We start from the raw sequence: 130,446 nt of genomic DNA, 5'->3' as shown, positions 1-130,446 counted from the left end.
TCTCCTAATTGGTCAATGGTCCCGGCAGGCATAGGGAAGATTTCAATTGCATACTCCTCAAGTCCTTTCTCCTTGCCTCCTTCTCAAAACCCATTGGAGGAGAAGGTCATAGGGGAGGGACCTCTGGCACTCTCAGCCAATGGGTTTTGAGAAGGAGACGAGGAGAGAGGACGCAAGGAGTATGCAATTGAGATATTCCCATAGTCTACTGCCAGAACAATAAACAGGTGCGCAGTTCTAAATCAACCACTAGATGGAGGCATTTACATACACTTTACCATGTTAAAACCACACATCTGTTAGAGAAGAAAGGGTTTACTCACTCAACCACAGAGTATCTTTGACTCAACTCAACATGTATAGCAGTTAGATAGTAATATTTCATTGAACTAGTAAATCTGGGACTTTTAAGATGAACTTAATGCTCCTTGTTGACATTACAGAGCAGTGCAGTCAGGAGCTGACAATGAACAATAGATGGAGATCATGGTGTTATCAGGTATTAATATGTTTCATTCAGTAAAGAGTTATTGATAACAGAGAAATAATTTTTCAAAAGATGAAGGATTGGGAATCTAGGAGAGGTCTAAATGTCACTGCATCATATTGGTTCTCATTGTTTTCTTAAATGAAATGGAACCTATACTTCAACATACAATACATAAGAGAAAGTCATGACAAAAGTAACAGCTCTACATCATAGCTGTGATTTGTCAGTTGATAACTGTCAACATGATGTCTGTTGCCCTAGAATGATACATGAAGAGTGTCTACTACCCAGATGCAATTTCTCTATCTATCTCTCACACACACACACCTCCAGATAAATGACGGGGACCAGGGTGCTTCATTAAAAGCCTGCTGTTAGACAGACCGTGATTGCCAGCTGTGATTTCTACCTTCAATTGAATTTAACCTTTTCAAATGTACAGAGCCCATTTAATTTTAATCACAATTCAAATCAATTACATCACATTGTTGTTGTCTTGTCTGGTGTTGTTTTTCTCCTACTCTCTCTCTCTCTCAATATTACCGTATCCATTCCAACCCTACCTGAGGGTAAACCTGTCTGGTTAGATTGCAGGCGATCAGTGTTGGTAATCAGGTTTGGTCTCCTCTCCTGCAGAGATGTGGCTGGTCATTTGGGCTGTTGCTGAACCGAGCGGTCAGACAGATGAGAGGCCTCAGTGCTGGCCAGAGCCATAAAGAAAAGGTCATCTCTGACAGCAACAACAGGCTAATTGACACGCTGCAATTGAATGGCTTTTATTTATCTCACCAGGAAGGTAGGAGGAGTCAGATGGGCGCGTGTTCTCCTTTGTGCTGACGGCTTAATAATACAGACAACAAACACTGAAAGATGAACTTATGTGTGTTTCACCCTTTTCATGCCTGGAGGTTCCCACTAAAAACATGTGTGCCGAGTGTCTCTCAATCAATCTAGATGGGTGCTATACACTGCAAGTAGTAGGACCCTCCCTTGATTGTGAAGGACAGTGACCTAGTGTCTATCTGAGTGTATACACGTTTTGATTCATGTGTTGATATTTAAGATGGAGTCTAGGAGGTGCTGTACATCTATGCCCCCCTAGAGTCCACCACCCCCCAGTCAGGCATTGCACATAGAGGTATGACATAGAGTCATCTCAAAAATGATTGACACTCTTGATAAAGATGAGCAAAAAAGACTGTATAAAATAAATGATACAAATACTGAGCTATATTGTATGCTCAACAAACATTTTAAAATTATATACTTTTTTACTAATACAACTGCTCAGGAAATGTATTTTGTTTAACAAAATAATTAATAAAAAACTTCTCTAAAATATTTTTGGGAACATGAAATATACACTGAGTGTACAAAACATTAAGACATTAAGAACAGCTGCTGTTTCCATGACAGACTGACCAGGTGAATCCAGGGTGAAAGCTATGATCCCTTATTGATGTAACTTGTTAAATCCACTTCAATCAGTGTAGATGAAGGGAAATAAACAGGTTAAAGAAGTTTTAAAAAATGTAAGCCTTGAGACAATTGAGACATGGATTTTGTATGTGTGCCATTCAGAGGGTGAATGGACAAGACAAAACCATTATGTACCTTTGAACAGGGTATGGTAGTAGGAGCCAGGGTCCCTGGTTTGTGTGAAGAACTGCAGCGCTGCTGGGTCTTTCATGCTCAACAGTTACGTTTTTTATTTTACCCCTTTTTATCCACAATTTCATGGTATCCAATTGATATACAGTCTTATCTCATCGCTGCAACTCCCATACGGACTCGGGAGAGGCGAGGGTCGAGAGTTGTGCATCCTTGAAACACAACCCAACCAAGCCGCACTGCTTCTTGACACAATGCCCACTTAACCCAGAAGCCAGCCGCACCAATGTGTCGGAGGAAACACCGTACACCTGGCGACTGTTTCAGCGTGCACTGCGCCCGGCCCGCCACAGGAGTCGCTAGTGCGCGATGGGACAAGGACATCCCTGCCGGTCAAACCCTCCCCTAACCTGGACGACGCTGGGCAATTGTGTGCCGCCCCATGGGTCTCCCGGTCGCGGCCGGGAGCTAGCACTGCGATGCAGTGCCTTAGACCACCGCGCCACTCGGGAGGCCCTCAACAGTTTTTGACAGTATTTTTTTTGCCAAATAATTTTGGAGTTGACTGTATCAGTAGGGTCTTCTTGCTCTTCCAGCTGACACCCAGTCACCCTTGGCTGTAGCATGGCTGACTCTGACACAGTTCCCCCAGTTTACCATTCAGCCCTCTGGGGGTTTCAGGGAGTGCCACAACACCACATTGTTTGGCACTTACTAGTTCCTCCAGTTAGCTTAAACTGGCAGATGACATCTTGTTGATTTTCTCTATTCTATTATTTTCTCAAAAAAGAAAAACAAAATCCTGTTTGACTTTTTTCCAGAATAATAACAAAGTTCTGGGCAAAGAAAAATATTTTTGGAGAAAGTTTTGAACATCAATGGCCAACCAACCGATATTTGGTTGTGCACGTTTGTTTTCCAACTCATTGTATAATTTCACAACCCTGGGATAGAGTGTGTGTGATTTGTTTCCAGACATCTGTTTGAAGCGGGATAGACTTTTCCTGAGCTCTAGTACAAGTGTGGGTCAGCTTGCTCTTTGGTTGGAAAAGAGGATCCTTAATGGGGTGAAAGTGGCCAGAGAAGGTGCTACGAAACCATTAACTAGCCTACAGATATTGTTGCACTCGCTTTGTGTAGGGGTCCTAGGCCTATTTACATGGTCTGTAACCTGAATGAATGTGTGTATTTATGTGAGAAATCAGCGTATGCGCCTAGGTGTTTAAGATACATGTGCCCAGGAAGACGGCAACCTAACCTTGGTCCAGGGCCAGCTCTGTCTATCTTGACCTCTTGATTGGCCAGTTAAAGCAGATTATTATTTGTTCAAATGGTGAGGAAACATAAATATGTACAAAAGGGAAACTACAGGCATGCCCAAACTAAAGACTATAAAACCAACAAAAGGCTTCCTGCCCACCAAACCAACCAGAAGCCTCACGACTCTCCTAGCAGGCACTCTGGCTGATTACTGATTACACGTCGGGCACCAGATTGCTACAACATATGATGTGGTTAGCTGATATGTTAGATAGCTATCCAGGCGTTCTAAGATCTGGCATGCGTCAGCATCGTCTGGACAGAGGAAGGCGCCCACACTGTAAACACAAACCCATGTCCCCTTGTCAAAAATTCTTATTGTTTGATTGATAGGAAATGTAAGTTGATTTACAGGATATTTTGCTTGATTAATAGGGATTTATTAATGTATAGATTTCTTCTCTTGACCTTTTGGGAAGTGGTAAATTAGGCTTTACACCGATTTATCAATCAATCAAACCAAATCAAATTGATTTATATAGCCCTTCTTACATCAGCTGATATCTCAAAGTGCTGGACAGAAACCCAGCCTAAAACCCCAAACAGCAAGCAATGCAGGTGTAGAAGCTTGGTGGCTAGGAAAAACTCCCTAGAAAGGCCAAAATCTAGGAAGAAACCTAGAGAGGAACCAGGCTATGTGGGGTGGCCAGTCCTCTTCTGGCTGTGCCGGGTGGAGATTATAACAGAACATGGCCAAGATGTTCAAATGTTCAAAAATGACCAGCATGGTCAAATAATAATCACAGTAGTTGTCGAGGGTGTAACAAGTCAGCACCTCAGGAGTAAATGTCAGTTGTCTTTTCATAGCCGATCATTAAGAGCATCTCTACCGCTCCTGCTGTCTCTAGAGAGTTGAAAACAGCAGTTCTGGGACAGGTAGCACGTCCAGTGAACCGGTCAGGGTTCCATAGCCGCAGGCAGAACAGTTGAAACTGGAGCAGCAGCACGGCCAGGTGGACTGGGGACAGCAAGGAGTCATCAGGCCAGGTAGTCCTGAGGCATGGTCCTAGGGCTCAGATCCTCCTCCGAGAGAGAAAGAGAGAATTAGAGAGAGCATACTTAAATTCACACAGGACACCGGATAAGACAGTGGAAGTACTCCAGATATAACAGACTGACCCTAGCCCCCCGACACATAAACTACTGCAGCATAAATACTGGAGGCTGAGACAGGAGGGGTCAGGAGACACTGTGACCCCATCCGATGATACTCCCAGACAGGGCCAAACAGGCAGGATATAACCCCACCCACTTTGCCAAAGCACAGCCCCCACACCACTAGAGGGATATCTTCAACCACCAACTTACCATCCTGAGACTAGACCGAGTAAAGCCCACAAAGATCTCCGCCACGGCAAAACCCAAGGGGGTGCGCCAACCCAGACAGGAAGATCACGTCAGTGACTCAACCCACTCAAGTGACGCACCCTCCTAGGGACGGCATGGTAGAGCACCAGTAAGCCAGTGACTCAGCCCCTGTAATAGAGGCAGAGAATCCCAGTGGAGAGAGGGGAACCGGCCAGGCAGAGACAGCAAGGGCGGTTCGTTGCTCCAGAGCCTTTCCGATCACCTTCACACTCCTGGGCCAGACTACACTCAATCATATGACCTACTGAAGAGATGAGTCTTCAGTAAAGACTTAAAGGTTGAGACTGAGTCTGAGTCTCTCATATATGTAGGCAGACCATTCCATAAAAATGGAGCTCTATAGGAGAAAGCCCTGCCTCCAGATGTTTGCTTAGAAATTCTAGGGACAATCAGGAGGCCTGCGTCTTGTGACCGTAGCGTACGTGTAGGTATGTACGGCAGGACCAAATTGGAAAGATAGGTAGGAGCAAGCCCATGTAATGCTTTGTAGGTTAGCAGTAAAACCTTGAAATCAGCCCTTGCCTTAACAGGAATCCAGTGTAGGGACGCTAACTTTTTGGTTCTAGTCAAGATTCTAGCAGCCGTATTTAGCATTAACTGAAGTTTATTTAGTGCTTTATCCGGGTAGCCGGAAAGTAGAGCATTGCAGTAGTCTAACCTTGAAGTAACAAAAGCCAGGATACATTTTTCTGCATAATTTTTGGACAGAAAGTTTCTGATTTTTGCAGTGTTACGTAGATGGAAAAATGCAGTCTTTGAAACAGTCTTGATATGTTTGTCAAAAGAGAGATCAGGGTCCAGAGTAATGCCGAGGTCCTTCACAGTTTTATTTGAGACGATTGTACAACCATCAAGATTAATTGTCAGATTCAACATAAGATCTATTTGTTTCTTGGGACCTAGAACAAGCATCTCTGTTTATATATATAGTGAATATATAAAGTGAATATATAGTGAAGACAATAGTGGTCCTAAAAAGGAACACCGACATTTACAGTTGATTTGTCAGAGGACAAAAGATTCACAGAGACAAACATATTATTTCCGACAGATAAGATCTAAACCAGGCCAGAACTTGTCCGTGTAAACCAATTTGGATTTCCAATCTCTCCAAAAGAATGTGGTGATCGATGGTATCAAAAGCAGCACTAAGGTCTCGGAGCACGAGGACAGATGCAGAGCCTTGGTCTGACGCCATCAAAAGGTAATTTACCACCTTCACAAGTGCAGTCTCAGTGTTATGATGGGGTCTAAAACCAGACTGAAGCATTTCGTATACATTGTTTGTCTTCAGGAAGGCAGTGAGTTGCTGCGCAACAGCTTTTTCAAACATTTTTGAGAGGAATGGAAGATTCGATATAGGCCGATAGTTTTTTATATTTTCTGGGTCAAGGTTTGGCTTTTTCAAGAGAGGCTTTATTACTGCCACTTTTAGTGAGTTTAGTACACATCCGGTGGATAGAGAGCCGTTTATTATGTTCAACATAGGAGGGCCAAGCACAGGAAGCAGCTCTTTCAGCAGTTTAGTTGGAATAGGGTCCAGTATGCAGCTTGAAGATTTAGAGGCCATGATTATTTTCATCATTGTGTCAAGAGATATAGTACTAAAACACTTGAGTGTCTCTCTTGATCCTAGGTTCTGGCAGAGTTGTGCAGACTCAGGACAACTGAGTTTTGGAGAAATACGCAGATTTAAAGAGGAGTCCGTAATTTGCTTTCTAATGATCATGATCTTTTCCTCAAAGAAGTTCATGAATTTATTACTGCTGAAGTGAAAGCCATCCTCTCTTGGGGAATGCTGCTTTTTAGTTAGCTTTGAGACAGTATCAAAAATACATTTTGAATTGTTCTTATTTTCCTCTATTAAGTTGGAAAAATAGGATGATCGAGCAGCAGTGAGGGCTCTTCGATACTACACGGTACTGTCTTTTCAAGCTAGTCTGAAGACTTCCCGTTTGGTGTGGCGCCATTTCCGTTCCAATTTTCTGGAAGCTTGCTTCAGAGCTCGGGTGTTTTCTGTATACCAGGGAGCTAGTTTCTTATGACAAATGTATTTTAGTTTTTAGGGGTGCAACTGCATCTAGGGTATTGCGCAAGGTTAAATTGAGTTCCTCAGTTAGGTGGTTAACTGATTTTTGTCTCTGACGTCCTTGGGTAGGCAGAGGGAGTCTGAGAATTTATAACACGACTTTTGATGCTTCTTGGTTGGGGTCTGAGCAGATTATTTGTTGCGATTGCAAATGTAATAAACTGGTGGTCCGATAGTCCAGGATTATGAGAAAAAACATTAAGATCCACAACATTTATTCCATGGGACAAAACTAGGTCCAGAGTATGACTGTGACAGTCAGTAGGTCCAGAGATATGTTGGACAAAACCCATGATGATGGCTCCGAAATCCTTTTGGAGTGGGTCTGTGGACTTTTCCATGTGAATATTAAAGTCACCAAAAATGTGAATATTATCTGCTAAGACTACAAGGTTCAATAGGACGCTGTATATGGCCCAGGAGGCCTGTAAACAGTAGCTATAAAAAGTGATTGGGTAGGCTGCATAGATTTCATGACTAGAAGCTCAAAAGACGAAAACGTCCGGGGTTTTTTTTGTAAATTGAAATTTGCTATCGTAAATGTCAGCAACACCTCCGCCTTTGCGGGATGCATGGGGGATATGGTCACTAGTGTAACCAGGAGGTGAGGCCTCAATTAACACAGTAAATTCATCCGGCTTAAGTCATGTTTCAGTCAGGCCAATCACATCAATATTATGATCAGTGATTAGTTTATTGACTATAACTGCCTTTGAAGTGAGGGATCTAACATTACGTAGCCATATTTTGAAATGTGAGGTATCACAATCTCTTTCAATAATGGCAGGAATGGAGGAGGTCTTTATTCTAGTGAGATTGCTAAGGCGAACACCGCCATGTTTAGTTTTGCCCAACCTAGATCGAGGCACAGACACGGTCTCAATGGGGATAGCTGAGCTGACTACACTGACTGTGCTAGTGGCAGACTCCACTAAGCTGGCAGGCTGGTTAACAGCTTGCTGCCTGGCCTGCACCCTATTTCATTGTGGAGCTAGAGGAGTTAGAGCCCTGACTATGTTGGTAGATAAGATGAGAGCACCCCTCCAGCTAGGATGGAGTCCGTCACTCCTCAACAGGCCAGGCTTGGTCCTGTTTGTGGGTGAGTCCCAGAAAGAGTGCCAATTATCTACAAATTCTATCTTTTGGGAGGGGCAGAAAACAGTTTTCAACCAGCGATTGAGTTGTGAGACTCTGCTGTAGAGCTCATCACTCCCCCTAACTGGGAGGGGGCCAGAGACAATTACTCGATGCCGACATCTTTCTAGCTGATTTACAGGCTGAAGCTATGTTGAGCTTGGTGACTTCTTACTGTTTCTATCTAACTTCGTTGGTGCCAATGTGGATAACAATATCTCTATACTCTCTACACTCGCCAGTTGTAGCTTTAGCCAGCACCATCTTCAGATTAGCCTTAACGTCGGTAGCCCTGCCCCCTGGTAAACAGTGTATGATTGCTGGATGATTCGTTTTAAGTCTAATACTGCGGGTAATGGAGTCGCCAATGACTAGGGTATTCAATTTGTCAGAGCTAATGGTGGGAAGCTTCGGCGTCCCAGACGCCGTAATGGGAGGAGTAGAGACCAGAGAAGACTCGGCCTCAGACTCCGACTCACTGCTTAATGGGGAAAACTGTCGGCGAATGAGCGACACTGGTTGAGCATTCCTACGGAATTTCCCTCCAGAAGTCACGAGAAAGTTGTCCGGCTGCGAGGACCGTGCGAGGGGATTTGTACTAACGTTACTATGTGTACTTACTGGTGGCACAGACGCTGTTTCATCCTTTCCTACACTGAAATTACCCTTGCCGGGGATCACGTGACCCTAAGAGCTCTAACTAAGAGCTCCGCACAAGTAGTTTCCAATTCCTAATCTTACCTCCACTTCAAGTTCAAACTCCTTTAGCTTTAGTCAAAAAGTCATGGCAGCTACAAAAGGCGACATTACAGGTAATATTATTACCCGGACTATGGTATTAGCGACGGAAAAAGCCTCCAAGAAGCAGCTAGCTTCAGAAAAAGCTAGCACCATTAGCCAGGAGAAAGAGGACCCGTTCCCCCCCGAGGCCCAACGAATGCCAACCCCACACTCTGCCGAAGACATCCTTTCTGAGTTGAGATCCCAACGTACAGAACTCAACATTAAATTAGATGCCATTAACTCTCAGCTCAGTGCGATAGGGCGCAAGGTGACAATCCTGGAAAATGCTTTGCCCAACATCAACAACAAGATAACCATAGAAGCGGGGCGCCTGGACGAGGCAGAGGGGTGAATCCTATCCATGGGAAAACTTATTGACAGAAGCCATGGAAACAATACCAAATGCTAAAAAGAAAGTAGAGCATCTGAAAGAGAAAACAGAGGACCTGAAAAACAGGGGGCGAAGGAATAATTGTGTTCTATAAAATCTGTGCGAAAAAGAAGAGGGAAACATGCCACTGATCCGCTACCTGCAAGACAAACTTCCTGAGTGGCTCCACCTGTCCACCGACAGGCCCATAGATCTCGAGAGAGCTCAACGAGCACTGAGGCCCCCACCAGCAACCAGACAACCACCGCACCCAATCACCATACATTTCCTGAGATTCACCGACAAGGAACGAGTCTTACAGGCTGCGAAAATCAACACCATTACAGTGGGAAACGGCAAACTCACTTTACACCAGGACCTGTCAGCCGGAATACGCCGATAGCACCGAGAGTTTCACGAGGTAAAGAAATACTCCATTGACCAAGGCATCTTTAGGGGATTCAAATACCCAAACGAGCTCAGGATTCTTCACCAAGGAGCCCTGCGACACTTCAAAACTCCCGAAGAGGCAAAATGTTTTTTGAAAGACAATCCTGGTCAATGAGAAATAGACCAATGACTAAATACGATTACTGTTATTACTAAAGGAGGTAAGACAACATATAGCAGATATCCAAAGACCCCCCCCCCCCGCTAAATGTCATTATAGCCGTCTAATTTATATTTATTTTCCTTTAGCTGAGAGGGATAGGCTCTATAGCCTAACCTCGGCCTAACGTTTACTTTTATTTTCCTTTTTTTTATTTCGTTGCTATTATTACTTGGGGTTCCCTATGTCCCTTGGGGGAGGTATATGTAGGCTGGGCTATTGATTTTATTTTCTCCATCCTTTAATGTGGTCCGGACGGGGGCTACGTTGTCACTTACTCAATACAGGGCGTAGAGGATGAGGCATTTCTTTGGTGGGGAGGGGGAGACGTTCTGCGTTGCTAACTGGGGGGGGGGGGGGGGGGGGGTAATAGATCCAACGGGATATGTCGAGTTGTTTGGGAACTCGGCTGGGGTGTTCAGAGATTATTATTTTATGTACACCATTTATTTTCCTTTTATGTGAACACAGCTGTAACTATTATCCACCTTTACCCAGAGATGACTTGCACTAAAGTTCGATTACTGTTCGATGACGATGACTAGCACCTTAAATCTATTGACATGGAACTGCCATGGTCTAGGTCATGCAATAAAACGGAAAAAGATACTATGTGCTCTAAAAAAGGAAAAAGCAGACATTGCGCTATTACAAGAGACACGCCTCTGTGATGCTGAACATGCCAAACTCCGCAGAGCTTGGGTGGGACAGGTGTATTTCTCATCTTTCAAATCAAACAGTAGAGGTACAGCCATACTTATCCATAAGAATGTTCCATTCATAATTGACAAAAACATATCTGATCTGGAGGGGAGATTTATTTTGATAACTGGGTCACTGTATGGACAACCAATTACTATCTTAAACATATACGCCCCTAACACAGATACTCCTGCTTTCATGTCAAAAATGATAACCCTGTTCAATGAGCATTGTGTTTCCTTTGGCATGGTGGCCGGAGATTTTAACTGTACCCTTAACCCAACTCTAGACAAATCATCTCAAGTCTCCACCACAAATCCTAGATCCGCAAAGATGTTGAACTCTCTTACTAAAGAGATGGGACTGATAGATATCTGGAGAGAGACAAATAGCTCATCTATGGACTATACATACTACTCTAATGTCCATAACACCTACTCCCGTATAGATTACATTTTTATCCCAAAGAGTTTGTCACGACTCCTACCGAAGGTGGCTCCCCTTCCTGTTCGGGTGGTGCTCGGCGGTCGTAGTCACCGGCCTACAAGCTGCCACTGATTCTTTCCTACCCTCCTTGTCTGTTTATTGATTACACCTGTTGTGTATTTGCTGATTAGTTGGGCTTTATTAGCCAGCCGGCCCGCCTGCTCTTTGTGCAGGATTGTTTTGTGTAACTTGTGTGCACGTCTGTGGGTTACGTGTTTCCCATTTCGTGGGTTTTGCTGGACAGTTTAAGTCCCCATGTTTGGGTCGTTTGTTTTGTTGTACACCCTGTGTTTTCGTGGGGTTGGCTTATGTTCGCCGTTTTGTGCATTAAATTAGCACTACCCTGAACTCTCTGCTTCCTGCGTCTGACTTCTCACCCACTACACCCAGAACGTTACAGAGTTTCATAAATTCAGCCACTTGTACAATTGGACCCATAGCACTTTCAGATCACACCTTTGTCCACCTCCGCTTTGACCTCTGCAAAAACATCCCGAGGTCAAAGAGCTGGAAATTCAACACCTCCATGTTATCAAACGAAGCGTTCCATACATTGGTAACTACATGGATAGACAATTAAACACAAGACAACAAAGATTCTCCTGTTTCTCCGGCCACAATGTGGAACGCTGCCAAAGCCACACTAAGAGGTCATCTAATTGCATACACTTCCTCTAAGAAAAAAGCAATGAAAGCACACAGGCTAGATCTTGAGAGGGAGCTAGAATGCTGTGAAAGAGTATATAAGCAATCCCCAGACAGCACCTCCTGGAGTCAACTTAAAGCAGCCAAAGCCAAACTGAATTTGGACTATACTCAGGAGATATTTTTTTTTATTTACTAAACAGAAATACCATGAGTATAGCAATAGGCCGAGTAGATTGCTTGCTTACCAATTTAAAAAAGAGCAGTCAGAGTGTACAATCATGGCGATCCGAATAGCAGAGGACGAGGTCACATATGACCCAAAGAATATCAATTTAACTTTTCATGATTTAACTGGAAACTATATACCTCTGAGAGAAAACACATGGAGGCAGAACTCCACTCCTTCCTAGAGGGAATCTTGCTACCTAAACTATCAGATACCGACCAAGAAGATCTCAACTCTCCCCTTCACTCCTGAGGAGATCCTGGAGGCAATTGCCTCCATGCCACCTAACAAGTCCCCAGGCCCAGATGGATTCCCCAGAGAGTTCTACAAAGCTTTTTGGCCCCAGCTTAGCCCTATTTTCATGCCAATGCTGGATGATTTTTGCAAAAACTGAGTTCTCCCAGATTCAATGCACACAGCTCGCATTACAGTGTTGCTCAAAAAAGACAAGGACCCTCTATCCTGCTCGTCCTTCCGGCCCATAAGCTTGTTGGATTTCGACTACAAAATAATTACCAAATTGCTCACCAAAAGACAAAACACTCTTCTTCCCAATATAATAAAAGCGGAAGAAACTGGATTGATTAGAGACAGATACTCTTCTGATAACATTCACCGTCTTTTTTATATTATTGATGAAGTAAACGCACAGACGACCTCTGTCCTGCTGGCTTCACTGGATGCTGAGAAGGCGTTTGACAGGAGGGAGTGGAGCTTTCTGTTCTCAGTCTTAGAAAAGTTCAATATGGGCCCAAACTTTATTAAATGGATCTAATCACTATACTCTCATCCAAATGCCATGGTGACTACTAACGGACTGAATTCTGACAGATTCCCTTTGGGACAGGGCACAAGACAAGAGTGCTAGCTGTCCCCCCTGCTCTACTTGTTGGGGGCGGAGCAGCTGGCAGAGTTGATAAGGAGCAATCCAAGTATTACTGGTGTTTCTGCAGGCGGCCTGCAGCACAAGATTTCGCTTTATGCAGATGATGTCTTGCTCTACATATCCAACCCTGAGAAATCCCTCCCTCCCATTTTAGACACAATTGCTCAGTATGGCAAGTTTTCAGGTTATAAGATATATTTGAACAAATCCATTGTCTGCACTCTCAATCTTACACTCACCAGCTCTATGAAGACACTATGTCCATTCCAATGGAAGACACAGGGGTTTCAATACCTTGGGATCTTCATAACACCAGATCTGAATAGCCTTTTCAAGGAAAACTATCTTCCACTCCTGGATCGAATCAAGAACGATCTCCAAACCTGGATCTCCCTCCCAATTAGCTTAGTAGGAAGAATTAATGTTATCCGTATGAACATCCTCCCTAAACTGAACTATTTATTTCAGATGCTCCCATGCTATCTCCCAGTTTCCTTTTTCAAAACAACTAACCAAAGCATCACCAAATTTATATGGGGCAATAAAAAACCTAGGATCAAGTTCTCCACTCTATCGAAACCTGAATCTAAGGGTGGTCTTGCCCTTCCCTCCTTTCAATTGTACTACTAGTCTGCTCAAATCCACAACATGCTAACATGGATCACAAACAGACAAGAGTCAACGTGGATTTAGATAGAAGCCCAATCCTGTGGTTCATTGCCCCTAAGCTCAATTATATTCATTAATAACGTTAGTGACGTGGGCAACATAGCCAAAGCCTTTGTGATTTACAGCACCCTACTAGTGTGGAGGGACTGTAAGAAATACCTGGGCATTTCCTCCCAAATATGTTCTCACTCGCCCAAAGTAGGCAACCCAGACTTGCCAAAAGTCCTGAAGGATGCCAACTTTAATCTTTGGCATACTCTAGGAATCAGGACCTTTTCAGACCTATTTCATCAGAAAACCACTGCACTGAAATCATTTCAAGAGCTCTGCAGTGAATTCAATGTGCCAGATTCCATTTTTTAAAATATATATCTTCAAATTAGACATGTCATTTCCTCATTTACTTCCAAGAGGAAGTTTAGAACTCAGTTGAATAAAGTTGAAACCCTTCTTGTCACGGCACAATCCATTAAAGGCAAAATACCTTATATCTATAGACTCCTTTCTGAGAAAGGAGGCTCCTCCTTTACTCCTCTGAAAATAATTTGGGAAAAGGACCTTGGTCTGACTATCAGTGATGAGTTATGGGCGGAGGTTTGCAACAGGGTATACTGCACCTCTACTAATGTAAAAATTAAAGAATCTAATTACAAATTTTATTACACTCCTTTGAGACTCCATAGAATGAAAACGGACATCTCTCCTAACTGTAAAAGACGTACTTCTGAAAGTGGAACCAAAATGCATGTATTTTGGAACTGTTGAGAGATTGCCAGATTTTGGCAATCTATACATACTGCTGCACAGAAAAAACTAGATGTACAGTTTGATATGACCCCGAGTATCTATCTTCTTAATGCCCAGCAGGACTTTGTTCTTGATCCTGTCAGAGAAAATTTGCTTATGACTATTGCATACTTTGCTAAGAAATGTATTCTTCTATTGTGGGCCTCTCCTACATTTAAAATGTGGATTGACCAGATTGTTGACTTTCTGCCTCTTGAAAAGCTCACTTACTCCGCAAGAGACAGCCCAAGTTTGATAGACTCTGGTCTCCACTACTCAACTATATTTCAAATTGGACAGAGTGAACGGGGTGATTACGGAAAAAAGCAGATACATGCTGTGTAAGGTGCTGTAAAATCTAAAAACAAATATTTGCTCGTCGTCTCAGCTTAGGCTGGAAATAGCTAATAAGAACCTTGATAGTGCTGATGCAAGTTTTATATATACTGTATATTTATTTTTTATTTTTTTAATAATTATATATTATTATTATTTTATTTTTAATTTGTAATTATTATTATTTTATTTTTTAATATATGATTATTATTTTTTATTTATATATTTTTTTAAAGTCTGTCACATCTGTGAATGTGGAATGTGTTTTGTTGGTTGATTGAAAAACAAGAAAACTTAATAAAACTTTAAATTGAAATTACCCTTGCCTAACGATTGCGTCTGAAGTTAGGCTTGCGTTCTCCTGTATATTATGAGTACAGCGAATGCAATTAGAAGGCATCATGTTAATGTTACTACTTAGCTTCGTTGGAACTACTTAGCTTCGTCGGCTGTTGGAAGTCCTGACGAACCATGTCCAGATAAAGCGTCCGGAGTGAAAAAGTTGAATGAAAAAAAGTTGAGTGAGAGAAAAACGAAAAATATAAACGGTAATTAAAAAGTAAAAACCTTAAAGTTGTCAGGTAGCAAAGTAAGGTTAGCAACAAAACGCACAGCAACACGTAAACAAGTCTGCTCCTCATGTGTCACTTCCACCTTGGAATATACACACTGCAACGCATGGGTCATTTCCTCAATCACTCTAACCATCCTTTCTCTGATGCCAAATAGCATTCCACACCAACCAATAAACCATGCTTCAAATTTGTTACACAGCTGATCCTATTGCCACTATAAAGAGCTTTTGTGCATCTATGATTGGTGATTAATTTGTATGTCTCTTATAAGAAGCTGAAACTGGATGAAAAGTGCTATTATTAATTGTCGATTCATCCAATGACAGTTGAAGGGAGGTTTTTTTCTCACTGGGTGGATGGGGTCTGACTCAGTAAGACTTAACATTGCTGGGGTACTTAAATCTCTTCACATCTGCAGGTCACACGGAGAGGCTTATAGGCACAAAGGAAATTAACCAAAATATGAACCAGAGGATTTCTAAAAGAAGTTGAAGTGTATAGTAGAGTATGATGTATGAGACAGGGTGTTTAGAGCCAACACACGCATCCTAAGGAGCCCCTCAGAAATCTCATTTGACCGGACTGCTAGTGCCATTCTCCTGGTATGATGATTACCCAGCCAGGCTACATAGATGCACATGGTAAAGTGCTGCCCTACATAAGGGATGTTCAGGGACACTAACAGGGCTCAAACCTGGTAATGACAGCTTGCACTAGGTCTCGTCCAGCACATTATGTACTTCCATAGATCAGGACCTAAATACCCAAAATGCTCAGCATGCAGTCAGTTCTTCAAAGTGAGGACATACAATTTAGAACATGTGCATACGCATCTATATAAAATAAATCACACATAGACTACAGGTCAAAAGTTGTAGAACACCTACTCATTCAAGGGCTTTTCATTCTTTTTGACTATTTTCTACATTGCAGAATAATAGTGAAGACATCAAAACTATGAAATAACACATATGGAATCATGTAGTAAAAAAATAAAAGCATTAAACAAATCAAAATATATTTTATATTTGAGATTCTTCAAATAGCCACCGTTTGCCTTGATGACAGCTTTGTACACTCTTGGCATTCTCTCAAGCAGCTTCACCTGGAATGCTTTTCCAACAGTCTTGAAGGAGTTCCCACATATGCTGAGCACTTGTTGGCTCCTTTTCCTTCACTCTGTGGTCTGACTCATCCCAAACCATCTCAATTTGGTTGAGGTCAGGGGATTGTATAGGCCAGGTCATCTGATGTAGTAGTCCATCACTCTCCTTGGTCAAATAGCTCTTACACAGCCTGGAGCTGTCTTGGGTCATTGTCCTGTTGAAAAACAAATTATAGTCCCACTAAGTGCAAACCAGATGGGATGGCAAATCGCTGCAGAATGCTGTGGTAGCCATGCTGGTTAAGTGTGCTTTGAATTCTAAATAAATCACAGACAGTGTCATCAGCAAAGCACCCCCACACCATAACACCTCCTCTATGCTTTACGGTGGGAAATACACATGCGGAGATCATCCGTTCACCCACACCGCATCTCACAAAGACACGGCGGTAGGAACTAAAAATCTCCAATTTGGACGCCAGACCAAAGGACAGATTTCCACCGGTCTAACGTCCATTGCTTGTTTTTCTTGGCCCAAGCAAGTCTCTCATTCTAATTGGTATCTTTTAGTAGTGGTTTCTTTGCAGCAATTCGACCATGAAGGCCTGATTCACACAGTCTCCTCTGAACAGTAGATGTTGAGCTACTTGAACTCTGTGAAGCATTTATTTGGGCTGCAATTTCTGAGGCTGGTAACTCTAATGAACTTATCCTCTGCAGCAGAGGTAATTCAGGGTCTTCTATTCCTGTGGCGGTCCTCATGAGAGCCAGTTTCATCATTGCGCTTGATAGTTTTTGTGACTGTACTTGAAGAAACATTCAAAGTTCTTGAAATGTTCCGTATTGACTGACCTTCAGGTCTTAAAGTAATGATGGACTGTCATTTCTTGCCATAATATGGACTTGGTCTTAAAAAAAAATACAAGTCCAACACTCTAACCACTAGGCTACCTGCCGCCCACGTACTGTATACACCCCTACCTTGTCACAACACAACTGATTGGCTCAAAGAAGGTTGGCATTAAGATTGGCATTAAGAAGGAAATAAATTCCACAAATTAACTTTTAAGAAGGTATACCTGTTAATTGAAATGCTTTCCAGGTGACTACCTCATGAGGCTGGTTGAGAGAATGCCAAGAGTGTGCAAAGCTGTCATCAAGGCAAAGAATGGCTACTTCGAAGAATCTAAAATATAAAATATATTTTGATTTGTTTAACACTTTTTTTGGTACTACATTATTCCATATGTGTTATTTCATAGTTTTGATGCCTTCACTATTATTCTACAATGTAGAAAATAGTAAAATAAAGAAAAACCCTTGAATGAGTAGGTGTTCTAAAACTTTTGACTGGTAATGTAAAAGAATACATTGTAACACATTTTATTTGTAAATCTAATTCAAAATCAAAAGAAAATGCACTTTTCCACGTCATGTTCTGTTAATAAATTACAATATTGGCGAAAATGTCACACAATGATCAAATCTATGCATGAGAACATTTTAGAAATTATAATTCTAATTCTACCCAACCCAACCACCCACTCCCACATGAAAAAATACTATAGTGTACTATATACTATGTTAGGAACACTATAAAAATCACTGTAGTGTTTTTTGCAGACTTTACTGTAGAATTCGCTGTGGTGTTTTTGCGGTATATACTATAGTAATTACTGTAGTGCTTTTGTGGACTGTAGCATACTGTAGTATTTACTGTAGTGCTTTTGGGGACAAGTGTGGGGGGGGGGGGGATCTTTCTCCTTGAGGAAACCTACTGGATACTAAAAGAGCACATTTTCTATAACATGTAGGTAGGCAGGACTGGGTTCTGAACGGAGAGTTCAGAGCTTCTGCTCTTTTATATAACCTGTAGGTAGGCAGGACTGGGTTCTGAACGGAGAGTTCAGAGCTTCTGCTCTTTTATATAACCTGTAGGTAGGCAGGACTGGGTTCTGAACGGAGAGTTCAGAGCTTCTGCTCTTTTATATAACCTGTAGGTAGGCAGGACTGGGTTCTGAACGGAGAGTTCAGAGCTTCTGCTCTTTTATATAACCTGTAGGTAGGCAGGACTGGGTTCTGAACGGAGAGTTCAGAGCTTCTGCTCTTTTATATAACCTGTAGGTAGGCAGGACTGGGTTCTGAACGGAGAGTTCAGAGCTTCTGCTCTTTTATATAACCTGTAGGTAGGCAGGACTGGGTTCTGAACGGAGAGTTCAGAGCTTCTGCTCTTTTATATAACCTGTAGGTAGGCAGGACTGGGTTCTGAACGGAGAGTTCAGAGCTTCTGCTCTTTTATATAACCTGTAGGTAGGCAGGACTGGGTTCTGAACGGAGAGTTCAGAGCTTCTGCTCTTTTATATAACCTGTAGGTAGGCAGGACTGGGTTCTGAACGGAGAGTTCAGAGCTTCTGCTCTTTTATATAACCTGTAGGTAGGCAGGACTGGGTTCTGAACGGAGAGTTCAGAGCTTCTGCTCTTTTATATAACCTGTAGGTAGGCAGGACTGGGTTCTGAACGGAGAGTTCAGAGCTTCTGCTCTTTTATATAACCTGTAGGTAGGCAGGACTGGGTTCTGAACGGAGAGTTCAGAGCTTCTGCTCTTTTATATAACCTGTATGGAATATGGAATATACAGTTGAAGTCGGAAGTTTACATACACCTTAGCGATATACATTTCATCTCAGTTTTTCACAATTCCTGACATTTAATCATAGTCAAAATGCCCTGTCTTAGGTCAGTTAGGAACATTACTTTATTTTAAGAATGTGAGATGTCAGAATAATAGTAGAGAATGATTTATTTCAGCTTTTATTTCTTTCATCACATTCCCAGTGGGTCAGAAGTTTACATACACTCAATTAGTATTTGGTGGTATTGCCTTTACATTGTTTAACCTTGCTCGCACACGCTTTTTCAGTTCTGCCCACACATTTTCTATAGGATTGAGGACAGGGCATTGTGATGGCCATTCCAATACCTTGACTTTGTTGTCCTTAAGCCATTTTGCCACAACATTGAAAGTATGCTTGGGGTCATTGTCCACTTGGAAGACCCATTTGCGACCAAGCTTTAACTTCCTGACTGATGTCTTGAGATGTTGCTTCAATATATCCACATAATTTTCCTCCCTCATGATGCCATCTATTTTGTGAAGTGTACCAGTCCCTCCTGCAGCAAAGCAACCCACAACATGATGCTGCCACCCCTGTGCTTCACGGTCAGGATGGTGTTCTTCGGCTTGCAAGCCTGCCCCTTTTCCCTCCAAACACAACAATGGTCATTATGGCCAAACAGTTCTATTTTTGTTTCATCAGACCAGAGGACATTTCTCCAAAAAGTACGATCTTTGTCCACATGTGCAGTTGCGTGGAGGTCTACAATATTTTTCGGAGTTCTTGGCTGATTTCTTTTGATTTTCCCATGATGTCAAGCAAAGAGGCACTGAGTTTTAAGGTAGGCCTCCAATTGACTCAAATTATGTCAATTAGCCTATCAGAAGAATAGCCATAACATAATTTTCTGAAATTTTCCAAGCTGTTTAAAGGCACAGTCAACTTAGTGTATGTAAACTTCTGACCCACTGGAATTGTGATACTGTGCTGCTCGGGACAGAGGTGCAGCTGCTCGGGACAGAGGTGCAGCTGCTCGGGACAGAGGGGCCGCTACTCGGGACAGAGGGGCCGCTGCTCGGGACAGAGGGGCCGCTGCTCGGGACAGAGGGACCGCTGCTCGGTACTGAGGGGCTCTGGCAGCTCTGGGCAGAGGGGCTCTGGCAGCTCTGGGCAGAGGGGCTCTTCAGACTCCGGCAGTGCTGGACAGGCGGGAGACTCCGGCAGCGCCGGACAGGCGGGAGACTCCGGCAGCGCCGGAGAGGAGGGAGGCTCTGGCAGCGCTGGAGAGGCGGGAGACTCCGACAGCGCTGGAGAGGAGGAAGGCTCCGGCAGCGCCGGACAGGCGGGAGCACCTGTAAGGATGAGCCGGAGAGACAGCCTGGTGCGGGGGGCTGCCACCGGAGGGCTGGTGCGTGGAGGTGGTGACGGATAGACCGGACCGTGCAGGCGCACTGGAGCTCTTGAGCACCGAGCCTGCCCAACCCTACCTGGTTGCATGCTCCCGGTCGCCCTGCCAGTGCGGCGAGGTGGAATAGCCCGCACTGGGCTATGCAGGCGAACCTTGGACACCATGCACAAGGCTGGTACCATGTAAGCCGGCCCAAGTAGACGCACTGGACTCCAGATGCGTAGAGCCGGCTTCATGGCACTTGGCTCGATGCCCACTCTAGCCCGGCCGATACGCGGAAACATAAAGTGCTGTAGCCTAAGTTCATATTACAAGTGCATGGAAATCAACTTGAATGCCATATAACTTTGGAAATGCATTCAGTACAATATGAGACATAAGAACATGGTACTTAAGAAACCGCTCATTTTATTTAATCTCAAAAACATACTGAAAAAAGTCTAGAGTAAAGTGACCTACTCATCCTAGCTCAAACAACATTTCTCCACTCTCTTGCCTGAGTCACTTGGACTGAGCCTGAATGGCCAGGCAGAGGTGGACCTGCCTCTGCTCTTTCCAGGGTTAAGAGATGGGGTGGTACTCTGATTGCAGGGCAGGCCTGGAAGATGGAGAGCGGTGTGGACAGAGAGCATAGGGGTCCACAGTACCAACATGAGAAGGTGATGCATTCTGGAGCAAGAGACACTCTAGTACAAATCAGAGAGCGATACTGGATCTTGAGTGCTAGGCAGCTAGTCAAGAGCACAGTGGCAAGATGTATAGTGTGCAAGAGATTCAAGGCAAGGGCCGGACAGCAGGTCACTGCGCCTTTACCAAAAGACAGAATAACTGAATCCCCACCATTCGAAGTCACAGGTGTGGATTTTGCAGGACCGCTCTATGTGAAAGAAAATGGTTCTGTGAAGAAGTCATACATTGCACTGTTCACTTGTGCTGTAACCAGAGCAGTGCATTTGGAACTGGTCTCAGATCAGTCAACAGAGACATTCTTGTTAGCTCTAAAAAGATTCATCTCAAGGAGAGGATTATGCAAGGTAATCTACTCAGACAATGCAAAAACGTTCAAGAGAGCTGATCAGGACTTGAAAGAGCTGTGGAAGGCAATTGAAGAGCCCCAACTATTGGCGTTCTTCTCAGAAAGGGGCATCACCTGGAGGTTCATTGCAGAGCGAGCAGCCTGGTGGGGCGGATTCTGGGAAAGACTCGTCAGGTCAGTAAAAACATGCCTGCGAAAGGTTCTTGGGAGAGCTTCACTTAATTTTGAAGAGATATGCACAGTCCTGACAGAGGTTGAAGCTATCCTAAATTCTAGGCCTCTGACCTTCGTGCACAATGAGGTGGATGAACCACAACCCCTGACCCCAGCACACTTCCTGGTGGGTAAAAGACTAACCTCTTTGCCTCCAAAGCCATTTCCAGCTGACACTCAGCATCCAACGTTAAACAAGGGGGAAATGACACGCAGATGGAAGTACAGGCAGAGACTTGTGACCAGTTTCTGGAACAGTTGGCGAAGGGACTACTTGCTGGATCTAAAGTCAGCACACCGCTGTGACACACCACAGCCCACCCCACTGAAAGCGGGTGACGTTGTACTCATTGGAGAAGATAACCTACCCAGACAAACCTGGAAACTAGGAAAGATTGAGGAACTGTTTCCAGGCCGAGATGGCTTAGTTAGATCATGTTCAGTTCGTACTGCTTCAGGGACTTTGTTGAGGAGACCTATTCAGTTGATATACTGCCTAGAGATCTAGATGAACACAATTGTTCATCGGGGGGGAGGATGTTGTAACTTTAATGTGTTACAGAGTTAATGTTTAAGTTTATTCTTTGAGCTGTATCTAAAGATATTTCTTTAGATTTATTTGCATATGTAATTGTATTGGGTTGTGTTGAATTACGCTTTTTGACTGCAAGTCCCAGAATGCCTTGCGAGAGGAATGAGTGATAACGCGCCAATTATGTGCAGGTGCGGGGATTGTGGCTGACTTTCCAACAGCATCTTACCTGCATTGCTCTGTACCAAAACAATTGTTGTTAAATGTAACGTAAACAAGTATTCTTACTAAAATAAGCTTTCGTATCAAACCCGACGTCCCGAGTCATTACTAAGAAGTTAGTTAATCTAAAACTGACTGGCTGTGGTCCTAGAGGAGGCTGCAGCCTTTCTGGACTGTTGTGAGAGACATTTCACTTCATATCAACCTCATCTGATCTGAGATCAGGATCTAGCTGGCCCATGGAGAGAAGAGGCCCCGGGGCAGAGAGAAGACAGAGGGAAGGAAGAGAGGGAGAGGAAGGGAAGGAGGCAGGCGGGTAGGCAGATGGATGGACGGATGCTGGTACACAGAGACAGAAAGGCAGACATACAGACAGACAGACACACATAGGTAGGTTGGTAGGTAGGTAGGTAGGTAGGTAGGTAGGTAGGTAGGTAGGTAGGTAGGTAGGTAGGTAGGTAGGTAGATAGGCAGACAGACATAAATGCAGAAAAACAGGCATGGAGACAGGCAGACAGGCATGGAGGAAGACAGACTGGCTGCAGGGGCCTGGAAGGGATGGTTGATAGAGGCCAGAAGGGAGGGAAGAGATTGCTTTGCCGTGAGCAGTTAGAATGATTCAGAAATAAGGGTAAGGCAGCAGTAAATGCCGGCCTGGGTGTTGGTAGACCTAGGTCACTAGGATCTGCATCTAAAAGGAAGGGACGCTTCCTTATGACAGAATGATGGTGCTCAATGTCATGTGGGTTGGTGTCAGATGTTATCAGAACTGCTGTGGTTTTGGAGGACAAATATGTCCCTGTCGAGACAACCAGAGCACCGTAGAGCTGATCTAGGCCATCATGGCAATCCATCTCCAGTCACAGGTCATCGTCTAGGATGACAGCCAGGCACAACGCTGGACAGCCTATCCATCGAAGTGTAAGGATGTAATATGTCACCAAAGGCCGAAAATCTATCCTGAGACGTCACTTCAACTGTTGCATAATACTAGCCTGGAAACCAAACTGATATGTTTCACAAGTTTGTATTCCCGGCTATCTTATTAATACATTGATATCAATGGAAGATGTGTATGGAAATTCACATTATGTATGTTAAGATTCAGTCCTTGGTTAGTGCATGTTTTTCTATTGCCATTTATTCTTTAACATGAATAGGCCTTCAAATGAATTAAAACATGAACTTTAGACAGATTTTGTAGGTATTGTTTGCCATCTGTTTGCCCTGGGTTCACCTATTCAAATGTAGCCTACCTTCACAACTCTGTTAAATGGGAGGAAATAAATTCAAGATGCCACAGAGGAAAACACCACTAATAACATATAACCCATCCATATAGGCCTCACCTCGCTCTTTCCTTCTCTATCACTTCAATTATTTCATCTTTACAAACAAAACGCCCCCAAACAGCCCCTTTAAGGTTTTATAAGAGAAGCCTGGAAAGCACTGGAGAGCTTTAAGGAGACATTCATTGACTTTAATGGGATGAACTGATCAACCATATCTAATAGAAATCATTGCCCATGGCAAAAGCTGGTGTGTTATTTAATTACGTATGGAACACAGTGCTTTTACCGCTTCTTAGAAAACTGTAATTCAATATATTTAGTTGAGAGAAGAAACAGATAAATAAAGTCCAAATTAAAACATTTCTGAAATAAGTTTTTATTTTCTTGCTTTCGGTAAAAGAAAAAACAATTTTAGAAAATATATAAATAGAACAAAAATAGAACTGTCATTTTTAACTGTTCATACTTTCAAAAAATGTAATGGCTTTAATATGCTACAAAATGCATAAAATTAAGTCTGTCAACACTTCTAAAAATCCTATTGAAAATTGCCTATAATAAGTAATCCAAATCTACTAGCGTGAGAAGAAGGCCTATTGCATTCTCTGTATCCTATGCTGCATTTACCACGGATTAAATTCAATGTGTATGTACACATGTGTATTCGGAAAGTATTCATACCCCTTTCCATTTTTCCACATTTTGTTACGTTACAGCCTTATACTAAAATGTATACAATTATGTTTTCCCTTCATCAATTTACACACAATACACCATAATGAAACAATGAAAACAGGTTTTTTGAAAATTTTGCAAAAAAACAATAAAAATAATTACTGAAATACTTTAATTACATAAGTATTCAGACCCTTTGCTATGATACTCGAAATTGAGCTCAGGTGCATTCTGTTTCCATTGATCATCCTTGAGATGTTTCTGCAACTTGATTGGAATCCACCTGTGGTAAATTAAATTGTTTGGACATGATTTGGAAAGGTACACAGTTGACAGTGCATGTTAGAGCAAAAACCAAGCCATGAGGTCGAAGGTATTGTCCGTAGAGCTCAGAGACAGGATTGTGTCGAGGCACAGATCTGGGGAAGGGTACCAAAACAATTCTGCAAACAATTGAAGGTCCCCAAGAACATAGTGGCCTCCATCAGTGTAAGAAGTTTTGAACCACCAAGTCTCTTCCTAGAGCTGGACGCCCAGCCAAACTGAGCAATCAGAGGAGAAGGGCCTTGGTCAGGGATATGACCAAGAACCCGATGGTCACTCTGACAGAGCTCCAGAGATTCTCTGTGGAGATGGGAGAACCTTCCAGAAGAACAACCATCTCTCCAGCACTCCACCAATCAGGTCTTTATGGTAGAGCGGCCAGACGGAAGCCACTCCTCAGTAAAAGGCACATGACAGCCCGCTTGGAGTTTGCCAAAAGACACCTAAATGACTATCAGACCATGAGAAACAAGATTCTCTGGTCTGATGAGACCAAGTTTGAACACTTTGGCCTGAATATCAAGCGTTACGTTTGGAGGAAACCTGGCACCATCCCAATGGTGAAGCGTGGGGGTGGGAGCATCATGATGTGTTGATGTTTTTCAGCGGCAGAGACTGAGAGACTAGTCAGGATCAAGGGAAAGATGAACGGAACAAAGTACTGAGAGATCCTTGATGAAAACCTTCTCCACAGCGCTCAGGACCTCAGACTGGGGCGATGGTTCACCTTCCAACAGGACAATGACCCTAAGCACACAGCCTAGACACCGCAGGAGTGGCTTCGGGACAAGCCTCTGAATGTCTTTGAGTGGCCCACCCAGAGCCCGGACTTGAACCCGATCAAAAATCTTGGGAGAGACCTGACAATAGCTGTGCAGCGACGCTCCCCATCCAACCTGACAGAGCTTGAGAGGATCTGCAGAGAAGAATGGGAGAAGCTCCCCAAATACAGGTGTGTCAAGCTTGTAGCGTCATACCAAAGAAGACTCAAGGCTGTAATCGCTGCCAAAGGTGCTTCAAAAAAAAGGGTAAAGGGTCTGAATACATATGCAAATGTGATATTTCCGTTTCTTTTTTTACATTTGCAAAAAAAACAATAATCCTGTTTATGTTTTGTCATTATGAGGTATTGCGTGTAGTTTGACGAGGAAAGAAAACAATTTAATAAATTTTAGAATAAGGCTATAATTTAATAAAAGGTGGAATAAGTCAATGGGTCTGAATACTTTCCAAATGCACTGTATATACAAAAGTATGTTTGACACCACTTCAAATTAGTGGATTCGGCTATTTTAGCCACACTCATTGCTGACAGGTGTATAAAATCAAGCCCACAGTCTTGCAATTTCCATAGACAAACATTGGCAGTAGAATGGCCTTAATGTTGAGCTCAGTGACTTTCAACGTGGCACCGTCATAGGATGCCACCTTTGCAACAAGTCAGTTCGTCAAATGTCTGCCCTGCTAGGGCTGCCTTAGTCAACTGTAAGTGCTGTTATTGTGAAGTCGAAATGTCTAGGAGCAACAACGGCTCATCCGTGAAGTGGTAGGCCACACAAGCTCAAAGAACAGGACTGCGGAGTGTTGAAGCGCGTAGCACATAAAAAGTGTTTGTCCTTGGTTGGGACACTCACTACCGAGTTCCAAACTGCCTCTGGAAGCAACGTTAGCACAAGAACTGTTCGTCAGGAGCTTCATGAAATGGACTACCTACCCCAATGCATAGTGCTAACTGTAAAGTTTGGTGGGGAAGGAATAATATTCTGGGGATGTTTTTCATGGTTTGTAGTAGAACCCTTAGTTGCATTAAAGGGAAGTCTTAACACTACAGCATACAATGAATTTCTAGATGGCTCTGTGCTTCCAACTTTGTGGCAACAGTTTGGGGAAGGCCCTTTCCTGTTTCAGCATGACAATGCCCCTGTGCACAAAGTGAGGTTCATACAGAAATGGTTTGTCGAGATCGGTGTGGAAGAACTTGACTGGCCTGCACAGAGGACCTAAACTCAATCTCATCGAACACCTTTGGGATGAATTGGAACGCAGACTGCAAGCTAGGCCTAATCGGCCAATATCAGTGCCTGGCCTTGCTAATGCTCTTGTGGCCGAATGGAATCAAGTCTCTGCAGCAATGTCCCAACATTTAGTGGAAAGCCTTCCCAGAAGAGTGGAGGCTGTCATAGCAGCAAAGGGGGGAACCAACTCCATATTAATGCCCATGATTTTGGAGTGAGATGTTTGATGAACAGGTGTCCACATACTTTTGGTCATGTAGTGTATATTCCTTTAGGTCTGGTGCTGCGGGTTTGTCGAGGTGAGACCACGGGCGCATGTTGGCGCGCACTTCACAACAGTGGCGACGGCGTGCCAAGAAAGATCCAACATAGTGAGAAAGGGAGGAGCAGAAAAAACTATTATAAAAAATCACGTGGAGAGAGACCGAGCAAGCTGATTTAAAAGCTCTGAATGTATATCGTCTATCTCTCATGAGAAGGCGAGTATTAAAGTTCCTTCAGAATGGGCAGTCTATCCTCAGACGCAGCAGGACTACAGCAGCAACGGGTCATGGAGAGGTGTCCGTAGCTTCACAAGTACGGACCAACCGTGGCTCCTCTTCTACTTATACGGGTTTTAATGTGCTTTAATAACGATACTATACATCACTGACTATACTATTGCACGCTTAACTTATATTTTATTGTGTATTGCTGCCAGTTTGTATCACTTTGATTAATTAACCAATGTTGCTTAGCTGCATTCAACAAATGCGCACGGGGATTATGAGAAATACGCAAGAGCAATGGAATAGCCTCAACCTATTCTACGACGTTCACCTGTTATTTACGTTTATTTGAACATTTTGAAAAATGTTTCCAATAGCATGACTAGTAGTTTATATGATTTAATATAATATAAGACAATGTATTTGTAAAATATGACTGAGGTTTTGGAAACATGGAAATCATTTTTGCCCATATTTTTCCTATTCCTCTCTGTGCGCCAGTGTAGCTATAAAACTTATCATAACTATTCCAGCTCTGCAAACTTCTGAGTGTATTTGTTTTTACCTCTCTAGCCGATGAATGCGGTGGAGTCCACTGTAGTTCGTGGAGAAAATAGTCACTTATGCAGAGTTAGCCTTTCCACGCTAGCGGGACTCCCATCGTCATCACGGTCCATCGCAGCGCGAGCATCACCTCCGCCACGGATACTTCCTCCGTGAGGTGAGAGCACAAGGCCGTCGGCGAGCTGCACACCGACACCGGAGGAAAAATGAACATCCAGGTCCTGCCAGACCACAAGCTGTCATCAGTGGCCCCGCTGAAATCCTGCAATGTGGAGAAGAAGGAGGTGGAACTGATACTGGTGAAGGACCAAAATGGGGTCCAGTATACAAGTTCGACCATCATGCCCACCCCCAGCACGCACGGCACCCCCTGCACCGCTGAGGAGCTGGAGGAGAGGGAAACATGGGGAAAGAAAATAGACTTTCTCCTATCCGTTATAGGCTTCGCAGTGGACTTGGCCAATGTCTGGAGATTCCCTTACCTCTGCTACAAGAATGGAGGTGGTGAGTGAACTGTTATAACTTCTGTAAAGACTTCTGTTAAGACTTTCCCAGGTTCCTTTGGAACTATCCTAGTCGAGATCCAGGCTGGGTATGGCAACGCGAGACTGCTTTGGGACTAATATCACGTTTGTTTTACTGTTGTGAAATAACATTCTTCATGAGTTTTTGTGCCAATCTGTTATTTTGTATGCTACCATACGTACCAGTCACTAGTCAGTGATTTATTTGAAATCCCCAAATAGCTTTGCGCAGGCTTTCTTGTGCCAAGAGGCTTTGCTGGTAAGAGGGAAACGGAAATACCTCACTGCATAAATTCATTCAGGTCAGTGTGGTTGACTCAACTGCAAATACATTCACTGTATCTGGGTGCTACTGTATCTTACTCTAAAGGGTTGACTCATTACCCATTCACACCAGCTGCTGGCTTATAAGTGCTTTATTGCGGATGGCACATGTTAGGAAATATTTAAATACTCACAGTTGAACAGATAGCTATGCAAATATGTTAATAATTAATAACTTAATTTAAATGTGTGCGGTGTCTAACCCATTTTTCCTGCGGGCTGCATTCGGTCTTCACCGGGGTCTGGGGGGCCACACTTAAAATGTATTATATTTCCTCGCAGTCAAAATCTGCTAAGCAATTGTCCTTTAACTATTGGATTTGGTATTTTGAATGGGCTCGAGGGCCTGATCCAGCCTGCAGGTCTCATTATGTGGTCTAGACCAATAAGAGTGACAGCCTGGTCTCATAATCTAGACTTAACAAAGTAAAAATGTATCACTGACTCTCAAAATAGTTACTTTTACTTTTTTTTTACATGTTACTTTTGGTATGGTTACATAAGACAGATGGTTGGGGTGGGTGGGCGTATAATGCTAACTTCTAGCAATCAGAAGGTTGCGAGTTCAAATCTCATGACAGACAACTTTAGCTCATATGCAACTTTTCAACTATTTGCTACTTTGCAAATACTTAGCATGTTAGCTAACCTTTCCCAAACCTTATTCCTTTTAGCTAACCTTTAACCTAACTCCTAACCTTAACCCTAACCCCTAGCCTAGATAACGTTTGCCACAAAGCCAGAAAGCAAAATGCTCTGAGACCAGGTTGAGAGCGAAAAATAATGGCTTAGGCATATTTCAGTGGCTCAGTAGTGGTGGTGGAACAAGTAAGCAAATCACTTGTAATATGTGTGCTGCGTTTGTTTGATAAGAAGAGTTTTAGATAACATCTGTTAGAAGTGCCAGTCAGGGTTATCACACATCTGAAGAATGAACAACAAAGCAAAGGCTAACTACAGAGATGATTGATTGCCAACAATATCCAAAACAAGTGTCCAAAACAAGATAAAACATAAAAACTGCACCTGAATATATCTATAATCGAGCCGAGTGAATGTTAACAAACCAAAGGTCGTTGTTAATTACAAAGTGACATTTTGGGTTTGCCACCACAGACCTTCAGTAGCTTGTTGTAATAACAGTGTTTACTAGTGTTTACTAGATTTCCTGTCCCCTTTGGCAGCATTACACTTCACATGGTGAAAATAGACATGTGTATCTTCATCTGGTGAACTGAGTGTTGCAGTGTTGTGTCCTGTGTTTTTTTTATTTTTTTATTTTTTATTTCACCTTTATTTAACCAGGTAGGCTAGCTGCGACCTGGCCAAGATAAAGCAAAGCAGTGCGACAAACAACAACACAGAGTTACACATGGAGTAAACAATTAACAAGTCAATAACACAGTAGAAAACAAAGGGGGAGTCTATATACAATGTGTGCAAAAGGCATGAGGTAGGCAAATAATTACAATTTTGCAGATTAACACTGGAGTGATAAATGATCAGATGGTCATGTACAGGTAGAGATATTGGTGTGCAAAAGAGCAGAAAAGTAAATAAATAAAAACAGTATGGGGATGAGGTAGGTGAAAATGGGTGGGCTATTTACCAATAGACTATGTACAGCTGCAGCGATCGGTTAGCTGCTCAGATAGCTGATGTTTGAAGTTGGTGAGGGAGATAAAAGTCTCCAACTTCAGCGATTTTTGCAATTTGTTCCAGTCACAGGCAGCAGAGTACTGGAACGAAAGGCGGCCAAATGAGGTGTTGGCTTTAGGGATGGTCAGTGAGATACACCTGCTGGAGCGCGTGCTACTGATGGGTGTTGCCATCGTGACCAGTGAGCTGAGATAAGGCGGAGCTTTACCTAGCATGGACTTGTAGATGACCTGGAGCCAGTGGGTCTGGCGACGAATATGTAGCGAGGGCCAGCCGACTAGAGCATACAAGTCGCAGTGGTGGGTGGTATAAGGTGCTTTAGTGACAAAACAGATGGCACTGTGATAGACTGCATCCAGTTTGCTGAGTAGAGTGTTGGAAGCCATTTTGTAGATGACATCGCCGAAGTCGAGGATCGGTAGGATAGTCAGTTTTACTAGGGTAAGCTTGGCGGCGTGAGTGAAGGAGGCTTTGTTGCGGAATAGAAAGCCGACTCTTGATTTGATTTTCGATTGGAGATGTTTGATATGAGTCTGGAAGGAGAGTTTTCAGTCTAGCCAGACACCTAGGTACTTATAGATGTCCACATATTCTAGGTCGGAACCATCCAGGGTGGTGATGCTAGGCGGGCATGCGGGTGCAGGCAGCGATCGGTTGAAAAGCATGTATTTGGTTTTACTAGCGTTTAAGAGCAGTCGGAGGCCACGGAAGGAGTGTTGTATGGCATTGAAGCTTGTTTGGAGGTTAGATAGCACAGTGTCCAATGACGGGCCGAAAGTATATAGAATGGTGTCGTCTGCGTAGAGGTGGATCAGGGAATCGCCCGCAGCAAGAGCAACATCATTGATGTATACAGAGAAAAGAGTCGGCCCGAGAATTGAACCCTGTGGCACCCCCATAGAGACTGCCAGAGGACCGGACAGCATGCCCTCCGATTTGACACACTGAACTCTGTCTGCAAAGTAATTGGTGAACCAGGCAAGGCAGTCATCCGGAAAACCGAGGCTACTGGTGCCAACTCTTCAGCTGTGGGTCATGTTCATTTGGCGCTCTCTGAAAGGCTGTAATGCAGCCCAATGCTCAGCTTTTTGTTAAAATGTTGCATACAATATATTTTTAATTATACTAGATGAAGGGAATTTTATTCTTCCTAGAATTCACTGGAACATAAAAAGCTACCAAGCATGGACAATTCACTGTCTGTGCCTGGAGAGTCCATGTTGATGTCTGTTTCAATTCACTGTCTGTGCCTGGAGAGTCCATGTTGATGTCTGTTTCAATTCACTGTCTGTGCCTGGAGAGTCCATGTTGATGTCTGTTTCAATTCACTGTCTGTGCCTGGAGAGTCCATGTTGATGTCTGTTTCATGTGATTTTCCTTTAGATATCATCATCAACACAAATTGCCTGGAGAGTCCATGTTGATGTCTGTTTCATGTGATTTTCCTTTAGATATCATCATCAACACAAATTGCCTGGAGAGTCCATGTTGATGTCTGTTTCATGTGATTTTCCTTTAGATATCATCATCAACACAAATTGCCAGGGCGAAAACACTCACAAAATGCTAAATATATTGTCTTGGCTGCAACACAAATGCCAAAAGGTTCACGTCAAAAACGTTGTTTTGTGGGGTTTTGTGGTGATTTCAGGTGCCTTTCTAATCCCCTACATTCTGTTCCTGGTGATTGCTGGGATGCCTCTGTTCTATATGGAACTAGCCCTGGGACAGTACAATAGGGAAGGAGCTGCTACAGTCTGGAAGATCTGCCCTGTCTTTAAAGGTGAGCTGTCTCTCTCTCTCCCATCTCTGTATTCCATCTCTTTCCTGACCTCTGCCTCATCTCCCACCTCTCACCTTCTCAAGGCTCCTGGCCTCTCTTTTCTTCTCTATCTTTGAACATCTCTCTCTTTTTTCACTCACCTCTTGTCCTTTCCCCGCTCTTTTAATGTTCCTTCCCAGTGCGCACACCACATCATTTCAATGTGGACAATGTTGACAAGATGTTGATGAATGAGATTGCAACCCAGTCAAAAAGACAGCCAAAAGTTTGTTGAATTACCAATGTGTTATCAGTGACCACATCAGTGACCACGTTTAATAAAGGTGCACAGTATTCCGGACGGTAGCTCATATCCCGCTTAAGGTCTTATTCGGTATAAGCTGTTTACATGCACCTTTCATATTTTGTCAGTATTATGGATCCCCATTAGCTGCTGCCAAGGCAGAAACTACTCTTCCTGGGGTCCAGCAAAAATTACTTCCGTAATATAGATGATATATCCCGCTCATGAGTATCCCTGTATCCATGAATAAAAGGAATACCTCTAATTGAAGTTCATTTGTGTTAAATGGAATAGTAACTGAACTATGGACACTGCCTGTAGGCCTATAACCTCTCACATGTAGTGTAATATCATATTAACTCTTGCAGAATTTTGCATTTCTTGCAGTGAAATTATACAACAAATGTTAATTTTGTCTTGGGAACAGTAGTTAAGAAATATTATTTATTTCTTTCAGCATCTCTTGAGAAAATGCAAATGCTTGTGTAATGTGTTATCTTTCACACTGTTATGCAAGCAGACAGTATTTAAACCACATAAAATATGCACCCAAGACGAACTAAAGTCTTCTCTGAAACGTGTTTCGTCGTTTTCTCAGCTTTTAATTTCCTTAAAACAGGTCAAACTGATGACATTTGGACAGACAACTTTACCAGTGTTACCTAGATTACTAATGCATTCATTTTATCCATGGAATACATTATTCTGGTGAGCACTACTTTATTTAGTCTTCTGTGGCAACAAGTTATTTTTAATTTTTTTAATTTAACATTTATTTAACTAGGCAGAAGATGTAACTAGGCAGAAGTTATGACAGAAGAGAAGCTGCATGTATCAATCTATAGTAGACAAACAAATGGCAAATGCTGGAAATTATAATTTGAACTCCCAAATTTTGGAAGTTATGAGCAGAAACATAATTTAAATTGTAGTAAATTATTTATAGTAGGCAAAATTATTATGGAATTATTTTTGTGGATCGAACTGAGCAGGTAACCTACTTTTTGAAGTGATTAGTTTGACAATCAGATGAAAACATCATCACACAACACTCCTGATATGTGAAACTGAGCCTGACAGCACAGACCACAGAAACAACAGTAAACGGGATAGGATGTTTACATGCCACAGTATCCAGTCTTAGATCAGACTGTCCCAGTTTTTTGTCTGTCATAGTTTAAGTGTGATGAAAATTACAGGCCTCTCTCATCTTTTTAAGTGGGAGAACTTGCACAATTGGTGTCTGACTATATACTTTTTTGCCCCACTGTACATGATGCAAGTGATCAATGCCGTTGGAGATTCCGGGCAGATTATTATAGAAATTGTGAAGATCTCCATAGACCTGCGATCTTCAACACGTCTGCTTTATATGATTACACATTTATAGTTACAGTGTCACCATTTGAAGGAGATGTATCTTCTGCTTGGAAAGTTTCCTCTGTGCCACTGAGTCTGGCTTTAATTCCAATTTGGCTTGATTTCAAATTAAATCTACAAGTTAATAATGAATATGTTGGGTTCAACGGTTCCATCTCAACCTAAAATCTAAGTTATAGAATAGGACAAAATCAAATCAAATGAAACTTTTAAATGCACTTAAAATAAAGTTGTATTTCATTTTGTCCTATTCTATAACTTAGATTTTTGGTTGAGATGGAGCCGTTGAATCCAACATATTCATTATTAACTTGTAGATTCAATTTGAAATCAAGCTAAACTTGAAACCCTAAGCCTATTTATTGTCTATTTTTAAGTTGAATTGAAACAATAGCTGTTGATGCAAAGGCTATATAGGCCTAAATAGTATAATTTATGCTATATGTTAAACCTCTGTTAAACTTAAACCTAACATTTGGAAATGACTTTAATAGCAACAGTGAATCTATTTAGTTTTTAAGTGGAGATCTCTCATTCTCACGATAGCACAATGGTGTCAGTGATAAAGCACGGCTTTACTTTTTTAAAAACCTGGTTGGGAGACCAAAGAGATAGCTGTAGATAGATACATTCTCCAGTAAGAGGTGCTGCCCAGTGTGGTGTGGCTAGCTTCCAGGTTAAGCGGGCATTGTGTCAAAAAGCAGTGCGGATTGGTTGTGTTGTGTTTCGGAGGATGTGTCCGTACAGGAGTTGCAGCGACAAGACTGTAACTACCAATTGGATACCACGAAATTGGGGAGAAAAAGGGGTAAAAGTCAAAAAGACCATGTTAAACTGACATTGTTAAGTTCATCTGCTGCTTGTTCTGATGGTAGAGTTATAGCACATCACATTCTGCTCAAATAATACAATGAATCAGGCGAAATAAGTGGTTGAATTCTCAAATTTCCTCAACTTCTTTATTATTATTATTTTTTACATAATACTAGCTGGTATTCCACTGCTGTGCTCGTTTTTTTCAGTAGTCTCTGCTGTCCAAGGTCTTGTGGATACATGCTGCAGAGTTTTGTTTGATATTTGTGTTCCCTCACACATACACATTTCTGATTGGCATTAGACTGGAGTAGCAGGATTCCACCCTCTGTAACCCTATGTAACCTACAGTATGTAACCATCTCTCTCTCTGCTCTCTGTTTCTCTCTCTGTTTCTCTCGTCCATATCCCTCCCTCCCTCCCTCAGGTGTGGGCTACACTGTGATCATCATAGCGTTGTATGTGGGTTTCTACTACAACGTCATCATAGCCTGGTCCCTGTACTACCTGTTCTCCTCTATGACCAGTGAGCTGCCCTGGCTCCATTGTGGCAACGCCTGGAACAGTCCGAACTGCACAGACCCCAAGCTACTAAACGGATCCTTCCTGGGCAATGGGACGTCGTATGCCAAGTACAAGATGACGCCGGCTGCAGAGTTCTATGAGTGAGTACAGTGGTTTATCTCCTGTTCTATGAGTGAGTACAGTGGGTTCTGCCCCTGTTCTATGAGTGAGTACAGTGGGTTCTGCCCCTGTTCTATGAGTGAGTACAGTGGATTATGTCCCTGTTCTATGAGTGAGTACAGTGGGTTCTGCCCCTGTTCTATGAGTGAGTACAGTGGGTTCTGTCCTGTTCTATGAGTGAGTACAGTGGATTATGTCCTGTTCTATGAGTGAATACAGTGGATTATGTTCTGTTCTATGAGTGAGTACAGTGGGTTCTGTCCTGTTCTATGAGTGAGTACAGTGGGTTCTGTCCTGTTCTATGAGTGAATACAGTGGATTATGTTGTGTTCTATGAGTGAGTACAGTGGATTATGTTCTGTTCTATGAGTGAGTACAGTGGGTTCTGCCCCTGTTCTATGAGTGAGTACAGTGGATTATGTCCTGTTCTATGAGTGAGTACAGTGGATTATGTCCTGTTCTATGAGTGAATACAGTGGGTTCTGTCCTGTTCTATGAGTGAGTACAGTGGGTTCTGCCCCTGTTCTATGAGTGAGTACAGTGGATTATGTCCTGTTCTATGAGTGAGTACAGTGGATTATGTCCTGTTCTATGAGTGAATACAGTGGATTATGTTCTGTTCTATGAGCTAGTACAGTGGGTTCTGCCCCTGTTCTATGAGTGAGTACAGTGGATTATGTCCTGTTCTATGAGTGAGTACAGTGGATTATGTCCTGTACTATGAGTGAATACAGTGGATTATGTTCTGTTCTATGAGTGAATACAGTCGATTATGTTCTGTTCTATGAGTGAGTACAGTGGATTATGTCCTGTTCTATGAGTGAGTACAGCGGATTATGTCCTGTTCTATGAGTGAGTACAGTGGATTATGTCCTGTTCTATGAGTGAGTACAGCGGATTATGTCCTGTTCTATGAGTGAGTACAGTGGATTATGTCCTGTTCTATGAGTGAGTACAGTGGGTTCTGTCCTGTTCTATGAGTGAGTACAGTGGATTATGTCCTGTTCTATGAGTGAGTACAGTGGGTTCTGTCCTGTTCTATGAGTGAGTACAGTGGGTTCTGTCCTGTTCTATGAGTGAGTACAGTGGATTATGTTCTGTTCTATGAGTGAATACAGTGGATTATGTTCTGTTCTATGAGTGAATACAGTGGGTTCTGCCCCTGTTCTATGAGTGAGTACAGTGGGTTCTGCCCCTGTTCTATGAGTGAGTACAGTGGGTTCTGCCCCTGTTCTATGAGTGAGTACAGTGGATTATGTCCTGTTCTATGAGTGAGTACAGTGGGTTCTGTCCCTGTTCTATGAGTGAGTACAGTGGGTTCTGTCCTGTTCTATGAGTGAGTACAGTGGATTATGTTCCTGTTCTATGAGTGAGTACAGTGGGTTCTGTCCTGTTCTATGAGTGAGTACAGTGGATTATGTTCTGTTAAATGAGTGAATACAGTGGGTTCTGCCCCTGTTCTATGAGTGAGTACAGTGGGTTCTGCCCCTGTTCTATGAGTGAGTACAGTGGGTTCTGCCCCTGTTCTATGAGTGAGTACAGTTGATTATGTCCTGTTCTATGAGTGAGTACCGTGGGTTCTGTCCCTGTTCTATGAGTGAGTACAGTGGGTTCTGTCCTGTTCTATGAGTGAGTACAGTGGATTATGTTCCTGTTCTATGAGTGAGTACAGTGGATTATGTCCTGTTCTATGAGTGAGTACAGTGGGTTCTGTCCTGTTCTATGAGTGAGTACAGTGGATTATGTTCTGTTCTATGAGTGAATACAGTGGATTATGTTCTGTTCTATGAGTGAATACAGTGGATTATGTTCTGTTCTATGAGTGAGTACAGTGGATTATGTCATGTTCTATGAGTGAATACAGCTGGTTCTGTCCTGTTCTATGAGTGAGTACAGTGGATTATGTCCCTGTTCAATTAATGAATACAGTGGGTTCTGTCCTGTTCATGTTCTGTTAGTGAGTACAGTGGGTTCTTTCCTGTTCCTGTTCTGTTAGTGAGTACAGTGGGTTCTGTCCCTGTTCTATGAGTGAGTACAGTGGATTATGTCCCTGTTCTATGAGTGAGTACAGTGGATTATGTCCCTGTTCAATTAATGAATACAGTGGGTTCTGTCCCTGTTCTATGAGTGAGTACAGGGGATTATGTTCCTGTTCTATGAGTGAGTACAGTGGGTTCTGTCCCTGTTCTATGAGTGAGTACAGTGGGTCCTGTCCTATTTTATGAGTGAGTACAGTGGGTTCTGTCCTGTTTTATGAGTGAGAAAAGTGGGTTCTGTCCTGTTCTATGGGTGTATACAGTGGATTATGTCCCTGTTCTATGATTGAGTACAGTGGATTATGTCCTGTCCCTGTTCTCTGAGTGAGTACAGTGGATTATGTCCTGTTCTATGAGTGAGTACAGTAAATGATGTCCTGTTCTATGAGTGAGTACAGTGGATTATGTCCTGTTCTATGAGTGAGTATAGTGGATTATGTCCTGTCCCTGTTCTATGAGTGAGTATAGTGGATTATGTCCTGTCCCTGTTGTATGAGTGAGTACAGTGGATTATGTCCTGTTGTATGAGTGAGTATAGTGGATTATGTCCTGTTGTATAATTGAGTACAGGGGATTATGTCCTGTTGTATGAGTGAGTACAGTGGATTATGTCCTGTTGTATGAGTGAGTAAAGTGGATTATGTTCGTGTTCTATGAGTGAGTACAGTGGGTTCTGTCCCTGTTCTTTGAGTGAGTACAGTGGGATCTTTCCTGTTCCTGTTCTGTTAGTGAGTACAGTGGGTTCTGTCCCTGTTCTATGAGTGAGTACAGTGGATTATGTCCCTGTTCTATGAGTGAGTACAGTGGATTATGTCCCTGTTCAATTAATGAATACAGTGGGTTCTGTCCCTGTTCTATGAGTGAGTACAGTGGATTATGTCCCTGTTTTATGAGTGAGTACAGTGGATTATGTCCCTGTTCAATTAATGAATACAGTGGGTTCTGTCCCTGTTGTATGAGTGAGTACAGTGGATTATGTCCCTGTTCTATGAGTGAGTACAGTGGGTTCTGTCCCTGTTCTTTGAGTGAGTACAGTGGGATCTTTCCTGTTCCTGTTCTGTTAGTGAGTACAGTGGGTTCTGTCCCTGTTCTATGAGTGAGTACAGTGGATTATGTCCCTGTTTTATGAGTGAGTACAGTGGATTATGTCCCTGTTCAATTAATGAATACAGTGGGTTCTGTCCCTGTTGTATGAGTGAGTACAGTGGATTATGTCCCTGTTCTATGAGTGAGTACAGTGGATTATGTTCCTGTTCTATGAGTGACTACAGTGGGTTCTGTCCCTGTTCTATGAGTGAGTACAGTGGGTCCTGTCCTGTTTTATGAGTGAGTACAGTGGGTTCTGTCCTGTTCTATGAGTGAGAAAAGTGGGGTCTGTCCTGTTCTATGGGTGCATACAGTAGTTATGTCCCTGTTCTATGATTGAGTACAGTGGATTATGTCCTGTCCCTGTTCTCTGAGTGAGTACAGTGGATTATGTCCTGTTCTATGAGTGAGTACAGTAAATTATGTCCTGTTCTATGAGTGAGTACAGTGGATTATGTCCCTGTTCTATGAGTGAGTACAGTGGATTATGTCCCTGTTCTATGAGTGAGTACAGTGGATTATGTCCCTTTTCAATTAATGAATACAGTGGGTTCTGTCCCTGTTGTATGAGTGAGTACAGTGGATTATGTCCCTGTTTTTTGAGTGAGTACAGTGGATTATGTTCCTGTTCTATGAGTGAGTACAATGGGATCTGTCCTGTTCCTGTTCTATGAGTGAGTACAGTGGGTTCTGTCCTGGTCTATGAGTGAGAAAAGTGGGTTCTCTCCTGTTCTATGGGTGTATACAGTGGATTATGTCCCTGTTCAATTAATGAATACAGTGGGTTCTGTCCTGTTCCTGTTCTGTAAGTGAGAACAGTGGGTTCTGTCCCTGTTCTATGAGTGAGTACAGTGGAGTATGTCCTGTTCCTGTTCCTGTTCTATGAGTGAGTACAGTGGGTTCTGTCCTGTTCTATGAGTGAGTACAGTGGATTATGTCCCTGTTCAATTAATTAATACAGTGGGTTCTGTCCTGTTCCTGTTCTGTAAGTGAGTTCAGTGGGTTCTGTCCTGTTCCGGTTCTGTTAGTGAGTACAGCGGGTTCTGTCCCTGTTCTATGAGTGAGTACAGTGGATTATGTCCCTGTTCTATGAGTGAGTACAGTGGATTATGTCCTGTTCTATGAGTGAGTACAGTGGATTATGTCCTGTTCTATGAGTGAGTACAGTGGGTTCTGTCCTGTTCTATGAGTGAGTACAGTGTTGTTCTGTTCTGTCCCTGTTCTATGAGTGAGTACAGTGGATTATGTTCTGTTCTATGAGTGAATACAGTCGATTATGTTCTGTTCTATGAGTGAATACAGTGGATTATGTCCTGTTCTATGAGTGAGTACAGCGGATTATGTCATGTTCTATGAGTGAATACAGTAGATTATGTCCTGTTCTATGAGTGAGTACAGTGGGTTCTGCCCCTGTTCTATGAGTGAGTACAGCGGATTATGTCATGTTCTATGAGTGAATACAGCTGGTTCTGTCCTGTTCTATGAGTGAATACAGTGGATTATGTCATGTTCTATGAGTGAGTACAGTGGGTTCTGTCCTGTTCTATGAGTGAATACAGTGGATTATGTCCCTGTTTTATGAGTGAGTACAGTGGATTATGTCCCTGTTCAATTAATGAATACAGTGGGTTCTGTCCTGTCCATGTTCTGTAAGTGAGTACAGTGGGTTCTTTCCTGTTCCTGTACTGTTAATGAGTACAGTGGGTTCTGTCCCTGTTCTATGAGTGAGTACAGTGGATTATGTCCCTGTTCTATGAGTGAGTACAGTGGATTATGTCCCTTTTCAAATAATGAATACAGTGGGTTCTGTCCCTGTTGTATGAGTGAGTACAGTGGATTATGTCCCTGTTCTATGAGTGAGTACAGTGGATTATGTTCCTGTTCTATGAGTGAGTACAGTGGGTTCTGTCCCTGTTCTATGAGTGAGTACAGTGGGTCCTGTCCTGTTTTATGAGTGCGTACAGTGGGTTCTGTCCTGTTCTATGAGTGAGAAAAGTGGGGTCTGTCCTGTTCTATGGGTGCATACAGTGGTTATGTCCCTGTTCTATGATTGAGTACAGTGGATTATGTCCTGTCCCTGTTCTCTGAGTGAGTACAGTGGATTATGTCCTGTTCTATGAGTGAGTACAGTAAATTATGTCCTGTTCTATGAGTGAGTACAGTGGATTATGTCCCTGTTCTATGAGTGAGTACAGTGGATTATGTCCCTGTTCTATGAGTGAGTACAGTGGATTATGTCCCTTTTCAATTAATGAATACAGTGGGTTCTGTCCCTGTTGTATGAGTGAGTACAGTGGATTATGTCCCTGTTTTTTGAGTGAGTACAGTGGATTATGTTCCTGTTCTATGAGTGAGTACAATGGGATCTGTCCTGTTCCTGTTCTATGAGTGAGTACAGTGGGTTCTGTCCTGTTCTATGAGTGAGAAAAGTGGGTTCTCTCCTGTTCTATGGGTGTATACAGTGGATTATGTCCCTGTTCAATTAATGAATACAGTGGGTTCTGTCCTGTTCCTGTTCTGTAAGTGAGAACAGTGGGTTCTGTCCCTGTTCTATGAGTGAGTACAGTGGAGTATGTCCTGTTCCTGTTCCTGTTCTATGAGTGAGTACAGTGGGTTCTGTCCTGTTCTATGAGTGAACACAGTGGGTTTTGTCCCTCCTCTATGAGTGAGTACAGTGGGTTCTGTCCTGTTCTATGAGTGAGTACAGTGCATTATGTGCCTGTTCAATGAGTGATTACAGCTGGTTCTGTCCTGTTCTATGAGTGAGTACAGTGGATTATGTCCCTGTTCTATGAGTGAGTACAGTGGATTATGTCCCTGTTCTATGAGTGAGTACAGTGGATTATGTCCCTGTTCAATTAATTAATACATTGGGTTCTGTCCTGTTCCTGTTCTGTAAGTGAGTTCAGTGGGTTCTGTCCTGTTCCTGTTCTGTTAGTGAGTACAGCGGGTTCTGTCCCTGTTCTATGAGTGAGTACAGTGGATTATGTCCCTGTTCTATGAGTGAGTACAGTGGATTATGTCCTGTTCTATGAGTGAGTACAGTGGATTATGTCCTGTTCTATGAGTGAGTACAGTGGGTTCTGTCCTGTTCTATGAGTGAGTACAGTGGGTTCTGTTCTGTCCCTGTTCTATGAGTGAGTACAGTGGATTATGTTCTGTTCTATGAGTGAATACAGTCGATTATGTTCTGTTCTATGAGTGAATACAGTGGATTATGTCCTGTTCTATGAGTGAGTACAGCGGATTATGTCATGTTCTATGAGTGAATACAGTGGATTATGTCCTGTTCTATGAGTGAGTACAGTGGGTTCTGTCCTGTTCTATGAGTGAGTACAGCGGATTATGTCATGTTCTATGAGTGAATACAGCTGGTTCTGTCCTGTTCTATGAGTGAATACAGTGGATTATGTCATGTTCTATGAGTGAGTACAGTGGGTTCTGTCCTGTTCTATGAGTGAATACAGTGGATTATGTCCTGTTCTATGAGTGAGTACAGTGGACTATGTCCTGTTCTATGAGTGAGTACAGTGGGTTCTGCCCCTGTTCTATGAGTGAGTACAGTGGGTTCTGCCCCTGTTCTATGAGTGAGTACAGTGGATGATGTTCTGTTCTATGAGTGAGTACAGTGGATTATGTTCTGTTCTATGAGTGATTACAGTGGGTTCTGTCCTGTTCTATGAGTGAGTACAGTGGATTATGTTCCTGTTCTATGAGTGAGTACAGTGGATTATGTCCTGTTCTATGAGTGAGTACAGTGGGTTCTGTCCTGTTCTATGAGTGAGTACAGTGGGTTCTGTCCTGTTCTATGAGTGAGTACAGTGGGTTCTGTCCTGTTCTATGAGTGAGTACAGTGGATTATGTTCTGTTCTATGAGTGAGTACAGTGGATTATGTCCTGTTCTATGAGTGAGTACAGCGGATTATGTCATGTTCTATGAGTGAATACAGCTGGTTCTGTCCTGTTCTATGAGTGAGTACAGTGGATTATGTCCCTGTTCAATTAATGAATACAGTGGGTTCTGTCCTGTTCATGTTCTGTAAGTGAGTACAGTGGGTTCTTTCCTGTTCCTGTTCTGTTAGTGAGTACAGTGGGTTCTGTCCCTGTTCTATGAGTGAGTACAGTGAGTACAGTGTATTATGTCCCTGTTCTATGAGTGAGTAGAGTGGGATCTGTCCTGTTCTATGAGTTTATACAGTGGGTTCTGTCCTGTTCAATGAGTGAGTACAGTGGGTTCTGTCACTGTTCTACAAGTGAGTACAGTTGCTTCTGTCCTGTTCTATGAGTGAGTACAGTGAATTATGTCCTGTTCTATGAGTGAGTACAGTGGGTTCTGTCCCTGTTCTACAAGTGAGTACAATGGATTATGTTCCTGTTGTATGAGTGAGTACAGTGGATTATGTGCCTGTTGTATGAGTGAGTACAGTGGATTATGTGCCTGTTCAATGAGTAAGTACTGTGGGTTCTGTCCCTGTTCAATGAGTGAGTACAGTGGGTTCTGTCCTGTTCTATGAGTGAGTACATTGGGTTATGTCCCTGTTCTATGAGTGAGTACAGTGGATTATGACCCTGTTCTATGAGTGAGTACAGTGGGTTATGTTCTGTTCCTGTTTTATGAGTGAGTACAGTGGGTTCTGTCCTGTTCTATGAGTGAGTACAGTGGATTGTGTGCCTGTTCTATGATTGAGTACAGTGGGTTCTGTCCCTGTTCTATGAGTGAGTACAGTGGATTATGTCCCTGTTCTATGAGTGAGTACAGTGGATTATGTCCCTGTTCTATGAGTGAGTACAGTGGATTATGTCCTGTTCTATGAGTGAGTACAGTGGGTTATGTCCTGTTCTATGAGTGAGTACAGTGGATTATGTCCTGTTCTATGATTGAGTACAGTGGGTTCTGTCCCTGTTCTATGAGTGAGTACAGTGGATTATGTCCCTGTTCTATGAGTGAGTACAGTGGATTATGTCCCTGTTCTATGAGTGAGTACAGTGGATTATGTCCTGTTCTATGATTGAGTACAGTGGGTTCTGTCCCTGTTCTATGAGTGAGTACAGTGGATTATGTCCCTGTTCTATGAGTGAGTACAGTGGGTTCTGTCCCTGTTCTATGAGTGATTACAATGCGTTCTGTCCCTGTTCAATGAGTGAGTACAGTGGGTTCTGTCCTGTTCTATGAGTGAATACAGTGGGTTCTGTCCTGTTCTATGAGTGAGTACAGTGGGTTATGTCCCTGTTCTATGAGTGAGTACAGTGGATTATTTCCCTGTTCTATGAGTGAGTACAGTGGGTCCTGTCCTGTTCTTGACCTGTGCCTCTGATGTATGTCTTGAGTCTGACCTTCCTCTGAGCTGACCTACAGTGCCAAATATGAACTGTGTAAATTCAAGTATTTTCATGAGAGTCTAAATGTGTTAGAAGTAGGCTTAACCTTTTAGATGCTTGGTTATTTAGTCTGGCCACTGTGGAAATGGTACACTTAAGCATTTCATAAACAAGAAATATGTATTATTAATGGCGTGTACAGTATGGCAGGTCTTCATAAATCAATATTTAGTTAGTAAACATCAGTGAGTGGACAGCAAACTGCACACACTCACTCTCATCACCTGCCATGAAACCCCACTCTACATCTTACCAAGACTGTCCAGTATGAAGTCTAAAGTCCTGGAGAGGCTTGAGGAATAGATAAGCCTTGGACTTCTGCAGAGTCACAGTCTTACAGTGTGTCTTTATGCTTCTGGGCCCTTGTCTCATTGAAGAGTGACTTTTACCATTCAGTAGATTCTGAGGACGTGGCACAATCTGCTTACATGCTGAGCATGTTCAGGCAACAAAGGCCTTTACTAAGCAGTGAATCTAAATTGAAAGTGTTTTTATTGACTATTATTGCATCTCTGCATGGTACCAGTGTATATGACACTTCATTTTAGGTTAGCAAAATTCTTGGAACTTTCAATAAATTCCCCGGTTTTCCAGAAATCCTGGTTGAACGATTACAGATTTCCTGTTTATTCCCTCCTGATTCCAGGAACCCGCCTTTCCAGAATTTCGGGATAACCAGAGAATTTATTGAACGTTTCAGGAATTTTGCAACCCTACTCATACTCAAACAATTCCACTGTGAAGTGGGCCACTGTCATTAAAGCTTTTGTGCAGTATCCCCAAAATGTCTGAAGCCATCCGCCCATATACCGATTGCTCTACAGAAAGGCATATAAAAAAAGCTTAGATGCTGTGTTTGAAGTTGACACGAAAAGCCCCATCCGTTTGCACTTCAAAGAATTCCTTTCCAGAGCTCTGTGTGAAGATTACTTCTGCAGCCCAAAGGAAGTCGTCTGAAATGACTGGGACATACAGCAGCATCCTTATCCTGCAGCTGATGTGCAGTACAGAGTAGAGCGCCAGGGAGGCACAAACAAAACATTCTAAGCTTGCATTCCAAACTTTAATAGTGCGCTATATAAGGAATAGTGAGCCATTTGGGACGCAGCCTAAGAGTGCGTGACAGTCGGCCAATAAGAGCAGATGAAAGACCCTCTACCAGAATGCTGATCTGCATTGATGTCTCGTGTGTTTATGTAATCAACATCTCTGAATTTTCTCCAATCTCTCATCAATCCCTCTAAACTTGAATACAGTCAGTTTCCGTTGCATCATATTTTCTTTCTTCTAGCATAAACTCATTATTTTGACCCAGTGATGTAGTGGTAAAAAAATAGTTGGGAAAACTCTGATCGCCGTCTGTGGTGAATAAAGTTACTCTCCGTATACTTTCAATGCCTTTTTGTGCAAAAGGTGGGTAAACCGTTGGGGGGGATAAAGTTAGGTGAACAATGTTTACGTGCGTTTACCCTCCACTTAACCACTGCTTCTACCGTACTGTAAAAATTATTCATAGACCTTCAATTCTTGGTAATTATAGGAAGTCAATGGAGTCAAGTTGGTTCCTTTTACAGCATATCTTCCTGCATTTATTTACCAGAAAATGTTGTTCTTTGTGTATTTTACCATCTTCACAGACCTTGAATACTCATTGGTGTATTGACAACGGCTTTATCAAAGAGCTTTAGGTCCATACTCCCCTGAGAGCCACTATATCCCAGTATAAATGTAGTTGATTCTAGACAGGCTGAATGAAAAACACAGAGACCCAGGCAGTGGGAGCTCTAGAATAGACAGTGATTTTTCTCTGACAACACTTCTAATCTCATTGTATATTTCAGTCAGGTCTTGTGTGGGGGACATAAACCCCCTGCTCCCACAGAGCTCCAAGAACAGGAACAAGACCATCAGACCACTGCACACTGCCACTGCACACTCTGGGAGAGATCACAGTGACTGAGTCAACATATTTCTCTCTCTCCTTCTTTCCCTCATTTTCTCCCTCTCCTTTTCTCCCTCTTTCTCTTTTTTTCTTCTCTCTTTCTCTCTTACATTCTCTCTTTCTCTACCTCTTTCTCTCCTTTTCTCTCTTTCTTTTTCTCTCTCTCTCTTACTTTCTCTTTTTCTCTCTCTTAATGTCTCTCTCTCTATCTCTTCCCCTCATGTTTTCCCTCTCTATTATGTCTCTTTCTTTCCAAGTCAGTTTGCCTCCTTATGTAATGAGCAGTGTTCTCTGAGAGTCTCAAGGAGCTGCAGGTGTTCTTAGTTCTTAGATATGGAGATTTGACCCTCCTGTTTCCTCTAGAGATGGACTGGGACAGAGGAGACATTTTCTCAAGAGATTTTAGAGATTTGATCCTCCTGTTTCCCCTAGAGATGGACTGGGACAGAAGAGACATTTTCTCAAGAGATTTTAGAGATTTGAGGGCATGTGGTTAACCTGTAACATTCAACACACACACACACTCACACTCACACTCACACACACACACACACACACACACACACACACACACACACACACACACACACACACACACACACAGCTTACTTTTCCTTTGCTGCTGCATTACTCTGGTTCTCACACCAGGCCACGTTGATGTGTTGCTGTGTGATGTATTGCTGTCCTCTCCTCAGCTGACTGAGGATGTGCTAGGCCCCCATTTCCTCTCCTATTAGGCCTTTATTATTGGTTTCATTGATCACGGCTGCCCTGCAATCTGTGGTGCTGCAGTGCAAAGGTCCCCGGAGTATAGTCATTAGTGTCATGGCAACGTCCAGGGGCGGACACACAGCAGGTGTCAGTTACAATGCTATCACAGGGGCTCAACATAGCTATCAACACCTAATGACAGACTAGGATTCTCAGAAACCAAGCTGAGCTACCAAGAGGCTGGGTAAATATATACCTTCTGTGTTGATGGTGCTGATGGGTTGTCTCAGCTTATATCAATAAAGGTCAATCAATCATGTAAATGTATACAGTTTGAGTACAGATCAGTTTGTTATATTAATTAGAGAATGCCATCAATAATATTATGCACAGTCAATGTAATGAAATATCCTAATATTTTGAGGACACTGCAAAATGTTCAGATATTTCAATACATTGACTTTGCGTAATATTATTGATGACATTCTCTAATTAATATAACAATCTAATCTGTTACTCAACAAATGATCTGTATTTTTCTACCTTGAAATAGTAAAATAGTGTTTGTGAATTTGGATGTTTGAAGCAGGTGTTTATAATTGCAAGCATTGCTTAATTAAATGGCGAGTGCAAATCCAGTCCAAATGAAATCAACACAAATTAAGAGCCATTTTATTCTATTAGCAGCTCAGATTATCCATTAAATAGCTATTAGATTATCAGAAGGTTAGAACTCAGAACACCTCCGTTGGAAGTCTCACACAACCTTTATCGGTCTTAATTGAACAAGTCCACTGCTGGGAGATCAATAGCTCATGTGTTCCAAGTCTAGACATTGTGAACACTCACAGGGGATCTGAAACATATATCATGACCCTCTCAGACTTCTCTTTCCAATACCTTGAATAAAATGCCTTTTTAATGATACACAAGACAATAAGAAAACCTATTTATTTTGAATCAAACATCAAATCTTTAACTTCTTTATTGTTGTCCTCTTTATCAAAGTACCAGAATTGCCATTCACTCAAATCACTTTAAATCAAATATCCAACCAAATACTCCCCTCAACCAAATTCTCCCCCCATCCAAATTCTCCCCCCAACCAAATTCTCCCTCATCCAAATACTCCCCGAACCAAATTCTCCCTCATCCAAATACTCCCCCAACCAAATTCTCCCTCATCCAAATACTCCCCCAACCAAATTCTCCCTCATCCAAATACTCCCCCAACCAAATTCTCCCTCATCCAAATACTCCCCCAACCAAATACTCCCCCCAACCAAATACTCCCCCAACCAAATAATCCTCCCACACCAAATACTGCATCAACCAAATACTCCTCCCCAACCAAATACTCCTCCCCAACCAAATTCTCCTCCCCAACCAAATACTCTCTCCAAACGTACTGCAGACACTTTCTACCCCTCTGCCCCTAACATATTGCTTTTGTCAGTTCCAGGAAGCACTGACGCCATATTAGCCCTAACCTGATTGGGCCCTTTCCCTATACCTCCAAATTATTTCTCATTCACTGAGTAATGAGAATGTGTGTAAACTAGAAATGCTTTTAGCCCATCGTAAGCACACCCCGTTGTTCACTGAGAGTGTTAGTGGCTTTGTGTCGGGCCACTCATTGGGATGGTTGCAAATTCCCAATCACGATGAGGGATCACCATCTGTGAACTCTAGCAAGCTTCAGACAACCGCTTTGAATGTGACTGTAGCCTATCAAATGTTGCAATGGTTAAACGTTTGATATAATTTTTGCATGTGTGTGTGAATCCTCTCATAAATCTATTCCTACATCTGTGGTAGGTTATCAATCACACAGTTACATGGAGTTAAGTTGGGCATGATTTCTAGAATGTAATATAATGTGGACGAGGGGAGACTGTAGACCACTGGATGGGAAAGAGAGTGATTGAGTGATTGAGCAGAGGCTGAAGGACCTGGGCTGACCTCGGTCAGTAATTATGAACACATGGGGCTCTAAAAAGTGGTGAGTTTAAGAGGATGGCCAAAAGCCTAGCTTCCTCAGGAGACTGCTGCTTTAGACATGTCTCCCCTCTGACTCTATCTGTCTCCCTGCTTTAGACATGTTTCTGTCCCTCTGACTCTACCTGTCTCCCTGCTTTAGACATGCCTCCCTTCTGACTCTAGCTGTCTCCCTGCTTTAGACATGTTTCTATCCCTCTGACTCTAGCTGTCTCCCTGCTTTAGACATGTCTCCCCTCTGACTCTAGCTGTCTCCCTGCTTTAGACATGTTTCTATCCCTCTGACTCTAGTTGGCTCCCTGCTTTAGACATGTTTCTATCCCTCTGACTCTAGTTGGCTCCCTGCTTTAGACATGTTTCTATCCCTCTGACTCTAGTTGGCTCCCTGCTTTAGACATGTTTCTATACCTCTGACTCTAGCTGTCTCCCTGCTTTAGACATGTTTCTATCCCTCTGACTCTAGCTGTCTCCCTGCTTTAGACATGTCTCCCCCTCTGACTCTAGCTGTCTCCCTGCTTTAGACATGTCTCCCCCTCTGACTCTAGCTGTCTCCCTGCTTTAGACATGTTTCTATCCCTCTGACTCTAGCTGTCTCCCTGCTTTAGACGACATGTTTCTATCCCTCTGAGTCTAGCTGCCTCCCTGCTTTAGACATGTTTCTATCCCTCTGACTCTAGCTGTCTCCCTGCTTTAGTCATGTTTATATCCCTCTGACTCTAGCTGTCTCCCTGCTTTAGACATGTTTCTATCCCTCTGACTCTAGTTGGCAACCTGCTTTAGACATGTTTCTATCCCTCTGACTCTAGTTGGCTCCCTGTTTTAGACATGTCTCCCTCTCTGACTCTAGCTGTCTCCCTGCTTTAGACATGTTTCTCCCCTCTGACTATAGGTGTCTCCCTGCTTTAGACATGCCTCCCTTCTGACTCTAGCTGTCTCCCTGCTTTAGACATGCCTCACTTCTGACTCTAGCTGTCTCCCTGCTTTAGACATGTTTCTATCCCTCTGACACTAGCTGTCTCCCTGCTTTAGACATGTCTCCCCTCTGACTCTAGCTGACTCCCTGCTTTAGACATGTTTCTATCCCTCTGACTCTAGTTGGTTCCCTGCTTTAGACATGTTTCTGTCCCTCTGACTCTAGTTGGCTCCCTGCTTTAGACATGTTTCTATACCTCTGGCTCTAGCTGTCTCCCTGCTTTAGACATGTTTCTATCCCTCTGACGCTAGCTGTCTCCCTGCTTTAGACATGTTTCTATACCTCTGGCTCTAGCTGTCTCCCTGCTTTAGACATGTTTCTATCCCTCTGACTCTAGCTATCTCCCTGCTTTAAACATGTTTCTCTCCCTCTGACTCTAGTTTGCTCCCTGCTTTAGACATGTTTCTATCCCTCTGACTCTAGTTTGCTCCCTGCTTTAGACATGTTTCTATCCCTCTGACTCTAGCTGTCTCCCTGCTTTAGACATGTTTCTATCCCCCTGACTCTAGTTGGCTCCCTGCTTTAGTCATGTTTCTCCCCCTCTGACTCTAGTTGGCTCCCTGCTTTAGACATGTTTCTATCCCTCTGACTCTACCTGTCTCCCTGTTTAGACATGTTTCTATCCCTCTGACTCTACCTGTCTCCCTGCTTTAGACATGCTTCTATCCCTCTGACTCTAGCTGTCTCCCTGCTTTAGACATGTTTCTATCCCTCTGACTCTAGCTGGCTCCCTGCTTTAGACATGTTTCTATCCCTCTGACTCTAGTTGTCTCCCTGCTTTAGAAATGTTTCTATCCCTCTGACTCTAGTTGGCTCCCTGCTTTAGACATGTTTCTATCCCTCTGACTCTAGTTGGCTCCCTGCTTTAGACATGTTTCTATCCCTCTGACTCTAGCTGTCTCCCTGCTTTAGACATGTCTCCCCCTCTGACTCTAGCTGTCTCCCTGCTTTAGACATGTTTCTATCCCTCTGACTCTAGCTATCTCCCTGCTTTAGACGACATGTTTCTATCCCTCTGACTCTAGCTGTCTCCCTGCTTTAGACGACATGTTTCTATCCCTCTGACTCTAGCTGTCTCCCTGCTTTAGACATGTTTCTATCCCTCTGACTCTAGCTGGCTCCCTGCTTAAAACATGTTTCTATCCCTATGACTCTAGCTGTCTCCCTGCTTTAAACATGTTTCTATCCCTCTGACTCTAGCTGTCTCCCTGTTTTAGACATGTCTCCCTCTCTGACTCTAGCTGTCTCCCTGCTTTAGACATGTTTCTCCCCTCTGACTCTAGCTGTCTCCCTGCTTTAGACATGCCTCCCTTCTGACTCTAGCTGTCTCCCTGCTTTAGACATGTCTCCCTTCTGACTCTAGCTGTCTCCCTGCTTTAGACATGTTTCTATCCCTCTGACACTAGCTATCTCCCTGCTTTAGACATGTCTCCCCTCTGACTCTAGCTGACTCCCTGCTTTAGACATGTTTCTATCCCTCTGACTCTAGTTGGTTCCCTGCTTTAGACATGTTTCTATCCCTCTGACTCTAGTTGGCTCCCTGCTTTAGACATGTTTCTATACCTCTGGCTCTAGCTGTCTCCCTGCTTTAGACATGTTTCTATCCCTCTGACTCTAGCTGTCTCCCTGCTTTAGACATGTTTTCATACCTCTGGCTCTAGCTGTCTCCCTGCTTTAGACATGTTTCTATCCCTCTGACTCTAGCTATCTCCCTGCTTTAAACATGTTTCTCTCCCTCTGACTCTAGTTTGCTCCCTGCTTTAGACATGTTTCTATCCCTCTGACTCTAGTTGGCTCCCTGCTTTAGACATGTTTCTATACCTCTGGCTCTAGCTGTCTCCCTGCTTTAGACATGTTTCTATCCCTCTGACTCTAGCTGTCTCCCTGCTTTAGACATGTCTCCCCCTCTGACTCTAGCTGTCTCCCTGCTTTAGACATGTCTCCCCCTCTGACTCTAGCTGTCTCCCTGCTTTAGACATGTCTCCCCTCTGACTATAGCTGTCTCCCTGCTTTAGACATGTCTCCCCCTCTGACTCTAGCTGTCTCCCTGCTTTAGACATGTTTCTATCCCTCTGACTCTAGTTTGCTCCCTGCTTTAGACATGTTTCTATCCCTCTGACTCTAGCTGTCTCCCTGCTTTAGACATGTTTCTATCCCTCTGACTCTAGTTGGTTCCCTGCTTTAGACATGTTTCTATCCCTCTGACTCTAGTTGGCTCCCTGCTTTAGACATGTTTCTATACCTCTGGCTCTAGCTGTCTCCCTGCTTTAGACATGTTTCTATCCCTCTGACTCTAGTTGTCCCCCTGCTTTAGAAATGTTTCTATCCCTCTGACTCTAGTTGGCTCCCTGCTTTAGACATGTTTCTATACCTCTGACTCTAGCTGTCTCCCTGCTTTAGACATGTTTCTATCCCTCTGACTCTAGCTGTCTCCCTGCTTTAGACATGTCTCCCCCTCTGACTCTAGCTGTCTCCCTGCTTTAGACATGTCTCCCCCTCTGACTCTAGCTGTATCCCTGCTTTAGACATGTCTCCCCCTCTGACTCTAGCTGTCTCCCTGCTTTAGACATGTTTCTATCCCTCTGACTCTAGCTGTCTCCCTGCTTTAGACGACATGTTTCTATCCCTCTGACTCTAGCTGTCTCCCTGCTTTAGACGACATGTTTCTATCCCTCTGACTCTAGCTGTCTCCCTGCTTTAGACATGTTTCTATCCCTCTGACTCTAGCTGGCTCCCTGCTTAAAACATGTTTCTATCCCTCTGACTCTAGCTGTCTCCCTGCTTTAGACGACATGTTTCTATCCCTCTGACTCTAGCTGTCTCCCTGCTTTAGTCATGTTTATATCCCTCTGACTCTAGCTGTCTTCCTGCTTTAGACATGTTTCTATCCCTCTGACTCTAGTTGGCAACCTGCTTTAGACATGTTTCTATCCCTCTGACTCTAGTTGGCTCCCTGTTTTAGACATGTCTCCCTCTCTGACTCTAGCTGTCTCCCTGCTTTAGACATGTTTCTCCCCTCTGACTCTAGCTGTCTCCCTGCTTTAGACATGCCTCCCTTCTGACTCTAGCTGTCTCCCTGCTTTAGACATGTCTCCCTTCTGACTCTAGCTGTCTCCCTGCTTTAGACATGTTTCTATCCCTCTGACACTAGCTATCTCCCTGCTTTAGACATGTCTCCCCTCTGACTCTAGCTGACTCCCTGCTTTAGACATGTTTCTCTCCCTCTGACTCTAGTTGGTTCCCTGCTTTAGACATGTTTCTATCCCTCTGACTCTAGTTGGCTCCCTGCTTTAGACATGTTTCTATACCTCTGGCTCTAGCTGTCTCCCTGCTTTAGACATGTTTCTATCCCTCTGACTCTAGCAGTCTCCCAGCTTTAGACATGTTTTCATACCTCTGGCTCTAGCTGTCTCCCTGCTTTAGACATGTTTCTATCCCTCTGACTCTAGCTATCTCCCTGCTTTAAACATGTTTCTCTCCCTCTGACTCTAGTTTGCTCCCTGCTTTAGACATGTTTCTATCCCTCTGACTCTAGTTGGCTCCCTGCTTTAGACATGTTTCTATACCTCTGGCTCTAGCTGTCTCCCTGCTTTAGACATGTTTCTATCCCTCTGACTCGAGCTGTCTCCCTGCTTTAGACATGTCTCCCCCTCTGACTCTAGCTGTCTCCCTGCTTTAGACATGTCTCCCTCTCTGACTCTAGCTGTCTCCCTGCTTTAGACATGTCTCCCCTCTGACTATAGCTGTCTCCCTGCTTTAGACATGTCTCCCCCTCTGACTCAAGCTGTCTCCCTGCTTTAGACATGTTTCTATCCCTCTGACTCTAGTTTGCTCCCTGCTTTAGACATGTTTCTATCCCTCTGACTCTAGCTGTCTCCCTGCTTTAGACATGTTTCTATCCCTCTGACTCTAGTTGGTTCCCTGCTTTAGACATGTTTCTATCCCTCTGACTCTAGTTGGCTCCCTGCTTTAGACATGTTTCTATACCTCTGGCTCTAGCTGTCTCCCTGCTTTAGACATGTTTCTATCCCTCTGACTCTAGCTGTCTCCCTGCTTTAGACATGTTTCTATACCTCTGGCTCTAGCTGTCTCCCTGCTTTAGACATGTTTCTATCCCTCTGACTCTAGTTGGCTCCCTGCTTTAGACATGTTTCTATCCCTCTGACTCTAGTTGGCTCCCTGCTTTAGACATGTTTCTATACCTCTGGCTCTAGCTGTCTCCCTGCTTTAGACATGTTTCTATCCCTCTGACTCTACCTGTCTCCCTGCTTTAGACATGCTTCTATCCCTCTGACTCTAGCTGGCTCCCTGCTTTAGACATGTTTCTATCCCTCTGACTCTAGCTGTCTCCCTGCTTTAGACATGTCTCCCCTCTGACTCTAGCTGCCTCCCTGCTTTAGACATGTTTCTATCCCTCTGACTCTAGCTATCTCCCTGCTTTAAACATGTTTCTCTCCCTCTGACTGTACCTGTCTCCCTGCTTTAGACATGTTTCTATCCCTCTGACTCTAGCTGTCTCCCTGCTTTAAACATGTTTCTATCCCTCTGACTCTCGTTGTCTCCCTGCTTTAGACATGTTTCTATCCCTCTGACTCTAGCTGGCTCCCTGCTTTAGACATGTTTCTATCCCTCTGACTGTACCTGTCTCCCTGCTTTAGACATGTTTCTATCCCTCTGACTCTAGCTGTCTCCCTGCTTTAGACGTGTTTCTATCCCTCTGACTCTAGCTATCTCCCTGCTTTAGACATGTTTCTATCCCTCTGACTCTACCTGTCTCCCTGCTTTAGACATGTTTCTATCCCTCTGACTCTAGCTGTCTCCCTGCTTTAGACGTGTTTCTATCCCTCTGACTCTAGCTATCTCCCTGCTTTAGACATGTTTCTATCCCTCTGACTCTAGCTGTCTCCCTGCTTTAGACATGTCTCCCCCTCTGACTCTAGCTGTCTCCCTGCTTTAGACATGTCTCCCCCTCTGACTCTAGCTGTCTCCCTGCTTTAGACATGTCTCCCCTCTGACTATAGCTGTCTCCCTGCTTTAGACATGTCTCCCCCTCTGACTCTAGCTGTCTCCCTGCTTTAGACATGTTTCTATCCCTCTGACTCTAGTTTGCTCCCTGCTTTAGACATGTTTCTATCCCTCTGACTCTAGCTGTCTCCCTGCTTTAGACATGTTTCTATCCCTCTGACTCTAGTTGGTTCCCTGCTTTAGACATGTTTCTATCCCTCTGACTCTAGTTGGCTCCCTGCTTTAGACATGTTTCTATACCTCTGGCTCTAGCTGTCTCCCTGCTTTAGACATGTTTCTATCCCTCTGACTCTAGCTGTCTCCCTGCTTTAGACATGTTTCTATACCTCTGGCTCTAGCTGTCTCCCTGCTTTAGACATGTTTCTATCCCTCTGACTCTAACTATCTCCCTGCTTTAAACATGTTTCTCTCCCTCTGACTCTAGTTGGCTCCCTGCTTTAGACATGTTTCTATCCCTCTGACTCTAGTTGGCTCCCTGCTTTAGACATGTTTCTATACCTCTGGCTCTAGCTGTCTCCCTGCTTTAGACATGTTTCTATCCCTCTGACTCTACCTGTCTCCCTGCTTTAGACATGCTTCTATCCCTCTGACTCTAGCTGGCTCCCTGCTTTAGACATGTTTCTATCCCTCTGACTCTAGCTGTCTCCCTGCTTTAGACATGTCTCCCCTCTGACTCTAGCTGCCTCCCTGCTTTAGACATGTTTCTATCCCTCTGACTCTAGCTATCTCCCTGCTTTAAACATGTTTCTATCCCTCTGACTCTAGTTGTCTCCCTGCTTTAGACATGTTTCTATCCCTCTGACTCTAGCTGGCTCCCTGCTTTAGACATGTTTGTATCCCTCTGACTCTAGCAGTCTCCCTGCTTTAGTCATGTTTGTATCCCTCTGACTCTAGCTGTCTCCCTGCTTTAGACATGTTACTCTCCCTCTGACTCTAGCTGTCTCCCTGCTTTAGACATGTCTCCCCTCTGACTCTAGCTGTCTCCCTGCTTTAGACATGTTTCTCTCCCTCTGACTCTTGTTAGCTCCCTGCTTTAGACATGTTTCTATCCCTCTGACTCTACCTGTCTCCCTGCTTTAGACATGTTTCTATCCCTCTGACTCTAGTTGGCTCCCTGCTTTAGTCATGTTTCTCCCCCTCTGACTCTAGTTGGCTCCCTGCTTTAGACATGTTTCTATCCCTCTGACTCTAGTTGGCTCCCTGGTTTAGACATGTTTCTCTCCCTCTGACTCTAGCTGTCTCCCTGCTTTAGACATGTCTCCCCTTATGACTCTAGCTGTCTCCCTGCTTTAGACACGTCTCCCCTCTGACTCTAGCTGTCTCCCTGCTTTAGACGTGTTTCTATCCCTCTGACTCTAGCTATCTCCCTGCTTTAGACATGCTTCTATCCCTCTGACTCTAGCTGGCTCCCTGCTTTAGACATGTTTCTATCCCTCTGACTCTAGCTGTCTCCCTGCTTTAGACATGTTTCTATCCCTCTGACTCTAGTTGTCTCCCTGCTTTAGACATGTTTCTATCCCTCTGACTCTAGCTGGCTCCCTGCTTTAGACATGTTTCTATCCCTCTGACTGTACCTGTCTCCCTGCTTTAGACATGTTTCTATCCCTCTGACTCTAGCTGTCTCCCTGCTTTAGACGTGTTTCTATCCCTCTGACTCTAGCTATCTCCCTGCTTTAGACATGTTTCTATCCCTCTGACTCTACCTGTCTCCCTGCTTTAGACATGTTTCTATCCCTCTGACTCTAGCTGTCTCCCTGCTTTAGACGTGTTTCTATCCCTCTGACTCTAGCTATCTCCCTGCTTTAGACATGTTTCTATCCCTCTGACTCTAGCTGTCTCCCTGCTTTAGACATGTCTCCCCTTATGACTCTAGCTGGCTCCCTGCTTTAGACATGTTACTCTCCCTCTGACTCTAGCTGTCTCCCTGCTTTAGACATGTCTCCCCTCTGACTCTAGCTGTCTCCCTGCTTTAGACATGTTTCTCTCCCTCTGACTCTTGTTAGCTCCCTGCTTTAGACATGTTTCTATCCCTCTGACTCTACCTGTCTCCCTGCTTTAGACATGTTTCTATCCCTCTGACTCTAGTTGGCTCCCTGCTTTAGTCATGTTTCTCCCCCTCTGACTCTAGTTGGCTCCCTGCTTTAGACATGTTTCTATCCCTCTGACTCTAGTTGGCTCCCTGGTTTAGACATGTTTCTATCCCTCTGACTCTAGCTGTCTCCCTGCTTTAGACATATCTCCCCTCTGACTCTAGCTGCCTCCCTGCTTTAGACATGTTTCTATCCCTCTGACTCTAGCTATCTCCCTGCTTTAAACATGTTTCTCTCCCTCTGACTGTACCTGTCTCCCTGCTTTAGACATGTTTCTATCCCTCTGACTCTAGCTGTCTCTCTGTTTTAGTCATGTTTCTATCCCTCTGACTCTAGCTGGCTCCCTGCTTTAAACATGTTTCTATCCCTCTGACTCTAGTTGTCTCCCTGCTTTAGACATGTTTCTATCCCTCTGACTCTAGCTGGCTCCCTGCTTTAGACATGTTTCTATCCCTCTGACTGTACCTGTCTCCCTGCTTTAGACATGTTTCTATCCCTCTGACTCTAGCTGTCTCCCTGCTTTAGTCATGTTTGTATCCCTCTGACTCTAGCTGTCTCCCTGCTTTAGACATGTTTCTATCCCTCTGACTCTAGCTGTCTCCCTGCTTTAGACATGTCTCCCCTTATGACTCTAGCTGTCTCCCTGCTTTGGACACGTCTCCCCTCTGACTCTAGCTGTCTCCCTGCTTTAGACATGTTTCTATCCCTCTGACTCTAGCTATCTCCCTGCTTTAGACATGTTTCTATCCCTCTGACTCTAGTTGGCTCCCTGCTTTAGACATGTTTCAATCCCTCTGACTCTAGCTGTCTCCCTGCTTTAGTCATGTTTCTATCCCTCTGACTCTAGTTGGCTCCCTGCTTTAGACATGTTTCTATCCCTCTGACTCTAGCTGTCTCCCTGCTTTAGACATGTTTCTATCCCTCTGACTCTAGCTGTCTCCCTGCTTTAGACATGTTTCTCCCTTCTGACTCTACCTGTCTCCCTGCTTTAGACATGCTTCTATCCCTCTGACTCTAGTTGTCTCCCTGCTTTAGACATGTTTCTATCCCTCTGACTCTAGCTGGCTCCCTGCTTTAGACATGTTTCTATCCCTCTGACTCTAGTTGGCTCCCTGCTTTAGACATGTTTCAATCCCTCTGACTCTAGCTGTCTCCCTGCTTTAGTCATGTTTCTATCCCTCTGACTCTAGTTGGCTCCCTGCTTTAGACATGTTTCTATCCCTCTGACTCTAGTTGGCTCCCTGCTTTAGACATGTTTCTATCCCTCTGACTGTACCTGTCTCCCTGCTTTAGACATGTTTCTATCCCTCTGACTCTAGCTGTCTCCCTGCTTTAGTCATGTTTCTATCACTCTGACTCTAGTTGGCTCCCTGCTTTAGTCATGTTTCTATCCCTCTGACTCTAGTTGGCTCCCTGCTTTAGACATGTTTCTATCCCTCTGACTGTACCTGTCTCCCTGCTTTAGACATGTTTCTATCCCTCTGACTCTAGCTGTCTCCCTGCTTTAGTCATGTTTCTATCACTCTGACTCTAGTTGGCTCCCTGCTTTAGTCATGTTTCTATCCCTCTGACTCTAGTTGGCTCCCTGCTTTAGACATGTTTCTATCCCTCTGACTGTACCTGTCTCCCTGCTTTAGACATGTTTCTATCCCTCTGACTCTAGCTGTCTCCCTGCTTTAGTCATGTTTCTATCCCTCTGACTCTAGCTGTCTCCCTGCTTTAGACATGTTTCTCCCTTCTGACTCTACCTGTCTCCCTGCTTTAGACATGCTTCTATCCCTCTGACTCTAGTTGTCTCCCTGCTTTAGACATGTTTCTATCCCTCTGACTCTAGCTGTCTCCCTGCTTTAGACGTGTTTCTATCCCTCTGACTCTAGCTATCTCCCTGCTTTAGACATGTTTCTATCCCTCTGACTCTAGCTGTCTCCCTGCTTTAGACATGTCTCCCCTTATGACTCTAGCTGGCTCCCTGCTTTAGACATGTTACTCTCCCTCTGACTCTAGCTGTCTCCCTGCTTTAGACATGTCTCCCCTCTGACTCTAGCTGTCTCCCTGCTTTAGACATGTTTCTCTCCCTCTGACTCTTGTTAGCTCCCTGCTTTAGACATGTTTCTATCCCTCTGACTCTACCTGTCTCCCTGCTTTAGACATGTTTCTATCCCTCTGACTCTAGTTGGCTCCCTGCTTTAGTCATGTTTCTCCCCCTCTGACTCTAGTTGGCTCCCTGCTTTAGACATGTTTCTATCCCTCTGACTCTAGTTGGCTCCCTGGTTTAGACATGTTTCTATCCCTCTGACTCTAGCTGTCTCCCTGCTTTAGACATATCTCCCCTCTGACTCTAGCTGCCTCCCTGCTTTAGACATGTTTCTATCCCTCTGACTCTAGCTATCTCCCTGCTTTAAACATGTTTCTCTCCCTCTGACTGTACCTGTCTCCCTGCTTTAGACATGTTTCTATCCCTCTGACTCTAGCTGTCTCTCTGTTTTAGTCATGTTTCTATCCCTCTGACTCTAGCTGGCTCCCTGCTTTAAACATGTTTCTATCCCTCTGACTCTAGTTGTCTCCCTGCTTTAGACATGTTTCTATCCCTCTGACTCTAGCTGGCTCCCTGCTTTAGACATGTTTCTATCCCTCTGACTGTACCTGTCTCCCTGCTTTAGACATGTTTCTATCCCTCTGACTCTAGCTGTCTCCCTGCTTTAGTCATGTTTGTATCCCTCTGACTCTAGCTGTCTCCCTGCTTTAGACATGTTTCTATCCCTCTGACTCTAGCTGTCTCCCTGCTTTAGACATGTCTCCCCTTATGACTCTAGCTGTCTCCCTGCTTTGGACACGTCTCCCCTCTGACTCTAGCTGTCTCCCTGCTTTAGACATGTTTCTATCCCTCTGACTCTAGCTATCTCCCTGCTTTAGACATGTTTCTATCCCTCTGACTCTAGTTGGCTCCCTGCTTTAGACATGTTTCAATCCCTCTGACTCTAGCTGTCTCCCTGCTTTAGTCATGTTTCTATCCCTCTGACTCTAGTTGGCTCCCTGCTTTAGACATGTTTCTATCCCTCTGACTCTAGCTGTCTCCCTGCTTTAGACATGTTTCTATCCCTCTGACTCTAGCTGTCTCCCTGCTTTAGACATGTTTCTCCCTTCTGACTCTACCTGTCTCCCTGCTTTAGACATGCTTCTATCCCTCTGACTCTAGTTGTCTCCCTGCTTTAGACATGTTTCTATCCCTCTGACTCTAGCTGGCTCCCTGCTTTAGACATGTTTCTATCCCTCTGACTCTAGTTGGCTCCCTGCTTTAGACATGTTTCAATCCCTCTGACTCTAGCTGTCTCCCTGCTTTAGTCATGTTTCTATCCCTCTGACTCTAGTTGGCTCCCTGCTTTAGACATGTTTCTATCCCTCTGACTCTAGTTGGCTCCCTGCTTTAGACATGTTTCTATCCCTCTGACTGTACCTGTCTCCCTGCTTTAGACATGTTTCTATCCCTCTGACTCTAGCTGTCTCCCTGCTTTAGTCATGTTTCTATCACTCTGACTCTAGTTGGCTCCCTGCTTTAGTCATGTTTCTATCCCTCTGACTCTAGTTGGCTCCCTGCTTTAGACATGTTTCTATCCCTCTGACTGTACCTGTCTCCCTGCTTTAGACATGTTTCTATCCCTCTGACTCTAGCTGTCTCCCTGCTTTAGTCATGTTTCTATCACTCTGACTCTAGTTGGCTCCCTGCTTTAGTCATGTTTCTATCCCTCTGACTCTAGTTGGCTCCCTGCTTTAGACATGTTTCTATCCCTCTGACTGTACCTGTCTCCCTGCTTTAGACATGTTTCTATCCCTCTGACTCTAGCTGTCTCCCTGCTTTAGTCATGTTTCTATCCCTCTGACTCTAGCTGTCTCCCTGCTTTAGACATGTTTCTCCCTTCTGACTCTACCTGTCTCCCTGCTTTAGACATGCTTCTATCCCTCTGACTCTAGTTGTCTCCCTGCTTTAGACATGTTTCTATCCCTCTGACTCTAGCTGGCTCCCTGCTTTAGACATGTTTCTATCCCTCTGACTCTAGTTGGCTCCCTGCTTTAGACATGTTTCAATCCCTCTGACTCTAGCTGTCTCCCTGCTTTAGTCATGTTTCTATCCCTCTGACTCTAGTTGGCTCCCTGCTTTAGACATGTTTCTATCCCTCTGACTCTAGTTGGCTCCCTGCTTTAGACATGTTTCTATCCCTCTGACTGTACCTGTCTCCCTGCTTTAGACATGTTTCTATCCCTCTGACTCTAGCTGTCTCCCTGCTTTAGTCATGTTTCTATCACTCTGACTCTAGTTGGCTCCCTGCTTTAGTCATGTTTCTATCCCTCTGACTCTAGTTGGCTCCCTGCTTTAGACATGTTTCTATCCCTCTGACTGTACCTGTCTCCCTGCTTTAGACATGTTTCTATCCCTCTGACTCTAGCTGTCTCCCTGCTTTAGTCATGTTTCTATCACTCTGACTCTAGTTGGCTCCCTGCTTTAGTCATGTTTCTATCCCTCTGACTCTAGTTGGCTCCCTGCTTTAGACATGTTTCTATCCCTCTGACTGTACCTGTCTCCCTGCTTTAGACATGTTTCTATCCCTCTGACTCTAGCTGTCTCCCTGCTTTAGTCATGTTTCTATCCCTCTGACTCTAGCTGTCTCCCTGCTTTGGACACGTCTCCCCTCTGACTCTAGCTGTCTCCCTGCTTTAGACGTGTTTCTATCCCTCTGACTCTAGCTATCTCCCTGCTTTAGACATGTTTCTATCCCTCTGACTCTAGTTGGCTCCCTGCTTTAGACATGTTTCAATCCCTCTGACTCTAGCTGTCTCCCTGCTTTAGTCATGTTTCTATCCCTCTGACTCTAGTTGGCTCCCTGCTTTAGACATGTTTCTATCCCTCTGACTCTAGCTGTCTCCCTGCTTTAGACATGTTTCTACCCTCTGACTCTAGCTGGCTCCCTGCTTTAGACATGTCTCCCTTCTGACTCTACCTGTCTCCCTGCTTTAGACATGCTTCTATCCCTCTGACTCTAGTTGTCTCCCTGCTTTAGACATGTTTCTATCCCTCTGACTCTAGCTGGCTCCCTGCTTTAGACATGTTTCTATCCCTCTGACTCTAGTTGGCTCCCTGCTTTAGACATGTTTCAATCCCTCTGACTCTAGCTGTCTCCCTGCTTTAGTCATGTTTCTATCCCTCTGACTCTAGTTGGCTCCCTGCTTTAGACATGTTTCTATCCCTCTGACTCTAGTTGGCTCCCTGCTTTAGACATGTTTCTATCCCTCTGACTGTACCTGTCTCCCTGCTTTAGACATGTTTCTATCCCTCTGACTCTCGCTGTCTCCCTGCTTTAGTCATGTTTCTATCACTCTGACTCTAGTTGGCTCCCTGCTTTAGTCATGTTTCTATCCCTCTGACTCTAGTTGGTTCCCTGCTTTAGACATGTTTCTATCCCTCTGACTGTACCTGTCTCCCTGCTTTAGACATGTTTCTATCCCTCTGACTGTACCTGTCTCCCTGCTTTAGTCATGTTTCTATCCCTCTGACTCTAGCTGTCTCCCTGCTTTAGACATGTTTCTATCCCTCTGACTCTAGCTGTCTCACTGCTTTAGACATGTCTCCCCTTATGACTCTAGCTGTCTCCCTGCTTTGTACACGTCTCCCCTCTGACTCTAGCTGTCTCCCTGCTTTAGACGTGTTTTTATCCCTCTGACTCTAGCTATCTCCCTGCTTTAGACATGTTTCTATCCCTCTGACTCTAGTTGGCTCCCTGCTTTAGACATGTTTCTCCCCTCTGACTCTAGCTGTCTCCCTGCTTTAGACATGTTTCTATCCCTCTGACTCTAGCTGTCTCCCTGCTTTAGACATGTCTCCCCTCTGACTCTAGCTGTCTCCCTGCTTTAGACATGTTTCTGTCCCTCTGACTCTACCTGTCTCCCTGCTTTAGACATGTTTCTCCCCCTCTGACTCTATTTGGCTCCCTGCTTTAGACATGTTTCTATCCCTCTGACTCTAGCTGTCTCCCTGCTTTAGACATGTTTCTAACCCTCTGACTCTAGCTGTCTCCCTGCTTTAGACATGTTTCTATCCCTCTGACTGTAGCTGCCTCCCTGCTTTAGACATGTTTCTATCCCTCTGACTCTAGTTGGCTCCCTGCTTTAGACATGTTTCTATCCCTCTGACTGTACCTGTCTCCCTGCTTTAGACATGTTTCTATCCCTCTGACTCTAGTTGGCTCCCTGCTTTAGACATGTTTCTATCCCTCTGACTGTACCTGTCTCCCTGCTTTAGACATGTTTCTATCCCTCTGACTCTAGCTGTCTCCCTGCTTTAGTCATGTTTCTATCACTCTGACTCTAGTTGGCTCCCTGCTTTAGTCATGTTTCTATCCCTCTGACTCTAGTTGGCTCCCTGCTTTAGACATGTTTCTATCCCTCTGACTGTACCTGTCTCCCTGCTTTAGACATGTTTCTATCCCTCTGACTCTAGCTGTCTCCCTGCTTTAGTCATGTTTCTATCACTCTGACTCTAGTTGGCTCCCTGCTTTAGTCATGTTTCTATCCCTCGGACTCTAGTTGGCTCCCTGCTTTAGACATGTTTCTATCCCTCTGACTGTACCTGTCTCCCTGCTTTAGTCATGTTTCTATCCCTCTGACTCTAGCTGTCTCCCTGCTTTGGACACGTCTCCCCTCTGACTCTAGCTGTCTCCCTGCTTTAGACGTGTTTCTATCCCTCTGACTCTAGCTATCTCCCTGCTTTAGACATGTTTCTATCCCTCTGACTCTAGTTGGCTCCCTGCTTTAGACATGTTTCAATCCCTCTGACTCTAGCTGTCTCCCTGCTTTAGTCATGTTTCTATCCCTCTGACTCTAGTTGGCTCCCTGCTTTAGACATGTTTCTATCCCTCTGACTCTAGCTGTCTCCCTGCTTTAGACATGTTTCTACCCTCTGACTCTAGCTGGCTCCCTGCTTTAGACATGTCTCCCTTCTGACTCTACCTGTCTCCCTGCTTTAGACATGCTTCTATCCCTCTGACTCTAGTTGTCTCCCTGCTTTAGACATGTTTCTATCCCTCTGACTCTAGCTGGCTCCCTGCTTTAGACATGTTTCTATCCCTCTGACTCTAGTTGGCTCCCTGCTTTAGACATGTTTCAATCCCTCTGACTCTAGCTGTCTCCCTGCTTTAGTCATGTTTTTATCCCTCTGACTCTAGCTATCTCCCTGCTTTAGACATGTTTCTATCCCTCTGACTCTAGTTGGCTCCCTGCTTTAGACATGTTTCTCCCCTCTGACTCTAGCTGTCTCCCTGCTTTAGACATGTTTCTATCCCTCTGACTCTAGCTGTCTCCCTGCTTTAGACATGTCTCCCCTCTGACTCTAGCTGTCTCCCTGCTTTAGACATGTTTCTGTCCCTCTGACTCTACCTGTCTCCCTGCTTTAGACATGTTTCTCCCCCTCTGACTCTATTTGGCTCCCTGCTTTAGACATGTTTCTATCCCTCTGACTCTAGCTGTCTCCCTGCTTTAGACATGTTTCTAACCCTCTGACTCTAGCTGTCTCCCTGCTTTAGACATGTTTCTATCCCTCTGACTGTAGCTGCCTCCCTGCTTTAGACATGTTTCTATCCCTCTGACTGTACCTGTCTCCCTGCTTTAGACATGTTTCTATCCCTCTGACTCTAGTTGGCTCCCTGCTTTAGACATGTTTCTATCCCTCTGACTCTAGTTGGCTCCCTGCTTTAGACATGTTTCTATACCTCTGACTCTAGCTGTCTCCCTGCTTTAGACATGTTTCTCCCCTCTGACTCTAGCTGTCTCCCTGCTTTAGACATGTTTCTATCCCTCTGACTCTAGCTGGCTCCCTGCTTTAGACATGTTTCTATCCCTCTGACTCTAGTTGGCTCCCTGCTTTAGTCATGTTTCTATCCCTCTGACTCTAGTTGGCTCCCTGCTTTAGACATGTTTCTATCCCTCTGACTGTACCTGTCTCCCTGCTTTAGACATGTTTCTATCCCTCTGACTCTAGCTGTCTCCCTGCTTTAGTCATGTTTCTATCACTCTGACTCTAGTTGGCTCCCTGCTTTAGTCATGTTTCTATCCCTCTGACTCTAGTTGGCTCCCTGCTTTAGACATGTTTCTATCCCTCTGACTGTACCTGTCTCCCTGCTTTAGACATGTTTCTATCCCTCTGACTCTAGCTGTCTCCCTGCTTTAGTCATGTTTCTATCACTCTGACTCTAGTTGGCTCCCTGCTTTAGTCATGTTTCTATCCCTCTGACTCTAGTTGGCTCCCTGCTTTAGACATGTTTCTATCCCTCTGACTGTACCTGTCTCCCTGCTTTAGACATGTTTCTATCCCTCTGACTCTAGCTGTCTCCCTGCTTTAGTCATGTTTCTATCCCTCTGACTCTAGCTGTCTCCCTGCTTTGGACACGTCTCCCCTCTGACTCTAGCTGTCTCCCTGCTTTAGACGTGTTTCTATCCCTCTGACTCTAGCTATCTCCCTGCTTTAGACATGTTTCTATCCCTCTGACTCTAGTTGGCTCCCTGCTTTAGACATGTTTCAATCCCTCTGACTCTAGCTGTCTCCCTGCTTTAGTCATGTTTCTATCCCTCTGACTCTAGTTGGCTCCCTGCTTTAGACATGTTTCTATCCCTCTGACTCTAGCTGTCTCCCTGCTTTAGACATGTTTCTACCCTCTGACTCTAGCTGGCTCCCTGCTTTAGACATGTCTCCCTTCTGACTCTACCTGTCTCCCTGCTTTAGACATGCTTCTATCCCTCTGACTCTAGTTGTCTCCCTGCTTTAGACATGTTTCTATCCCTCTGACTCTAGCTGGCTCCCTGCTTTAGACATGTTTCTATCCCTCTGACTCTAGTTGGCTCCCTGCTTTAGACATGTTTCAATCCCTCTGACTCTAGCTGTCTCCCTGCTTTAGTCATGTTTCTATCCCTCTGACTCTAGTTGGCTCCCTGCTTTAGACATGTTTCTATCCCTCTGACTCTAGTTGGCTCCCTGCTTTAGACATGTTTCTATCCCTCTGACTGTACCTGTCTCCCTGCTTTAGACATGTTTCTATCCCTCTGACTCTAGCTGTCTCCCTGCTTTAGTCATGTTTCTATCACTCTGACTCTAGTTGGCTCCCTGCTTTAGTCATGTTTCTATCCCTCTGACTCTAGCTGTCTCCCTGCTTTAGACATGTTTCTATCCCTCTGACTCTAGCTGTCTCACTGCTTTAGACATGTCTCCCCTTATGACTCTAGCTGTCTCCCTGCTTTGTACACGTCTCCCCTCTGACTCTAGCTGTCTCCCTGCTTTAGACGTGTTTTTATCCCTCTGACTCTAGCTATCTCCCTGCTTTAGACATGTTTCTATCCCTCTGACTCTAGTTGGCTCCCTGCTTTAGACATGTTTCTCCCCTCTGACTCTAGCTGTCTCCCTGCTTTAGACATGTTTCTATCCCTCTGACTCTAGCTGTCTCCCTGCTTTAGACATGTCTCCCCTCTGACTCTAGCTGTCTCCCTGCTTTAGACATGTTTCTGTCCCTCTGACTCTACCTGTCTCCCTGCTTTAGACATGTTTCTCCCCCTCTGACTCTATTTGGCTCCCTGCTTTAGACATGTTTCTATCCCTCTGACTCTAGCTGTCTCCCTGCTTTAGACATGTTTCTAACCCTCTGACTCTAGCTGTCTCCCTGCTTTAGACATGTTTCTATCCCTCTGACTGTAGCTGCCTCCCTGCTTTAGACATGTTTCTATCCCTCTGACTGTACCTGTCTCCCTGCTTTAGACATGTTTCTATCCCTCTGACTCTAGTTGGCTCCCTGCTTTAGACATGTTTCTATCCCTCTGACTCTAGTTGGCTCCCTGCTTTAGACATGTTTCTATACCTCTGACTCTAGCTGTCTCCCTGCTTTAGACATGTTTCTCCCCTCTGACTCTAGCTGTCTCCCTGCTTTAGACATGTTTCTATCCCTCTGACTCTAGCTGGCTCCCTGCTTTAGACATGTTTCTATCCCTCTGACTGTACCTGTCTCCCTGCTTTAGACATGTTTCTATCCCTCTGACTCTAGCTGTCTCCCTGCTTTAGTCATGTTTCTATCCCTCTGACTCTAGCTGTCTCCCTGCTTTAGACATGTTTCTATCCCTCTGACTCTAGCTGTCTCCCTGCTTTAGACATGTCTCCCCTTCTGACTCTAGCTGTCTCCCTGCTTTGGACACGTCTCCCCTCTGACTCGAGCTGTCTCCCTGCTTTAGACGTGTTTCTATCCCTCTGACTCTAGCTATCTCCCTGCTTTAGACATGTTTCTATCCCTCTGACTCTAGTTGGCTCCCTGCTTTAGACATGTTTCAATCCCTCTGACTCTAGCTGTCTCCCTGCTTTAGTCATGTTTCTATCCCTCTGACTCTAGTTGGCTCCCTGCTTTAGACATGTTTCTATCCCTCTGACTCTAGCTGTCTCCCTGCTTTAGACATGTTTCTATCCCTCTGACTCTAGCTGTCTCCCTGCTTTAGACATGTTTCTATCCCTCTGACTCTAGCTGGCTCCCTGCTTTAGACATGTCTCCCTTCTGACTCTACCTGTCTCCCTGCTTTAGACATGCTTCTATCCCTCTGACTCTAGTTGTCTCCCTGCTTTAGACATGTTTCTATCCCTCTGACTCTAGCTGGCTCCCTGCTTTAGACATGTTTCTATCCCTCTGACTCTAGTTGGCTCCCTGCTTTAGACATGTTTCAATCCCTCTGACTCTAGCTGTCTCCCTGCTTTAGTCATGTTTCTATCCCTCTGACTCTAGTTGGCTCCCTGCTTTAGACATGTTTCTATCCCTCTGACTCTAGTTGGCTCCCTGCTTTAGTCATGTTTCTATCCCTCTGACTGTACCTGTCTCCCTGCTTTAGACATGTTTCTATCCCTCTGACTCTAGCTGTCTCCCTGCTTTAGTCATGTTTCTATCACTCTGACTCTAGTTGGCTCCCTGCTTTAGTCATGTTTCTATCCCTCTGACTCTAGTTGGCTCCCTGCTTTAGACATGTTTCTATCCCTCTGACTGTACCTGTCTCCCTGCTTTAGACATGTTTCTATCCCTCTGACTGTACCTGTCTCCCTGCTTTAGTCATGTTTCTATCCCTCTGACTCTAGCTGTCTCCCTGCTTTAGACATGTTTCTATCCCTCTGACTCTAGCTGTCTCACTGCTTTAGACATGTCTCCCCTTATGACTCTAGCTGTCTCCCTGCTTTGGACACGTCTCCCCTCTGACTCTAGCTGTCTCCCTGCTTTAGACGTGTTTTTATCCCTCTGACTCTAGCTATCTCCCTGCTTTAGACATGTTTCTATCCCTCTGACTCTAGTTGGCTCCCTGCTTTAGACATGTTTCTCCCCTCTGACTCTAGCTGTCTCCCTGCTTTAGACATGTTTCTATCCCTCTGACTCTAGCTGTCTCCCTGCTTTAGACATGTCTCCCCTCTGACTCTAGCTGTCTCCCCGCTTTAGACATGTTTCTGTCCCTCTGACTCTACCTGTCTCCCTGCTTTAGACATGTTTCTCCCCCTCTGACTCTATTTGGCTCCCTGCTTTAGACATGTTTCTATCCCTCTGACTCTAGCTGTCTCCCTGCTTTAGACATGTTTCTAACCCTCTGACTCTAGCTGTCTCCCTGCTTTAGACATGTTTCTATCCCTCTGACTGTAGCTGCCTCCCTGCTTTAGACATGTTTCTATCCCTCTGACTGTACCTGTCTCCCTGCTTTAGACATGTTTCTATCCCTCTGACTCTAGTTGGCTCCCTGCTTTAGACATGTTTCTATCCCTCTGACTCTAGTTGGCTCCCTGCTTTAGACATGTTTCTATACCTCTGACTCTAGCTGTCTCCCTGCTTTAGACATGTTTCTCCCCTCTGACTCTAGCTGTCTCCCTGCTTTAGACATGTTTCTATCCCTCTGACTCTAGCTGGCTCCCTGCTTTAGACATGTTTCTATCCCTCTGACTGTACCTGTCTCCCTGCTTTAGACATGTTTCTATCCCTCTGACTCTAGCTGGCTCCCTGCTTTAGACATGTTTCTATCCCTCTGACTCTAGTTGGCTCCCTGCTTTAGACATGTTTCTATCCCTCTGACTCTAGTTGGCTCCCTGCTTTAGTCATGTTTCTATCCCTCTGACTGTACCTGTCTCCCTGCTTTAGACATGTTTCTATCCCTCTGACTCTAGCTGTCTCCCTGCTTTAGTCATGTTTCTATCACTCTGACTCTAGTTGGCTCCCTGCTTTAGTCATGTTTCTATCCCTCTGACTCTAGTTGGCTCTCTGCTTTAGACATGTTTCTATCCCTCTGACTGTACCTGTCTCCCTGCTTTAGACATGTTTCTATCCCTCTGACTGTACCTGTCTCCCTGCTTTAGTCATGTTTCTATCCCTCTGACTCTAGCTGTCTCCCTGCTTTAGACATGTTTCTATCCCTCTGACTCTAGCTGTCTCACTGCTTTAGACATGTCTCCCCTTATGACTCTAGCTGTCTCCCTGCTTTGGACACGTCTCCCCTCTGACTCTAGCTGTCTCCCTGCTTTAGACGTGTTTTTATCCCTCTGACTCTAGCTATCTCCCTGCTTTAGACATGTTTCTATCCCTCTGACTCTAGTTGGCTCCCTGCTTTAGACATGTTTCTCCCCTCTGACTCTAGCTGTCTCCCTGCTTTAGACATGTTTCTATCCCTCTGACTCTAGCTGTCTCCCTGCTTTAGACATGTCTCCCCTCTGACTCTAGCTGTCTCCCCGCTTTAGACATGTTTCTGTCCCTCTGACTCTACCTGTCTCCCTGCTTTAGACATGTTTCTCCCCCTCTGACTCTATTTGGCTCCCTGCTTTAGACATGTTTCTATCCCTCTGACTCTAGCTGTCTCCCTGCTTTAGACATGTTTCTAACCCTCTGACTCTAGCTGTCTCCCTGCTTTAGACATGTTTCTATCCCTCTGACTGTTGCTGCCTCCCTGCTTTAGACATGTTTCTATCCCTCTGACTGTACCTGTCTCCCTGCTTTAGACATGTTTCTATCCCTCTGACTCTAGTTGGCTCCCTGCTTTAGACATGTTTCTATCCCTCTGACTCTAGTTGGCTCCCTGCTTTAGACATGTTTCTATACCTCTGACTCTAGCTGTCTCCCTGCTTTAGACATGTTTCTATCCCTCTGACTCTAGCTGTCTCCCTGCTTTAGACATGTTTCTATCCCTCTGACTCTAGCTGTCTCCCTGCTTTAGACATGTTTCTCCCCTCTGACTCTAGCTGTCTCCCTGCTTTAGACATGTTTCTCCCCTCTGACTCTAGCTGTCTCCCTGCTTTAGACATGTCTCCCCTCTGACTCTAGCTGGCTCCCTGCTTTAGACATGTTTCTATCCCTCTGACTCTAGTTGGCTCCCTGCTTTAGACATGTTTCTATCCCTCTGACTCTAGTTGGCTCCCTGCTTTAGACATGTTTCTATTCCCTCTGACTCTAGTTGGCTCCCTGCTTTAGACATGTTTCTATACCTCTGACTCTAGCTGTCTCCCTGCTTTAGACATGTTTCTATCCCTCTGACTCTAGCTGTCTCCCTGCTTTAGACATGTCTCCCCCTCTGACTCTAGCTGTCTCCCTGCTTTAGACATGTCTCCCCCTCTGACTCTAGCTGTCTCCCTGCTTTAGACATGTCTCCCCCTCTGACTCTAGCTGTCTCCCTGCTTTAGACATGTCTCCCCTCTGACTCTAGCTGGCTCCCTGCTTTAGACATGTTTCTATCCCTCTGACTCTAGTTGGCTCCCTGCTTTAGACATGTTTCTATCCCTCTGACTCTAGTTGGCTCCCTGCTTTAGACATGTTTCTATCCCTCTGACTCTAGCTGTCTCCCTGCTTTAGACGACATGTTTCTATCCCTCTGACTCTAGTTGGCTCCCTGCTTTAGACATGTTTCTATCCCTCTGACTCTAGTTGGCTGCCTGCTTTAGACATGTTTCTATCCCCCTGACTCTAGTTGGCTCCCTGCTTTAGTCATGTTTCTCCCCCTCTGACTCTAGTTGGCTCCCTGCTTTAGACATGTTTATATCCCTCTGACTCTAGCTGTCTCCCTGCTTTAGACATGTTTCTTCCCCTCTGACTCTAGTTGGCTCCCTGCTTTAGACATGTTTCTATCCCTCTGACTCTACCTGTCTCCATGTTTAGACATGTTTCTATCCCTGTGACTCTAGTTGGCTCCCTGCTTTAGACATGTTTCTATCCCTCTGACTCTTGTTGGCTCCCTGCTTTAGACATGTTTCTATCCCTCTGACTCTAGTTGGCTCCCTGCTTTAGACATGTTTCTATCCCTCTGACTCTAGTTGGCTCCCTGCTTTAGACATGTTTCTATCCCTCTGACTCTTGTTGGCTCCCTGCTTTAGACATGTTTCTATCCCTCTGACTCTAGTTGGCTCCCTGCTTTAGACATGTTTCTATCCCTGTGACTCTAGTTGGCTCCCTGCTTTAGACATGTTTCTATCCCTCTGACTCTAGTTGTCTCCCTGCTTTAGACATGTTTCTATCCCTCTGACTCTAGTTGTCTCCCTGCTTTAGACATTTCTCCCCCTCTGACTCTAGTTGTCTCCCTGCTTTAGACATTTCTCCCCCTCTGACTCTAGTTGTCTACCTGCTTTAGACATGTTTCTCCCCCTCTGATTCTAGCTGGCTCTCTAGCCCACCCTCTATCAGTGGATTATATCCAAGAGCCTTTGCAAGTCTACCAGAGGTTGGCTGAACCTTAATGGAATATTTTATTATCATGTTCTCTGGGAAGGTCAGAGGAGACTGTTTATAGACCATTGATTTAAACTCCTTTTGACACAGCATGTATTTGATACACAGTGCTATGTGTGTATTATTCTTGTTATATAACCTAGTTAGTTTTATTATGTTAACATGTGTTTGTAAACCATGGCAGTTCAATTAGTGTTAAAGATGAGTCACGTGGCAGGGTGGCTCACCCGGTGCTCTGCATGGTAGAGGCTAATCCCTAAAAGTCAGGGGTCAGGGCACAGGTCAACATGAACACTTGTAAGGTTATGACCTGTCTACCCCAGAGATGCCCATAGTTCTCAAGGTCAAATGCTTCAATCTTAAATCCAGCACAAATATGTCTCCATATAGCACATTAACCTAGCTATTGGCCAATCACCTAGACACTGAGAGAAGTAATCAGTCATGTTTGTTGATGTATGACCAGGGTAAAGGTATGTGATAGAAGCTTGGCACATCTAGTCCAACAGTCCGATACGTCCTCAGGCTGGACTTTGGTCTTAGTAGGAATATCCCAGTGGTCCTTGCTTAGTCAGTTCAACAATCATCTGTATTTAAATCAGCAGACATGCTATACACATCCTGTGTGAACGTTGAAACATTAGATTATCACACTGTTTCATCAATAACAGATGCTTTATATAGATTCTTTACCTCCGTTACATGCTAAAATAGCTGTGTTTGATTTAGTGTCAGGGATAGCTTGACTTGATGGAAAGGGAAAGGAAAGGAAAAGGTGGATACCTAGTCAGTTGTACAACTGAATGCCTTCAACTGAAATGTGTCTTCCGCATTTAACCCAACCTCTCTGAATCAGAGAGGTGCGGAGGGCTGCCTTTATCGACATACACTTCTTCAGCGCCCGGGGAACAGTGGGTTAACTGCCTTGCTCAGGGGCAGAATGACAGCTTTTTACCTTGTCGTCTCGGGGATTTGATCCAGCAACCTGATACACTCTTAGAAATAAAAGTGCTATCTAGAACCTGAAAGGTTTCTTTGGCTGTCCCCATAGGATAACCCTTTGAAGAACCCTTTTTAATTGCAGGTAGAACCCTTTTCGGTTCCATATAGAACCCTTTCTATAGAGGGTTCTACATGGAACCAAAAAGAGTTCTGCTATAGGGTCAAATAGCCCAAATAGGCCTTAAAAAAGGGCTATTTGCATTTTTAGATGATTGACTTCACTGTCACTCGATTGATGAAGTGCTCAATTAAACAGTTTTTTGAGGAAATTGCTTGAACAATTACATAAGAGATAATTAGCTTTTATTTAATCAATCTCACTTTCCATCAGTTCCACTTGCATGGTTCTGGGTATTTGTAGTAAGTAGTGATCCTGCTTGGTTTGTCTACTTAAAGTGAAGACAGACGTTTACCTCATTCTGGAGAACATGCTATACATGTCTGGGAAAATGGCCCAAAGAGATTAATACTTGTCAATCATATTTGATAAAGCATACAGTATTGCTTCAAATTTTCCTGGAAGACATTGTTTTCCTTCTTTTTTTTATGGCATATTGTTCATATCACTACCATATTAAATGTGTGTCTCTGTTGTGTATATGTGCTTCTTAAAGAACATTTTAGCCCAGAATTTGTAAAAGAGGCCTTAGGGATTGATATACTTTGGCCAACTAGCTTCAGATCACTGATGTGTTGACCATTTCAGGGAAAGCAGATAAGAGTTTGGCTCTAGTATAACTGGTCCAAAGAACATGCGTTGATGTTTGATAACATTTATGGTTAGTGTGATATCAGATGGACTGTACAGATCAGATGGATGCACCACAACAACCCTAGACCCCCTGCCTTATACATGACTAGTCAGAAATATCAACGTGTCTGTCTCTTATTCCGTTCTGTCTTTCTTATACAGCTCCTCTCCTCTCCTCTCCTCTCCTCTCCTCTCCTCTCCTCTCCTCTCCTCTCCTCTCCTCTCCTCTCCTCTCCTCTCCTCTCCTCTCCTCTCCTCACCTGCCCTCTCCTCTCCTGTCCTGTCCTCTCCTCTCCTCTCCTCTCCTCTCCTCTCCTATCCTCTCCTCTCCTCTCCTGCCCTCTCCTCTCCTCTCCTCTCCTGCCCTCTCCTCTCCTCTCCTCACCTGCCCTCTCCTCTCCTCTCCTCACCTGCCCTCTCCTCTCCTCACCTGCCCTCTCCTTTCCTCACCTGCCCTCTCCTCTCCTCACCTGCCCTCTCCTCTCCTCTCCTCACCTGCCCTCTCCTCTTCCCTCACCTGCACTCTCCTCTCATCTCCTCTCCTCTCCTCTCCTCTCCTGCCCTCTCCTCTCCTATCCTCTCCTCTACTTTCCTCTCCTGCCATCTCCTCTCCTCTCCTGCCCTCTCCTCTCCTATCCTGCCCTCTCCTCTCCTCTCCTGCCCTCTCCTCTCCTGCCCTCTCCTCTCCTCACCTGCCCTCTCCTCTCCTCTCCTGCCCTCTCCTCTCCTCACCTGCCCTCTCCTCTCCCCACCTGCCCTCTCCTCTCCTCACCTGTCCTCTCCTCTCCTCTCCTCACCTGCCCTCTCCTCTCCTCTCCTCACCTGCCCTCTCCTCTCCTCTCCTCACCTGCCCTCTCCTCTCCTCACCTGCCCTCTCCTCTCCTCTCCTGCCCTCTCCTCTCCTCACCTGCCCTCTCCTCTCCTCACCTGCCCTCTCCTCTCCTCACCTGTCCTCTCCTCTCCTCACCTGTCCTCTCCTCTCCTCACCTGCCCTCTCCTCTCCTCTCCTCACCTGCCCTCTCCTCTCCTCTCCTCACCTGCCTTCTCCTCTATCTCTCTCTTCACCTGGTGAAGTGGAAAATGATTTTGAACATGTGTTCTAACAGCTTTAAATGTATTATCATCAGGATATAAATCACGTTAGGACTGGGCTGTCTGATCTGACAGTCCCCTTGTCCTTGATGTCTAGTCTGGACAGACAGTTGGCTTGTTCCTGTGTCTTCTCTTCTGGCTTGCCAGGCAGTGGGTTGTGTAACCATCCGGGGGCATCAGATCCACATGTAATTTCGTAGCTACACTTATCAGCATAATCACAGAGAGGCTGCCCGCCGGATGAAATCGCCTCGCTAGCCCACCGGTCAAACAGACAGAGAGGAGGAATCAGAAACAGATAATGAAGATGAAGAATGGATTGTTTTGATGTGCAGCCCTTAGACAGCTGTTTCTCTGATGAATAGGATGGGTGTTATTTTGATTTATTTTATTAAACCTTTATTTAACTAGGCAAGTGAACATAGTATTAGGGAAAGGGGGATACCTAGTCAGTTAAAAACAAATTCTTATTTACAATGGCGGCCTACCAAAAGGCAGAAGGCCTCCTGCGGGGACATGGCTGGGATTACAAATACACATATAGGACAAAACACACTTCACGACAAGAGAGACACCACAACACTACATGAAGAGACCTCAGACCTAAGACAACAACACAGCATGGCAGCAACACATGACAACAACTTTGAGCGCTCCAGAAAGAGACAGCAGACAAAACATCAGGTCTTGGAGAGACAGAGGAGACCCTAAAGATAATGTTGTCTTGGATATGAGCTTCGTGGTGAGCATAATTCTGGCCTGGCTCTTTGTTGTCGGCTCCATGGAGTCCCACATCTCTCTCCCCAATGGTGGTGAGCCCTCGGCTGGGCTGTAACACTGAGCCTCAGGCCTGTTTCTAAGACTGGAAGATGAAGAAACAAGCAGCCATCATCCCCGCTCCTCAGGGAGCTATGGTTACCTGGTTTTTAAATGCTGTGTTTTCAAAGCAGAAACAAACCATCTGTCATCTCGATGTAAACTTAAATTGTTTTAGGGCACCCTCTGCGATTAGAATGAGATCAGATGTCCCATAATACTGTCCACTTGTGATGACTCACGTTTACTCCTTCCTCCTTACTCAGTTTAGAAGAAGAGGGAAAAAAACACATGGCCGTTCTCATTAGAGGTCAATATTGGTCAATACCGTTGATCATTTAAACACTAAGACCTCTGACCCCTGCTTCCCTTTGAGCAAGGCAGTGTCTTTAAATGACAATCTATTCCTTTATATAGTGCACAGCTTTTGACCAAATCCCTATGGTCCCTGGACAAAAGTAGTGCACTATAAAGGGAATAGGGTGCCACTTGAGATGCAGAGCAGGAACGGGATGCTCCCTAATATCGCTGAGCTGGAAGTTGATCCAGATCCGCTGTCAGTCTGGTCAGTCCGGTGAGACTCAGAGCAGGTGTGGCTCAGTATGCCTGTCCTGGGAAGATCCGAGGATGATCTGGGAATGAGGAGATGGATAGCAGGAAACAATATTTATATAGGGAAGGATGAGACATCAATTGTCTTCCTGCCATCTCCCCTCTGTTATATATGTTCTGGTAAGCACTTGAACCTTTGAGCGAGTGTTATGAGGGGAATGGCTCCCAAGAGGGTTGACAAAGTCTGCTATTAAAACCTCTAGCTGCCAAGGTCTTTGAAGGAGTGTGAGAGAGTGTGTGTGTGTGCATGCATGCGTGCTTTTGTGCATGTTAAGACTAGAACATATTTTCTCAGGTACTCCAAAACCTGAGTCCTTCATTCTTCCCTCGTGATTCTGTTAGCGAGATGATTGAATGGATACAGAACAAATGGGGATCATAATATGTTGAGATAAAAGCTTTGAACTTTGCTTCTCATTCTTAACTTGTTTGATTTAGTGAGCAGTAACAGTAAGCTTGTGGAATGGTTAGTTCAATGATGAATGTATATAGATGCTGTGACTGGGTTTTAACACCTCTAAATCAGTGGTTCTCAACTGGTTTTGCCTCAGGAACCAAATTGAACCAGGTTGTCTCTGTCGCGACCCAATATTCACATGGTGAAAAAGAATCGCCAAAATACAATCTGGAAAACTATTTTTAATGCTATATTGATATTAAATGTGACAATTATATGACAAATGAACAACATTCCCACCTCATTCATTGTCAATAATTCAATTTTGCCCAAATTCATGTTAATAATATCACTGGCTCGAGACCACAAAATCAACCAAAATACTGCTGCTGATAGCTCTATATTGAAAATACTGCTGCTGATAGCTCCATATTGAAAATACTGTGATTGAAGAAAAATGGTTGAGATTATTTTAAAAAGTTGAGTTCATTATCATTTCTACACACTTTCTACCTGATTGAAGTGGTTTAAGTTCAGACTGGAGTAAATGGTGTGTAGATGACTGACTGTTGGGTGTTGTCATAATCCTGTCTGAGAAGAGTGACTCCCCTCACTCTTCTCAGGGTCAGACAGGGACTGTTCATGTGTTGAGTCTGTCCTAGCTGAGTCATAGCCTGGGTGGATCCACCATACAATCACAGCACTCTGTGGGCAGGCCAGGAAAAAGAGAATACTGTGGGCAGCCTGCAATATAGCCTCATACTGTATGTTTCCTAATAAGCATGTCTATCTTCCTGTCTTTTTCTTTGTGTTTTATGAGGTATCTATGCTGTGGACAGTTTGGTCATAAATCTGGTTCTAAAAGAAGTTGGGTGTGTTGTTGGAGTGTGTGGTCTGTGTGTGTTACACATGTCATCCTCCACACCACTGTCTTGTTAAGTATGTGGATGCTTCCAGATTCTACACCCTTTTCCAGAAGTACACACTTTCAGACTCCCCGTCATTGCATAGGGTTGGTTGGTGTAAGCATTGGCCATGTGAAAGTGTGCAAAGGACACTACGGTAGAAGCTTGTAGAATCAGGACTCAGCCTTAGTGTGTGTGTGTTCTCCAGGCGTGGCGTACTCCACCTCCATGAGAGCAGGGGGATCCAGGACCTGGGCATGCCTCGCTGGGAGCTGGTCCTCTGTCTGGTGGCTGTGGTCTTTCTTCTCTACTTCAGTCTCTGGAAGGGCGTCAAGTCCTCCGGCAAGGTACTGTTGACACACTGTGCTGTACCCTACCGCTTAGGACAGCACACACTCCTACTGTAATACAACACACACTCCTACTGTAATACAACACACACTCCTACTGTAATATAACACACACTCCTACTGTAGTACAACACACACTCCTACTGTAATATAGCACACATTGCTACTGTAATACAACACACACTCCTACTGTAATACAACACACGCTCCTACTGTAATATAACACACACTCCTACTGTAGTACAACACACACTCCTACTGTAATACAACACACACACCTACTGTAATATAACACACACTCCTGCTGTAATATAACACACACTCCTACTGTAGTACAACACACACTCCTACTGTAATATAGCACACATTCCTACTGTAATACAACACACACTCCTACTGTAATACAACACATACTCCTACTGTAATACAACACACACTCCTACTGTAATATAACACACACTCCTACTGTAGTACAACACACACTCCTACTGTAATATAGCACACATTGCTACTGTAATACAACACACACTCCTACTGTAATACAACACACGCTCCTACTGTAATATAACACACACTCCTACTGTAGTACAACACACACTCCTACTGTAATACAACACACACACCTACTGTAATACAACACACACTCCTACTGTAATATAACACACACTCCTACTGTAATATAACACACACTCCTACTGTAATACCACACTGCTACTGTAATATAATACACACTTCTACTGTAATACAATACACACTTCTACTGTAGTATAACACACACTCATACTGTAATACAACACACACTCCTATTTCAATACAACACACACTCCTACTGTAGTACAACACACACTCCTAATGTAATATAACACACACTCCTACTGTAGTACAACACACACTCCTACTGTAATACAACACACACACCTACTGTAATATAACACACACTCCTACTGTAATACAACATACACTCCTACTGTAGTAGGCAGGTAGGTGAGCGGTTAAAAGCATTGGGCCAGTAACTGAAAGGTCACTGGTTTGAATCCCGAGCCGACAAGGTGGAAAAATCTGTCATTCTGCCCTTGAGCAAGGCAGTTAACCCCTAACAACAACTGCTCCCTGGGCGCCGACAACGTTGATTAAAGCAGCCCCCTGCACCTCTCTGATTCAGAGGGGTTGGGTTAAATGCGGAAGACACATTTCGGTATCCCCTTTCCCTAGTATAGGACTTACTCCTACTGTACACAAAATGACCTGTGGTTGTGCTACACTACAGTACCTTGAGAAATAAACATCTATAAACAGTAACCTGAGTGTGACAATAACCCGTCTCTGAGTTGACAGATCTAAGCCCTGTTTAGTACGGCTTGGTGCGTGAGTCTACACACATCAGAAAAAGAACATCTATACGTTGACCAAAGCTGACAGACCAGGGAGAATACAACAATTCACATGATGTCTGTATGTCATAGGACATGATCTCACAGCAATAATGAGTCATCTATAATGTTATGTTGTCCAGGTGGTGTTTTGAACTCTACTGTACACTCTTAGTAATACAGGTGCTATCTAGAACAATAAGGGGTTATTCTGCTGTCCCCATAGTATAAGCCTGAAGAAATGTTTTTGGTTGCAGGTAGACGCTCTTATCCAGAGCGGCTTACAATTAGTGCCTTCATCTTAAGATAGCTAGGTGAGACAACCACATATCACAGTCGTAGCGTGTACATTTTCCCTCAGTAAAGTAGCTATCAGCAAAATCAGTGATGGTAGGAAAAGACAGGTGCAAGCAGTCATGTATCTAATGTTCTGTGTTGTGTTGTGTCCAGGTGGTGTATTGAACCCTACTGTTGTCATGTATCTCCTGTATCATCCTATTTTCCGGCGCCGACAGAGATGGCCGCCTCGCTTCGCGTTCCTAGGAAACTATGCAGTGTTTTGTTTTTTTACGTGTTATTTCTTACATTAGTACCCCAGGTCATCTTAGGTTTCATTACATACAGTCAGTCGAGAAGAACTACTGAATATAAGATCAGCGTCAACTCACCATCAGTACGACCAAGAATATGCTTTTCGCGACGCGGATCCTGTGTTCTGCCTTTCACCCAAGACAACGGAATGGATCCCATGCAGCGACCCAAAAAAACGACTACGAAAAAGAGGGAAACGAGGTGGTCTTCTGGTCAGACTCCGGAGACGGGCACATCGTGCACCACTCCCTAGCATTCTTCTCGCCAATGTCCAGTCTCTTGACAACAAGGTTGATGAAATCCGAGCAAGGGTAGCATTCCAGAGGGACATCAGAGACTGTAACGTTCTTTGCTTCACGGAAACATGGCTCACTGGAGAGACGCTATCCGAGGCGGTGCAGCCAGCGGGTTTCTCCACGCATCGCGCGGACAGAAACAAACATCTTTCTGGTAAGAAGAGGGGCGGGGGCGTATGCCTTATGGCTAACGAGACATGGTGTGATGAAAGAAACATACAGGAACTCAAATCCTTCTGTTCACCTGATTTAGAATTCCTCACAATCAAATGTAGACCGCATTATCTACCAAGAGAATTCTCTTCGATTATAATCACAGCCGTATATATCCCCCCCCCAAGCAGACACATCGATGGCTCTGAACAAACTTTATTTGACTCTTTGCAAACTGGAATCCATTTATCCGGAGGCTGCATTCATTGTAGCTGGGGATTTTAACAAAGCTAATCTGAAAACAAGACTCCCTAAATTTTATCAGCATATCGATTGCGCAACCAGGGGTGGAAAAACCTTGGATCATTGTTACTCTAACTTCCGCGACGCATATAAGGCCCGGCCCCGCCCTCCTTTCAGAAAAGCTGACCACGACTCCATTTTGTTGATCCCTGCCTACAGACAGAAACTAAAACAAGAGGCTCCCACGCTGAGGTCTGTCCAACGCTGGTCCGACCAAGCTGACTCCACACTCCAAGACTGCTTCCATCACGTGGACTGGGACATGTTTCGTATTGCGTCAGATAACAATATTGACCAATACGCTGATTCGGTGTGCGAGTTCATTAGAACGTGCGTTGAAGATGTCGTTCCCATAGCAACGATTAAAACATTCCCTAACCAGAAACCGTGGATTGATGGCAGCATTCGCGTGAAACTGAAAGCGCGAACCACTGCTTTTAATCAGGGCAAGGTGACCGGAAACATGACCGAATACAAACAGTGCAGCTATTCCCTCCGCAAGGCTATCAAACAAGCTAAGCGTCAGTATAGAGACAAAGTAGAATCTCAATTCAACGGCTCAGACACAAGAGGCATGCGGCAGGGTCTACAGTCAATCACGGACTACAAGAAGAAATCCAGCCCAGTCACGGACCAGGATGTCCTGCTCCCAGGCAGACTAAATAACTTTTTTGCCCGCTTTGAGGACAATACAGTGCCACTGAAATGGCCTGCAACAAAAACATGCAGACTCTCCTTCACTGCAGCCGAGGTGAGTAAGACATTTAAACGTGTTAACCCTCGCAAGGCTGCAGGCCCAGACGGCATCCCCAGCCGCGCCCTCAGAGCATGCGCAGACCAGCTGGCCGGTGTGTTTACGGACATATTCAATCAATCCCTATACCAGTCTGCTGTTCCCACATGCTTCAAGAGGGCCACCATTGTTCCTGTACCCAAGAAAGCTAAGGTAACTGAGCTAAACGACTACCGCCCCGTAGCACTCACTTCCATCATCATGAAGTGCTTTGAGAGACTAGTCAAGGACCATATCACCTCCACCCTACCCGACACCCTAGACCCACTCCAATTTGCTTACCGCCCAAATAGGTCCACAGACGATGCAATCTCAACCACACTGCACACTGCCCTAACCCATCTGGACAAGAGGAATACCTAACTATGTGAGAATGCTGTTCATCGACTACAGCTCGGCATTTAACACCATAGTACCCTCCAAGCTCGTCATAAAGCTCGAGACCCTGGGTCTCGACCCCGCCCTGTGCAACTGGGTACTGGACTTCCTGACGGGCCGCCCCCAGGTGGTGAGGGTAGGCAACAACATCTCCACCCCGCTGATCCTCAACGCTGGGGCCCCACAAGGGTGTGTTCTGAGCCCTCTCCTGTACTCCTTGTTCACCCACGACTGCGTGGCCACGCACGCCTCCAACTCAATCATCAAGTTTGCGGACGACACAACAGTGGTAGGCTTGATTACCAACAACGACGAGACGGCCTACAGGGAGGAGGTGAGGGCCCTCTGAGTGTGGTGTCAGGAAAATAACCTCACACTCAACGTCAACAAAACTAAGGAGATGATTGTGGACTTCAGGAAACAGCAGAGGGAACACCCCCCTATCCACATTGATGGAACAGTAGTGGAGAGGGTAGCAAGTTTTAAGTTCCTCGGCATACACATCACAGACAAACTGAATTGGTCCACTCACACAGACAGCATCGTGAAGAAGGCGCAGCAGCGCCTCTTCAACCTCAGGAGGCTGAAGAAATTCGGTTTGTCACCAAAAGCACTCACAAACTTCTACAGATGCTCAATCGAGAGCATCCTGGCGGGCTGTATCACCGCCTGGTATGGCAACTGCACCGCCCTCAACCGTAAGGCTCTCCAGAGGGTAGTGAGGTCTGCACAACGCATCACCGGGGTATCACTAGCCACTTTAAACAATGCTACCTTATACAGTGCCTTGCGAAAGTATTCGGCCCCCTTGAACTTAGCGACCTTTTGCCACATTTCAGGCTTCAAACATAAAGTTATAAAACTGTATTTTTTTGTGAAGAATCAACAACAAGTGGGACACAATCATGAAGTGGAACGACATTTATTGGATATTTCAAACTTTTTTAACAAATCAAAAACTGAAAAATTGGGCGTGCAAAATTATTCAGCCCCCTTAAGTTAATACTTTGTAGCGCCACCTTTTGCTGCGATTACAGCTGTAAGTCGCTTGGGGTATGTCTATCAGTTTTGTACATCGAGAGACTGAAATTTTTTCCCATTCCTCCTTGCAAAACAGCTCGAGCTCAGTGAGGTTGGATGGAGAGCATTTGTGAACAGCAGTTTTCAGTTCTTTCCACAGATTCTCGATTGGATTCAGGTCTGGACTTTGACTTGGCCATTCTAACACCTGGATATGTTTATTTTTGAACCATTCCATTGTAGATTTTGCTTTATGTTTTGGATCATTGTCTTGTTGGAAGACAAATCTCCGTCCCAGTCGCATGTCTTTTGCAGACTCCATCAGGTTTTCTTCCAGAATGGTCCTGTAGTTGGCTCCATCCATCTTCCCATCAATTTTAACCATCTTCCCTGTCCCTGCTGAAGAAAAGCAGGCCCAAACCATGATGCTGCCACCACCATTTTTGACAGTGGGGATGGTGTGTTCAGCTGTGTTGCTTTTACGCCAAACATAACGTTTTGCATTGTTGCCAAAAAGTTCAATTTTGCTTTCATCTGACCAGAGCACCTTCTTCCACATGTTTGGTGTGTCTCCCAGGTGGCTTGTGGCAAACTTTAAACAACACTTTTTATGGATATCTTTAAGAAATGGCTTTCTTCTTGCCACTCTTCCATAAAGGCCAGATTTGTGCAATATACGACTGATTGTTGTCCTATGGACAGAGTCTCCCACCTCAGCTGTAGATCTCTGCAGTTCATCCAGAGTGATCATGGGCCTCTTGGCTGCATCTCTGATCAGTCTTCTCCATGTATGAGCTGAAAGTTTAGAGGGACGGCCAGGTCTTGGTAGATTTGCAGTGGTCTGATACTCCTTCCATTTCAATATTATCGCTTGCACAGTGCTCCTTGGGATGTTTAAAGCTTGGGAAATCTTTTTGTATCCAAATCCGGCTTTAAACTTCTTCACAACAGTATCTCGGACCTGTTCCTTGTTCTTCATGATGCTCTCTGCGCTTTTAACGGACCTCTGAGACTATCACAGTGCAGGTGCATTTATACAGAGACTTGATTACACACAGGTGGATTGTATTTATCATCATTAGTCATTTAGGTCAACATTGGATCATTCAGAGATCCTCACTGAACTTCTGGAGAGAGTTTGCTGCACTGAAAGTAAAGGGGCTGAAGAATTTTGCACGCCCAATTTTTCAGTTTTTGATTTGTTAAAAAAGTTTGAAATATCCAATAAATGTCGTTCCACTTCATGATTGTGTCCCACTTGTTGTTGATTCTTCACAAAAAAATACAGTTTTATAACTTTATGTTTGAAGCCTGAAATGTGGCAAAAGGTCGCAAAGTTCAAGGGGGCCGAATACTATCGCAAGGCACTGTATAATGTTACTTACCCTACATTATTCATCTCATATGCATACGTATATACTGTACTCTATATCATCGACTGCATCCTTATGTAATACATGTATCACTAGCCACTTTAACTATGCCACATTGTTTACATACTCACCTCATGTATATACTGTACTCGATACCATCTACTGTATCCTGTCTATGCTGCTCTGTACCATCACTCATTCATATATCCTTATGTACATATTCTTTATCCCCTTACACTGTGTATAAGACAGTAGTTTTGGTATTGTTAGTTAGATTACTTGTTGGTTATTACTGCATTGTCGGAACTAGAAGCACAAGCATTTCGCTACACTCGCATTAACATCTGCTAACCATGTGTATGTGACAAATAAAATTTGATTTGATTTGATTTGATTTTATCTAATGTTCTGTGTTGTGTTGTGTCCAGGTGATGTATTGAACACTACTGTTGTCATGTATCTAATGTTCTGTGTTGTGTTGTTGTGTCCAGGTGGTGTATTGAACACTACTGTTGTCATGTATCTAATGTTCTGTGTTGTTGTGTTGTGTCCAGGTGGTGTATTGAACACTACTGTTGTCATGTAGCTAATGTTCTGTGTTGTTGTGTTGTGTCCAGGTGGTGTATTGAACACTACTGTTGTCATGTATCTAATGTTCTGTGTTGTGTTGTTGTGTCCAGGTGGTGTATTGAACACTACTGTTGTCATGTATCTAATGTTCTGTGTTGTTGTGTTGTGTCCAGGTGGTGTATTGAACACTACTGTTGTCATGTAGCTAATGTTCTGTGTTGTTGTGTTGTGTCCAGGTGGTGTATTGAACACTACTGTTGTCATGTATCTAATGTTCTGTGTTGTGTTGTTGTGTCCAGGTGGTGTATTGAACACTACTGTTGTCATGTAGCTAATGTTCTGTGTTGTTGTGTTGTGTCCAGGTGGTGTATTGAACACTACTGTTGTCATGTATCTAATGTTCTGTGTTGTTGTGGTGTGTCCAGGTGGTGTATTGAACACTACTGTTGTCATGTAGCTAATGTTCTGTGTTGTTGTGTTGTGTCCAGGTGGTATATTGAACACTACTGTTGTCATGTATCTAATGTTCTGTGTTGTGTTGTTGTGTCCAGGTGGTGTATTGAACACTACTGTTGTCATGTATCTAATGTTCTGTGTTGTGTTGTTGTGTTGTGTCCAGGTGGTGTATTGAACACTACTGTTGTCATGTGTCTAATGTTCTGTGTTGTGTTGTTGTGTTGTGTCCAGGTGGTGTATTGAACACTACTGTTGTCATGTATCTAATGTTCTGTGTTTTGTTTTGTTGTGTCCAGGTGGTGTATTGAACACTACTGTTGTCATATATCTAAAGTTCTGTGTTGTTGTGTTGTGTCCAGGTGGTGTATTGAACACTACTGTTGTCATGTATCTAATGTTCTGTGTTGTGTTGTGTCCAGGTGGTGTATTGAACACTACTGTTGTCATGTATCTAATGTTCTGTGTTGTTGTGTTGTGTCCAGGTGGTGTATTGAACACTACTGTTGTCATGTATCTAATGTTCTGTGTTGTTGTGTTGTGTCCAGGTGGTGTATTGAACACTACTGTTGTCATGTATCTAATGTTCTGTGTTGTGTTGTTGTGTTGTGTCCAGGTGGTGTATTGAACACTACTGTTGTCATGTAGCTAATGTTCTGTGTTGTTGTGTTGTGTCCAGGTGGTGTATTGAACACTACTGTTGTCATGTATCTAATGTTCTGTGTTGTGTTGTTGTGTTGTGTCCAGGTGGTGTATTGAACACTACTGTTGTCATGTAGCTAATGTTCTGTGTTGTTGTGTTGTGTCCAGGTGGTGTATTGAACACTACTGTTGTCATGTAGCTAATGTTCTGTGTTGTGTTGTTGTGTTGTGTCCAGGTGGTGTATTGAACACTACTGTTGTCATGTAGCTAATGTTCTGTGTTGTTGTGTTGTGTCCAGGTGGTGTATTGAACACTACTGTTGTCATGTATCTAATGTTCTGTGTTGTGTTGTTGTGTTGTGTCCAGGTGGTGTATTGAACACTACTGTTGTCATGTAGCTAATGTTCTGTGTTGTTGTGTTGTGTCCAGGTGGTGTATTGAACACTACTGTTGTCATGTAGCTAATGTTCTGTGTTGTTGTGTTGTGTCCAGGTGGTGTATTGAACACTACTGTTGTCATGTATCTAATGTTCTGTGTTGTTGTGTTGTGTCCAGGTGGTGTATTGAACTCTACTGTTGTCATGTATCTAATGTTCTGTGTTGTTGTGTTGTGTCCAGGTGGTGTATTGAACACTACTGTTGTCATGTATCTAATGTTCTGTGTTGTGTTGTTGTGTTGTGTCCAGGTGGTGTATTGAACACTACTGTTGTCATGTAGCTAATGTTCTGTGTTGTTGTGTTGTGTCCAGGTGGTGTATTGAACACTACTGTTGTCATGTATCTAATGTTCTGTGTTGTTGTGTTGTGTCCAGGTGGTGTATTGAACACTACTGTTGTCATGTATCTAATGTTCTGTGTTGTGTTGTTGTGTTGTGTCCAGGTGGTGTATTGAACACTACTGTTGTCATGTATCTAATGTTCTGTGTTGTTGTGTTGTGTCCAGGTGCTGTATTGAACACTACTGTTGTCATATATCTAATGTTCTGTGTTGTGTTGTTGTGTCCAGGTGGTGTATTGAACACTACTGTTGTCATGTATCTAATGTTCTGTGTTGTGTTGTTGTGTCCAGGTGGTGTATTGAACACTACTGTTGTCATGTATCTAATGTTCTGTGTTGTTGTGTTGTGTCCAGGTGGTGTATTGAACACTACTGTTGTCATGTATCTAATGTTCTGTGTTGTGTTGTGTCCAGGTGGTGTATTGAACACTACTGTTGTCATGTATCTAATGTTCTGTGTTGTGTTGTTGTGTTATGTCCAGGTGGTGTATTGAACACTACTGTTGTCATGTATCTAATGTTCTGTGTTGTGTTGTTGTGTTATGTCCAGGTGGTGTATTGAACACTACTGTTGTCATGTATCTAATGTTCTGTGTTGTGTTGTTGTGTTGTGTCCAGGTGGTGTATTGAACACTACTGTTGTCATGTAGCTAATGTTCTGTGTTGTGTTGTGTCCAGGTGGTGTATTGAACACTACTGTTGTCATGTAGCTAATGTTCTGTGTTGTGTTGTTGTGTTGTGTCCAGGTGGTGTATTGAACACTACTGTTGTCATGTAGCTAATGTTCTGTGTTGTGTTGTGTCCAGGTGGTGTATTGAACACTACTGTTGTCATGTAGCTAATGTTCTGTGTTGTTGTGTTGTGTCCAGGTGGTGTATTGCACACTACTGTTGTCATGTATCTAATGTTCTGTGTTGTGTTGTTGTGTCCAGGTGGTGTATTGAACACTACTGTTGTCATGTAGCTAATGTTCTGTGTTGTTGTGTTGTGTCCAGGTGGTGTATTGAACACTACTGTTGTCATGTATCTAATGTTCTGTGTTGTGTTGTGTCCAGGTGGTGTATTGAACACTACTGTTGTCATGTATCTAATGTTCTGTGTTGTTGTGTTGTGTTGTGTCCAGGTGGTGTATTGAACACTACTGTTGTCATGTAGCTAATGTTCTGTGTTGTTGTGTTGTGTCCAGGTGGTGTATTGAACACTACTGTTGTCATGCATCTAATGTTCTGTGTTGTGTTGTTGTGTCCAGGTGGTGTATTGAACACTACTGTTGTCATGTAGCTAGTGTTCTGTGTTGTTGTGTTGTGTCCAGGTGGTGTATTGAACACTACTGTTGTCATGTATCTAATGTTCTGTGCTGTTGTGTTGTGTCCAGGTGGTGTATTGAACACTACTGTTGTCATGTAGCTAATGTTCTGTGTTGTTGTGTTGTGTCCAGGTGGTGTATTGAACACTACTGTTGTCATGTATCTAATGTTCTGTGTTGTTGTGTTGTGTCCAGGTGGTGTATTGAACACTACTGTTGTCATGTATCTAATGTTCTGTGTTGTGTTGTGTCCAGGTGGTGTATTGAACACTACTGTTGTCATGTATCTAATGTTCTGTGTTGTTGTGTTGTGTCCAGGTGGTGTATTGAACACTACGGTGTCATGTATCTAATGTTCTGTGTTGTGTTGTGTCCAGTTGGTGTATTGAACACTACAGTGTCATGTATCTAATGTTCTGTGTTTTGTTGTGTTGTGTTGTGTCCAGGTGGTGTACATCACTGCCACCATGCCCTATGTGGTGCTGTTCGTCCTGCTGATCAGAGGCATCACTCTGCCAGGGGCTATGGACGGCATACGGGCCTACCTCCACATCGACTTTAAACAACTCAACGACCCCAAGGTCAGACAGGTCTTTAGAGTACAATACAGTGTGTTACTGAAGTTAGGGATGCAATATTTCCAATTACTTAAAAAATCACAAGTTCCTGGAATCAAGAGAGAATTAACTAGAAATTCGGGATCAAACGAACAAGATTTCTTAAAACCTGGAAATTTTGGAAAATATACACGAATTTGTAAACCCTTTTACTGAGAGACACAGCCTCAGAGTGCAGGACAGTGTTACTGCTAGAGCTCCCATAGTCACGTCCAATATGGAAATACATGTAATTAACTCATTTAGAAACCAAAACATGTGTTAGCTGTTTTTGTAAACAAAGTGGAGGGATAAAAAGATTGGATTAAAAAAACTGGGAGGTCGTGATTTTGCATAATATGCCATATTCAATATAGAACGCAGTAAATTAATGGTAAGGAGCTCTTTTTGAAAACATGGCCAAGGAATCATATCAGAGACAAGATTATTTAGAGCCAATAGTCAGTAGATAGTAAGTACTCAGGAGAGATTCTGTCAAATGTAGTGCTCTTCTCTGTATCGTATTGTAATGCCATAGGCTCTTTGAGGACAAATATTTCTTCGCTTGATTGAAGAGATAGTAAAGTGTTGGAAAGGTGGGGGGATAGGGGAAGGGGGAGTCAAAGGGCAGTGGGCCGGGGTCAGAGGCTGTCCCCGCTAGATCACACAGGCCACGAGGACAAATCTTTGAGAGCAACACATAAAGTATCTTTCTATGTTCCTGCTGTAGGTGTGGATTGATGCTGCTACCCAGATCTTCTACTCATTGGGAGCTGGCTTTGGAGTGCTCATTGCATTTGCCAGCTACAATAAATTTGACAACAACTGTTACAGGTAAGACGTATCACTGTGTTGATATCACCGTGCTGTCCTCAGTGTTTCTCTATCATGACCTTACAAGGCTTACATGACCTTCTATAACCCGTAACCAGGCAATGAGATAGAACAGATCCTGTGCTTAGTTTAGTTCTCTTTAGGTTTGTCTTTCCTGTTTTAACTGGACAGAAAGGTGATGTGTATCAGGCCAGTGGACCTTCTGGCTTGGAGCTAACAGGATAAGTGCAGGCCATGCTAGGCCAGATGATGGCTATAGCCATAGGCAGTGTTACCTTCCCTGCCATTCTGTCGTCCTCTAAACCCCTCACAGAGAAGCAGACATTAGACTGTGGGGTCTGCTGATCCTTGTCATCACGAATAGGTTCCTGTGAAAGTAGAGAGGTGGGAGCTGCTATCAGACCCATTCTGCTTTAAAAAAAATTGTGTAGATATATGGTCTCTTTTGTATTCCAGCTGTGTTTGCGTATGCATAGGTCAGTAGGTGTCTCGCTGGCTGCAGTGGTAACAGTACAGTAATGTTTGTCCATGGACCATTGTCCACCCATTCTATAGACCAATTTCCCGGCAGCATCATGAAAAGTTGCATGCGCAGGTTCGCAAAATGGGCTTGTTTACATTGAAGTGAATATGACCACATCCAACTTCAGACGCAGCTCATGTATTCAGATGGTTATCATTTACAACATCCCAGATGTCATCAGAGGATTGATTACGTAGCAAACTAGCAAGCCAGCAAGGCAAGGTAAAATATCACAAATAGAGGTAGATAAAGAGAAGAATAATATACTTGTTGAACACAGCTAATTAGCTATAGCCATCAGTGTGTTTTTATGGTCATCACTCACTCACTGCTAAGTTTGTCAGCAATCTGCTCCAAATCGTTGTGAATTTCCCACCTAAAAAACATATGGTTCTCAGAACAGTATGTGCTAACTGGGTATCCTGCATCATTCACAGAACATTGTGCAAGGTTGTATGCAAAATTACAATAGGACTGCGACGCTCTCACCAAGCTCTCGGAAACATATGGTTCTCAGAACTTTATGTGTTAGCTGGGTAGTGTTATTGTAGTGTGACGCTGTACAGCCAATTTAATTTTCCACTCTTATAGATTACTTGTCCTGATCTAAACACCCCCCCCCCCCCCCCCCCCCAACACAGCTGAAGGCCTCATGTGTGCTCAGCTGGGCCATATTTGGGAGCTGAGAGGCTGAATGAGGACTTGTGAAAGTTGGCTGTTACATCCGTAGATATTCTCAAAGGACATCTCAGTGGCTAGCAGCTGGTTGTATTATTCTCCATATTGTACACAGATGGGACGGTTGAGGTCAGACTGTGGTCCATGTTCTCTCTGTCTGTCTGCTGACTGAACGTGGGTTGATGTCTGCTGACTGATCGTGGGTTGATGTCTGCTGACTGAACCTGGGTTGATGTCTGCTGACTGAACCTGGGTTGATGTCTGCTGACTGTATGTGGGTTGATGTCTGCTGACTGATCGTGGGTTGATGTTTGCTAACTGATCGTGGGTTGATGTCTGCTGACTGATCGTGGGTTACTGTCCACAAACAGTCTTCAGGCTTTCACCTAGTTTGATTTCCATGTGGGCCTCAAAGGCTCTCAAACAACATCCAGTCCCTCTGGCATCAAAAAGGTTCATTAAAACCAATACAAATTGTAACTCTTTAAAGGGGCAATCAGCAGTTGATGCATCCATTTTTGGACATATTAATTAATGATATGCACTCATTGATTCTTGAAGAATATAACTTATAAATGCCTCATGAGCTTAGTTCAACTGTCGTACCCCATCAGAAGCCAGAAGGAGGCTAGTATCAGCTACATGTATGCCTTTACTAGACTATGGGGATATTGTACTGTATATATGAATGCTTCCGCTCAGTGTTTGAGATCAATTGACACCCTTTACCATGGCACTTTGAGATTTATTTTAAACTGCAAAACCCTTACGCACCACTGCACTTTGTATATCAGGGTTGGCTCTAGTCACTGGTAGACTCAATCACTGGTATACTTTTATTTACATAGCCTTTTTGGGTTTACTACCTTTTTATTTGTGCATTTTTATTGTTCAGAAATGTGGTGGGTACTCTCTTCGTTCGCTGGACTTTATCCTGCTAACTGTTCCAAATGTCCGAACTGAATTTGGTAAAAGGGCTTTTATGTACTCTGCGCCATCGTCTTGGAACGCCTTACAAAATACTTTTAAACTGGAAGAACTTTGGTATTGGTATTTTTAAATAAATGATGAATGACCTTGAGACTGATTCCCTGACCTGTCAATGTTTTTAATTTGCTGTTTTTGATTTTGTTATACTCTTGTGAATTCTATGGTTTTTACTAGATTACTTGTAGTTTTTCATGTTATTTGTCTGTCATTTTTGTAATGACTTGGTGCTGCCTATCTTGGTGAGGATGCTCTTGAAAAATAGATTTTAAATCTCAATGAGCCCTTCCTGGTTAAATAAAGGTTGAATAATTTATTTATTTTAAATTATCACGTTCCCGCACTGACTGACTGTGTGGAGGCTCATTAATTTAACATTACTTTAGCCTACATGCTACACTAGTAAACTTTTAAATTATATAGCTGTCGGCTATATTAGCCATGACTTACCGTTCTTTCTGTAGCTTCAAATGTCGAACAAAGTTGGAAATTGTTGTGCCTCCGTCTGTAATTTTCTTCCCGCATGTTTTGCAAGTTGCAATCCGTTTTCTGTTGACACAGCGTCGTCTTTATATCCGAAAATAATAATTTTGAGTATCATCTTTCCAAGGGCTCCATCTGAATTCACCCGCCGACGTTCCTCTGCACTGCCACGCACAACCTTTTCTCAGTTGGCACAAAGTGCTGCACACTTTTAATAGCATAATATTTTATATTTGGGCTTGGGGAGGATATCAAATCAGGTTGAGTCAAAAGGCTCAAGTCCCCAGGCTCCCGGGTGGCGCAGTGGCCTAAGGCACTGCATCGCAGTGCTAGCTGTGCCACCAGACACTCTGGGTTTGAGCCCAGGCTCTGTCGCAGCCGGCCACGACCGGGAGGTCCATGGGGCGACGCACAATTGGCATAGCGTCGTCCGGGTTAGGGAGGGTTTGGCCGGTAGGGATATCCTTGTCTCATCGCGCACTAGCGACTCCTGTGGTGGGCCGGGCACAGTGCACACTGACCAGGTCGCTAGATGCACTGTGTTTCCGCCGACACATTGGTGCGGCTGGCTTCCGGGTTGGATGCGCGCTGTGTTAAGAAGCAGTGCGGCTTGGTTGGGTTGTGTTTCGGAGGACGCATGGCTCTCGACCTTTGTCTCTCCCGAGCCCGTACGGGAGTTGTAGCGATGAGACAAGACAGTAACTACTAAACAATTGGATACTATGAAATTGGGGAGAAAAAGGTGGTAAAAATAATATAATAAAACAAATACATTTTTATTTTTAAAGGCTCAAGTCCAAGTCAAGTCACATTGGTGTTAATGTCAAAGTTGAGTTGCAAGTCATCATATTTGTGGCTCGAGTCTGACTCGAGTCCACAACTCTGCTGCAGGGTTCCTCGGACTCAACGAGCCTCCAACAGAAGCCGGACCATGTAAGGCGGGTGGCCATCCACAAGTCGAGGGTGCAGAGGAGCAGGTGTCGGGGGAGACAATGGACTGGTCATAACCAGCTTGAGACAGGAGACATGAAAGGACGGACAGACTCTCATGGACCTGGGAAGTTGGAGGTGATAGGTGACCGGGTTGATGTGACCTCAGGATATTGAATGGTCCTATGTAGCATGGAGCGAGCTTCCACGAGTCCAACTTTAAGGGAAGATCACAGGTGGACAGCCACACCCGTTATACCGGTCGGAGGAGTCAAAGAGGTCTTCAGTGCCGGTTTTCCTGATGTTGGTGTCAGGCATAGGAGTGGAGCAAGGAGGATCGCGCTCTGATCCAGATGTGATGACATCGTCGCTGATGGCACCTCCGCTTCGGCCTCTTGTTCAGGAAATAGGGGACGGCGAACCCGAACTGACACTCAAATGGCGAGTTCAGCAGTGTGTTATGAGCATACTCTGCCCAGACGAGGAACTTGCTCCAGTTGCTGGTTGGCCCGCTCAGTTTGCCCATAAGACTGAGGGTGAACCCCGATGAGAGACTCGGGGAACAGAAGGCCTTACAACGGGGAACAGAAGGCCTTACAATAACATACAACAAACTGAGTCCCACGATCTGAGACAGTGTTCGGGGGAACTCTGTGTAGTCGAAAGACATGGATAATCAAGAGATCAGCGGTCTCCTTCACTGAAGGCATCTGGGTAAGGCGATGAAATGGACTGCCTTGGAGAACCGATAGACCCCCACCAGGATAGTGGTAAGCCCTTGAAATGGAGTTAACCCTGTGATAAAATCTACAGACAGATGAGTCTTGGGCTGGCTGGGGATGGAGCAACCCGGCTGGTCGCTGACGTGAAGACTTGCTTTGGGCACAGATGGAACAGGCCCCAACAAAGGATCTCACATCCTCCATTATGTTGGGCCACCAGAATTTCTGCCTCAGAAACGCCAGTGTCCGATTAACCCTTTGATGCCCAGTTCATTTAGAGGAGAGTCCCCATTGCAGTACTTGGGACCCGGGCTGATTGCCGGGGTCAGGTTCTTGGATCTGGGCTTGTCGGACTGTGGTCTCAATACTCCATATCACAGGGGCCACAATGCGTGAGCTGGGGATGATGGGCTCGGGATCCCTCAACTCATTGGAGACATCATGTTGGAGCGACAGAATGCCTTCTGATTCTAGGATCCCGGGCTATGGGCTAGTGTAAAATCAAACCTGTTAAAAAACTGGCGAGTGTTCAACCTCTTGGCTTCTTGAATGGAGACCAAGTTCTTATGGTCCGTCCAGATCATGAAAGGATGAGGTGCCCTCTCCAACCAGTGTCTCCACCCCTCCACCCCACCAGCTGGGGATGTAGAGGGACGATTGAAACCTGCCTCCAGCAACTCCCTGATGTAATTGTCCATGACTGCTGCTTCAAGGGTTGAGAAGGAATACAGACAACGCCAGGGAGCCTTCATGCATGCGCCTGTCACGGTCCTGTGGGCTCAGACGTGTGCGACCCAGCTGCATGGGATCCTCCATGCTAGGCCCGGTGGCCTTGGGTTGCTCAGGAAACCAGAATGCTGGAGTGGTGTCAAAGGGGTGCTGTCTCCCCCGTTACCGGTTGTCAAGCCTGATTTCCAGCGTTTTCAGGGACTCAAGGTCCACTCCCAGTTCCTGAGCAGGCAGTTCATCTTTGATGGAGTTAGACAGACCCTGATGGAAAGCGGTAACCAGTGCCTCCGTATTCCACCAACTCTCGGCGGCGAGGATGCGGATCTCAATGGCCCCTTGGCTGAGGTTGAACAGTCAGCTGGCCACTTCTCATCCAGCACACTGGGTGGTTGAAGATTCATCACAGGTTGGCAGTGAAGGCTACTACGGATCTGCAAGAGGGTGGCTGCTGTTCCCACGCCACCATTGCCCACGCCAGGGCCTTTCCCGAGAGTAGAGTGATGATGTAGGTGATCATGGCCCGATCGGTGTGGAACAAGGAGGACTGTAGTCCGAACACCAGAGTACACTGAGTGAGAAACCCCTTGCATCCTCCCGGGTGACCATCATACCGCTCAGGGGCTGGGATCTTGGGTTCCCGGTGCAGGTTCCCTGGAGGAACCACGACGACTGGGTCCATGTTGGCAGAAGCTTGCTGTGATGTGGTGAGGTTGGACCCAGGGCTTGGTGGTGGGGTGGGGGGTTACGGCCCCTTCGTTCTTCTGTCTTCTAATACCTTGACAAGACCCTCAAGACAAGAACCAAGATATGGTTCCAATAAAAATGTTGGTTTAGATTGACTATGGTTCAAGGAAACAACAGGAAGTCCAATAGTCAAAGTGTTAATATTGTTCTAAAACCTGTCCTGGTACTATCATGATAGCTTTATTTTTCTAAACATGTTTTATGTGTGTGTGTTCTCTTCCCAACAGGGATGCTATCCTGACCAGTACAGTGAACTGTGTCACCAGCTTCTTTTCAGGTTTCGCCATCTTCTCTGTGCTCGGCTATATGGCCTACAAACACGGAGTCAGGATAGAGGACGTGGCCACCGAAGGTGAAAGGAACCCTACTAGATATACACACAGACACACACAAACACACACACACACACACACACACACACACACACACACACACACACACACACACACACACACACACACACACACACACACACACACACACACACACACACAGGCAAGAACACGAACACACACACAGTAAGTGGTGCGGAGGATGACATACATAACACACCCAGACCACACACTCCAACAACACACCCAACTTCATTTAGAACCAGATTTATGACCAAACTGTCCACAGCATAGATACCTCATAAAACACAAAGAAAAAGACAGGAAGATAGACATGCTTATTAGGAAACATACAGTATGAGGCTATATTGCAGGCTGCCCACAGTATTCTCTTTTTCCTGGCCTGCCCACAGAGTGCTGTGTTTGTATGGTGGATCCACCCAGGCTATGACTCAGCTAGGACAGACTCAACACATGAACAGTCCCTGTCTGACCCTGAGTAGAGCGAGGGGAGTCACCCCTCGCGAAGGGGAGTGCTCTAGGGGAGGACAGGATTTTGACAACACCCAGCAGTCAGTCATCTACACACCATTTAGAGAGTTTCAAACCCAGTCAAAACATCTATAAATTCATCATGGAACTAAACATTCCTCAAGCTTACTGTTACTGCTCACTAAATCAAACAACTTAAAGGATTCACCCATTTTGAATGTTATACCGTTTTTGTTAATCTATAACCAATTTCATGTTTTCCTGTGAATCTGAGCTACTGCCATTCAAGCAGGCAGATATACAGCCGGTATGACAAGTGATGCAAAAGTCGTCATACCGGCTGTATTTCTTCCTGCCTGTACCGCAATAGCTCAGATACACATGAAAACATGAAATGATCTCAGGAATCGATCGAACATCGCTCAGTGATGCACAAAAATTATATAACATTCAAAATGGGTGAATCATCCCTTTTAAGAATGAGCAGCAACGTGAAACGCTTTTAATATAATTGATTGCAACAGTAGCTGAGAGGCTCTGGGGTTCAGATGGAATTCAAATACCAGAGAACATTTCAAACTGTTTTTTTTTTAAGGCAAACAGTTTCCAATAAGTCACATAAATACTGGCCTGCTGTGGAGAGGGGTTGGCAGACATACAAAAAGAATGGGATCTGTTAAAAATCTGCTTTGCTTTCCAGTTCTTCTGTTTTCTACTTTCCACTGTCTCTAGCTGTCTGTCATTTCTTTGTCATCTTGTGTCCTCACTTCTGTCTTTCTCCATCCGCTCCTCCTTCTTTCACTTTCCTTACCATTGTTAAATCATCTCTTATTTCCTCTAAAACGACCTTGTGGACAGAGTCAAGCTCAGGACAAGGAAGTTATATATCAACATCCCACCCAACAATATACTGTTTTATTTCAGCATCCCACCAAACAAGGCACCGTTTTATAGACTGATGGTAGTCAGTTGGCTCTGGTATGTCCTATCACAAGTGTCTCTATCTGTGTGAGTGCAGGTGCAGGACTGGTGTTCATCATCTATCCTGAGGCCATCTCCACCCTGCCTGGATCTACCTTCTGGGCCATAGTATTCTTCATCATGCTGCTGACTCTGGGCATCGACAGCTCTGTGAGTTACTGGCCCTCCTCAGGGTTGAATGACTGCATGCTATGTCCCACCACAAGGTACATATGGCTACTGACCTTTTGGTTCTATCTTATGGTGGGTTTATCTGATCTATCTAGTGGATTTATAGTATGTGAAGATTAGAATACTATATAATCTCCTCCACTCTATCTATATCTGTCTCTCTGTCTCTTCTCTCTCTCTCTCTGTCGCTCTCTCTCTCTCTCTGTCGCTCTCTCTCTCTCTCTCCCTGTCTCGCTCTCTCTCTATCTGCCCCTCTCTCTGTCTCTGTCTCTCTCTCTGTCTTGCTCTATCTCTCTCTCTCTGTCTGTTTCTCTCTCTCTCTGTCTCTGTCTCTCTCTCTGTCTCTGACTCGCTCTCTGTCTCTGACTCGCTCTCTGTCTCTCTCTCTCTTCTCTCTCCCTGTCTTGCTCTCTCTCTATCTGCCCCTCTCTCTGTCTGTCTCTCTCTCTCTGTCTTGCTCTATCTCTCTCTGTCTCTGTCTGTCTCTCTCTGTCTCTGTCTGTCTCTCTCTCGCTCTCTCTCTCTCTCTCTCTGTCTCTGACTCTCTCTGTCTCTGACTCGCTCTCTGTCTCTCTGTCTCTCTCTTTCTCTCTTCTCTTTCTCTGTCTCTGACTCTCTCTCTGTCTCTGACTCGCTCTCTGTCTCTCTGTCTCTCTCTCTCTCTTCTCTCTCCCTGTCTTGCTCTCTCTCTATCTGCCCCTCTCTCTGTCTCTTTCTCTTTCTGTCCCTCTCTGTCTCTCTCTTTCTCTGTCTCTCTCTGTCCCCCTCGCTGTCCCTCGCTCTGTCTCTCTCTGCATTATTCTACTTTCCCATGGTTGCAGTGGGTGCTCTAGGTATTGTCTAGACTAGCAGCAGTGTGGGAAAGCAGTTGTTTTGACTGTTACCCACTAACCATGAAGCATGAGGTGGAAAATCACATGCACCGCAACCTGAAACACAGGAAAACTTTGTTCACAGAGATTTACATTTTTCCTCAATTTCTCAGTTACACAAGGTGATAATTTACTGTAAATGAAGAGATAAAGGAAATTCCACAGCAGGGGAACATTTTATTTTACATTAGTAGTCATGCCCAATGTAGCACTGCACTAAGAAAGCTAGGTCTGATCGTTTATATTCTAGGCCAAAGGTATTCTGTTTGGGTGCGAAGACTGTGTTATTCTGTTACATTGCTGCTGTAGGCACTACGGTTTATGTGTTTGTGCCACTGAATCATCCTCTGTCTGTCTGTCTGTCTGTCTGTCTGTCTGTCTGTCTGTCTGTCTGTCTGTCTGTCTGTCTGTCTGTCTGTCTGTCTCTCTGTCTCTCTGTCTCTCTGTCTCTCTGTCTGTTTGTCTTCTAGATGGGCGGTATGGAGGCAGTCATCACAGGACTGTCAGACGACTTCAAGATCCTGAAGAAGAACAGAAAGCTGTTCACCTTCGCCACGGCATTCGGAACCTTCCTTGTTGCGCTCTTCTGCATCACTAATGTGAGGTCACTTCCTGTTCCTCTGAGTCACATATGATTTCCATAGTTGTCATATGATTGCATAAATCAAACCAAAGAGACACAAGATAGAGTGTGCCTCTGTGATTTAGGTGGATCAGTCACAGGAAAGACAGAAAAGGGAAACCCCTGTCCAACCATGTGAAGTTTTGTTATTGACTGACTGGATAAGCTCTGTGCTTCATGCTTATCATTGTCAGCTCACAGTAGTTAACTGCAGCCAGGTTGCCCTCAGTAACATCTGCAACAACCTTTTGTCATTGTGTCTCTGTATCTGTCTCTCTCTCTGTCTGTCTGTCAGGGAGGTATATATGTGCTGACTTTGTTGGATAACTACGCGGCGGGGACCTCCATCTTGTTTGGGGTGCTGATTGAGGCCATTGGGGTGTCCTGGTTCTACGGTATGTATAATCGGTCCCCCTTAGCCTAGTACAAAGGCACATACTAATTCTGACTTCTTACTGTGGTGAACCTGCTTATCTACTGTACCTTTCCTCATCCTCTTCTGTTGTTCATTAGAGCCCAGCCCTTTGTTCTGTCCATCCCTCCATCACCCCACCCTCCATCACCCCCTGCCCACAGTTGCCTCTCCTGGCCTGCCATCTCCTCTGCTGGGCTTTCTCAACCTCCCTAACTCCCTGGCATCTTCACTACCAAGGCCCTGCAGCTACACCTGACATTTACTGGCAGTGTAGAGACACTGTGGTTCCCTTCCTTAGACCTCCACTGTTAACCCCCTTTCTCCATCTCTCCCAGTACTCCTCTTTCCATTTCTCCATACACTCCCTCCCTCCTCTTATTTTCTAGACTGCCTCTCTTCACTAATAGATCTCCATCTCTCCCAGTACTCCTCTTTCCATTTCTCCATATACTCCCTCCCTCCTCTAATCTTCTAGACTGCCTCTCTTCACTAATAGATCTCCATCTCTCCCAATACTCCTCTTTCCATTTCTCCATACACTCCCTCCTCTAATCTTCTAGACTGCCTCTCTTCACTAATAGATCTCCATCTCTCTGCGTGAGGGAGTGTAGTGAATGATTATATGGTGTGTGAACAGTCGTATGCAGTCTGTTTAGTGTTTTATGTATTGCACAGAGATAATACTGTACGTCGACAAGATGACTTGTGCTTTATCTATAAACTACAGCCCATCAATGTACACCATGATTTATAGTCAGCATTAACTGTTGAAACTGAACCTCATGAGGAGGTGAGACAGACAGAGCACGCCAGATGCTGAGCTGTTCTAGGGAGGAGATAAAAGGAGTGGGTCTTCTTGTAGATGTTAACAGGCCTGGGCTGCCCTGATAAAGAAACATTATGCCCAAGCTATAGAAACATCATGGTTGTGTACCACATTCCCTATATAGTGTACTACTTTTGCTCAAAAGTGCCGTTTGGGACACAGTCCATCTCCTATAGGCAGACTTAACCCTGTGTGAAATTATAATATAACATAATTGGAAGGCTCAGTGACTTTTATGAAACAGATATCATTGAGCTGCATTTTTACTGCTGTGTGAACTCATAATTATACAAGAAATTGGAGTTGTGTGCCATGAAGCTCTTTCTCGGCCAATGCTCCACCTGTTATGTATGGAAATTGATGAGAGGAGCGTTAGTTCTCCTGTGAACTTGAGACATCAGAAGCAAAGCTGAGTGTGGGTGCAAATAGTATTTGTTTTCTTTCAAGTACGTTGAGTGTTTGATTCAACCTTCCCATAGTGCCAGATGGGCAGGGTTTATACTTTCGGGACTATTGGTTGTATTGCACCGGGCAAGCTCAATCAAGCTCAGCTTCAGTGTTTGTAAGGAAACAAGTACTATTTGAACCCAACCCCTGCCGGTGGTTTATGGGTCTGGTTCTGTGTGCGTGAGTTCAAGCCCTGGTCTTCTGTCCTGTGTTTCCTCTCCAGGCGTGGACCGCTTCAGTGAGGATATCGAGCGCATGATGGGCTTCAAGCCAGGTCTCTACTGGAGGCTGTGCTGGAAGTTTGTCAGCCCCACCTTCCTACTGGTGAGACCCCCGGGGGGGCAAGAAAGGGCTGGTTGGTGGACTGGAGTGGGGTGGAAGCCTTTGGCATGGTGCTGGGAGTAGGGATGGGAGGGTAAAGTACCTGACACAAGCCTAAGTTATTAAACATACTGTAGGAATCATGATCTATGGTATGTCATTGTGTTTGAAGGAGGAAATGAGGAAATTCACAAGAGAGGTTTCTTAATTGTTACTGGCTGCTATATACTGTACTATAGTCTTTTAAACTCCTATTATGTGCCAGCAATTTGTAATTTGCCACAAGAAATATGTTTTCCTGTTTTTATAAAGGTTGTTCGCCTCCATGTTAGAAGTACTGTATCTCCAAGAATAGATTAGCATCACATGAACTCTGCATGAAAATGGATTAAACTACAATATAACTATGTTTGAACATCTTGGTCATACCCAGCCAACCCTGCACGGCCAGAAGAGGACTGCCCCCCCCCCCCCCCCCCCCCCTCTCAGAACCTGGTTCCTCTCTAGGTTTCTTCCTAGGTTCCTGCCTTTCTAGGGAGTTTTTCCTAGCCACAGTGCTTCTGCGTCTGCATTGCTTGCTGTTTGGGGTTTTAGTCTGAGTTTCTGTATAGCACTTTGTGACATTGGCTGATGTAAAAAGGGCTTTATAAATACATTTGATTGATTGATTGAACTACAACTTACTGAACATATTGATTTACAGAGTGTTTAGTGCACTAGGAGTTAGTTAAGGATGTTGTCGTGTCTTTGGCATCATTAAAGTGAAGACTTATTTTATCAAATCAATTCTCTGTAATAATAATTACATGATGAAACTAATCATGTAAATGTAATTAACTAGGAAGTCAGGGCACCAAGGAAAATATTCAGATTACAAAGTTATAATTTTCCTAATATAACTTTTCAGATATTTTAATATCTGATCAATTAGTCTTTTAATGAATTAATTATTCTTTACCTCACGTTAGTCTCATTCCAAACAAACCCAGTCTTTGCTATGAATCCTCCATACATCAATTGTCTTAATCATTTATTTACTAACTAACTAAATAATCACAGAAATGCATAACAAACAAACAAAGTAGATATGGTTACAAGGAAATGATAGGATAGGATGTGCCCTAGTGGGCTAAACCGGTATGGTGGCTTGATAGACAAAGGGACTGAGAAATAAAAAAGACACTACACAGTTGATAATGATAATACTTGAAATGTTAATCCTTTGCACATGAACACTCACTCATTCGGGAATAATTGCAATCAATATATATATTTACGCTCAGTGTGTCATCGTGATCTCTGTTGGAATCGTCCTTTTCTGTTGGAAAGTTTATCCGAGATTCTCTCTGCGTCCCTGGAGTCTGGTTAGAATGGTTACTTCAGAGTAACATTCAGAAATGTTCTTATCGGATAGATGTTTTGGCGGTTGTCAGACTTCGCATTCAATGGTACATAATTCCTAGCTGCAGACTAGTAATTAGTATTGAAGATTTGCTCTTATTCTTTCGGTATCGATAGTCTCAGAGTAACCACGTGGTATGGTTAAGAATTCAGCAACCGAGGAATGCATGGTCTCCACTCAAACCTTAGCCCTCTCGATAATCGAGGTACGCTTGGTCGAAAGTGGGTTTCTCTAGGTGGAGGTTTTATTCGGAACAGCAGAAAAGAGAGAGAGAGAGAGAGAGAGTTGGTGCTTGCTATATCCAAAGAGGGCCACGTCATGACAATGTGTAGGTCTCTATATTTTATAATATTAGAAATATGCTATGTCAATGAAGCACAGATACTGTATGGGTTTGTATAGATAGGGATTACCGAAAGCACATTATCTGTCTTGTTGGGAAATTATGTTATTCCCTTAATGCTTTTATATTGATTATGATCAGTCATAAGTCAATATTCTTCCTTCCATGTGGGAAGTGCATATGTTTTATATGGCAAATAGGAAATAAAAAGAGCAGAGGAAGATTGAAAGCCAGGAAAGGAGGTAGATTAGATTGTAAACCAATAGGGTAGCCTAGTGGTTAGAGCGTTGGACTAGTAACCGGAATGTTGCGAGTTCAAACCCCCGAGCTGACAAGGTACAAATCTGTCGTTCTGCCCCTGAACAGGCAGTTAACCCACTGTTCCCAGGCCGTCATTGAAAATAAGAATTTGTTCTTAACTGACTTGCCTGGTTAAATAAAGGTTAAAAAAAAAAATATATATATATATATATATATATATATATATATATATATCACCATGATCTTCAAACCTTATGTCTGAGGAGAGCTATCATTGTTTAGTTTTAATGTGTAGTGTATGCTACCATGGTTCTGCTAGCCTTACCTCCAGAAGCAAGGCAGAAACAGCAAACATCAGGAAGATAGCACGCAACTTTGGCTGTTGCATAGATGGCATTTGTAGAAGAAGGACATAGAAGAATGTTGTTGGCCTTTGATTTTCAGTTGTAGACGAGGAAGAGACACTTCCCTGACCTTCCAGTGTTGTATTATAACTACTAGTGATGTTTGCTGCTCTCTGGGGCAACAGTTACAAAGCTACAGAGCTACAGTTCAGTGGTGATGGGCCTCCAGTCTCTAGTCTACAGCAGCCTGGTGAACCAGAGTACTTACAGTGAAAGTCTATTACAGTATGTTCAAACCCCAGAGGGAGCGACCATGCCCTAGTCTGTTCTATTCAACTCAATTTCATCTCTGCAATGCTTACATTTTTTTGTCAAAATGAAAAATGGCGGAGTGGAGGAGGAGTATTCATTATTTCTACAGAAGCTCTGTTTGATGTCTCGTTGGGAATATTATAACCACTGTTGTTTTTTCTCCTCTCCTTACTTTGTGGGGATTTGTTGTTCCTCCTGTCCTCTGTTGATATGGTGACCTAACTAACCATTCTGTTGTTCCTCCTGTCCTCTGTTTATATGGTGACCTAGCTAACCATTCTGTTGTTCCTCCTGTCCTCAGTTTATATGGTGACCTAGCTAACCATTCTGTTGTTTCTTCTGTCCTCAGTTTATATGGTGACCTAGCTAACCATTCTGTTGTTCCTCCTGTCCTCAGTTTATATGGTGACCTAGCTAACGGTTCTGTTGTTTCTCCTGTCCTCAGTTTATATGGTGACCTAGCTAACCATTCTGTTGTTCCTCCTGTCCTCAGTTTATATGGTGACCTAGCTAACCGTTCTGTTGTTCCTCCTGTCCTCTGTTTATATGGTGACCTAGCTAACCATTCTGTTGTTCCTCCTGTCCTCAGTTTATATGGTGACCTAGCTAACCGTTCTGTTGTTCCTCCTGTCCCCAGTTTATATGGTGACCTAGCTAACCGTTCTGTTGTTCCTCCTGTCCTCAGTTTATATGGTGACCTAGCTAACCATTCTGTTGTTCCTCCTGTCCTCAGTTTATATGGTGAACTAGCTAACGGTTCTGTTGTTCCTCCTGTCCTCTGTTGATATGGTGACCTAGCTAACGGTTCTGTTGATTCTCCTGTCCTCAGTTTATATGGTGACCTAGCTAACCATTCTGTTGTTCCTCCTGTCCTCAGTTTATATGGTGACCTAGCTAACGGTTCTGTTGATTCTCCTGTCCTCAGTTTATATGGTGACCTAGCTAACCATTCTGTTGTTCCTCCTGTCCTCAGTTTATATGGTGACCTAGCTAACGGTTCTGTTGTTCCTCCTGTCCTCAGTTTATATGGTGACCTAGCTAACCATTCTGTTGTTCCTCCTGTCCCCAGTTTATATGGTGACCTAGCTAACCGTTCTGTTGTTCCTCCTGTCCTCAGTTTATATGGTGACCTAGCTAACGGTTCTGTTGATTCTCCTGTCCTCAGTTTATATGGTGACCTAGCTAACCATTCTGTTGTTCCTCCTGTCCTCAGTTTATATGGTGACCTAGCTAACGGTTCTGTTGTTCCTCCTGTCCTCAGTTTATATGGTGACCTAGCTAACCATTCTGTTGTTCCTCCTGTCCCCAGTTTATATGGTGACCTAGCTAACCGTTCTGTTGTTCCTCCTGTCCTCAGTTTATATGGTGACCTAGCTAACGGTTCGGTTGTTCCTCCTGTCCCCAGTTTATATGGTGACCTAGCTAACCGTTCTGTTGTTCCTCCTGTCCTCAGTTTATATGGTGACCTAGCTAAACTTTCTGTTGTTCCTCCTGTCCTCAGTTTATATGGTGACCTAGCTAACAGTTCTGTTGATTCTCCTGTCCTCAGTTTATATGGTGACCTAGCTAACCATTCTGTTGTTCCTCCTGTCCCCAGTTTATATGGTGACCTAGCTAACCATTCTGTTGTTCCTCCTGTCCTCAGTTTATATGGTGACCTAGCTAACCGTTCTGTTGTTCCTCCTGTCCTCAGTTTATATGGTGACCTAGCTAACCGTTCTGTTGTTCCTCCTGTCCTCAGTTTATATGGTGACCTAGCTAACGGTTCTGTTGTTTCTCCTGTCCTCAGTTTATATGGTGACCTAGCTAACCATTCTGTTGTTCCTCCTGTCCTCAGTTTATATGGTGACCTAGCTAACGGTTCTGTTGTTCCTCCTGTCCTCAGTTTATATGGTGACCTAGCTAACGGTTCTGTTGTTTCTTCTGTCCTCAGTTTATATGATGACCTAGCTAACGGTTCTGTTTTTTCTCCTGTCCTCAGTTTATATGGTGACCTAGCTAACGGTTCTGTTGTTTCTTCTGTCCTCTGTTGATATGGTGACCTAGCTAACCGTTCTGTTGTTTCTCCTGTCCCCAGTTTATATGGTGACCTAGCTAACCGTTCTGTTGTTTCTCCTGTCCTCAGTTTATATGGTGACCTAGCTAACCATTCTGTTGTTCCTCCTGTCCCCAGTTTATATGGTGACCTAGCTAACGGTTCTGTTGTTTCTCCTGTCCTCAGTTTATATGGTGAACTAGCTAACGGTTCTGTTGTTCCTCCTGTCCTCAGTTTATATGGTGACCTAGCTAACCGTTCTGTTGATTCTCCTGTCCTCAGTTTATATGGTGACCTAGCTAACGGTTCTGTTGTTCCTCCTGTCCTCAGTTTATATGGTGACCTAGCTAACCGTTCTGTTGTTCCTCCTGTCCTCAGTTTATATGATGACCTAGCTATCCGTTCTGTTGTTTCTCTCCTCTCCCCAGGTCGTGGTGATAGCCAGCATTGTGACGTCCACGGGCCTGAGTTATGATGACTATGTCTTTCCTTCATGGTCCAATGTGATTGGCTGGGGCGTAGCTCTGTCCTCCATGATGTTTGTGCCCATCTACGCCATCTACAAGTTCCTCAGTATGCCAGGGACATTCAAACAGGTCAGTGGAAAAACAAATCCCTCTCATCTGCATAGTTGTTGTTTATATAATGTAAAGATAACCTTAGATCGATTTGATTTATTAGGATGCCCATTAGCCATTGCCAATGGCGACAGCTAGTCTTACTGGGGTCAGACATATAACGTAAAAGGCATGACAGACAAACGACTGTACAATTTACATACATTAAAAACATTGTTGCTCGCATGCGATAATGTGACTAGAAAACGTTGTATACACCAGCAACTTTCCGGTCCATAGACACATCTTATATGGGCAGAAAGCTTCAATTCTTGTTAATCTAACTGCAGTGTCCAATTTACAGTAGCTATTACAGAAGAAAATGCCATTCTATTGTTTGAGGATAGTGCACAACAACAACAACACTGGTTTGAGACATTCACCTCTGAAGGTAAATCATGTACTTACATTCAGTAATCTTGCTCTGATTTGTCAGATAAAATGTGACTCACCATCTGGATTCTGTCTTATGTAGCAACATTTAAATTTCTGTTTTTTTACATGGGATAAAAGTAGAGACTTAGAGCTACACAATTGCATATCATACACTGCATTTGAGGAAACAATGAGAAAGTAATTCTGCTTTGAAAGTTTATCAACTTGTAAACTCACTAAATTACACATATGCTACTATCTTAATGTATGGCCTTTCTCTTGCATTTTAAAGATTATGGAACAAAAAATAAATAGAATGTTTTCTTGTTTGAATTATCTTTTACCAGATCTAATGTGTTATATTCTCCTACATTCATTTCACATTTCCACAAAGTTCAAAGTGTTTCCTTTCAAATGGCTCCCAGGTGCCGCAGCGGTCTAAAGCACTGCATCTCAGTGCTAGAGGCGTCACTTCAGGCTTGATTTGATTCCAGGTTTGATTCCAGGCTATAACACAACCAGCCGTGATTGGGAGTCCCAAAGGGCGGTGCACAATTGGCCCAGCATTGTCTGGGTTTGGCCGGGGTAGGCCATTATTGTAAATTTGTTCTTAATTAACTGACTTGCCCAGTTAAATAAAGGTAAAATAAATACATAAAAATAAAAAATGGTATTAAGAATATGCATATCCTTGCTTCAGGTTCTGAGCTACAGGCAGTTAGATTTGGGTATGTCATTTTAGGTGAAAAAGAGTACAATCCTTAAGAGGTTTTAACATGTAGTGTTAATGTTGGCAGGTACAGTATGTACTGTAGCTTGAAGTCATGTAGCTTGAAAGCTGTGGTAAATAGCAACCTCTTATCTGTATCCCAGCGGTCAAAACTGGTTGAAATGCCATCCTTATAACCAGATTATCATGTCATTTCAACCAGGGTTGCCCCCCTGGGATAGTATGTGTTTATTTTATGCAAAGATAATCTTAGATCAATGGTAAGCATTTAGCTTGGAGTCTTCACGGCTTGACATTGAACTGATACATAAACTGACTTTTTCCTTTTCAATGGTTGATGGTTGATGATGTCAGTACTTTTGGGATGCTGGTTAGAGATCTTGAGGGTTCAAAGACTGAACAGTGTTAAATCATAAAAACAACATTCCACAGCTTTGATTATCTTCCTGAGCAGTAAACAGTGTTACCTTGTGTTTTCTTACTCACTCCTCGTGGCATTTCCTTCTGATATCCTGGCAGTGTTTAGACTCCTTCCATGACTATCTCCCATGCTTTTCCTCCAGCTGAGATCACAGTTTATCATACTGTTATCACACCAAGTGCACTCAGTCAGATATGAAGATGGGGGCAATCTGGAAGAGACATCAGAGGTCATGCAGTACACACTACAGTACAGTGTACATCCAGTCCAGCCTGATCACATCAGAATCAGAACGCTGTTCGACGTATTTGAGCTGTCTGGAAGTTCCTAATCTATAGAGGAAATGGTGGATCTATAGAATAAACTGTGACCATAGATTAAAACGCTAGTTTATTACAAGCTTCAGGATCATGTCTCTTGTGCTTGGGACAATGTGCATCTAAACTCTCTGGATTCTGTTTTATGCAGTGTAAGACTGTGTTTATTGTAAGGTATGACTTATGTAATATAATGTACTGTAATGGTTAATTTTCCAGAGGATCGCCTACTGCATCACACCAGAACACGAACATCATCTGGTGGCGGAGGGAGCTACCATCAGACAGTTCACGGTGAGTACAGATGTTGGATCTTCATTTGAGCCAGTGTGCTAGAGCACACAGGACATTTGAATTATTATGTGTATTATAATGAATTGACATTTTCGTAGGGGTTGATATATTTTTCATTATGGCATATTAAATCTGACATTTTAAAGGTTTTGCCCGACGACTCAGGAATCCTCCTGCAGATCAGAGCTCGTGGATGATAGATACACTTTATGGTTACCAACATACGTTATTAATTCAGTTTGAATGACAATGTCATTTAGATATTCATCTTACAGCAGTAGAGGTTTTTCCCAGTTGCCTTCTCCAACTTTTGAAACCTTACCGAAACAGATGTGAAAGTCAACCTTTTCTATTTCAGCTCAAGCACTGGTTGGCTATCTGACAACCTGATGTCACCCAACCTTCCCCACTACTCACAATTCCGGGGTGTTGGAGTCATTGTGTTTCGACGGCAGATGTTCCTGCTGCTGAGCCTCCTGCCACTGGAGGATGGACAGGGATAACGCCATGCTCCTTTCTGCCTCTCTGTGTTCTGTTGGTTCTGACCCAACCTGTGACCTGCCATCCCCTCTTTTCCACTCGGCCCCTCATCTCCCTCTCTCTCTCTGTCGAGTGACTACAGATTCTCTCATCAACCTCTGCCTACAGAGTCAACTCAGTATCCTCCATGTTTTTGCTTTTGAAGTATCATTTTATTGAAAACTTTTTACCATGTGACATCGTCATCGTCGTCATTTTTTAAACGTATATACAACTCATAAGATGGAGACATTCCATGCAGAGCATGTACAGGTGTTTTCTGTGTTCATGGACGACTGTTCTGTGTTCATTAGTTATACATGGGTTAGACACTTACACCAAGTCAAAAAGTACCAAATGACCACTTCTGTCATCATGTATGCTCTAGGCAGGGGGAGACAAACATGACTCACATTGCTTTTTATCTTCTTGATTCTTTTCAAAGAGGACCCTCAAGCTTTTAGGTGAATGAGAAAGGGAAGACATCTAGTTTCATTGCCCTCTTTGTATGTCTGACTGAGTAGGTCCCCAGTCACTACTCTAGATAACAGCAGCTCAACTGTGTCAGTGCCTTATCAAGCTAGACACTTCAGAACCTGTCAATGTTTTCATTGGTCCATACAGAAAGGTAAATGTTTTCATTGGTCCATACAGAAAGGTTTTGCCCGACGACTCAGGAATCCTCCTGCAGATCAGAGCTCGTGGATGATAGATACACTTTATGGTTACCAACATACGTTATTAATTCAGTTTGAATGACAATGTCCTTTAGATATTCATCTTACAGCAGTAGAGGTTTTTCCCAGTTGCCTTCTCCATCTTTTGAAACCTACCTGAAACAGATCTGAAGCTTTTGTCACCTGTCTCACAGAAAAGGGAACGATTTATGTTGAGACTCAGAAGTGTTTTGTCTTGCTAGTGGTCGTCCTTATGCTTTACACATGGCCTTTACACAGAGTAGAGGTCTACATTGTCCTGCTATGGTTACTAATGGTACTGTGTGTACCAACTTTAATGTGTTGCATAGTACTAGCATCCTCTTCAGAGAGGCTTGTGCCCTTGATCCAATGATTTGCCTTTGCCGTGCTTGTGGATAAACAGTAGTATTAAACAGTGGTGAAGACACAAAGGGAGGCTTTGATTAAATGAAGTTGAATCCAGCACTTTAACAGAAGTACTTGTTTCAGTTTTCTATGGATAGTAAGCACTCTTAGTGTTTTAGGGAACGTTTTCAGGCATGCAAGAAATGCCCTGTTTTATCAAAAGCTTAACTGACTGACAGCACTAACACAGGTAGACTCAACAAAACAAGTGATTTCTTTACTTTTTCTATAATGTTCTCTTTGTTATGTTGCATCTTTCCAATGCATTCTTTTGTGGTCCATATGGGTGAGGGAAATCAGGAGCTTCTTCTTCAAAGAGTGTGTGTGTGTGTGTGTGTGTGTGTGTGTGTGTGTGTGTGTGTGTGTGTGTGTGTGTGTGTGTGTGTGTGTGTGTGTGCCCGCGCGTGTGGAAGGATAGCTAGTGTATTTTAAGTTTGAAATGCCTCATTCATTGTTACGTTAAATAGTTTATGGTGTCTTTATATGTTACTTTGTCATCTGTTGAAGCCTATTTTTTGTCAAACTCGACTTAAAGAAAATTCACCACCAAGGAAGTGCCAAACTGTTCACCCTTTTTTTTTAGAGATGTCTACTGTTTTTGTCTTTCGTTTTCGTTTTGTTTCTCTTTTCTGTTTCTTTATTTATTCAAATGGAGTTGAAATGTAACTGAATTTTTCTTATTGTGAAATAACATTAATGGCAGGAAGCAAGCCACACACAAAAATTATATTGTATGTGGAGTATAAGACATGGAAAACTATATAAATATATTCTTTTGTTATATATCTAATCTTGTATTTATCAAATTGTTTATAAACGAAACGTGAATGTAAAGTATTTTAAACGTAACTGTCCACTGTTCCTGTTATATCATTGTGTTTGATGTAGGTAAGATGAATCTATTTACAGATGTGTTCTCCAGTGTAACTGGGGTGACTTTGCAACGTGAATGTAGAACCCTGGCATTACCTGAGCTACGTTTACAGAACACTGTGTACAATACAAAAGTCCTGTTGAACGTGAGTGACAACTATCTATGAAGAAGTCAAAATATGCACACTATTATAATAAAGACGTATTCTACACACACAGATGGGGGTATAAGCATTGATTTATTGTTGGAATGGGATTATAAGCTTCTGTGAATGGAATTGAATTCCTGGTCCATTGTGTTGTGTTAGAGAGGGTAGACTGTACAGTAGCCAAAGGATGAATGCATGGGGCTTAGATAATAGAGGAACCAGAAAGGGGGATGTTTGGAGCTCACTGATGTAAAGGGGATTCTTCTTCGCTCTCTCTCTCGGTCTGTATCTCTCTCTCTCTCGCTCTCTCTCTCTCTCTCTCTCTGTATCTCTCTCTCTCTCTCTCTCTCCCTCTGTCTCTCTCTCCCTCTGTCTCTCCCTCTGTCTCTCTCTCTATCTCTCTTTCCCTCTGTCTCTCTCTATCTCTCTTTCCCTCTGTCTCTCTCTCCCTCTGTCTCTCTCTCTCCCTCTGTCTCGCTCTCTCTCTCTCTCTCTCTCTCTCTCTCTCTCTCTCTGTATCTCTCTCTCTCTCTCTCTGTATCTCTCTCTCTCTCTGTATCTCTCTCTCTCTCTCTCTCTCTCTCTGTATCTCTCTATCTCTCTTTCCCTCTGTCTCTCTCTCCCTCTGTCTCTCTCTCTCCCTCTGTATCTCTCTCTCTCTCGCTCTCTCTCTCGCTCTCTCTCTCTCTCTGTATCTCTCTCTCTCTCTCTCTCTCCCTCTGTCTCGCTCTCTCTCTCGCTCTCTCTCTCTCTCTCTCTCTCTCTCTCTCTCTCCCTCTGTCTCACTCTCTCTCGCTCTCTCTCTCTCTCTGTATCTCTCTCTCTCTCTCTCTCTCCCTCTGTCTCGCTCTCTCTCTCTCTCGCTCTCTCTCTCTCTCTCTCTCTCTCTCCCTCTGTCTCACTCTCTCTCGCTCTCGCTCTCTCTCTCTCTCTCTCTCTCTCTCTCTCCCTCTGTCTCACTCTCTCTCGCTCTCGCTCTCTCTCTCTCTCTCTCTCTCTCTCTCTCTCTCTCTCCCTCTGTCTCACTCTCTCTCGCTCTCGCTCTCTCTCTCTCTCTCTCCCTCTGTCTCACTCTCTCTCGCTCTCGCTCTCTCTCTCTCTCTCTCTCTCTACTGATTCAGCAAGTGTTGCATTATTGTACTTCAACAGAAGAAACAAAATAAACTTCCATTTTCACTGCTGGAGGCTCCAGCTCCCTGCATCATGCATTTATTCTCAGAGTTCTTCTTTGAAGTAAAGCTATGTGGGAATTGTATTGTTTATGTTTCATCGGGATATATATTCTGCAGCGTTGACTGACACCGATACAGCGCAGTGTCTCTGCCGGTGCATAGCATATTCTCAAGAGTAGAGAGGAATGCAGGTTCCTTAAATGTATTTTTCCATTTTAGTCTCGGCATCAAGTGAAGGATATACAGTACAAAGAGAAGCTAATGGCACTAGCTTTATACAGAGGTGAATAATTTATAACAACAACAACGCCTATTCATTTCTCTCACCTTACACAGACTGATGCAAATCAAATCAAATGTTATTTGTCACATGCGTTGAATGTGTTGTATACCGTGAAACGCTTACCTTAACCAACAATGCAGAGTTTTTTTAAAAAGTATAACAACATTTGCTAATTAAACTATAGGAAAAATAGTAATACAATAACAATAACGAGTTAGTCAAACAAATCTCACATCTATCAGATCTAGTATCCATGATTCAAAGGCATCGGAATAACTGGACACGATACAGAGTTTTAGTACTCTCCACATATAATATGAAGTTAACACGATACAGAGTTTTAGTACTCTCCACATATAATATGAAGTTAACACGATACAGAGTTTTAGTACTCTCCACGTATAAAATGAAGTCAACACGATAGAGAGTTTTAGTACTCTCTACATATAATATGAAGTCAACACGATAGAGAGTTTTAGTACTCTCCACATATAAAATGAAGTCAACACGATACAGAGTTTTAGTACTCTCCACATATAAAATGAAGTCAACACGATAGAGAGTTTTAGTACTCTCTACATATAAAATGAAGTCAACACGATACAGAGTTTTAGTACTCTCCACATATAATATGAAGTCAACACGATACAGAGTTTTAGTACTCTCCACATATAATATGAAGTCAACACGATACAGAGTTTTAGTACTCTCCACATATAAAATGAAGTCAACACGATAGAGAGTTTTAGTACTCTCTACATATAAAATGAAGTCAACACGATACAGAGTTTTAGTACTCTCCACATATAATATGAAGTTAACACGATAGAGAGTTTTAGTACTCTCCACATATAATATGAAGTTAACACGATACAGAGTTTTAGTACTCTCCACATATAATATGGAGTTAACACGATACAGAGTTTTAGTACTCTCCACATATAATATGAAGTTAACACGATACAGAGTTTTAGTACTCTCCACATATAATATGAAGTCAACACGATACAGAGTTTTAGTACTCTCCACATATAAAATGAAGTCAACACGATACAGAGTTTTAGTACTCTCCACATATAATATGAAGTTAACACGATACAGAGTTTTAGTACTCTCCACATATAATATGAAGTCAACACGATACAGAGTTTTAGTACTCTCCACATATAATATGGAGTTAACACGATACAGAGTTTTAGCACTCTCCACATATGATATGAAGTCAACACGATACAGAGTTTTAGTACTCTCCACATATAATATGAAGTCAACACGATACAGAGTTTTAGTACTCTCCACATATAAAATGAAGTCAACACGATACAGAGTTTTAGTACTCTCCACATATAATATGAAGTCAACACGATACAGAGTTTTAGTACTCTCCACATATAATATGAAGTCAACACGATACAGAGTTTTAGTACTCTCCACATATAATATGAAGTCAACACGATACAGAGTTTTAGTACTCTCCACATATAAAATGAAGTCAACACGATAGAGAGTTTTAGTACTCTACATATAAAATGAAGTCAACACGATACAGAGTTTTAGTACTCTCCACATATAAAATGAAGTCAACACGATACAGAGTTTTAGTACTCTCCACATATAATATGAAGTCAACACGATACAGAGTTTTAGTACTCTCCACATATAATATGAAGTTAACACGATACAGAGTTTTAGTACTCTCCACATATAATATGAAGTTAACACGATACAGAGTTTTAGTACTCTCCACGTATAAAATGAAGTCAACACGATAGAGAGTTTTAGTACTCTCTACATATAATATGAAGTCAACACGATAGAGAGTTTTAGTACTCTCCACATATAAAATGAAGTCAACACGATACAGAGTTTTAGTACTCTCCACATATAATATGAAGTCAACACGATAGAGAGTTTTAGTACTCTCCACATATAAAATGAAGTCAACACGATACAGAGTTTTAGTACTCTCCACATATAAAATGAAGTCAACACGATAGAGAGTTTTAGTACTCTCTACATATAAAATGAAGTCAACACGATACAGAGTTTTAGTACTCTCCACATATAATATGAAGTCAACACGATACAGAGTTTTAGTACTCTCCACATATAATATGAAGTCAACACGATACAGAGTTTTAGTACTCTCCACATATAAAATGAAGTCAACACGATAGAGAGTTTTAGTACTCTCTACATATAAAATGAAGTCAACACGATACAGAGTTTTAGTACTCTCCACATATAATATGAAGTTAACACGATAGAGAGTTTTAGTACTCTCCACATATAATATGAAGTTAACACGATACAGAGTTTTAGTACTCTCCACATATAATATGGAGTTAACACGATACAGAGTTTTAGTACTCTCCACATATAATATGAAGTTAACACGATACAGAGTTTTAGTACTCTCCACATATAATATGAAGTCAACACGATACAGAGTTTTAGTACTCTCCACATATAATATGAAGTCAACACGATACAGAGTTTTAGTACTCTCCACATATAAAATGAAGTCAACACGATACAGAGTTTTAGTACTCTCCACATATAATATGAAGTTAACACGATACAGAGTTTTAGTACTCTCCACATATAATATGAAGTCAACACGATACAGAGTTTTAGTACTCTCCACATATAATATGGAGTTAACACGATACAGAGTTTTAGCACTCTCCACATATGATATGAAGTCAACACGATACAGAGTTTTAGTACTCTCCACATATAATATGAAGTCAACACGATACAGAGTTTTAGTACTCTCCACATATAAAATGAAGTCAACACGATACAGAGTTTTAGTACTCTCCACATATAATATGAAGTCAACACGATACAGAGTTTTAGTACTCTCCACATATAATATGAAGTCAACACGATACAGAGTTTTAGTACTCTCCACATATAATATGAAGTCAACACGATACAGAGTTTTAGTACTCTCCACATATAAAATGAAGTCAACACGATAGAGAGTTTTAGTACTCTACATATAAAATGAAGTCAACACGATACAGAGTTTTAGTACTCTCCACATATAAAATGAAGTCAACACGATACAGAGTTTTAGTACTCTCCACATATAAAATGAAGTCAACACGATACAGAGTTTTAGTACTCTCCACATATAATATGAAGTCAACACGATACAGAGTTTTAGTACTCTCCACATATAATATGAAGTCAACACGATACAGAGTTTTAGTACTCTCCACATATAATATGAAGTCAACACGATACAGAGTTTTAGTACTCTCCACATATAAAATGAAGTCAACACGATAGAGAGTTTTAGTACTCTACATATAAAATGAAGTCAACACGATACAGAGTTTTAGTACTCTCCACATATAAAATGAAGTCAACACGATACAGAGTTTTAGTACTCTCCACATATAATATGAAGTCAACACGATACAGAGTTTTAGTACTCTCCACATATAATATGAAGTTAACACGATACAGAGTTTTAGTACTCTCCACATATAATATGAAGTTAACACGATACAGAGTTTTAGTACTCTCCACGTATAAAATGAAGTCAACACGATATAGAGTTTTAGTACTCTCTACATATAATATGAAGTCAACACGATAGAGAGTTTTAGTACTCTCCACATATAAAATGAAGTCAACACGATACAGAGTTTTAGTACTCTCCACATATAAAATGAAGTCAACACGATAGAGAGTTTTAGTACTCTCTACATATAAAATGAAGTCAACACGATACAGAGTTTTAGTACTCTCCACATATAATATGAAGTCAACACGATACAGAGTTTTAGTACTCTCCACATATAATATGAAGTCAACACGATACAGAGTTTTAGTACTCTCCACATATAAAATGAAGTCAACACGATAGAGAGTTTTAGTACTCTCTACATATAAAATGAAGTCAACACGATACAGAGTTTTAGTACTCTCCACATATAATATGAAGTTAACACGATAGAGAGTTTTAGTACTCTCCACATATAATATGAAGTTAACACGATACAGAGTTTTAGTACTCTCCACATATAATATGGAGTTAACACGATACAGAGTTTTAGTACTCTCCACATATAATATGAAGTTAACACGATACAGAGTTTTAGTACTCTCCACATATAATATGAAGTCAACACGATACAGAGTTTTAGTACTCTCCACATATAATATGAAGTCAACACGATACAGAGTTTTAGTACTCTCCACATATAAAATGAAGTCAACACGATACAGAGTTTTAGTACTCTCCACATATAATATGAAGTTAACACGATACAGAGTTTTAGTACTCTCCACATATAATATGAAGTCAACACGATACAGAGTTTTAGTACTCTCCACATATAATATGGAGTTAACACGATACAGAGTTTTAGCACTCTCCACATATGATATGAAGTCAACACGATACAGAGTTTTAGTACTCTCCACATATAATATGAAGTCAACACGATACAGAGTTTTAGTACTCTCCACATATAAAATGAAGTCAACACGATACAGAGTTTTAGTACTCTCCACATATAATATGAAGTCAACACGATACAGAGTTTTAGTACTCTCCACATATAATATGAAGTCAACACGATACAGAGTTTTAGTACTCTCCACATATAATATGAAGTCAACACGATACAGAGTTTTAGTACTCTCCACATATAAAATGAAGTCAACACGATAGAGAGTTTTAGTACTCTACATATAAAATGAAGTCAACACGATACAGAGTTTTAGTACTCTCCACATATAAAATGAAGTCAACACGATACAGAGTTTTAGTACTCTCCACATATAATATGAAGTCAACACGATACAGAGTTTTAGTACTCTCCACATATAATATGAAGTTAACACGATACAGAGTTTTAGCACTCTCCACATATGATATGAAGTCAACACGATACAGAGTTTTAGTACTCTCCACATATAAAATGAAGTCAACACGATACAGAGTTTTAGTACTCTCCACATATAATATGAAGTCAACACGATACAGAGTTTTAGTACTCTCCACATATAATATGAAGTCAACACGATACAGAGTTTTAGTACTCTCCACATATAAAATGAAGTCAACACGATAGAGAGTTTTAGTACTCTCCACATATAATATGAAGTTAACACGATACAGAGTTTTAGTACTCTCCACATATAATATGAAGTTAACACGATACAGAGTTTTAGTACTCTCCACATATAATATGAAGTTAACACGATACAGAGTTTTAGCACTCTCCACATATAATATGAAGTTAACACGATACAGAGTTTTAGTACTCTCCACATATAATATGAAGTCAACACGATATAGAGTTTTTGTACTCTCCACATATAATATGAAGTCAACACGATACAGAGTTTTAGTACTCTCCACATATAATATGAAGTTAACACGATACAGAGTTTTAGTACTCTCCACATATAATATGAAGTTAACACGATACAGAGTTTTAGCACTCTCCACATATAATATGAAGTTAACACAATACAGAGTTTTAGTACTCTCCACATATAATATGAAGTCAACACGATACAGAGTTTTAGTACTCTCCACATATAATATGAAGTCAACATGATACAGAGTTTTAGTACTCTCCACATATAATATGAAGTCAACACGATACAGAGTTTTAGTACTCTCCACATATAAAATGAAGTCAACACGATAGAGAGTTTTAGTACTCTCCACATATAATATGAAGTTAACACGATACAGAGTTTTAGTACTCTCCACATATAATATGAAGTTAACACGATACAGAGTTTTAGTACTCTCCACATATAATATGAAGTTAACACGATACAGAGTTTTAGCACTCTCCACATATAATATGAAGTTAACACGATACAGAGTTTTAGTACTCTCCACATATAATATGAAGTCAACACGATACAGAGTTTTTGTACTCTCCACATATAATATGAAGTCAACACGATACAGAGTTTTAGTACTCTCCACATATAATATGAAGTTAACACGATACAGAGTTTTAGTACTCTCCACATATAATATGAAGTTAACACGATACAGAGTTTTAGCACTCTCCACATATAATATGAAGTTAACACAATACAGAGTTTTAGTACTCTCCACATATAATATGAAGTCAACACGATACAGAGTTTTAGTACTCTCCACATATAATATGAAGTCAACACGATACAGAGTTTTAGTACTCTCCACATATAATATGAAGTCAACACGATACAGAGTTTTAGTACTCTCCACATATAATATGAAGTCAACACGATACAGAGTTTTAGTACTCTCCACATATAATATGAAGTCAACACGATACAGAGTTTTAGTACTCTCCACATATAATATGAAGTCAACACGATACAGAGTTGTAGTACTCTCCACACATAATATGAAGTCAACACGATACAGAGTTTTAGTACTCTCCACATATAAAATGAATTCAACACGATACAGAGTTTTAGTACTCTCCACATGTGATATGAAGTCAACACGATACAGAGTTTTAGTACTCTCCACATATAATATGAAGTCAACACGATACAGAGTTTTAGTACTCTCCACATATAATATGAAGTCAACACGATACAGAGTTTTAGTACTCTCCACATATAATATGAAGTTAACACGATACAGAGTTTTAGTACTCTCCACATATAATATGAAGTCAACACGATACAGAGTTTTAGTACTCTCCACATATAATATGGAGTTAACACGATACAGAGTTTTAGCACTCTCCACATATGATATGAAGTCAACACGATACAGAGTTTTAGTACTCTCCACATATAATATGAAGTCAACACGATACAGAGTTTTAGTACTCTCCACATATAATATGAAGTCAACACGATACAGAGTTTTAGTACTCTCCACATATAAAATGAAGTCAACACGATAGAGAGTTTTAGTACTCTCTACATATAAAATGAAGTCAACACGATACAGAGTTTTAGTACTCTCCACATATAAAATGAAGTCAACACGATACAGAGTTTTAGTACTCTCCACATATAATATGAAGTCAACACGATACAGAGTTTTAGTACTCTCCACATATAATATGAAGTCAACACGATACAGAGTTTTAGTACTCTCCACATATAATATGAAGTCAACACGATACAGAGTTTTAGTACTCTCCACATATAAAATGAAGTCAACACGATAGAGAGTTTTAGTACTCTACATATAAAATGAAGTCAACACGATACAGAGTTTTAGTACTCTCCACATATAAAATGAAGTCAACACGATACAGAGTTTTAGTACTCTCCACATATAATATGAAGTCAACACGATACAGAGTTTTAGTACTCTCCACATATAATATGAAGTTAACACGATACAGAGTTTTAGCACTCTCCACATATGATATGAAGTCAACACGATACAGAGTTTTAGTACTCTCCACATATAAAATGAAGTCAACACGATACAGAGTTTTAGTACTCTCCACATATAATATGAAGTCAACACGATACAGAGTTTTAGTACTCTCCACATATAATATGAAGTCAACACGATACAGAGTTTTAGTACTCTCCACATATAAAATGAAGTCAACACGATAGAGAGTTTTAGTACTCTCCACATATAATATGAAGTTAACACGATACAGAGTTTTAGTACTCTCCACATATAATATGAAGTTAACACGATACAGAGTTTTAGTACTCTCCACATATAATATGAAGTTAACACGATACAGAGTTTTAGCACTCTCCACATATAATATGAAGTTAACACGATACAGAGTTTTAGTACTCTCCACATATAATATGAAGTCAACACGATACAGAGTTTTTGTACTCTCCACATATAATATGAAGTCAACACGATACAGAGTTTTAGTACTCTCCACATATAATATGAAGTTAACACGATACAGAGTTTTAGTACTCTCCACATATAATATGAAGTTAACACGATACAGAGTTTTAGCACTCTCCACATATAATATGAAGTTAACACAATACAGAGTTTTAGTACTCTCCACATATAATATGAAGTCAACACGATACAGAGTTTTAGTACTCTCCACATATAATATGAAGTCAACACGATACAGAGTTTTAGTACTCTCCACATATAATATGAAGTCAACACGATACAGAGTTTTAGTACTCTCCACATATAATATGAAGTCAACACGATACAGAGTTTTAGTACTCTCCACATATAATATGAAGTCAACACGATACAGAGTTTTAGTACTCTCCACATATAATATGAAGTCAACACGATACAGAGTTTTAGTACTCTCCACACATAATATGAAGTCAACACGATACAGAGTTTTAGTACTCTCCACATATAATATGAAGTCAACACGATACAGAGTTTTAGCACTCCCACATATAATATGAAGTCAACACGATACAGAGTTTTAGCACTCCCACATATAATATGAAGTTAACACGATACAGAGTTTTAGCACTCCCACATATAATATTGAGTTAACACAATAGAGTTTTAGTACTCTCCACATATAATATGAAGTCAACTTGATACAGAGTTTTAGCACTCTCCACATATATTATGAAGTCAACACGATACAGAGTTTTAGCACCCTCCACATATAATATGAAGTTAACAGATGCTTAGTGTGTAAATTTAACAACACGATTGATGCTGCTCTTTGACAGTATTTTGACAGTGTTCTCCTCTGTTTCTGCTGAGCAGGGATTTCTCATTGCAGTACTGTAGCTAACTGTGGTGTTCTGCTGTCGTGTCTCTTTTCTCTTCATGTGCGGCTGCTCTGTGCCCATGTCGTACCCCAAACCACACAATGACAGTAGTTATGACTGACACAGTACAGTAGTTATGACTGACACAGTACAGTAGTTATATCTAACACAGTACAGTAGTTATATCTAACACAGTACAGTAGTTATATCTAACACAGTACAGTAGTTATATCTAACACAGTTATGGCCAGGAGCATGTTAATCTTTCTCGCCCACATTGACACTTCCACTGCCTAATCACCTCATTAACGTCAAATAAATATGCTAACCTCTTTTTTTTTGCCCATGTTGACAGTTTCATGTCCTGCAAAGATCTGCAGCTGGTGCAGAGATCAACACCTTGGCACGGTGTGATAAACCTAATCAAATGAAGGGGAAATAAGGCTGATTAACGCATGTACAGCCAGTCATTGTGTAACATTACATTTAACTGACAAACATGGCGTATGACGGGTCAGGGGAGTGGGTGGTGTGCTGTAACAGCGGGGGTGTACCATGGTCCTTTATGACCTCAGGTAATCCCAGACTGCTGTTCAGTACATGTTCCTGGGAGAGCAATGCTACAGTTTATCTCTCTGCATTCAGGCATGTTCACAGCCACCATACACAGTTCATCCGTTTTGAAATGACAGCGATTGACAGGCGACAGGTCTCTTACTGTAGTGTAAAGTACTAGTAGTAGTGCACTACAGGGGGCCATTTGAGATGGAGCCTGAGAATCTGTGCCAGTCTGGGATTTGATAGAACAGTCTTTCTTTGATAGAACAGTCCGTCTTTGATAGATAGAACAGTCAGTCTTTGAGAGAACAGTCTTTCTTTGAGAGAACAGTTTTTCTTTGATAGAACAGTCAGTCTTTGATAGAACAGTCAGTCTTTGATAGAACAGTCAGTCTTTGAGAGAACAGTCAGTCTTTGATAGAACAGTCTTTCTTTGAGAGAACAGTCTTTCTTTGAGAGAACAGTCTTTCTTTGAGAGAACAGTTTTTCTTTGAGAGAACAGTCTTTCTTTGAGAGAACAGTCTTTCTTTGAGAGAACAGTCTTTCTTTGATAGAACAGTCTTTCTTTGAGAGAACAGTCTTTCTTTGAGAGAACAGTCTTTCTTTGCGAGAACAGTTTTTCTTTGATAGAACAGTCAGTCTTTGACAGAACAGTCTTTCTTTGAGAGAACAGTCTTTCTTTGACTGAACAGTCTTTCTTTGACTGAACAGTCTTTCTTTGAGAGAACAGTCTTTCTTTGAGAGAACAGTCTTTCTTTGAGAGAACAGTCTTTCTTTGAGAGAACAGTCTTTCTTTGATAGAACAGTCAGTCTTTGAGAGAACAGTCTATCTTTGAGAGAACAGTCTTTCTTTGATACAACAGTCTTTCTTTGAAAGAACAGTCTTTCTTTGAGAGAACAGTTTTTCTTTGAGAGAACAGTCTTTCTTTGATAGAACAGTCAGTCTTTGAGAGAACAGTCTATCTTTGAGAGAACAGTCTTTCTTTGAGAGAACAGTTTTTCTTTGAGAGAACAGTCTTTCTTTGAGAGAACAGTCTTTCTTTGAGAGAACAGTCTTTCTTTGAGAGAACAGTTTTTCTTTGAGAGAACAGTTTTTCTTTGAGAGAACAGTTTTTCTTTGAGAGAACAGTCTTTCTTTGAGAGAACAGTCTTTCTTTGAGAGAACAGTTTTTATTTGATAGAACAGTCAGTCTTTGAGAGAACAGTCTTTCTTTGAGAGAACAGTTTTTCTTTGAGAGAACAGTCTTTCTTTGAGAGAACAGTCTTTCTTTGAGAGAACAGTTTTTCTTTGAGAGAACAGTCTTTCTTTGAGAGAACAGTCTTTCTTTGAGAGAACAGTCTTTCTTTGAGAGAACAGTCTTTCTTTGAGAGAACAGTCTTTCTTTGAGAGAACAGTCTTTCTTTGAGAGAACAGTCTTTCTTTGAGAGAACAGTCTTTCTTTGAGAGAACAGTCTTTCTTTGAGAGGAGGTTTCTTTACGTAGCAGGATACTTTGTAGCCAAAGGATTAAGACCTAAGCTGAAACTGAGAAAATCCTTTATTAACAGCTCTCCATGGTTTCTATTGGCAACAACATAGAAATATACTGTAACTCATTCCCCGTGTGGACAATGAGGGACTTACATGTTCTTCTCATGTGCCCTTCTATGCTGCCTCTCAGTTGCCTCAGTCTTAGGTTGGGCCTTTTCCCCATTATGACAACAATAAGAACCAAACACAATGTGTAGGCAATTGTCATGTAAGAGGGGTTTTGTCAGCCATAAAGTAGACTGTTATCAACACAGGTGACATGGTTATTACCCGTACCGCTGGGTACCTAATGGGGGAAAAGTGCTGTGAGTGGAAGATAACACCGTTTCAAAAAGCAGGATGTCTTTCATTTTATTTAGAAGTCCATTATTGGACACTTCCATTGATATTTACAGGAGATGCCTGCCTCTCTCTCTCTCTCTCTCGCTCTCTCTCTCTCTCTCTCACTCTCTTGTGCTCTCTCCCTCTCCCTCTCCCTTCCCCTCACTCTCCCTCTCCTTCTTTCTCTATCCCTCACTCTTTCTCTCTCTCTCTCTCTCTCTCTCTCTCTCTCTCTCTCTCTCTCTCTCTCTCTCTCTCACTCACTCTCTTGTGCTCTCTCGTGCTCTCTCCCTCTCCCCCCTCCTTCTCCCTCTCCTTCTCTCTCTATCCCTCACTCTTTCTCTCTCCCTCTCTCTCTTTCTGGTGATCTGTTCTGATAAGGCCCTGACATCGTCTGCCGTTCCATTTCTTTCAGTCTTATCTCTGCCTGCCTCTCTGAACCTCCCGTTGTGTCTTAACACAATGCAGCAAAAAGGTCAAAACCACAAACTTTCATCAAATTTGTTTAGCCAATAAAAGTCAAGATGGAGCTGGCCTTCCACAGACAGCCTCCTAATTACTGGCTCTGTGCAGAGCTAATGCGATTGGGGAGAAAATAAGGAGTTTTTTTTAGGTTTACCTCCTCTTCATTTCCAAGCCTTGTTTTCTACTTATAATCCAATTGGCGGAGATTAATCCATGTGACCGACAGATCTTTCCTCCTGTTGATGGCAGGCAGCTAAAGAATCCTTGATGGATGTAGCCTCTGAGAGAACAGAGAAGGTGTTGTTAAAAAATAGATAAATGCAGAAGTTTGCTTGGTGGAATTCAGAAGTGTGGTTGGCATAGAAGAGAACATTATTCGGCCAAATCTTTGTTGAGGCTTTACCCATGATAAATCAAGTACCATTGCAACCCTCGACCACAGTAGGTACACAATGTTGTAAATTGAAGGAATTGAGCAACTGAATGGAGATAGTAAAACAAATATCAGATTCCATGAGCTCACAAACGAATGCCAAGGTTAACATGAGTTATTGCACATTTCACTAGGATGACCACAATAACAAGCATCCCTGTTACGCAATGATATCTCTCCCCAGCGTACGTTCACGCCTGAGATGGTTCTAGGTATTAGGAAACTAAGTAGTAACCAGCATGATGTTCAATTCAATAGAAGTGCTTGTTTAAACATAGTTTGCCATTAGCAACACACTTGATCATTGTCCTCATAGTGTTATATGAAACATCAGTAGTGGCTCAATGACCATATGATGCCAATAGATCTTCTTTTACATGTTTTTATCTCCTTAGAAATGAATCTGAAAATGACACAAAGGCAGTCATTATAATAATGGTTGATTTTTTGGGATTCTACCTGCTATTTACAGGTGTTTATTTCAACTACTTAGAAAGAATGTTAAACCAGCCCATGCCTGAACTTGTAGCACCCAGAACTGAGAAGTGGCAGTGCCAGGAAATGACTTCTAAGAAATCACTTCTAAGGAATCACTTCTAAGAAAGCCCACCAGGATACAGGGTATTCTGCATGCTGCTGTGAAGCAAATTTGTCCTTCCAAGTGTTGGATGTAAGGGTCTAGAAAACATGTACTCGTACACACAGCAGTGTTCTAGAATATTGTACCATTGGCTTTCACACTTTTCGAACTCTCAGCGCAGCTCAAGCAACTTCTCCAGCTGTCAACACATTGAAATGAATAGAGGAACCGGAGTCGCATTAGTTGCGAACTGTGGGGAAGTGCGTGTTCTCCCGCTGGACTCTGGCCAGACAATTGCATCTCAGGAACATGATTTATGCTTTATTGAAGATTGACATTCTTTTGAAGCTCTGACATATTAAACTACTGGTATGCTAAGTGTACAGTTGTGTGTATAGGAAGCAGAGAGTCTGCTTTCTGTATGAGCCCTATGCACTCTCCTTGTGTCACGTGTGCTCCCTCTCCGGCTTCTAGGTCACCAGGCTGCTCGTTATGGCGCACACCTGTCACCATCGTTACGCACACCTGTCACCATCGTTACGCACACCTGTCACCATCGTTACGCACACCTGGACTTCAAAAGACTGATATTAAAGGGAAGGTCACAATTCTTCCGCACGCACGCACACACACACACACACACACAATTGAGGAGACTTGCATCGACTGATATAAGAGGAAAGGTCATGCTGGGGTTCTTTCTCCCGTGATGGGGAGTATTTAGGGTGTGGTAAAAAACATGAGCTGGGGCACACCCAGAAAAATGATTTAATGTGGAGGTGCTGACGAACGGCGAATAAACTTTAAAAGAAGGCACAGTGACGCAGAGACGTAGGTGGAACGTATTCATTTCCAAAATGGACATTCTCCTGTAACATACAGTATATATATGTGACACATGCAAGCCCTTTACGGTTGCCCTTCCAGTTAATGACTGGGAGGTGATATATGGAGTGTGCGACTCTCTTTATTTTGATAGTTTATGGAGTATTTAGGGTGCAACACAGGAAGTCAGGCATCGATAGTCTTCTTTAGTACAGTAAATATTCCCTGTGGTTGTTTTTGTTTGACAGGGGAGGAAAGCTTATTGAAGGATGAGTGTTTTTCCTCTGCGCTCGACAATCTCCAGAAAAGACAAACATGTTGGATCAGTCTCTGGCTGCAGGCTCAATGACAGACTGTTTGCTGTTGCTTATAATACCAACACTGTTGATCTAATTGATATGTGTAATATGCCGTTAGCTTTTCCACCGCCATGTGCCGAAACATGTTGCATACCATACGATGTCACAACACTAGAATAGGCAGCAGAGTTGTTGTTGTGAGATTACTGCAAGTAGGTGAGTGAAGAGAGAGGAAACTTTAGAACAACAGTCAGTGTGTAATAGTAGTGACAGTACCATACATACAACATTCTGGGATTAAGGGGGTGGGGTGCAGTAGGACCACATTCCATTTTAATTCAGTGAGGGTCACAAAACCAGCGGTTGTAGCCAAGGCAAAAGGCAAGTCATGATGACAACGTTGTGGGTCTAACCAAGGCTAAACATGACCACATGACCAATATGACCATTAGACTCAGAGGAACCAATGAGAGTAGCTTGTGGGCACAGAGGGCGCAATTAACAGCTAGGCCAGAATTCCTTTCTGCTACAAAACACTTATCGTCACATTGGCACGGCCTCGGTGCACATGTTTCCTGTTTTCTCCCTGGACCACGGCAGTAACCTCTCCCCCCACCCCCATTACAACCATCATAACCACCACCAGCAGCAGACCTACACTGGACCCTGACCTGCCCCACAAGCAACCACATAGATGAGGGCTTTGAAGATGAGGTGTACAAAGGATGGATAGGGTGTCCACAGTGGCTGTGTTGGCCATAATGACAGGGATTGTTTTGTCCTGTCCCCAAAGCTAGTGTAGTGGGCCACACAAGTGTCTAATTAAACCCACTGGGAGACCCCATTATAGCAGTAACCTAGCAACTGGACATCTTCTTGGTAAAAGCTGAACGAACACAAGACTAAACTTTGTTTTAAAATATATAAACTTTAATTTGCTGGAAATGTTGTTTCCATCTATCATGTATTTCCATGACCTGAGGTTAAACATAAAAAGCTCATAGTAACCACAGACATTTTAACCAGACATCTCTCTAGTCAACTTCCTGCAAGGATGAAATAGACTTGATGAAAACTACATTTCCTTCAAATTGAAGTTTGGTTGTATGAAGATAAATGAGCAAGATGCACAATTTCCCATGCAGTTCTGTTTCTTCTGTGATTTGATTGAGCACTTTGTCAAAGCCAGGTGTCCGTGGTCTCTGATACAATAGAGTCCTCCCCTTATCTCTATACAGAGGCTGATAATAAGAGCAGTGTAATTAGCAGAGAAAGACAGAGACAGAGAGAGAGCGAGAGCAAATGAGAGTGAGAGAGAGAGCAAAATAGAGAGAGATGGCAAGAATGAGAGAAATATAGAAATGAAGAGAATCAGACTGAGAGCGAAAAATAGAGAAATAGAGAGAGAGAGGGAGACAAAGAGAAAGAAAGAAAGAAAGAGAGAGGGAAAAAGAGGAAGGAGAGAGAGAGAGAGAGAGAGAGAGAGAGAGAAAGAAAGAAGGAAAGAGAGAGAGAGGGAAAAAGAGGAAGCAGAGAGAGAGAGAGAAAGAGAGAGAGGGAAAAGAGGAAGGAGAGAGAGAGAGAGAGAGGAAGAAGGAGAGAGAGAGAGATAAAGAGAGAGGGAGAAAGAGGAAGGAGAGAGAGAAATAGACGTGTGCTCCGGGCATGTGCTGACCTACTGGCAGGTGTCTTCACTAACGTTTTCAACATGTCCCTGAATGAGTCTGTAATACCAACATGCTTCAAGCAGACCATCATAGTCCCTGTGCCCAAGAACAGTAAGGCAACCTGCCTAAATGACTACAGACCCGTAGCACTCATGTCCGTAGCCATGAAGTGCTTTGAAAGGTTGGCAATGGCTCACATCAACACCATTATCCCAGAAACCCTAGACCCACTCCAATTTGCATTCCGCCCAAACAGATCCACAGATGATGCAATCTCTATTGCACTCGACACTGTCCTTTCCCACCTGGACAAAAGGAACACCTATGTGAGAATGCTGTTCATTGACTACAGCTCAGCATTCAACACCATATTACCCTCAAAGCTCATCACCAAGCTAAGGATCTTGGAACTAAACACCTCCCTCTGCAACTGGATCCTAGACTTCCTGACAGGCCGCCCCCAGGTGGTGAGGGTAGGTAGCAACACATCTGCCACGCTGATCCTCAACACTGGAGCTCCCCAGGGGTGCGTGCTCAGTCCCCTCCTGTACTCCCTGTTCACTCACGACTGTATGGCCAGGCATGACTCCAACACCATCATTAAGTTTGCTGACGACACAACAGTGGTAGGCCTGATCACCGACAATGATGAGACAGCTTACAGGAAGGAGGTCAGAGACCTGGACTGGTGGTGCCAGAATAACAACCTATCCCTCAACGTAACCAAGACTAAGGAGATGATTGTGGACTACAGGAAAAGGAGCACCAAGCACGTCCCCATTCTCATCGACGGGGCTGTAGTGGAGCAGGTTGAGAGCTTCAAATTCCTTGTTGTCCACATGAACAACAAACTAGATTGGTCCAAACACACCAAGACAGTCGTGAAGAGGGCACAACAAAGCTTATTCCCCCTCAGGAAACTAAAAAGATTTGGCATGGGTCCTGAGATCCTCAAAAGGTTCTGGTACGGCAATTGCTTGGCCTCGGACCGCAAGGCACTTCAGAGGGTAGTGCGTACGGCCCAGTACATCACTGGGGCTAAGCTGCCTGCCATCCAGGACCTCTACACCAGGCGGTGTCAGAGGAAGGCCCTAAAAATTGTCAAAGACCCCAGCCACCCCAGTCATAAACTGTTTTCTCTACTACCGCATGGCAAGCAGGACCGGAGTGCCAAGTCTATGACAAAAAGGCTTCTCAACAGTTTTTACCCCCAAGCCATAAGACTCCTGAACAGGTAACCAAATGGTTACCTGGACTATTTGCATTGTGTGCCCCCCTCCCCCCCAACCCCTCTTTTACGCTGCTGCTACTCTCTGTTTATCTTATATGCATAGTCACTTTAACTATACATGTACATACTACCTAAATTGGCCCAACCAACCAGTGCTCCAGCACATTGGCTAACCGGACTATCTGCATTGTGTCCCACCACCCGCCAACCCCTCTTTTACGCTGCTGCTACTCTCTGTTCATCATATATGCAGTCACTTTAACGATACCTACATGTACATACTACCTCAATCAGCCTGACTAACCGGTGTCTGTATATAGCCTCGCTACTCTTTTTCAAATGTCTTTTTACTGTTGTTTTATTTCTTTACTTACCTACACACACACACACACACACACACACACCTTTTTCTGCACCATTGGTTAGAGCCTGTAAGGAAGCATTTCACTGTAAGGTCTACTACACCTGTTGTATTCGGCACACGTGACAAATACACTTGATTTGATTTGATTTGAGAGAGAGAGAAAGAGAGAGTGAGAGAAAGAGGAAGGAGAGAGAGAGAGAGAGAGAGAGAGAGAGAGAGAGAAGGAGAGAGAGAGAGATAGAGAAAGTACAGATGTATATTCTCCTACTCTTAGAGGACACCAGATGCTCTCCAAGGTTGTCCAGCCTCTTTAATGATCAGGCCTGGATTCATCTGTTATCAGACTTTACCACATTGGCATGGTCTAGGACTTTAGGTCCCTTTCTCTTTCTGTGGCACAGTGTGAATGACAGTATACTGTAGGTCAGGTATTCCCAAACTGGGGTACGCGCAAAGTCATTGGGGGTACGCCAAATAAAAATGTGATTCACATAAAAAATAACCCTTTTTTCACATTTTAAAACAGTGCATTTATATTTCCCAACGAGGCTATACATTTGGGTGAGTTTTTTTCTCGCCTGAGTAGCCTCGTTTCACTGCCAAAAATAAAATTAAACCATCTAGTGTTCAGCGACATAACAACACAAATACAGGTAGCCTAGTCAAATAATTAACATCCATAGAGACACATACCAGCTCTACTGGTAGTACTACACCTGCACCTGTCGACGACACAAGTTGTTCTGCTTCCACGAGCACATCCAATGCTGGCATCAGTAATTCTTCATTTGTTGTTAGCCCAGCTTACATGGACACTGACGGTTGTGAGATGCGTCTTATATGTTGAACTACCGAGTGGCTAGGACAAGCAAACTCCATACTATTGTGGAGGACTTCATTCTTCCTGCTGCCACGGATATGGCTGAGACAATGCTGGGGGAAAAGTTTTAAAAAACTATACAGACAATGACTTCATCAAATTACACTGTTTCACGATTGATCAGTGACATGGCAGGATATGTTTTGAAACAATTACTGCTTCGCATACAAGCCAGTTACAGCTGTGCATTACAGACGTGGCAGGCCTGGCACAGCTCCTGGTATATGTCCTTTACATTTATGGGGGGTCAATTAAGGAAGACATCCTCTTCTGCAAACCACTGGAAACCAGGACAACATGTTTTAAGTACTGGACAGCTTTGTGACATCAAATGGACTTTGGTGGTCAAGATGTGTTGGTATCTGTACTGATGGTGCAAAAGCCATGACGGGGAGACATAGTGGAGTGGTAATGTGTGTGCAAGCAGTTGCTCCCGACGCCACTTGGGTACATTGCAGCATCCACTGAGAGGCCCTTGCTGCCAAGGGAATGTCTGACAGCTTGAAAGACGTTTTGGACACTACAGTGAAAATGGTTAACTTTGTTAAAACAAGGCCCCTGAACTCTTGTGTATTTTCTGAACTATGCAATGATATGGGCAGCAGACCACAATGTTCACTTGTCTGACCTCTTGCATGATAACGAGAAGGTCAGCATCAAGGTGTCGCCTCTTCACTGTTGACGTTGAGACTGGTGTTTTGCGGGTACTATTTAATGAAGCTGCCCCAAAAAATATCTGCTATAATTTCCATTTTTGGGTTGCTAAGAGCAGGCCAGTCTTAAAAATCGACAGGACAGAGATTTGTACTCATTCTAGTTAAATAAATGTTAAATAAAAAATGTTTTTATAGAATGAACTAGCAAATGTTTGAGGGAGATGTCTTTCCAACTAAGAGAAGTAACTCTTTCAATTAGATAGTGGGACACATGCATGACGAAATCTGTTCCATTGATTTTTGTTATTCCCAATGTGTGTACTTCAAAGGAACAAGAGGCTGTGTATTGTTGTGATTGTGGATGGCCAGATAACTAGCAACAATGACAATAAACTGCCATGTAGTAAATTGTAAGTGGATCGTTGCAGCTAGTTTAGTCTTGTTATTGATACCATGTCTTGTTTTGAGGTGTTTTGGCTGATGTCACATCTATGCTAACATGGCTCAAATTTGCTAACTAGCTAACCAACAACTGTAACAATGTATTTGAGACACAAGTGCTCCTTGTGCAACTTAATGTACGTTTTCAATAAACATTGGAGACGAAATATAGTCTACATGTTATCAACTATCTAAGCCAACCTACAGGTACTATCATTTTGAGACATATAGTTAGTAATGGAATAGACATTCAACATCCATATTGTTATTATTTCATTACTGCAATCTT

General features: G+C 43.2%; 1 protein-coding gene and 1 pseudogene across 1 annotated transcript; one reads left to right on the top strand and one right to left on the bottom strand.

Moving 5' to 3' along the window:
- Positions 1-7,745: 7,745 nt before the first annotated feature.
- LOC149971442 (uncharacterized) lies at positions 7,746-8,978 on the bottom strand (annotated as a pseudogene).
- Positions 8,979-26,819: 17,841 nt separating this feature from the next.
- On the top strand, positions 26,820-109,836 carry LOC110506750 (sodium-dependent noradrenaline transporter). Its single transcript, XM_090222645.1, has 15 exons — positions 26,820-27,102; positions 27,588-28,082; positions 31,737-31,868; positions 34,772-35,009; positions 76,799-76,937; positions 87,414-87,548; positions 88,294-88,397; positions 94,421-94,545; positions 96,036-96,148; positions 97,512-97,640; positions 97,959-98,058; positions 99,575-99,675; positions 104,798-104,965; positions 107,049-107,123; positions 107,482-109,836. Exons 2-15 carry the CDS (start codon positions 27,785-27,787, stop codon positions 107,503-107,505), a joined length of 1,881 nt encoding a protein of 626 aa, XP_090078771.1. The 5' UTR covers positions 26,820-27,102; positions 27,588-27,784; the 3' UTR covers positions 107,506-109,836.
- The last annotated feature ends 20,610 nt before the right edge of the window (positions 109,837-130,446 follow it).

The sequence above is a fragment of the Oncorhynchus mykiss genome, chromosome 26 (assembly GCF_057628025.1).
Source record: "Oncorhynchus mykiss isolate SJ-2025 chromosome 26, ASM5762802v1, whole genome shotgun sequence".
NCBI classification, from domain to species: domain Eukaryota; kingdom Metazoa; phylum Chordata; class Actinopteri; order Salmoniformes; family Salmonidae; genus Oncorhynchus; species Oncorhynchus mykiss.
This window is presented reverse-complemented; position numbering and strand designations above follow the sequence as displayed.

What these genes read in the sequence shown, in the direction of transcription:
- LOC110506750 (XM_090222645.1), top strand. Translation starts at nt 27,785, where the DNA reads ATGAACATCCAGGTCCTGCCAGACCACAAGCTGTCATCAGTGGCCCCG. An exon ending in CCGGCTGCAGAGTTCTATGA is followed by an intron (nt 35,010 to 76,798) that starts GTGAGTACAGTG and finishes TGTGTTCTCCAG; the next exon opens with GCGTGGCGTACTCCACCTCC. An exon ending in CTCTGGGCATCGACAGCTCT is followed by an intron (nt 96,149 to 97,511) that starts GTGAGTTACTGG and finishes TTTGTCTTCTAG; the next exon opens with ATGGGCGGTATGGAGGCAGT.